General features: G+C 42.3%; 2 protein-coding genes and 1 long non-coding RNA gene across 14 annotated transcripts in view; all 3 read left to right on the forward strand.

Moving 5' to 3' along the window:
- Positions 1-11,254, forward strand: part of LOC124115046 (acetylcholinesterase-like) — a 23,956-nt gene extending 12,702 nt beyond the window's left edge. The window contains exons 1-4 of one of the 3 annotated variants that reach the window (XM_046475861.2): positions 142-194; positions 6,758-8,227; positions 8,536-8,699; positions 9,376-11,254. In XM_046475861.2, coding sequence (XP_046331817.2) covers positions 6,759-8,227; positions 8,536-8,699; positions 9,376-9,413 — 1,671 coding nt within the window. In that variant the 5' untranslated portion in view covers positions 142-194; position 6,758 and the 3' untranslated portion in view covers positions 9,414-11,254. Of the gene's footprint in view, positions 1-141; positions 195-5,930; positions 6,062-6,757; positions 8,228-8,535; positions 8,700-9,375 lie in introns of those variants that run through there. The other 2 variants (XM_046475858.2, XM_046475859.2) reach the window with 2 other exon arrangements.
- A 4,223-nt stretch (positions 11,255-15,477) lies between these two features.
- LOC124128424 (calexcitin-2-like) lies at positions 15,478-107,594 on the forward strand. 10 transcript variants are annotated; one of them, XM_048380756.1, is made up of 13 exons: positions 30,607-30,729; positions 31,165-31,202; positions 32,738-32,801; positions 39,458-39,512; positions 43,268-43,336; positions 44,933-45,001; positions 46,451-46,505; positions 95,386-95,481; positions 97,821-97,873; positions 100,115-100,252; positions 102,067-102,223; positions 105,311-105,408; positions 105,821-107,594. In XM_048380756.1, exons 2-13 carry the CDS (start codon positions 31,166-31,168, stop codon positions 105,935-105,937), a joined length of 1,008 nt encoding a protein of 335 aa, XP_048236713.1. In that variant the 5' UTR covers positions 30,607-30,729; position 31,165; the 3' UTR covers positions 105,938-107,594. The 10 variants fall into 10 exon arrangements, with proteins under 10 accessions (XP_048236712.1, XP_048236719.1, XP_048236711.1 ...); XM_048380757.1 differs by lacking the exon at positions 46,451-46,505 and adding an exon at positions 49,394-49,448; XM_048380758.1 differs by lacking the exon at positions 44,933-45,001 and adding an exon at positions 49,394-49,448.
- LOC124124946 lies at positions 66,706-74,170 on the forward strand. The gene is made up of 3 exons (XR_007217937.1): positions 66,706-66,995; positions 70,679-71,080; positions 72,977-74,170. It is a non-coding gene; the product is annotated as an uncharacterized LOC124124946 (long non-coding RNA).
- Positions 107,595-118,475: the final 10,881 nt, after the last annotated feature.

Raw genomic sequence — 118,475 nt, forward strand, 5'->3', positions numbered from 1 at the left:
TTGTTTAATTTGGGGGTGGGGTGGGGGGGTGGGGGGGGATGGGGGGGGGGGGGGGGGGGGGTTTGGGGAAGTAGTGACAGTGATGGTCCCACAGAAGTGACTGGTATCTGATGTCGATGTCGCTGTCGCTGTCTCATATAACTCGATTTGCTAAGCCCTGAAGATCAGGACGACAAGGAGCCCTCGGCTTGCTGGTTTGTCAAACAGACCGTGAAGTAGCCTGTCTCACAGTCCCTGAACCATATTATTTCCTCTTCCGCCCAGCCCTTTCTTAAATGATACAGCCCCAAATGAAGCTAAGTTCAATCTTACTGGGGCTCCTTTACATTTTAAATGTATTTGCTTGTTTCTATCCTATTGAAATAATTTAGAGACTGAACGTTAGTCTACCCACAATTATCCAAAATATCCCATGCAAGTCTATAATTGTCTGCAAGTCTAGATTTCTTTTGACGGATTCTAAGTTAATTTATGAAATACAGTAAAGTACGGTTATAACGAACTCGAAGGGACTACTAATTTTAGTTTGTTATAACCGTAGTTCATTATATAACTACAGCAAATAGTCGGGACCAAAAAAGCAAGTTCGTTATATCTGTAAGTTTGTTATAAGCGTGTTCGTTATAACCTTAGTTTACTGTAAGTTTAATTCAGAGAGTCTAGCGGCAAGCAACACATTTCAGTTTCAACATCTTCTCGAATATATGGTTGGCAGGTTATGTGTGCATGACAGCGGTGATCCCTGAATATCCGTTTGTGTAAAATAAATGTCCTGACTGATTAAGGTAGTAATACCACACACAAAATAGCACTTTTTATGGTTGGGCTTTGTTTATTGGAACAAATAACTAACTGGGTTTTATTCGACCATTTCCATTCATTTGTCCATATGTGTACATCAGTTTCTTCATATGTTTGATCTCGTGATCAAAATTCGTGCTTTTGACTCTTTTTCTAAAGGACATTATGGAATATACCTTACTGGTTATATCGTCGCCGGGTTCAAATTCAAGTCTTGTTTGTATGAAAGCAATATCGGAATAAGGTTGGTTTTGTTTGTTTGTTTGTTGATTAACGCCGCACTCACCAATATTCCAGCTATATGGCGGCGGTCTGTAAATAATCGAGTCTGGAAAAGACAATCCAGTGATTAATAGCATGATCATCGATCCACGCAATTGGGATCGACGACATGCATCAACCAAGTCAGCGAGCCTGACTACCAGATCCCGTTAGTCGCCTTTTTACGGCAAGCATGGGTTGCTGAAGACCTATTCTACCCCGGATCTTCACGGGTCGTAGTAGGGTTAGATATTGCTGAACGTGGTATAAACTGGACAACTCACACACGTATTCAATGTCCTTTGTGTACATTCTACAATCATCTACGATCAGTATATATAAAAAGGTAGCTCTATATTCATCAAAATGACCATAAATATCTGTGATATTTAACATGAGGCTTCGGCACTCTTCTTTAAGGATAAATGCTTAGCAAACCCTCCATTTGCATGCATGGATAAATAGAGGTTATCACGGTTGTGTTTTGGGATTGTAAATAACCTGTATTAGGAATAAATATTGTATTTACCATCCCTAAACACACAAGCGTGGTAACCTCTTTATCATATTATGTCATTCTTCAATTCTGTGCTCAGAAATCTCTTTCATTCTCTCACAAACATTAAATATATATTACCTAAACATTTCAAGTTTCCTGGAATGTGCGCATTAATATATATTACGTCCGAGGGTAGGTGGTGTGTCAGTCGGACAGTGACAGTAACCAATATAGTTCCAAATGAAACCTGTTTCTTATACAGAGGCGTTACTTCATATAAGCAAAACAATTGCCTCCACAAATTGTTTTTACTTGCAACCCATCGGTCTGTCCGACCGAGAAACTGCCCTTTTTCCAAGGGAAGCTACTCTAACCCTAGTCTATATGAGATGTCACGGCCACTGTCGGCTTGTTCTGTCATAACGTTACGAAGGAACAAGGTAACAATTCGACCAAATCCAACTGTTTTAATTTGTGGAAAAGGCTCCAAACCGCAGAGATCCCTCTGGAAACTGACCCCGCTTGGCTTGTGCCCTCGCAAAATTGTTTCGCAATTTATATCTCCAAAGCTGCCAAAACTTGTAAAATGTCTTTGCTAATTCGCAGTTAGACACTGATTTTCAGTATATAAGACCACCGTGATATTGCTGGAGTATTGCTAAAAATCGCGTAAAACCAAACTCACTCACTCACTCACTCACTCACAGTATATAAGACTATTGTTTGGATAATGGTAGCAATTATTGCAGTAGTTTCTGATAACTCTGAACTTCTTCTAGCTTCTATAACATTTAATACACACCAATCAGCATGACATTACACAGCCATGTGCGCTTGTCGACCATTCGTCACCACTCGACCGTTCAAGAAGACTCGTCCCTCTATCGATGAATGTTATGTGCCAAAATACGACAAACCAATCAGAATGCGTGTATGATTTCAATGTCTTCGTCAAAGAATCCCTCAGAAATATTTTTTTATTTTATATATGTTTTGCATCTAAAAATATACACAAGACACAGGTAAATGTGTTCAATCATACTGTATAATTCCGCATGTCCCGATGTGCTTTAACTTGCATCTGAAATATATATAATATATGGGGAAATATATGTGAACCATTACGCAACGAGTTGACAATTGTATTAGGTATGCCCGTTTGCGTTAAGACGGCACCCGGTCGCACAAATGGCCATGAGAGGCGCACGAGTCGCTATTCGGCTTGTCCCGGAATAACACGAATTGGTCACGAATGCATGAGAGGGGCACGAGTCGCTATTCGGCTTGTCCCGGAATAACACGAATTGGTCACGAATGCTTGTCGACATCGGCGAGGGGGACAGACAGACAGACTGGCTACGTCACATACAAAGTTAGTTCACACAACTCGTGATATCGGTAGTTGCATATCTGAGATCTGTTGACAGTTTCTCCAGATGCCCGATGGTTAATTCTGACTCGGTCGCCGAATGACAAGGACGACGCCATATTTGTTTATAAACAGTAAAAGTAGTCCCTACTTGACCTTTGATATTTGCATCTCTCTCCGCATATGACCCCAACGGATATCGTTTGAAACCTACCCATACCACAGGCCTGCTGCCTTTACGTATCATGAATGAATATACCTAGTTGACACAAATTTTTTACAATACCATTGACCATTGACACAATTCTGAACAAACTTTAATTCCTGGTACATTAGCATGTGCTGAAATTTGTAAATGTCCATTCATATATAGGATAGATCAGCATTATTTAGCTGTGCTACTAGTTTAGTCGAATTAGCAGGGTTTTTTATTTAGAAAGGATCAACGTCGAGTTATGACTTGAGGGTCAGTAATTATTATAGTTCTTGTACATATTCAAATACATTTAAATATGAATTGAAAGATTACAAGGGCGGTAACAATTCATGTCATAAGCCTAGCAGACCGAGAAGATTACGTGTTCGAATAGGTCTTCAGCAACCCATGCTTGCAGTAAAAGGCGACTATGCTTGTCGTAAAAGGCGACTAACGGGATCGGGTGGTCAGGCTCGCTGACTTGGTTGATGCATGTCAGCGATCCCAATTGCGTGGATCGATGATCATGATGTTAATCAGTGGGTTGTCTGGTCCAGACTGGATTATTTACAGACCGCCGTCATAAAGCTGGAATATTGCTGAGTGCGGCGTTAAACAACAAACCAACCAACCATTAGCATGACAGCACAGTAGGAAAGCATGGCGCCTACACTTATCTTGTTAACCAACAGTTGTTGAAGAGCAGCATGTCATCAAGTATATAGGTTTGATGCGGGTCTTGTCTGGCTTTACTTTCAGAAAGTATGCATGTTTTTTCGGGGCCCTTGTAACTTGCAATAGATATAAGACGTTTCATGTGTGTAAAGTCGATTTATTTATGGAAAAAGTAGTATCTCACTTCTTGTGTTTCTTCTGTGTAATCATCATGACTTAGGATTTTGGCGAGCTTTGTGCGACTCTTCCTCGGGGGTTGTTTGGTTTGGTGACGAATTGATGCATTCACTATTGTTAATTGTGGAAAATACTTGTATTGACCTGACAAAGTTCCAAGCAGTTTTACCCAATCATATGAACGAAAACATTTTTAGGAATGTACAATTGTACATTCATATATAAAGAAATCAAAGAGGTTTGAATGAGTAATGTGAATGTACATACGTTTCTCTATTTCTGCGGTTGCACATTCATTTTGTTCTGGTTCTTCCGTTAGTTGCAGTGTTTGTTATAATGGTAAACATTCCATTAATCGTTTCTACATGACTTTGCAGTTTGTTAATATGGAATTTAGTTTTGCTTATGATTGCTATTTTTTGTCATTTACCCTATGGGAAGTTGTTAAGTGCTTGAGTCACAATATTCTGTACAAAACGTTTCGATGGCAAAGATGCATTAAAATGATTTGTATGTAACGCTTTGACCTAAAATAAAACACCCGGTTAATAACATGCTTGGACACAACATTCTTTTCCAGTTTTTTACCATTTGGCGAGAATGTCGATAAAGCACCTGTAAGGTCATGTTATTTTATGTTTTTCCCCATCTTCTCGTTCAGCTTCAGAGCAAACGCGTGAATGGATGATAGCAAATTATTCAATTTCAGCTTTATATTATTTTGCGTATCTGTTGGTTATATTTGACTGCAAAAGAAATATCCATTCTCTATGCTTAAGCCGTGCCGGAGCCTTGCCCTTTCCTTATTATTTTGACTGGGGGGCACGTCAAAGGCGCCGCAATTCGCTGTGCAGAGTTGCGTCCCTTGGGCATGCCAGAAACCTATGAATGTGGGCTCGCCCCGATTATGCTTCTAGGTCTGAGACCTGCATCATTTCGGGCTTTCCTCCCACATAAAGCTGACACGCCTCGATACAACTGGAATAATGTTAAAAGCGGCGTTAAACCCAACTCACTCACTCACACAATATTATTTTCACTAAAACTTTCACCGTTATCATTTTGTTGTCTGATGAGAAATGCCCGTGGCAGCTGCCCTCGGTTGCTACATATTAGATCAAGTACGTGCTGTCAACAATACGCGAATCGCACATGCACAGAACGGCAAAGTTGAACGAGGCGTTAAATAATCTGCATGCGTAGAGCGGTAAAATTCAGCACTTCCGCTAAGAATTACGAGCACCGCGTCAAACTCCAGCTTGCAATCTGACACGCGAGAGCAGAGAGCGTCCCCCCTAAGAGCAGAAGGACGGGCCACGCCATACCAAAACAAGACGATGATATTTGTTGTTGCCCTGTCTGGCGCTCGGCATTAAGGGGTTAAAACAAGGACTGGTCGGTTCGGAGTCAGTTTGCTGTGTCTGAGTGTTGTATTCATGATAAACTTCGGTATAGTATCTCAGCGGGCGAGCACTATAAAATTGGCATTGGTCCGAACTAGTGGAAGCATTACTCTTATAGAAAGGTCTATACAGAGAAAACAATTTTTTCACAAGTTAATTTGTATAATAATTTATTGTATTGTAATGAACAAATATCGGTTCTATTATGATGCTAAACGATATCCTTAAGTTTCAGGACTATACTTTCAGTTTGTTTTGAGAACAAAACTGACAGTTGTCATACCACTTTGGCCCCCGTGAGCTTGGAAGATAAAACGCATCTTCATTGATTCTTTTGGAACGGGGTCCGTGAAGATCCGGGGTAGAATAGGTCTTCAGCAACCCATGCTTGCCGTAAAAGGCGACTATGCTTGTCGTAAGAGGCGACTAACGGGATCGGGTGGTCAGGCTCGTTGACTTTGTTGATGCATGCCATCGATCCCAATTGCGTGGATCGATGTTCATGATATTAATCACTGGATTGTCTGGTCCAGCCTCGATTATTTACAGACAGCCATAATATACCTGGAATATTGCTGAGTGCGGCGTTAAACATCAAACCAACCAACCAACGTTTGGAACGGTACCAGAACTTGTTGTATCATTGGTAGTTGGAATGACAATATGCCTGCCCCAAATAGGTGCGTGCGTGTAATAGCATATTCTTACCCATATTGTACTTCATGAAGGGGTAATATGACAAATTATTCAGCACTACGGATGACCAGGTCACATTACTCTTTCTTTACGCTAATGAAACAAACCAAAGAATTTTCTATTTGTACATATAGACTGAAATCTGTTGAACAAGAAGGCCTTAGCACACAAAGTAATTAGATGTATTAACAGTAAAATTCTACACGCCTGGACCCCTGACAGGAGCTCAAAATATAGTTTGCCCAAACCTAAACGTTTCATCTCCTGCAGCAAACAGTTCGGGAATGAACTGATCGCTGTTTGCCATATCACTTTGTTGAGTGAGTGAGTAAGTATGGTTTTACGCCACTTTTAGCAATATTCCAGCAATATCACGGCGGGGGACACCAGAAATGCGCTTCTCATGTTGTACCCATGTCGGGAATCGAACCCGGGTCTTCGGCGTGACGAGCGAACGCTTTAACCACAAGGCTACCCGACCGCCCCTCTGCCAAAAAGAACGAAAAGAGTAAAGACCGGAAAAGCAACCCCTTTAGGGCAAATGCACTTAAGTATTATTTTAAGTATCTTGATATCAAAACCAGATTGACTGAAACAAATTCAAAGCTTTTGGACATGTTTGGAGTCATTCAGGAAGTCTATATTACGAAAGGTTTATCTATGAAATCATGTTCTTTCAGAATGTGGACTGGAATGAGGCTTGTGGTTTTGTTGGCGGTGTTACATATCGTCAGGCCACAGACAGTGTCGACTCTAAATGGCCCTCTTCTGGGACAACGTCTGTCAGTGCTGGGTAAATCTCTTGATGTATTCTTTGGAATCCCATACGCTAAGCCACCTGTTGGCGACCTCCGCTTCAAGTACCCCCAGCCTTCAGAGTCATGGGGACCGGAAGTAAGGGGTGCACAGAAACCGACACCATCTTGCTTTCAAACTACGGATCTGTTTAATTCTCCTGAGACTTACAGACAGACCCCTGATGATTACAGTGAAGACTGTCTTCATCTTACAGTGTGGGCGCCAAAAGACAATGGTGGCCATCTGGCAGTGATGGTTTGGATACATGGTGGGGGGTGGTACTTTGGATCTACACGGGTGCCACTGTATGAATGTAAATACATTGCAGCAGAGAATGACGTCATCGTTGTATCAATGAATTACAGATTAGGACCTTTAGGCTTCAGCTACCTGGGGCCAGATACCATCCCTGGCAACATGGGCTTGATGGATCAAAGACTGGCTTTACAGTGGGTGAAAGATAACATTGCCAACTTTGGCGGGGATCCAACCAGGGTGACCATATTTGGAGAAAGTGCTGGTGGTGTCAGCGTGGGTCACCACTTGGTGTCACCTCTGTCACGAGACATGTTTGACAGAGCCATCATGCAGAGCGGGACTCACATTTCTCCATGGGCTTACGCCAAAGCCAAAACAGCAAAACGGAAGATGAAGAGGTTTGCTGGTCTCCTCGAATGTCCATCATCTTCAAATGATGCAGACATATACGACTGCTTGAAGACAGCAGATGCCCAAACTATGGCTGACGTTCAGCTCGGTTTGTTTGATGAAGGACTTGCATTCGTCCCAGTTGTGGATGGATACTTTCTCCCTGATGACCCAAAAACTCTCATGTCGAGTGGTTCCATCAAGCAAACAGGTGTATTACACGGTTTTACGAAAGATGAGACGACACTGTTTATGCCGGCGATGTTGAGGCAGTTGAGAAACATAACAACATTACCAGAAACATTGATTTTAACTCGCCCAGAGTATGATAATCTTCTTTCATTTGAACCTGGAACCGGAGAAAGAATTCAAGAACCCCTTCAGCTGTTTTATGAAAGTCGGAAAGCTCCTCTAAAGGACATTGACTATTTTGATGTCGTGAGTAACTTTGGTTCGGATAAGACAATAAAGTGTCCTCATCTGGAGTTTGACAGATTGTACTCTCCTGATAACCCTACCTATGTGTACAGTTTTAACCACCGACTATCAGTTAGTCCGTATCCACAGTGGATTGGAGCAACCCACTGGTACGACGTTGAGTTTGTGTTTGGTTTGTGCCTTGGCAAGTCTATGGGATGTACACAGGAAGAGGTGGAACTCAGCAAGACCATCATGACCTACTGGACCAACTTTGCCAAGTCAGGGTGAGTGAGAGGGTAGTTATGTGAGTGAGTGAGGGAAGGGGGAAAGGAGGGAGAACATTCTGTTCACAAATCCTTTATGGATACCCCCATTGATACCTGCCGGACATTCGGATGTTATTCACGACAGTGTGTCACGTACTTCCCGTCTATAATCAGAAACCAGTGTGGCAACCGGACACTGAGTTTAAGTCTCTCACAAAAAGCTTAAGTTACCTCGGATCTTTTTATATTTTTCAGGACAAAATGCATGTCCAGCTGGCATTTTTTGTGGAACGTAGACATTTTGAAGTTGTCATATATGTTTGCAGTGACCCTAACGCTCCGGTCCCAGTGAAGGTGGACTGGCCGGCCTCTGACAACACTGACCTCACCTACATGGCCCTTGACGTGGGCAACAACTTAACAGCAGGACACGGGGTAGTCCATCACGAATGTGTCTTCATCAACAGGATTCTACCCATGATTCCTTCAGGTACTGTGTTAAAGTGTTAACAGATAAACACAGTCGAGTTTAATACTTGCGTTTATGTCAAGTCCACAAAGAAACCTCTACCAAAAGTAAAACACAACCAAAGTTGATCGACATGTCAAGGGAAGTAACTTCTCCATTTTCAATTTAAGATGAAATCTCCCTTTAAATTACATTCACATACCATGAACCTGCAGGTGATCACTTAGAATAATTAAATTTGGAAATTCTAACATTGTTTCTTAATGCTATTTTTACAATATTATGGATCTACCTATTCATTTACCCACCTCCTAACCACAGTCATGAGCATCAATACGCGCAATTTGGATCAATGACATGCATCAACCAAGTCAGCGAGCCTGACCACCCGATTCCGTTAGTCGCCTCTTACGACAACCACAATCGACTTTTACGGCAAGTATGGGTTGCTGAAGACCTATTCTATCCCGGAATCTTCACGGGTCTGTTCATACCAATATGTTCATACTGATACATACATACGGATGTGTTCATCCTGACACGTTCATATTGTTCATTTCCAAGTTCAATGCAGACTGAGTGTTTGTGTAATAAGCAGATGACAACAGCCCCGCTCCATTTCTCACCTTATGTATCGTTGTTGGAAATATACTGAACTGCAGCCAGGAATATAATGAATCAAATTGTTGTTTTTCAGATCCACCGGAAGGGAAGGAGTTTTGCAAAAGAGGATAGAAGGACAGCATCATAATAATCAGAGCCCGAGTAAACATATATGTATCATTATGATTTGTTTATGTAGGATTTTGCAGCTCTTTGAACAGTTCAGCAGTTATATGGCGTTTATCACTGAGTGTCAGGGCAATCCTCGTAGTTAAAGGGACGCAACTCTGCATATATTTTGTTACGTCCCTTTACAACTTACCCAGCCGTTGTAACAACCTCATGGTAACTTCAAACGTCACATATGCGACAGGCTTCAGGGAATCAAGGGCAACCAGGATGATGATCCAACTGATATAGATGAAGAGCTATTAAAAAATGTACATCCTATAGAATTCTCCTTACAAATACACAGTCTATGTAAGAATAAAAGTCCAGGTCCAGATAAAGTTGAAATAAAACTTTGTTGTTTGCAAGCAGTAATCTTCAAGCGAAACTTACAAGTTTATATAACATAATTCTCAAAACGAAATATCTGCCAAACAATGTGATATGAGAGATGGAACCTGATTAGTCAGTAGGGGGAACAGTGAAGGAACATGACGCGTAATAATTTGTCAAGGGTGGAAACTGGACTCTTATTGTAAGTTAACTTCCTTGCGTCGGGAAGATGGTCAAAAAGTGGCATAAACGGTATGTGAGTGAGTGAGTGAGGTTTTACGCCGCTTTAAGCAATATTCCAGTAATATCACGGCGGGGAACCAGACAATCCAGTGATTAATATCATGAGCATCGATCCACACAAATGGATCAGCGAGCCTGACCACCCGATCCCGTTAGTCGCCTTTTACGACAAGCATAGTCGCCTTTTACGGCAAGCATAGTCGCCTTTTACGACAAGCATAGTCGCCTTTTACGGAAAGCATGGGTTGCTGAGGACCTATTTAGTCAGAAATATCCGAGCTGTATCACGGATGCCCATAATGATGAGAGAGTGAGCGAGTATTGGTTTACGCCGCTTTTAGCAATATTGCAGCAATATCACGGCGGGGGGCACTAGAAATGGGCTTAACACATTGTACCCATGTCGGGAATCGAACCCGGTTCTTCGACGTGACGAGCGAACGCTTTAACCACTTAGCTACCCAACCGCCCCTAACCGGTATGTGAAAAGGGACTGTTGCAGAACTGTCCAGAGTTTTCACTTTGCATGTTTTCACTGAGAAAATGTCCAAAACATTTTGAAAAGTATTTAATAAATTACAGTACTAGCTCGTTGTTTGATCTCAACCTAAGAGGTCGTTCAGACTGCAAGAGACGTATACGGGGTATAAGTGCAACCAAAACATCAATGCCAGATGCAATCACTTCAACAGAGTTAAAGCTACAACGATTTCATAGTAACCTGAGCGCCTTATGTGTAGAATAAATGCTTTGTGTCCCTGTTATCCAAGAAAACACAAATAAAAAAACATATCCTCACAGATCTAGAGCACATTCCTGCAACAATAGGTACACATTCACATTCACGCATCTGATAATGTCATCATATGACGTGGAAGTGACGGTGATGCTTCGATTTATTAAATATATTTAACGATGAATGTATGTCGAGGTTGGACACATTACGAATATCTGCTTACATTGACACTTTTTTGTTATTAAAAAATGGTGCAAATTGTGCTTCATGTGTTAAGACGCTTTTCCATATTGAGTGCATAGGTGACTAGTGTGCAAGTGGTCCCTGGATTCGAACCACGCAACCTCAACAAAGGTTTCAGAGAAGGGCCATCTTCACCGATGAGTCACGGTTCCTTCTGAATGTTCATGTGTCGATCTGGCCTGCAAGAGCCCCTGATTTGCCACCAATCGAGCACGTCAAGAATGAAATAAAATGATCTTTTCACTTGAAATGAAGTTGATTTCCTTGCTGCGCTTCTAGAGTTCTGCTATGGGTGGTTCCTGGTTGGAACTGCTGAAGGGGAAACAAATTCAAGTGGCAGAAGCATGTTGCGATGAATAGTCTCCAAAGTCCCTTGACCACTCTCTTCCCTCACACAGTAGACGTGGATGTCGGTCATCACTGTCATCATCTGGTTGGGATGGATGCGGATAGGAACTTTGCTGGTTGACTTAACTTGTCCGAGTACTACTCATATGGCTTGAGAGCGCAGAACTGTTATCCAGGTTGCTGGGGTGCATGTGTTTGGTGGGTTCATGACCATTTGCATCTCAACAAAAGGAGTGGTACATCCTTGTGGTGACGTATATAAGTAACAAAAACTCTGTATCAACAATGGGGATGTAGGACCTAGCCTCGGTGTACCCTCGATGTGCCGAGGGACTTGCCTCACAGCAGTGGGCTTACTTAGTTTAAGATCCGGGATAAAATAGGTCTTCAGGAACCCATGTTTGCCATAAAAGGCGACTATGCTTGTCGTAAAAAGGCTACTAACGGGATCGGGTGGTCAGGCTCGCTGACTTGGTTGCAGCATGTCATCGATCCCAATTGCGTGGATCGATGCTCATGATAATAATCACTGGATTGTCTGGTCCAGACTCGATTATTTACAGACCGCCGTCATATAGCTGGAATATTGCTGAGTGCGGCGTTAAACAACAAACCAACCAACCAACTTAGTTTAAAGATGCCTCACTTTTCCTTAACCTTGACCTCTGGACCTGATGGGTCGCAGGCTACACGCAGGCTTCCAGTGCTGTTTTTTTTATGCCAAGATCTTCTGAAGTATCTGTTATCCTTCGTTGGTATCCTCCGGGCTGTCTCTAGTTTCTCCATTCTACTCATAACTTCCGATAGCTGGTCAGACACTATGCTGGAAGAGGTGGTTGATGAATCCATGTTCTGTATTGGTGTTGTGTACGAGGGTACTTCGTAAGAATTGGAGGTGAGCTCCTGCTCAATAATTCTAAAAGTCTGCATATGTGTGCTGTGGTCCATGTGGCAATAACGTGTATTCCTGAGTCCAGTCCAGAAACGGTTTCCTTAGCATAACACTGCCAGCTGGTCTATCTGTGTATGTTGGTCCGTCCAGTGCTCGCTGAAGTAAATAAGGGCGGTCGGGTACTCTTGTCGTTCGCTCATCAAGCCGAGGACACGGGTTCGATTCCCGACGTAGGTACAATAAGAGAACCCCATTGCTCAAATATTGCCAAATGCGGCGTAAAGACGCACGCACGCACGCACGCACGCACGCACGCACGCACGCACGCACGCACACTCACTCACTCACTCACTCACTCACCCGGATCTCGAACTTCCACAACTGCCTGTGTCAGAGTGCCTGGGGGATGAGTGTCGTCTCTAATGAGGCACTGGATCTCGAACTTCCACATCTCAACGTCAACATCAGAAATGTGTTGATGACTGTCGACATCCTGCCATGCCGACAGGTGACAATAGAATGTACATTCAAATTGTCAGGACGTCACAGGGAGAAGTCCGTGAATTGGCGTAAAGCCATGTACGGTAGCACGCACGGATATTTACACAGCGGAGAAGCAGCAACCTTAACATGGATAAAAGTAGAAATAAAACTGCCGGCGACAGTCAAAATGGAAGTAGAACATTGTCAAGGACTGACTGGTTCACTGTATAAAGACAGACAAGGAAGTTATGTGTACATATATATCTGAACACTGTCCCATGGCCTACACATAAGAAATAAATTGATTGAGACAGACATGAAGACTGATTTGTACATTTGTGACGTGAATCCCATTTGTACACGGCAGCGGAGATATTCAAGAGATATATTGAGATTACAAAACGTATGATCAAGTTACAGGATGTACCATCCGAAATCACCCGGACAACATTGCACATACGATCAAAACAATCCAATCGGTTGTATTCCTGTACGATTTGCCTCCCTTAGATCATCCATCCATAACATTTGCGTGTGTATACCCCATTCGTGACCAACTCGTGTTAGTCCGGGACAAGCTGGTTACGGAAAGAGGCGAGTGGTGACGAATGGTGTATACCCGAGTGCAGAGGGGCAGTTGGGTTTCCATATACTTTGTTCCTTTGATCGGCGCTGGAATTTGTAGATTGCTCAAAGGTATGGTGAAATGATTTTTTTTACATATATACACTTGAATGTTACATCTTATTCAACCGTTTACCCCAACTTCATTTTGAAGCGTAAACAGGGAAGATGTAGGTGTGTTTGTACCTGTACATACATGTTCCATGGCATGGCCTTCATGTCATTGTACACTTAACCAAGTAACGTGTCGAGTCTTAGGAGTACACTTATGTACGTATGGTGTACCTTTTACTATCAAGAATGATGTATTTACAAGCAAACCTTGTGTGTTGCCTTTGAGCTGTATTACCACTTCCTGGTCAAGTCGTAATAATTGACAATAGGGGATTCCCCTACATTCAGTTCTGTTACGTCAGCGGTGTGGATACTGTCTGATCCCTGTAATATTATGTTCCTTTCTCATATTCTTTATACAGCCATTTCATACAGTCATGTCGTAATTGGTAGCTTGCTTACATATTCAGAACTATGGAGGGGGGCACGGGTGGCCCAGTCGTCTAAGGCGCCGCGATTCGCTGTGCAGAGTTGCGTCCCTTGGGCACGCCAGAAATCTATGATTGTGGTTTCGAATCCCGGTTCGCCCCGATTATGTTTCTAGGTTTGTCAGCACCATACACGTGCTCGTGGGTTTCACCGAAGTGGTAAATGTCTGAGACCTGCATCACTTCGGGCTTTCCTCCCACATTAAGCTGACACGCCGGGATATAACTAGAATAATGTTAAAAAAGCGGCGTTTAACCTAACTCACTCACTCACTTAGAACTATGGAGCTTATTTTTTTCTTTTTATAGTTGCAGCATGAGCGAGGACAGTGCTGAGGATGGAACAAGCCAGGGTATGTGTTTTTCTTCATGATAAATATATTACTTAATGATGTTTTACATAACCTCATTGTAAACATTTTAACAACAGTCATATGCGAGATTATCAGAGAACCTTTTGCAATGGGATGAAGTGATCGAATTTACAATGTGCAATGCTTTACTCCGGGAAGAAAGACCGAAGCTGTACAGATGTTAGACATAGAGCGGTTCGAGCAGATGATCAATGTTTGCTTACTTATCCACAACACATCTTAAACACCATATCATGTCACACCACATCACACCACACCACACCACAACACAACACAACACAACACAACATAACACAACACAACACCATATCATATCATGCCACATCACACCAGATCAGATCATGTCGCACCACACCACACCACACCACACCACACCACACCACACCACATCACACGATAACACACCACATCATATCATGTCACATCACATCACACCACATCACACCATAACACACCACACCACACCGCATCATACAACATCTTATCATGTCACACCACATCACACCACACCACATCACATCACACCACATCTTATCACACCACACATAATATCACATCACACCACATCATATCATGTCACATCATATCATATCACATTACACCACATCACATCACACCACATCATATCACATCACATCGCATCACATTGCATCACACCACATCATATCACATCACACCACATCATATCATGTCACACTACACCACACCACATCATACGACATCTTATCATGTCACACCACATCACATCACACCACACAACATCATATCATGTCACACCACACCACACCACATCATACGACATCTTATCATCTCACACCACATCACATTACACCACATCACATCACATCACATCACATCACATCACATCACATCACACCACACCACACCACATCACATCACATCACATCTTATCACACCACACATAATATCACATCACACCACATCATATCATGTCACATCATATCATATCACATTACACCACATCACATCACATCACACCACATCATATCATGTCACACCACAACACACCACACCACTGTGTGAAGCCCATTTCTGGTGTCCCCCGCCGTCATATTGGAATATTGCTAAAGGCGGCGTAAAACTATACTCACTCACCCACTCACTCGCACATGACGTTCTGCTCCTGTTCACTGTCCTGTTGAAGCTCCGGGGTAGAATAGGTCTTCAGCAAGCCATGCTTGCCGTAAAAGGTGACTATGCTTGTCGTAAGAGGCGACTAACGGGATCGGGTGGTCAGGCTTGCTGACTTCGTTGATGCATGTCATCGATCCCAATTGCGTGGATCGATGCTCATGATGTTAATGAGACTCGACTTATTTTCAGACAGCCGTCAAATAGCTTGAATATTGCTGAGTGCGGCGTTAAACAAGAAACAAACCAAACCAAATCAAACATAATATTCACCGCTATTTTGAATTTACGCCCAGTGGAATGTCGCTTATAATCGATACTGTGAAAACTCTGGCGTTGACGTTTTATGATTATGAATGACTAATATGAATTAGTTATGATACCTGGTGAGAGTATCCTGTCCCGCAGGTGGCACCCGTCACAAACACATGTAAATGCAAGTTAATTATTCTCCTGAAAAGAGCACGGGAACATATGATCAACATAGCGAATTGCATCGTTATAATGTTTGTCACTGATGGAAAATTGGAAATGTAGTCCACAATCGTACCATAAAACCTGCTGAAAGCTCGAAATACTTTCACACCAACAAACCATAAGTAGACCCACTGCTGAAAAAGGAACCTTGAAATGGCATATGGATATTGGCCTCTTATTGTGTATTGCAAATTATAATAATTATATCTTGTTTATGCTTCAAGTTGGCCATCAAGGATCGGACGGTTCTGGACACACCAAACAAGAGCCAAATGATCATGACCAGGAAAAAGGTACATGTAACATGTATATTGTCTCTTGTCTTAATCACATCACGCAATCCAAATCACGCATTCCATCACCGGCTACGCTGCACCACGCCACGTCGCGGTACATCTCACGCCAAGCCCCGTCACCCCACTCCACGCCCCGTCACCTCACGCCACGCCACGCCACGTCACTCCACGCCACGCGATGACACGCACCGTCGCAGTGCATGTCACGCCAAGCCCCGTCACACCACACCACGCCCTGTCACACCACACCAGGCCAGGCCAGGCCACGCCAGGCCAGGCCAGGCCACGCCACGCCACGCCACGCCACGCCACGCCACGCCACGCCACGCCCCGTCACCCCACGCCACGCGATGACACGCCACGTCGCAGTGCATGTCACGCCAAGCCCCGTCACACCACACCACGCCCTGTAACCCAACGCCACGCCAGGCCACGCCACGCAAGGCCGCGCCACGCCACGCTACGCTACGCCACGCCACGCCACACCCCGTCACCTCATGCCACGCGATGACACGCCCCGTCGCAGTGCATGTCACGCCACGCCCCGTCATCCCACGCCACGCCCCGTCACCCCACGCCACGCCACGGCCCGTCAACCCACGACACGCGATGACACGCAACGTCGCAGTACATGTCACGCACCGCCACGCGATGACACGCCACGTTACGCCACGCCCCGTCACCCCACGCCACGCTATCACACGCAACGTCGCAGTACATGTCACGCCACGCCCCGTAACCTCACGCCACGCCACGCCACGCCCCGTCAACCCACGACACGCGATGACACGCAACGTCGCAGTACATGTCACGCACCGCCACGCGATGACTCGCCACGTTACGCCACGCCCCGTCAACCCATGCCACGCAACGCCACGCAACGCCACGCAACGCCACGCAACGCCACGCAACGCCATACCACAATACAACACTTATAACCACACAACAAGTCACACTACACCACTCCCGCTCCACCCCGCCCCGCCCCACCCCGCCCCAATCCATATAACACATCACAACACCACAAATCGCAACACACAACACCACATTTTATCAAATTCTATTAATGTCAGATCCATGTAAACTTTGTTTGAATTTGAGTGCCACCGCCGCCTTGTTTTTAAAACAACGTATAGGTCTTGCATATATATTTTGTTTTTAAAACCTGAAGTGAAATTATAAATTTAGAAGTGCATGTAACTTTTTTTAATGAAAAATAACCAATTCAAGCGGCAGTTAACAACATTAGTATAACACACACCCCTTGATACAGATGATGCAAATGATTTGGGGGATGCGGTTCTTGTCAGCATTAGTGGGAAGACGTTGAAAACAATCCGATGGCCGGACAGGATCCCAAGTAAGTAACAGGGATAAAACTATTTCCACAGTCAGAAGATATATCTGCTAAAAGCAGAGTTCATTGTAGATCCCGTCAATATAATATAAGCATGTGTTAATGAATCACGTATGGTAAAGTTACCAGGTGGTCGAGAAAAGGTGAACGTAACCTGTCCCACCGGTGGCATCCGTCACAAACACATGCAAAGGCAAGTCAATTGCTTACCTGAAAACACTCGGAAACATGGTAGAAGTGAAAATAGGGAATTGCATCAGTAATCATTTTTGAAAATTTGAAAATGTCCTCCCATGTTTACCATTTGTACTAAGTCATTTTTCAAAGGACCTCATCCGTGGTTAGTTGATAGAGCGTCTGCCCGGGAACAGAAGGCGGCTGGTTCGATCCCCGGCCGCGTCATATCAAAACACGTTTAAAGATGCTACTTGTTGTTACAAGGACTGGTCGGCTCGGAGTATACTGTGTCTGAGTCGGGTGTCCATCTAAAACTGCGGCATCGTATCTGACAATTGTCATTAGTCAGGGCTAGCAGCCACACACCGAGTCACAGACACGTTCATGCACGTCGTTATAAAAGTGCAATAATCTTCATCGCGATATAAGACCACATTGCACCTCACCTCAATGTTGAAGCTGTGTGTGTTAACTAAAACTCACGCTGATTCACGAACACGATTATGAGACCGAGAGTCGTCGGATCATAACAGGAGTCAATCAGCACGTCTACTTTCCTCACCTTATACGGCTGGGCCACTTGTATGACGTGTTATTCACGCCACGTGTCAAAACTCAATTACATACAACAAAAGAACAATCTGTTACTGGTAAATCCAACGGTCGTATCCAACTATGATTTCAATGTGTTATAATGGTGAATACTGTGTGTTGTTTTTGTGAGTATTATCTTTATATATCAGTAAAAGACGGAGAGGTGTCGGTACGTGGAACATACAGCAATGACAAAGTCGAGGCGACAGGTAAACTCTTTTATGTTCATTATTCACACGTATGCATAAGTAATTTATTGCAAATGTGCAAGTTTTCTAATATTAAATATTGAGTTGTTTATTCAGCATGTTTATAGCGTTTATCTTTCGTCAAAGCATATATTAAATTTCTACTCTTATTTCCTATGAAAGCCACATGCGAAAATGGATTGATTGTGCATCTTAAAACAGACTGTGGGATGGTACCAAATGCTGGTTCTTCTTTTAACCGCACAATTTGGACACTTAGTGATATTGACAGTGATGCCATGTCCAGTTTGATGGCAAATTCATACAGAGGACTGAGAGACATAAAAAACGATGTCAAAGACAAACATGGCGCGCCCTGTGTCTGTATGAAAGAAGGAAGCTTAATTCTTGAGTTCGGGCATGATACCATAGAAGATGCAAAGCAAATGTTCAGCAGAAGGGATGACGTGGCCCTTCTGTTAAAAACAATACTTGGAAAATACAACATTAAGGACGACTTCAGTGTGAATTGTGAGATAAAGATCATAGACGAATGTGATGTTGTCCCTGAACTGCCAACATCCTCGACAGAAAAAGAGGGAAAAGGCAAGATATTGTTTTTTGTGTGTTTTTTTGTCTGTTCTTTAACGTCACAATCAGCATTTGTACATAATCAAGTCTGGGCCAGACAAACCAATCACTAAAGGCATGAGTATCGCACCTAATATAGCCCTCGTGGGCCGAGGACACAAAGTCGGCCATGGGAGCGAGCCTGATCACCTGATCTAATGTGGACTCATCTCACCACAAGCAATAAAGTACCGGGGACATATTCTAACCCGGATCCCCATGGGTGATTGATATTAGAATAAGTCGTATATATTAAGATCACAATGATACAAATACTAGTATTATTGGATATAAAATAAAGACAATCAATTGCAAACTTCCTTTTGAATCATCATTGCTTTGTTGTCTGGATGCTTTTCTCATTGGTCAGTACCATTTTAGGAAAGCAGTATGCCGCTTCCCAAAGCGAGTCTGGGATTTACTCAAAGTCATCCAGAGGAGAACCTTCTTGGCGAGTAAAACAAGTTGTGGATACTGATTCAATGCTGGCTGATCTGTAAGTAGCGTCCATTATAGATTATATTATTATAATTATGATATAAATCTTCCAGCGTCTTAAAAATTGTAAGTAATAGATATAATTCCATGTGACACAGCGTCTTTAGTAACTATATTCCAATGTTTTGTTTATAATCGTTTTCTACATGTTTGAATTGTTTGTGTTTTAGATCTAGAGATGAAGATGTAGATGGTGAGTGTGAAAAGGGTATTTCGTGGCCATTCCGGTTTAGAATAGGTCTCCAGCAAGTAATGCTGCTTGTAAGAGGCGACTAAATGGATCGGATTTTTGTATTCCCTTGTGTGACGAAGTTGAGAGTGAGGGACTGCCCCCATGTATTTTTGTATGCTTAATGTTTAATTTCCTTAGTTTTTTGTTACCTCTTAGGCGGTCACTAAATAACCAATTGGACCTTTAGTGTATATAACACGTTTTAAAGCACAAACACGCACCTTTTCATGGTGGGCTTATTACGCCTGTTAGTGAACATGCTAATCCGTAACAACGGATTTAAGTCTGTTAAAAAACACACTTTCTAGCCTTGGCTGGCCGCTTGGTCTGCAAGAGTCTCCCGATTTGAGTCTCGTCTAGGTTGAGTTTAGATGTTCATTAGACTTTTGAAACCTAAACTTAAATTAGAGCCCGTTCCACAAAGCAATCTTAGCGCTACGATTGTCGTATGTCAGTGTTAAAGAATTGGAGTTACAATCACCTTAGCGCTAAGATCGTTTTGAAGTTCTATTCTAGTTGTTCTATTGTATTTACGCCTCAAAATATTGTCAGATGCATTATGACGTCAAAAACAGTAAAGTTGTTGTCGCCTATGACTACATTTTACATCTCCCTCAAGTGTCAGTTATTCGAGCCGAATAGCGACTCGTGCCCCTCTCATGGCCATTTTTGCGACTGGGTTCCGTCTTAGCGCAAACGGGCATACCTAAAACAATTGTCAACTCTTTGCGTAATGGTTCACGTATATTTCCCCTTATATTATAAATATTTCATAGGTAATTTAAAACACATCGGAACATGCTGAATAATACAGTATGGTTAAGTACATTTAACTGTGTTTTGGGTATATTTTTTTATGCAAGACATATGTAAAATCAAAAAATATTTCTGAGGGATTCTTTGACGAAGACCTTGAAATCATACGCGCATTCTGATTGGTTTGTCGTTTTTTCGCAGAAAGCATTCATCGATCGGGGCATCCGTCACCACTCGCCCCTTTCCGTAACTTGCAAGAAGACTCGTCCCCCTATCGATGAATGTTGACAATTGTTTTAGGTATGCCCGTTTGTGCAAAGACGGAACCCGGTCGCAAAAATGGCCATGATAGGGGCACGAGTCGCTCGGGGACGTGTTTTCTTGCAGGTTACGGAAAGGGGCGAGTGGTGACGAATGTAGTGTCGGTAACTGGTACGTCATTATGACGACACAAATACAGCTGTTGTGTGTCGCCTGTGACTACGTTGAAGGCTGCATAAGAGTTGTTGGGCGGCGAATGATTTTGTGTGCATAAAGGAGTTTTAATGATCACAAATATCTGGACTGTTTTGTTTTTTGTTTATTTATTGCTTACACAAGAAATACCTTGTTTATATATACTCTTTATTTCTTACGTGTGTATAATCAAGTCTGCTCATTATTCGTACCTTTTTGAGAATTACGAATCGGCTCCTCTGTGGGTGAGGCGTTACTGTAGGGTAGGCGGAGTAACCATAAGTTACGCTCAGTGACGTCTGCTGCCTTATTACATTTTCAAATTGTCAAAAAACACTCTTGTTTTGCTGTTACAGGTTGCGATGAATGTCGAAACAAGCGTGACGTCAAAAGAAATCAAGAGATAACCACACCAATGTTGTATCTTTAGATAAACGAGAAATGCGACAAAGGAAACGGTTTGAAATGGTGGGGAAGATTTCTGCTGTGAGAAACTCTGAAGGAGGACGCATCTTGTGTCACATCAGTGGACGAAACAAACAAGATAGAAACCTCAATTATTTCGATGAAATGTTCTTCCAGTCTGATACCCTACCAATTGGTGAAGAGGAAATCTATTCTCATGTCATACAAAGAGAATGGTATGGGGATACTGACTTTGTCATCATAACGGTATCTCACGCAACGTGTGTATGTACAGTAAGTGTAAACAGCTACATTGCCAAGTACGGCAGTTGTGTGACTGTTTCCCTTCCCCAGCTGAGGACATTACTGTTCGGAGAACAGGCAGCAGGACACGGACCTCCGCTGATTAGAGGAGTGGAGGATCTTCAAGAAGGAGTCGACAAACGCTTTAAACCTCAAGCCGATGTTCCTATTCGTGCTTCTGAACAATTTTACGCATATAGATTACAACGCTATATTTCAGCATTCTCCAAAAACCGCTCTGGTGGGTCCTTCTATATAGGTGTTAATAAAATGTACATCACACATTATCGCTACAAAACAGTTAAAGTGGATATAAAGGGTTGTCCCATCCCGTCTCGGGATCATACAGCGTACAAACAAGAGTTAAAAACCCTTGTAAGAAAAAACATGATGATCATACCGAACATTCACACGAAACAACCATGTGACCTTCAAGACCTCGTGGATGTTGCTTTTCATCACGTCAGAGAAGACAATTACGTCATCGAAATCTCAGTCGGGACGGTAAATGGCTGTGTGTTCACAGATAAAGGTGGACCGTCGGCCTACAAACTAGATGAGAAGGGGTATTTGTGTAGGATGTCATGGCAGGAATGGATGGAGAAGCTTCGGGCCGAGCCGCGCCCTACTTGATGACTTGGTGGCTTTGTGGTGTCATGGGAGTGGCATGTACAAAATTGACATGGTTCATATGATGATGGTCATGTCAGCTGTAACTGATGACAAATTCAAGATGTGGACTTGAAACTGAAATAGTGTATTGTTTTAGGTTTCACGAAGATGTTCCCAACTGTATAACCTTCTATAAATAGTTTTAGCTCACCTGAATGTCCTGGTGAGTTTGGGTGGTGATTTGGTCGTCAAAAACATTTTTTAAACTCTGGATCCCACACGCCTACAGTGCAAGTTCCTATTAACATACAAACGTTCAATAAACTGGTTTTAAACTTAACGTCACAATTTTTTGGGTCATTTGAGAAACTTCTCAAATGTTGTGTGAAGGATAACTTACAAACAGCTGAAATCATCCTCTTCAGCCTTGTTGACAATATCACTTGGAAGTTCTCTTCACAATTTACTATTCAGGGATAAGTGTCGCACCTTGTCACAACCTTTTGGGGTGAAAGGCTACCCAATATTATTGGATTTATGAAAATATTGGTTTATTTGATAATATAATTAAGATAGAGAATTAGTTACCTGAAAATATTTGCTCATGTGCGACATGTACACAGACCGCACATTCAGATTGAAAGTATTCATCTTTAATCTATAGATATGATACACGTGACTGAATATGAGAACCCCATTGGTTGGTCTTGGTCACAATGAACATTTCCTGATAGTTTAAATTGTGTGTAATTGTACACCATGTATGTTTATATTGTACTTGCTTGTTTATCGTTTAATGCCGCACACAGCAATATTCCAGCTATATGACGGAGGTCTATAAATAATTGAGTCTGGATCAGACAATCCAGGGATTGAGTCATGATCATCGATCCACGCAATTGGGACACGATGACATGTATCAACCAAGTCCAACCCGTTAGTCGCCTCTTACGACAAGCATGGGTTGCTGAATACCCATTCTACCCCGGATCCTCACGGGTGTTTTTATATTGTGGTTTATATCAATATACTGTAATGGTGTTGGAAGCTGTATATGAAACTTGCTTTTGACAATAAAATTCTTATCTTTATTATGTGTCTCAAATAATCTTTGAATTGGTTACTTTGGTAACCTTTCATGAAATTCGAAAATTACTCCTCAGCACTATAATGTTGGATGGACGATGGACGGGTGATGGACGGGTGATGATGGTTGGAAGATACATGTAGCTAGAGTCAAACATTTGAAACAGTAAAGTCCGGACTAGTACAAGCAGCCACACACACACACGCGCTTACACACACGTACACACACATGATGATCATACCGAACATTCACACGAAAGAATCGTGTGACCTTCAAGACCTGGTGGATGTTGCTTTTCATCACGTTTGAGAAGACAATTATGTCATCGAAATCTCAGTCAGGTCGGTAAATGGCTGTGTGTTCACAGATAAAGGTGGACCGTCTGCTTACAAACTAGATAAAGATGGTTCATTGTGTAGGGTGTCATGGCAGGAATGGATGGAGAAGCTTCCTTCATTACTTCATGATGAATTTTGCGGTGGCTTTATACAAAAACAACATGGTTCATGTGATGATGGTCATGGCTTCTGTAACAATCGACGCCTGTTTGGCAAATTCAAAGAGTGGAATTGATGAAACTGAAGGAGTGTAATGTTTACATGTAAGTGCTGTGCTGTTTTATGAAGATATTCTCAACTGCGTAAATTTACATACCATTAGTTTGGATGGGGACTTGACCATCCGTAAACATTCCTTTTTACAACTGTGGATCCCACACGCCTACCATGCATGTTCCTGGCACAATTCAATTGGTGTTACACGTTTGTGTCTTTTGAAACCGACAGCTCAAAGCATCAGAAAAGCAGTCATCATCAGGTGGAATCTTTTTTTAGATTTTACCATTCAGGGATAATCGTCACACTTTGTCACCACTCCCAAATATTTTTTGATATTAATAATATTTATTTTACAAAACCAAAGAACAATCAGAATGGTTTGTATCAATGTACAGGTGTTGAAAGCTTTACAAAAAAAATCATTATGAATTTGATATTTTAATCCTTTTTGTGTAGGAAATGATCTGCACATTTGATTTGATAACCTGTCAGGATTAATGCAGGTTTCAAATGTAGACATTACTCCTCATGCTCGCTATGAAAGACAGTAACGCATTAGAAACACCCATACTAATACTATCATGGGTTAACTGGACAAAAGGTTTCACTTTTTATAATGATACGTGCACTAACTTGGGGATTAGGTATGGTAATAAGTGTCATAAATTATTAAAAGAGGGAAAAATATAAACCTGACACGTTCCAATATCTTACACATGCCCAGGTGAGATAACGCTATTCGGACATATTCCAGGACCAGTATCTCTTGTGCTGTTCTGATGAATTCCTACTCTGGTAATAGATAGATATAGTGTGTATTGTAGTTGTATTGTGGATCATATGCAAATTGCCGTAATTAGACTATTATCATGCTTTGAATTAATCAAACTATATTTATTAATCATTGTCAATCAATTTGTGTCATATTCGATATGTATGTTCTTCTTTCGTGTACCCATGTCAATCTACAAGTGATTTTAAACATTAGTAGACACTGCAGCTTACTAATAAACTGTTTATTCACTCTGGTGTTCTCTCGTGCACTGCTTAGCGAGTTGATCACCTATCTCAAGGCTAAGAATTGAAATTGGCAAAAACACCAATTTCGACAGAAGAAACAACACCCTGACGACTCAACCCCTCACAACGTCTGACCTAATATTAGCATGGGGCGAAAGTAATCATCTAGCCGAAATCAACATGGTCTCGCTGGCGAGATTCCGGTTCCTGTGTATCCAAGCATGCCCACCATGGAATCTCGCCGGAACTGACGACATCTCACCAGAAGTGAGGTGATCTCGCGGGACGAGACGGGATTGGATAGGGGCGTATACGCCGAGGAGAGAGAGGAAGAGGAAGGAGGTTGGGCAACGGCGTAGAGATGGAGTGCCGAGCTGCATAAAAGAACAACAACAAGTAGGTAGTTTCGAGCATGTGTTTGAAGCACTCTTTTGAGACGATTGGAGGTGGCGCTGAAAAAGGTTGTTGGAATGGTGAGAGAGAATAGTATTTATTGACAACTGCACACAAGATCCAGGCTTCAGAAAACGATTTGGCCTTTGCACGCCCTGTCGGGCAATTCTAGTTGCATCTTTCGAACTATTCCCACACATTACATGCAGGCATACATGGTGGCTGCCAGTACAAAGTCAAAATCGGATGAAGGGATTCGCTTTGAAGCATAATTGAACTGGGGTCGAATTGGCTGGGATTTCCGATGTTTCTCTCTTGGGAGAAGGTGCTCCTGTTGCTGTCAACGTCAGTCTGTTACGACGTCCTGTCTTGAGTTTCAATAGGCCTCAGAAATACCTTTCTGAGAGACGGACTACATCTTAGACACTGTTTCCTTTCACAGTTGCGTCGGTAAGGCTGCTGTCTTGTGAGTGAGTGAGTATGGTTTTACGCCGCTTTTAGCAATTGCTGTCTTGTAGATTGGTAGGGTGGTAGCGAGTCTGACATCCTACCTAAAGGAGCCTTTATAGGACCAAATGACGTCATGTTAGTGCGTGCGCTGATAACGTCATGGTAGTGCGATGACATGATCAGTGAGCGTGTGATGACATCATGCCCTGTGGCTTTTCTAATTTGAGCCCTATTATATAATGAATGGCCGAGGGATGTTACTGCATAACAGCAACATGGAGAACTGGCTTTTAGAGCTCGTTTCGGTTGATGCACCTGTCGGTACTACATCTCCCTCCTTTTTACTTGCATGGCAATGTGCAAAGGCTGCCTGTGAACGCCCCTGGCACGATAGCATATCATGGGGCATTGTCTTGTCAAACTCAAGGATTCGTACGTGCAGCGTTTCCAATAAGGAAAAAAATTGAAAATCCATCCGTGCCTGTGTCATGGTATGTGATCTAGTTTCTCGATCCCACTGTCCTTTTCAGTACCAACCATCTCTCTAAGAGTAACACTCTGATTATTGCAAATTAAAAAACAATAACAATATTTATTTCCCCCGCTAACAAGAACACTTCACAAAAGACACAGGATTTGGGGCGTCCCTGGTCTTTGGTTTACAAACTCTAGGCAATTTGATAGGAGAACTTTAACATGAGAACTGTAATATGAGTATGATACCATGTCTAAGATAGAGTCTTTTGAGGACAGTAAAGTTGTTCACCTTGACAAGGTTGTCGGTTTTGGACATGGGTTTCTTCTGTGGGTAGGGAATGTTGAATCTGAAACCAATGTCTTATGAGTCCTTCATTGCTTTTGATATCGTGGGGATCAAACTGTTCCATTACACCCTCAAAGGATTTGCAAACTGAAGTTCAACTTGACAGTCTGTTGTGGGATGAACAGTCAGATCCACAACTCATAGAGTTTAGCCATTTCTGAACTGGTCCAGGGTGAGGGTGTAGGAATGTTCGTGCCGTAGGTGTCTGGTGTTGCAGAACAGGTTCTTATAAAATTGTTTGAGCGATGGTTTCTATAAACTTGTTTGAGCACTGCACTGTTGTCCTCAAAGTAACTATTGTTCAGCTCCATGGACTACCCATTGAGTTTCAACTTGAGGCTGATCACTTTGAAATGTTGGAAATGGAAGGGATTCTTTCTAATTCCTTGCTGCCAGCAAAAGTTTCGGTGGCCGCCAGGCCAAGGACCGCAGCTTTGGACAGCTGCTCTCAAATCAGTTGATCTTTATGGAAGTCGCGCTCTCTTCTTAGATTGTCATTGGCTGTGACTTGGACTCGGAACAAAGTGTATTTGGCCGTCAATCCTGATAACATGTGTTCCAAGATCAATGTTGACGTACATAAAACTCGGCTTTCGTCAATTCAAATCGACAAATGCCCTATCCAGCACTCATCAGGTAGAATTATTTGTGCTGCGAATCAGTTCAATTGTCAAGGTGTAGACGAACTGTCAGTTCGACTTCTCTGGAGGACAGAATGACCCGTCGTCGTGCCACTAACCCTATGTTGGCATTCTGGTCTGCAGCATTATATTGATCCATTTTTCCAGCTACATCTATGTACCATCTTCGGCCCTGGAGTTGGTTTCTGCTGCATCCCCATAACTTAGCAACTCTTCCAAATATGCTTGGTGAGGGAAGGTTCCCATAGAGGGAATAATCTCCAACTGGTTGTGACCCACTTCCACACGTACCTCACGAAAGAGGCAATGCATCATGTTGTTCACCGTGGACACATTTAGTCCATCATCAGCATCACGTACCGCATCCGTACCATCTGTATTCTTGACTTGCAGACAGCTATTTAGGTAACACAAATCAAATCAATGTAGGCATTGACAGTGTTATCGATGTTAAATTGAAGGGGACCAGCCACCGAGGGTGTACAAGAGGACTGTAACAAATCCACTGACCTTCTTGTACTTGATCACAGACGGGACATAAAAGAGGTCCAGTTGAGCCATGGATCATTTGCAGGCATCTTGGCGCATCATCTTGTCAGGTGTTGAACAGTGCACATACCCCTTCTGGACTGACATATATGTTGCTTGATCCGTATCAGGTACATCTCGCCCGAACAACCCCAAAAGGCTGGTGGTGGTGCAGACGGAGACGACAACGACCAAGGCACTCAGCTCTTCTCTTCCATTCTTCTTCGGACAACGGGTCGGTTGGGTGGCCAAGTGGTTAAAGCGTTCGCTCGTCACGCCGAAGACCTGGGTTCGATTCCTGACATGGGTACAATGGTGTCCCCCGCCGTGATATCGCTGGAATATTGCTAAAAGCGGCGTAAAACCTCACTCACTCACTCTTCGGACAACAGGTGCCTGTATTTTTCGTTCACTTCTCCTTTAGGACAAAACACGCAAATGTATTCACAGGGGACTTTGATGTTATTTCCAGGGTTTGTGGCTTCCCATTAGCAAAAGGTCGTCTAAAGCGCCGTGATTCGCTGTGCAGAGTTTCGTCCCTTGGGCACGCCTGAAACCTATGATTGTGGGTTCGAATCCCGGTTTGCCCCGATTATGCTTCTAGGTTTGTCAGCACCATGGTGTTTCAAAAAAAGATGTCCCCAACTGTATAACCTTACATAAATAGTTTAAGCTCATGGTAATGTCCTGGTGAGTTTGTGTGGTGACGTGATCGTCCATCAACATTTTTTTTTAAATTCTGGATCACACACGCCTGCAGTGCATGTTCTATTAACATTCAAATGATCCTTCAATTGGTTTTGAATTTAACATTATGACTTGTGTGTCATTTGAAAAACATCTCAAATGTTATGATATCTCAAATGATAATTTACAAACAGCTTCAAGCATCATTTTCAGCCTTGTTGACAAATATCAGAATCTCTTTTTAGATTTTACTATAATCGTCACACCTTGTGTGGGAAAGGCTTAAATTATTATTTGATTTTATTATAATAATATTAATTTATTAAATGTTATGTTGCAATTTAAAGACCAAATGACAGCATGTACATACTCCTTGTGGGGAATGCAAGATACCAACCTGGTCAACGTTACAGTCAGCCAGCTGTATCTGCCACGTTTACCAGTCAGTACAGAAGCCCCCTCCAAACAGCATCTTATCCCCGAACCCCGTCAAGATGTGAAGTTAGACTTCAGCAACCTATTCTTGTCGTAAGAGGCGACTGACGAGATCGGAAATTAAACTACGATAGTCAGGCTCGGGGAAAGGATAGATGCATGTCATCGTATATTATTTGCTTACATCGGTACTAATGATGTCAATCACTGGACTGTCTGGTCCAGACCGCCGTCATATAGCTGACATGTTGCTGAGTGTAGCATTAAATAAGACAAGAGCAGCATGTGATCCTTGTCTGACCCCGTACTACTGAGTGACAACGTGTAACTGCACTGGTTTCTACTCGGAGGTGATGGGACGTAACTCGTACAGATCTAATGGAGGAAGGCACATCAGAATACTGACTCGAATTTCTCATGCAATTCGCTATTATACCGTACACATCCATAGATTGATTCAAAGTGTTGTCCCGCGCTCTCAAAAGCAGTGGTTATTGATTTGAAACCGGATGGTGATTATGCCTTTGCCAATTACTGCAGGCGTCGATAATACAGGTTTCAGTTGATTGTGTGCTGTGAAAATATGCCGCCATTCCACACCACGGATGCATTAAGTCTCCTTGTACAGCAGTAATTTACTTTGGGTTTGGGTTAAAATAACGTGACAAATCATCATATTGAAGGCATTAATGTCAGCTACAATGGAGGAAACAATTTGAAATAGAGTAGTTCTACTCAGACTAACTGACCAGGTTAAAGGATTTTGTGTTTCTGTGCTGGAAACGAATCGACACATATGTCACACAAAACATATTTCTATTTGACATGTAAGTATATGATATCAGACAAATGTTGTCGAATAATTGTACCTGTACATGAATAGGTACAGGACAAATCATATTCTTGAACATAACACGGACTAATTATATAATTTGCCAATACAATTAAACATAGACATGCACAGATCCACAGAAGTGAGAATTTACTCCAGTGGATAGCGGCAACATCATACAGGAAAACTTCGCCATACCGTTTGTTTATCTAGTACAGGTGTGTGTTTGAATTTGCCGAAGATAATCTGAGGTGCTCAACTGGGGTTTAATGTTGCGTTCAAGATTATTGCATTAAATAGCCACGTGTGTGTGAGCGAGAGAGAGAGAGAGAGAGAGAGAGAGAGAGAGAGAGAGAGAGATTGAGTGAGAGAGAGAGAGAGCGAGAGAGAGAGAGAGAGAGAGAGAGAGAGAGAGAGAGAGAGAGAGAGAGAGAGAGATGCAGCAGTTTACCATTGATACCCCCACCAAGACACAGTATACTGGGTGGTCAGGCTCCCTCACTTTGGTGAGGCAACTCATCGTATCCCCATAGCGTTGATCGATGGGTATGTTGTTTATCACTGGATTGTCTGGTTCAGACTCGATTATTTACATCCATCACATAGCTGGAATATTGCTGAGTGCGGCGTTGAACACAAACCAACATACATGTTATATACACAGGAGTTATAAACCTTTACCTATGTTTGCCCTAACTTTTGATTCGCTGAAACATTAGGGTGCGGCTAAATGTTACATTTTCTAGGGTATGTTATTCCCATAACACCGGGCCGGCCACAACGTGTGCATGCATGTTCCAGTATACAGGCGGGCTGTTGGGATCACGCACACTTTGTCTGTTTAACTGGCGTATAAGTTTGGAGGTTCGTTAAAAGGTATGTACATATATATTGCCTGTTCATGCTAGAATTTGGAATCATATTTAACTGTTTGCCATCTAAAATACCCCGACTTCATTTTGAAGCGTAAACAGGGAAGATGTAGGTGTGTTTGTACCTGTACAAACATGTTCCATACCATGGCCTGCATGTCATTGTACACTTAACCAAGTAACGTGTCGAGTCTTAGGAGTACACTTATGTACGTGTGGTGTACCTTTCACTATCTAGAATGGTGTATTTACAAGCAAACCTTGTGTATTGCCTTTACGCTGTTTTACCACTGCCTGGTCAAGTCGTAATAATTGATTCCCCTAGATTCATTTCTGTTACGTCAGCGGTGTGGATACTGTCTGATCCCTGTAATATTATGTTCCTTTCTCATATTCTTTATCCAGCCATTTCATACAGTCATGTCGTAATTGGTTGCAGCATGAGCGAGGACAGTACGGAGGATGGAACAAGCCAAGGTTTGTGTTTTTCTTCATGACAAATATTTTACTTAATGATGTTTTACATATCCTCATTGTAAGCATTACAACAACAGACATCTGCGAGATTATCAGAGAACTTTTCTCAGTGGGATGATGCAATAGTTTACGCCCGGAAAAAAGACCGAACAGTACAGATGTTAGACATTATAGCTAAAATCGATAGAATTATCATTAAACCGCCCGCATGTTATCAGAAATCAGCGGGCCACTGTAATTTGATAATGCCCTCATATTGCTTAACGACGGGCCATTATCACGCCCGTTGTTAGGTGACGGCATAGGATAGGGATAGGTGACGTCACGTTCAATAGTGACGTCATCTGGTTTGTTCTATGACGTTTCATGTTACATCATATCATGTCACACGACATCATATCATTTCACATCACACCTCATCACACATCATATCATATCACACCACATCACACCACATCACATCACATCACGTCACACCTCATCACACATATCACATCACACCACATCACATCACACCATATCACATCGCACCATATCACATCATATCATGTCACATCATATCATGTCACACGACATCATATCACATCACATCACATCACACCACACCATATCACATCACATCACACCACATCACATCACATCGCACCTCATCACACATCATATCACATCACACCACATCACATCACATCACACCTCATCACACATCATATCACATCACACCACATCACATCAAACCATATTATATCATATCACATCACACAACATTACACCACATAAAACCTCATCATAGCAAATCACATCATATCACACCACATCATATCATATATCATATCATATCATACCACATCATATCACATCAAACCACATCATATCATGTAACCACATATCACACCACATCATATCATGTCACATCTTATCACACCATATCATATGTAACCTCATATCACACCACTTCATATCACATCACATCATACCTCATCACACATCACATCATATCACACCACATCATATCACACCACATCATATCACACCACATCATATCACATCACATCATACCTCATCACACGTAATACCTCATCACACATCACATCACATCACACCACATCGCACCATATCACATCACATCACTACAAATCACACCAAATCACATCACACCACACCACAGTGCAATAGTTACAATTTACCGCAATGCAGTTGTTACAATTTACCGCAGTGCAGATGTTACAATTTGCTGCAGTGCAATTACTACAATTTACCGCAGTGCAGTTTTACAATTAACCACAGTGCAGTTGTTACAATTTATCGTAGGGAGTTGTTACAATTTACCGCAGTGCAGTTGTTACAAATTGTCGCAGTTTTGAATACAATTTACCACAACACACGGCATTTAAAGTCACACGAAGACGTTTACCATTTTGATAAATCACAAGCATTACTAGAACCAATAATAGAAGTAAATACATCACATGTCATAATGTATTTACCTGTCATAATGTATTGCAAACTACAATAGCTATATCTTATTTATACTTCAGACCAATCAGCTCGGATCAGACGATTCTCGACGCTCAAAACAAGAGCCAAAGCAGCAAGAGAAAGGTAAATTTTACACCACACCACACCCTATTACACTACACACCACACCACGCCACAACACAAATCTATTACACAACAAAGTACCACACCACACGCCACACCACACACAACGCCACACCACACGGCACCGCACCACACCGCACCCCACTGTACTACATCATACAGTAGAACACCACACCCTATTACACCACACAGTACCAGACCACACCACAACACACTCTACTTCACCACATAGTACCACACCACACCGCAACACACCCTATTACACCATACGGTACCAAACCACACCACAACACACTCTACAACACCACACGGTACCACATCACACCACAACACACTCTACTACACCACACGGTACCACACCAATCCACAACTCACTCTACTACACCACACGGTACCACACCACACCACAACACACTCTACTACACCACACGGTACCACACCACACCCTATTACACCACACACTACCACACCACACCACAACACACTCTACTTCACCACACAGTACCACACCACACCACACCACACCCTATTACACCACACAGTACCACACCACACCACAACACACTCTACTACACCACACGGTACCACACCACACCCTATTACACCACACACTACCACACCACACCGCAACCCAATCTACTACACCACACAGTACCACACCACACCACAACACACTCTACTTCACCACAGAGTACCACACCATACCACACCACACCACACCCTATTACACCACACAGTACCAGACCACACCACAACACACTCTACCTCACCACACAGTACCACACCACACCACACCACACCACACCCTAATACACCACACAGTACCACAACAAACCACAACACACTCTACTACACCAACAGTACCACAGTAGAATGTGTTGGGGTGTGGTGTGGTACAGTGTGGTGTAGTAGAGTGTGTTGTGGTGTGGTCTGGTACTGTGTGGTGTAATAGGGTGTGGTGTGGTACCGTGTGGTGTAGTAGAGTGTGGTGCGGTGTGGTGTGGTAATGTGTGGTGTAATAGGGTGTGGTGTGGTACCGTGTGGTGTAGTAGAGTGTGGTATTGTGTGGTGTGGTAGTGTGTGGTGTAATAGGGTGTGGTGTGGTACTGTGTGGTGAAGTAGAGTGTGTTGTGGTGTGGTGTGGTACTGTGTGGTGTAATAGGGTGTGGTGTGGTACCGTGTGGTGTAGTAGAGTGTGGTGCGGTGTGGTGTGGTAGTGTGTAGTGTAATAGGGTGTGGTGTGGTACCGTGTGGTGTAGTAGAGTGTGGTATTGTGTGGTATGGTAGTGTGTGGTGTAATAGGGTGTGGTGTGGTACTGTGTGGTGAAGTAGAGTGTGTTGTGGTGTGGTGTGGTACTGTGTGGTGTGGTACCACACGACACCACAACACACTCAACTACACAACACACTACCACACGACACCACAACACACTCTACTACACCACACGGTACCACACCACACCACAAACCACCCTACTACACCACACAGTACCACACCACACCACAACACACTCTACTCCACCACAGAGTACCACACCATACCACACCACACCCTATTACACCACACAGTACCAGACCACACCACAACACACTCTACCTCACCACACAGTACCACACCACACCACACCACACCCTATTACACCACACAGTACCACAACAAACCACAACACACTCTACTACACCGACAGTACCACTGTAGAATGTGTTGGGGTGTGGTGTGGTACCGTGTGGTGTAGTAGAGTGTGTTGTGGTGTGGTCTGGTACTGTGTGGTGTAATAGGGTGTGCTGTGGTACCGTGTGGTGTAGTAGAGTGTGGTGCGGTGTGGTGTGGTAGTGTGTGGTGTAATAGGGTGTGGTGTGGTACCGTGTGGTGTAGTAGAGTGTGGTATTGTGTGGTGTGGTAGTGTGTGGTGTAATAGGGTGTGGTGTGGTACTGTGTGGTGAAGTAGAGTGTGTTGTGGTGTGGTGTGGTAGTGTGTGGTGTAATAGGGTGTGGTGTGGTACCGTGTGGTGTAGTAGAGTGTGGTGCGATGTGGTGTGGTAGTGTGTGGTGTAATAGGGTGTGGTGTGGTACCGTTTGGTGTAGTAGAGTGTGGTATTGTGTGGTGTGGTAGTGTGTGGTGTAATAGGGTGTGGTGTGGTACTGTGTGGTGAAGTAGAGTGTGTTCTGGTGTGGTGTGGTACTGTGTGGTGTGGTACCACACCACACCACAACACACTCAACTACACAACACAGTACCACACGACACCACAACACACTCTACTACACCACACGGTACCACACCACACCACAAACCACCCTACTACACCACACAGTACCACACCACACCACAACACACTCTACTACACCACACGGTACCACACCAGACCCTATTACACCACAGAGTACCAGACAACACCACAACACACCCTACTACACCACAAGGTTCCACACCACATGCAACACACCCTACTACACAACACATTACCAGACCACACCAAACCACACCCTATTACACCACACGGTACCACAACACACCACAACACACTCTACTACACTGCACAGTACCACACCCCACCGCAACACACCACACTCTACTACACCACACGGTACCACACCACACCCTATTACACCACACAGTACCAGACCACACCACACCACACACTACACCACACAGTACCGCACCACACCGCAACACACCCTACTACACAACACAGTACCAGACCACACCACACCACACACTATTACACCACACTGTACCACAACACACCACAACACACTCTACTACACTGCACACTACCACACCACACCACACCACAACACACTCTACTACACTACACAGTACCACACCATACCCAATTACACCACACCACAACACACACTACTACCCCAAACAGTACCATACCACACCACAAGACACAACACACAACACCACAACACAGGTAAATTTTACACCAGACCCTATTACACCACACACCACACCACACCGCAACACACTCTACTACACCACACAGTACCATGCCACACACCACACCACAAACAACACCACACCACACAGTACCACAACAAACCGCACCCCACTCTACTACACCACACAGTACCACAATACACCCTATTACACCACATACTACAACGGCACACCGCAACACACCCTAATACACCACACAGAACCAGACAAGACAACACAGTACCACATCACACCCAAACACACTCTTCTTCACCACACAGTACCAGACCACACCACAACACACTCTACTACACCACATGGTACCACACCACACCATAACACACTCTACTACACAACACAGTACCACAACACAACACACTCTCCTACACCACACGGTACCACACCACATCACAACCCACCCTACTACACCACACAGTACCACACCACACCACAACACACTCTACTACACCACACAGTACCACACCACACCACAACACACTCTATTACACCACACAGTACCACACCACACCACACAACACCACGCTCTACTACACCACACGGTACCACACCACACCCTTTACACCACACAGTAACAGACCACACAACAACACACTCTACCACACCACGCAGTACCACACCACACGGCAACACACCCCACTACACCACACAGTAAACACCACAACACACCACAACACACTCTACTACACCACACAGTACCACAGCATACAACAACACACTCTACTACACCACACGGTACCACACCACACCACAACGCACTCTACTACACCACACAGTGCCAGACCACACCACAACGCACTCTACTACACCACAAACTACCACATCACACCAGCATACTCTACTACACTGCACAGTACCACTCCACATCGCAACACACTCTTCTACACCATACCACAAAACAACACACTCTACTACACCACACAGTACCACACCATACCCAATTACACCACACACTATCACACTACACCCTATTACACCACACCACAACACATTCTACTACCCCACACAGTACCACACAACACCACAACACACAACACACAACACCACAAAACACAGGACCATAAAACACCACAACACAGGTAAATTTTACACCACACCACACCCTATTACACCACACGGTACCATATCACACCACAACACACTCTAATACACTGCACAGTATCACACCACACCGCAACACACTCTTCTACACCACACCGCAACACCCCACACTCTATTACACCACACAGTACCACACCACACCGCAACACACCCTATTACACCACACAGTACCACACACCACCGCAACACACCCTATTACACCACACAGTACCACACCACACCGCAACACACCCTATTACACCACACAGTACCACATCACACCACAACACACTCTAATACACTGCACAGTACCACACCACACCGCAACACACTCTTCTACACCACACCGCAACACCCCACACTCTATTACACCACACAGTACCACACCACATCGCAACACACCCTATTACACCACACAGTACCACACCACACCGCAACACACCCTATTACACCACACAGTACCAGATCACACCACAACACGCTCTACTACACCACACAGTACCACACCACACCGGAACACACCCAACTAGACAACACAGTACCAGACCACACCACACCACACCCTATTACACCAAACGGTACCACAACACACGACAACACACCACATTACACCACAACAAACTCTACTACACCACACAGTACCACAGCACACAACACCACACTCTACTACACCACACGGTACCACACCACACCCTATTACACCACACAGTACCAGACCACACCACAACACACTCTACTACACCACACTGTACCACAACACACCACAACACACTCTACTACACCACACACTACCACACCACACCACAACACACCCTATTACTCCACACACTACCACACCACACCGCAACACACCCTATTACACCACACAGTTCCAGACCACACCACACAGTACCAAAACAGACTCTACTACACCACACAGTACCACACCACACCACAACACACTCTACTTCACCAAACAGTACCACACCACAGCACACAGTAACACAACACACACAACACAGTACCACACCACACCACACCCTATTACACCACACTGTATCACATTAAACCGCAACACACTCGAATACATTGCACAGTACCACTCCACACCGCAACACAATCTTCTACACCATACCGCAACACACCACACTCTATAACACCACACAGTACCACACCACACCATACAGTTCCACACCACAAAACAACACACTCTACTACACCACACAGTACCACACCATACCCAATTACACCACACACTATCACACTACACCCTATTACACCACACCAGAACACATTCTACTACCCCACACAGTACCACACCACACAACAACAAACAACACACAACACCACAAAACACAGGACTATAAAACACCACAACACAGGTAAATTTTACACCACACCACACCCTATTACACCACACGGTACCATATCACACCACAACACACTCTAATACACTGCACAGTATCACACCACACCGCAACACACTCTTCTACACCACACCGCAACACCCCACACTCTATTACACCACACCGGAACACACCCTATTACACCACACAGTACCACACCACACCGCAACACACCCTATTACACCACACACTACCACACCACACCCCATCAGACTCTACTACACCACACACTACCACACCACATAAACACCACACCACACCACACCACACCACATCACACCACACCACACCACACCACACTATAGAGTACCACACCACACCACACTCTACTACACCACACTGTTCCACACCACACCACAATATACTACACTACACCACACCACACACACATGACAAAAAACAGGCTACACTACACCACACGACACACTGCAGTAGTGCAGTGCAGTTGTTACAATTTACCGCAGTGCAGTTGTTACAATTTACCGCAGTGTTGTTATTACAATAATATTCAGTGCAGTTGTTACAATTTACCCCAGAGCAGTTGTTAAAATTTACCTCTTTGCATTCATTACAAATTGCGCTCTGCAGTTATTACAATTTACGGCAGTATAGTTGTAACAATTTGTCGCAGTGGAGTTTTATTACAATTTGCCGCAGTGCAGCTGTTCAAACTTACCACAGTGCCGTTGTAACAATTAACCGCAGTACCGTTGTTACAATTTACCACAGTACAGTTGTTACAATTTACCGCAGTGCAGTTGTTACAATTTACCACAGTACAGTTGTTACAATTTACCACAGTGCAGTTTTACAATTTACCGCAGTGCAGTAATTACAATTTACCGCAGTGCAGTTGTTACAATTTACCGCAGAACAGTTGTTAGAATTTAAAGCAATGCAGTTATTACAATTTATTGCTGTTCAGTTATTACAATTTACCGCAGGGAGTTGTTACAATTTACCGCAGGGAGTTGTCACAATTTACCGCAGTGCAGTTGTTACAATTTACCACAGTGCAGTTATTACGAATTGCCACAGTTTTTAATACAATTTACTACAACACGCGACATTTAAAGTCACACGAAGACGTTTACCATTTTGATAAATCCATGATCACGAGTATTGTCACAAGCATTACTAGAACCAATAATAGAAGTGAATACATCACATGTCATAATGTATTTACCTGTCATAATGTATTGCAAACTACAATAGCTATATCTTATTTATACTTCAAACCAATCAGTTCGGATCAGACGATTCTCGACGCTCCAAACAAGAGCCAAAGAAGCAAGAGAAAGGTAAATTTTACACCACACCACACCCTATTACACCACACACCACACCACACCGCAACACACTCTACTACACCACACAGTACCACACCACACACCACACCAAACCACACCTCACCACGCTCTACTACACCACACGGTACCACACCACACCCTATTACACCACACAGTACCACACCACACCACAACACACCCTATTACACCACCCAGTACCACACCACACCGCAACACACCCTATTACACCACACAGTTCCAGTCCACACCACACAGTACCACACCACACCACACACAACACCACACCACACTGCACCACACTCTACTACACCACACGGTACCACACCACACCCTATTACACCACACAGTACCACACCACACCACACCACACCACACCCTATTACACCACACAGTACCACACCACGCCACAACAGGCTCTACTACACCACACAGTACCACACCACACCAAAACACACTCTACTTCACCACACAGTACCACACCACACCACAACACACCCTACTACACCACACAGTACCAGACCACACCAGAACACACTCTACTACACCACACGGTACCACAACACACCATAACACACTCTACTACACCACACAGTACCACAGCACACAACACAGTACCACAACACACCACAACACACTCTTCTACACCACACAGTACCACACCACGACTCAACACGCTCTACTACACAACACGGTACCACACCACACCCTATTACACCACACACTACCAGACCACACCACAACACACTCTACTACACCACACAATACCAAACCACACACCACACCACACACACGACCACACCACACAGTACCACACCACACCACACCCGACTCTACTACCCCAAACAGTAGCACATCACACCCTATTACACCACACACTACCACGGCACGCCGCAACACACCCTAATACACCACACAGTACCAGATCACACCACACCGTACCACACCCCACCACAACACACTCTACTACACCACACATTACCAATCCACACCAAAACACACTATACTACACCACACAGTACCACACCACACCACAACACACTCTAAAACACCACACGGTACCACAACGCACCACAACACACTCTACTACACCACACACTACCACACCACACAACACCACACTCTACTTACACCACACACAACCACACCACACAGTACCACACCACACCACAACACACTCTACTTCACCAAACAGTACCACACCACACCACAACACACAGTAGAGAGTGTTGTGGTGTGGTCTGGTTCTGTGTGGTGTAGTAGGGTGTGTTGCGCTGTGGTGTGGTACTGTGTGGTGAAGTTGAGTGTGTTGTGGTGTGGTGTGGTACTGTGTGGTGTTGTAGTGTGTGGTGTAATAGAGTGTGTTGCGGTGTGGTGTGGTAGTGTGTGGTGTAATAGGGTGTGTTGTGGTGTGGTGTGGTACTGTGTGGTGTAATAGGGTGTGTTGCGGTGTGGTGTGGTCTGGTACTGTGTGGTGTAATAGGGTGTGGTGTGGTACCGTGTGGTGTAGTAGAGTGTACCAGACCACACCACACCACAACACACTCTACTACACCACACAGTACCACACCACACCACAACCCACTCTACTACACCACACGGTACCACATCACACCAAAACCCACTCTACTACACCACACGGTACCACACCACACCACAACACACTCTACTACACCACACAGAACCAGACCACACAACAACACACTCTAAAACACCACACGGTACCACAACGCACCACAACACACTCTACTACACCACACACTACCACACCACACAACACCACACTCTACTACACCACACGGTACCACACCACACCCTATTACACCACACAGTACCAGACCACACCACACCGCAACACACCCTATTACACCACACAGTACCACACCACACCACAACACACCCTATTACACAACACACTACCACACCACACCGCAACACACTCTATTACACCACACCACACCACAACACACTCTACTTCACCACACAGTACCACACCACACCACAACACACCCTACTACACCACACAGAACCAGACCACACCACAACACACTCTACTACACCACACGGTACCACAAAGCACCACAACCCACTCTACTACACCACACACTACCACACCACACAACACCACACTCTACTACACCACACGGTACCACACAACACCCTATTACACCACACAGTACCAGACCACACCACACCGCAACACACCCTATTACACCACACAGTACCACACCACACCACAACACATCCTATTACACCACACACTACCACACCACACCGCAACACACCCTATTACACCACACACTACCACACCGCAACACCCTACTACACCACACAGAACCAGACCACAGCACAACACACTCTACTACACCACACGGTGCCACAACGCACCACAACACACTCTACTACACCACACACTACCACACCAAACAACACCACACTCTACTACACCACACACTACCACACCACAACCTATTACACCACACAGTACCAGACCACACCACACCGCAACACACCCTATTACACCACACAGTACCACACCACACCACAACACACCCTATTACACCACACACTACCACACCACACCGCAACACACCCTATTACACCACACAGTTCCAGACCACACCACACAGGACCACAACACACCACAACACACTCATCTGCACCACACCGCAACACTCCACACTCTATTAAACCACACAGTACCACACCACACCACACCACACAACACTCTATTACACCACACAGTACCACACCACACCACACCACACCACACTCTATTACATCACACAGTACCACACCGCCACACACCCTATTACACCACACAGTAACACACCACACCGCCACACACCCTATTACACCAAACAGTAACACACCACACCCCATCAGACTCTACAACACCACACAGTACCACACCACATCACACCACACCACAGTATACAGTACCACACCACAATCTACTACACTACACTGTACCACACCACACGGCAATACACTACACTACACCACACCACGCACAGATGACAAACAACATGCTACACCACACAACACAACACCACACCACACTCTACTACACTACACTGTGCCACACCACACCGCAATACACTACACTACACCACACCACACACATGACAAACAACACGCTACACCACACCACACAACACCACACCACACACACTTCATGACAATCAACACGCTGCACTTCACTACACACACGACATGACAAAAAAAAGGCTACACCACACCACATGACACACTGCAGTTGTGCAGTGCAGTTGTTACAATGTACCACAGTGCAGTTGTTACAATTTACTCCAGTGCCGTTGTTACAATTTACCGCAGGGAGTTGTCACAATTTACCGCATTACAGTTGTTAAAATTTACCACAGTGCTGTTATTACAATTTACCACACTGCTGTTATTGCAATTTATTGCTGTTCAGTTATTACAATTTACTGCAGTGCCGTTGTTACAATTTATCGCAGGGAGTTGTTACATTTTACGGCAGTGCAGTTGTTACAATTTACCCCAGTGCAGTTATTACGAATTGCCGCAATTTTTAATACAATTTACCACAACACGCGGCATTTAAAGTCACACGAAGACTTTTACCATTTTGATAAATCCATGATCACGAGTATTGTCACAAGCATTACTAGAACCAATAATAGAAGTGAATACATCACATGTCGTAATGTATTTACCTGTCATAATGTATTGCGAACTACATTAGCTATATCTTATTTTTATAGTTTAAGCCAATCAGCTCGGATCAGACGATTCTGGACGCTCCAAACAAGAGCCAAAGCAGCAAGAGAAAGGTAAATTTTACACAACATCACACTCTATTACACCACACCACACCGCAACACACTCTACTACACCACACAGTACCACACAACACACCACACCACACCACACCACACCACACCACACACAACACCACACCACACAGTACCACACCACACCGCACCACACTCTACTACACCACACGGTACCACACCACACTCTATTACACCACACAGCACCACACCACACCACAACACACCCTAATACACCACACAGTTCCAGACCACACCACACAGTACCACAACACACTCTATTACACCACACAGTACCACATCACACCACAACACACCCTATTACACGACAAATTACCACACCACACTACAACACACTCTACTACACCACACAGTACCACGCCACACAACACTACACCCTATTACACCACACAGTACCACACCACACCACAACACACAACACAACACACAGTTCCACAACACACAACACACAGTACCACACCACACCACACCTTAATACACCACACTGCACCACATCACACTGCAACATACTCTAATACACTGCACAGTTCCACACCACACCACACCACACCACACCACACTCTATTACACGACACAGTACCACACCACAAAACAACACACTCTACTACACCACACAGTACCACACTATACCCAATTACACCACACACTATCACACTACACCCTATTACACCACACTACAACACACTCTACTACCCCACACAGTACCACACCACACCGCACCACACTCTATTACACCACACAGTACCACACCACACCACAACACACAACACACAACACCACACAACACAATACCACAAAACACCACAACACACACCACACCCTATTACACCACACGGTACCACATCACACCACAACACACTCTACTACACTGCACAGTACCACACCACACCGCAACAGACTCTTTTACACCACACCGCAACACACCACACCCTTTTACACCGCACAGTACCACACCACACAACACCACACTCTATTACATCACACAATACCACACCGCAACACACCCTATTACACCACACAGTACCACACCACATCACACCACACCACACCATACTATACAGTACCACACCACACCACACTCTACTACACCACACTGTACCACACCACACCGAAATACACTACACTACACCACACAACACACACATGACAAACAACACGCTACACCACACAACACAACACCACACCACACACACTTCATGACAATCAACACGCTGCACTTCACTACACACACGACATGACAAAAGACAGGCTACACTACACCACACGACACACTGCAGTTGTGCAGTGCAGTTATTGCAATTTACTGCAGTGCAGTTGTTACAATTTACCGCAGTGCAATTGTTACAATTTACCGCAGTGCAGTAATTACGAATTGCCGCAGTTTTTAATACAATTTGCCACTACACACGGCATTTAAAGTCACACGAAGACGTTTACCATTTTGATAAATCCATGATCACGAGTATTGTCACAAGCATTACTAGAACCAATAATAGAAGTGAATACATCACATGTCATAATGTATTTACTTGTCATAATGTATTGCAAACTACAATAGCTATATCTTATTTATAGTTCAAACCGATCAGTTCGGATCAGATGATTCTGGACGCTCCAAACAAGAGCCAAAGCAGCAAGAGAAAGGTAAATTTTACACCACACCACACCCTATTACACCACACACCACACCACACCACACCGCAACACACTCTACTACACCACACAGAACCACACCACACCACAACACACACAACACCACACCACACAGTACCACACCATACCCTATTACACCACTTATTACAATTCATCGCATGTTAAGTAAGTACAATTTACTGTAGTACAGATGTTATAATACCGCAGTGATTATTATAATTTAGCACAGTGCAGTTGTTACAATTTACTGCAGTGTAGTTATTACAATTTAGCACAGTGCAGTTGTTACAATTTAGCACAGTGCAGTTCTTACAATGTACTGCAGTGTAGTTATTACAATTTAGCACCGTGCAGTTGTTACATTTTAGCACAGTGCAGTTGCAACAATTTACCGCAGTGTAGTTATTACAGTTTACTGCAGTACAGTTGTTACAATTTACCGCAGTACAGTTATTATACTTTACCGCAGTGCAGTTGTTCCAATTTACCGCAGTAAAGTTTATATATTTCACCACATTGGTAATTATAATTTTGCACAGTGCAGTTGTTACAATTAAGCGCAGTGCAATTGTTACAATCAGGAGTAGCTCAGTTATTACAATTTACTGCAGAACAGTTATCATATTTTACCTCAGTGCAGTTATTGCTATTTACCTCAGTGCAGTTATTACAATTTACCGCAGTGTAGTTATTACAATTTACTGCAGTACTGTTGTTACAATTTACCGCAGTGCAGTTATTATATTTTGCCACAGTGCAGTTGTTCCAATTTACCGCAGTAAAGTTTATATTTTTTACCACATTGGTTATTCTAATTAAACGCAGTGCAGTTCTTACAATTTACTGACAGTGCAATTATTACAAATTACCGCATAGCAATTGTTAAAATTTACCTCGGTGCATTCATTATGAATTGCCACTCTGCAGTTATTACAATTTACTGCAGTATAGTTGTAACAATTTGTCGCAGTGCAGTTATTACAATTTACCGCAGTGCAGTTGTTCAAATTTACCACAGTGCAGTTATTACAATTTACCACAGTGCAGTTTTACAATTTGCCACAGTGCAGTAATTACAATTTACCGCAGTGCAGTTGTTACAATTTACCTCAGTACAGTTGTTAGAATTTACCGCAGTGCTGTTATTACAATTTACCGCAGTGCAGTTGTTACAATTTACCGCAGGGAGTTGTCACAATTTACCACAGTGCAGTTATTACGAATTACCGCAGTTTTTAATACAATTTACTACAACACACGACATTTAAAGTCACACGAAGACGTTTACCATTTTGATAAATCCATGATCACGAGTATTGTCACAAGCATTACTAGAATAAATAATAGAAGTGAATACATCACATGTCATAATGTATTTACCTGTCATAATGTATTGCAAACTACAATAGCTATATCTTATTTATACTTCAAATCAATCAGTTCGGATCAGACGATTCTCGACGCTCCAAACAAGAGACAAAGCAGGAAGAGAAAGGTAAATTTTACACCACACCACACCCTATTACACCACACACCACACACCACACCACACCACACCACACCGCAACACACTCTACTACACCACACAGTACCACGCCACACACCACACCACACCACACACAACACCACACAACACCACACCGCACCACACCCTATTACACCACACAGTACAACACCACACCTAAACACATCCTATTACACCACACACTAGCACACCACACCGCAACACACCCTATTCGCCACACAGTTCCAGACCACACCACACAGTACCACAACACACCACAACACACTCTTTCTACACCACACACTACCACACCACGCCACAACACGCTCTACTACACCACAAAGTACCACACCACACCACAATACACTCTACTTCACTACACAGTACCACACCACACAACACCACACCTATTACACCACACAGTACCACACCACACCACAACACACTCTACTACCCCACACAGTACCACACCACACCACAACACACAACACACCACACAGTACCACACCACAACACACAGTACCACAACACACAACACACAACACCACAACACAACACAAAACACAGTACCACAAAACACCACAACACACACCACATCCTATTACACCACACGGTACCACATCACACCACAACACACTCAACTACACTGCACAGTACCACACCACACCTCAACACATTCTTCTACACCACACTGCAAGACTCCACACTCTATTACACCACACAGTACCACACCACACCACACCACACCAGACCACACTCTATTACACCACACAGTACCACACCACACCACACCACACTCTATTACATCTCACAGTACCACACCACAGCCCACCACACCACACTCTACTACAGCACACGGTACCACACCATACCCTATTACACCACTTATTACAATTCATCGCATGTTAAGTAAGTACAATTTACTGCAGTACAGATGTTATAATTTACTGCAGTGGTTATTATAATTTAGCACAGTGCAGTTGTTACAATTTACTGCAGTGTAGTTATTACAATTTAGCGCAGTACAGTTGTTACAATTTAGCACAGTGCAGTTCTTACAATTTACTGCAGTGTAGTTATTACAGTTTAGCACCGTGCAGTTGTTACAATTTAGCACAGTGCAGTTCTTACAATTTACTGCAGTGTAGTTATTACAATTTAGCACAGTGCAGTTGTTACAATTTAGCACAGTGCAGTTGTTACAATTTAGCACAGTGCAGTTCCTACAATTCACTGCAGTGTAGTTATTACAATTGAGCACAGTGCAGTTGTTGCAATTTAGCACAGTGCAGTTGCTACAATTTAGCACAGTGCAGTTCCTACAATTCACTGCAGTGTAGTTATTACAATTGAGCACAGTGCAGTTGTTGCAGTTTAGCACAGTGCAGTTGCTACAATTTAGCACAGTGCAGTTGTTGCAATTTAGCACAGTGCAGTTGCTACAATTCGCAGTGTAGTTATTACAGTTTACTGCAGTACAGTTGTTACAATTTACCGCAGTACAGTTATTATATTTTTACGCAGTGCAGTTGTTTAAATTTACCGCAGTAAATTTTATATATTTCACCACATTGGTTATTATAATTTTGCCCAATGCAGTTGTTACAATTAAGCGCAGTGCAGTTGTTACAATTAGGAGTAGTTCAGTTATTACAATTTACTGCAGTACAGTTATCATATTTTACCTCAGTGCAGTTATTGCTATTTCCCTCAGTGCAGTTGTTACAATTTACCTCAGTGCAGTTGTATCAATTTACCGCAGTGCAGTTGTTACAATTTACCGCAGTGCAGTTATTACAATTTTCCACAGAGTAGTTGTTCCAATTTACCACAGTGCAATTGTTACAATTTAGCACAGTGCAGTTCCTACAATTTAGCACAGTGCAGTTGTTGCAATTTAGCACAGTGCAGTTGCTACAATTTCCCGCAGTGTAGTTATTACAGTTTTCTGCAGTACAGTTAATACAATTTACCGCAGTACAGTTATTATATTTTACCGCAGTGCAGTGGTTCCAATTTACCGCAGTAAAGTTTATATATTTCACCACATTGGTTATTATAATTTTGCACAGTGCAATTGTTACAATTAGGAGTAGTTCAGTTATTACAATTTACTGTAGTACAGTTATCATATTTTCCCTCAGTGCAGTCATTGCTTTTTACCTCAGTGCAGTTATTACAATTTACCGCAGTGTAGTTATGACAATTTACTGGAGTACTGTTGTTACAATTTGCCGCAGTGCAGTTATTACAATTTACCACAGTACAGTTGTTTCAATTTGCTGCAGTGCAGTTATTACAATTTACCGCAGTGCAGTTGTTATAATTTATTCCAGTGCAGTTGTTACAATTTGCCGAAGTGCAGTTATTTCAATTTACCGCAATACAGTAATTACAATTTACTGCAGTGCAGTTATTACAAATTACCGCAGAGCAATTGTTAAAATTGACCCCAGTGCATTCATTACGAATTGCCGATCTCAATTATTACAATTTACTGACAGTGCAGTTATTACAATTTACTGCAGTATAGTCGTAACAAATTACCGCAGTGCAGTTATTACAATTTGCCCCAGTGCAGTTGTTACAATTAACCGCAGTGCAGTTGTTACGAATTACCGCAGGGAGTTGTCACAATTTACCACAGTGCAGTTATTACGAATTACCGCAGTTTTTAATACAATTTACTACAACACACGACATTTAAAGTCACACGAAGACGTTTACCATTTTGATAAATCCATGATCACGAGTATTGTCACAAGCATTACTAGAATAAATAATAGAAGTGAATACATCACATGTCATAATGTATTTACCTGTCATAATGTATTGCAAACTACAATAGCTATATCTTATTTATACTTCAAATCAATCAGTTCGGATCAGACGATTCTCGACGCTCCAAACAAGAGACAAAGCAGGAAGAGAAAGGTAAATTTTACACCACACCACACCCTATTACACCACACACCACACACCACACCACACCACACCGCAACACACTCTACTACACCACACAGTACCACGCCACACACCACACCACACCACACACAACACCACACAACACCACACCGCACCACACCCTATTACACCACACAGTACAACACCACACCTAAACACATCCTATTACACCACACACTAGCACACCACACCGCAACACACCCTATTCGCCACACAGTTCCAGACCACACCACACAGTACCACAACACACCACAACACACTCTTTCTACACCACACACTACCACACCACGCTACAACACGCTCTACTACACCACAAAGTACCACACCACACCACAATACACTCTACTTCACTACACAGTACCACACCACACAACACCACACCTATTACACCACACAGTACCACACCACACCACAACACACTCTACTACCCCACACAGTACCACACCACACCACAACACACAACACACCACACAGTACCACACCACAACACACAGTACCACAACACACAACACACAACACCACAACACAACACAAAACACAGTACCACAAAACACCACAACACACACCACATCCTATTACACCACACGGTACCACATCACACCACAACACACTCAACTACACTGCACAGTACCACACCACACCTCAACACATTCTTCTACACCACACTGCAAGACTCCACACTCTATTACACCACACAGTACCACACCACACCACACCACACCAGACCACACTCTATTACACCACACAGTACCACACCACACCACACCACACTCTATTACATCTCACAGTACCACACCACAGCCCACCACACCACACTCTACTACAGCACACGGTACCACACCATACCCTATTACACCACTTATTACAATTCATCGCATGTTAAGTAAGTACAATTTACTGCAGTACAGATGTTATAATTTACTGCAGTGGTTATTATAATTTAGCACAGTGCAGTTGTTACAATTTACTGCAGTGTAGTTATTACAATTTAGCGCAGTACAGTTGTTACAATTTAGCACAGTGCAGTTCTTACAATTTACTGCAGTGTAGTTATTACAGTTTAGCACCGTGCAGTTGTTACAATTTAGCACAGTGCAGTTCTTACAATTTACTGCAGTGTAGTTATTACAATTTAGCACAGTGCAGTTGTTACAATTTAGCACAGTGCAGTTGTTACAATTTAGCACAGTGCAGTTCCTACAATTCACTGCAGTGTAGTTATTACAATTGAGCACAGTGCAGTTGTTGCAATTTAGCACAGTGCAGTTGCTACAATTTAGCACAGTGCAGTTCCTACAATTCACTGCAGTCTAGTTATTACAATTGAGCACAGTGCAGTTGTTGCAGTTTAGCACAGTGCAGTTGCTACAATTTAGCACAGTGCAGTTGTTGCAATTTAGCACAGTGCAGTTGCTACAATTCGCAGTGTAGTTATTACAGTTTACTGCAGTACAGTTGTTACAATTTACCGCAGTACAGTTATTATATTTTTACGCAGTGCAGTTGTTTAAATTTACCGCAGTAAATTTTATATATTTCACCACATTGGTTATTATAATTTTGCCCAATGCAGTTGTTACAATTAAGCGCAGTGCAGTTGTTACAATTAGGAGTAGTTCAGTTATTACAATTTACTGCAGTACAGTTATCATATTTTACCTCAGTGCAGTTATTGCTATTTCCCTCAGTGCAGTTGTTACAATTTACCTCAGTGCAGTTGTATCAATTTACCGCAGTGCAGTTGTTACAATTTACCGCAGTGCAGTTATTACAATTTTCCACAGAGTAGTTGTTCCAATTTACCACAGTGCAATTGTTACAATTTAGCACAGTGCAGTTCCTACAATTTAGCACAGTGCAGTTGTTGCAATTTAGCACAGTGCAGTTGCTACAATTTCCCGCAGTGTAGTTATTACAGTTTTCTGCAGTACAGTTAATACAATTTACCGCAGTACAGTTATTATATTTTACCGCAGTGCAGTGGTTCCAATTTACCGCAGTAAAGTTTATATATTTCACCACATTGGTTATTATAATTTTGCACAGTGCAATTGTTACAATTAGGAGTAGTTCAGTTATTACAATTTACTGTAGTACAGTTATCATATTTTCCCTCAGTGCAGTCATTGCTTTTTACCTCAGTGCAGTTATTACAATTTACCGCAGTGTAGTTATGACAATTTACTGGAGTACTGTTGTTACAATTTGCCGCAGTGCAGTTATTACAATTTACCACAGTACAGTTGTTTCAATTTGCTGCAGTGCAGTTATTACAATTTACCGCAGTGCAGTTGTTATAATTTATTCCAGTGCAGTTGTTACAATTTGCCGAAGTGCAGTTATTTCAATTTACCGCAATACAGTAATTACAATTTACTGCAGTGCAGTTATTACAAATTACCGCAGAGCAATTGTTAAAATTGACCCCAGTGCATTCATTACGAATTGCCGATCTCAATTATTACAATTTACTGACAGTGCAGTTATTACAATTTACTGCAGTATAGTCGTAACAAATTACCGCAGTGCAGTTATTACAATTTGCCCCAGTGCAGTTGTTACAATTAACCGCAGTGCAGTTGTTACAAATTACAGCAGTGCAGTTAATACAATTTACCACAGTGCAGTAATTACAATTTACTGCTGTGCAGTTGTTACAATTTACCGCAGTACAGTTATTGCAATTAACCTCAGTGCAGTTATTACAATTTACCGCACTGTAGTGATTACATTTTACCTCAGTGCAGATATTACAAATTGTCGCTGTGCAGTTATTACAAATTACTACAGTGCAGTTATTACTATTTACCACATTGCAGTTATTACAATTTAGCACAATGCAGTTCTTACAATTTACCGCAGTGTAGTTATTACAATTTCGAACAGTGCAGTTGTTACAATTAACCGCAGTGTACTTTTTACACTTCACTGCATTGCAGTTATTACAATTTACAACAGTCCAGTTATTACAATTTACAGCAGTGCAGTTATTACAATTTACCGCAGTGCAGTTATTACAAATTACCGCAGAGCAGTTGTTAAATTGACCCTATGCATTCATTACGAATTGCCGATCCTCAATTATTACAATTTACTGCATTGCAGTTATTACAATTTACCGCAGTGTAATTCTTCCAAATTACCACAGTGCAGTTGTTACAATATACTGCAGTGCTGTTATTACAATTTACTGCAGTGCAGTTATTACAAATTACCGCAGAGCAGTTGTTAAATTGACCCTAGTGCATTCATTACGAATTGCCGATCCTCAATTATTACAATTTACTGCATTGCAGTTATTACAATTTACCGCAGTGTAATTCTTCTAAATTACCACAGTGCAGTTGTTACAATATACTGCAATGCTGTTATTACAATTTACTGCAGTGCAGTTATTACAAATTACCGCAGAGCAGTTGTTAAATTGACCCTAGTGCATTCATTACGAATTGCCGATCCTCAATTATTACAATTTACTGCATTGCAGTTATTACAATTTACTGCAGTATAGTCGTAACAAATTACCGCAGTGCAGTTATTCCAATTTACCACAGTGCAGTTGTTACAATTAACCGCAGTGCAGTTGTTACAAATTACAGCAGTGCAGATATTACAATTTACCACAGTGCAGTTTTACAATTTACCACACTGCAGTAATTACAATTTACCCCAGTGCAGTTGTTACAATTTACCGCAGTACAGTTATTGCAATTTACCACAGTGCAGTTATTACAATTTACCGCACTGTATTGATTACATTTTACCTCAGTGCAGATATTACAAATTGTCGCTGTGCAGCTATTACAAATTACTACAGTGCAGTTATTACTATTTGCCACATTGCAGCTATTACAATTTAGCACAATGCAGTTCTTACAATTTAACGCAGTGTAGTTATTACAATTTTGAACAGTGCAGTTGTTACAATTAACCACAGTGTAGTTTTTACACTTTACTGCAGTGCAGTTATTACAATTTACAACAGTCCAGTTATTACAATTTACCGCAGTCTAGTTGTTACAATTTACCGCAGTGCAGTTGTTACAATTGAGTGCAGTGCAGTTGTTCCAATTTACTACACTGCACTTGTTACAATTTGCCGCAGTGCATTTATTACAATTTACCGCAGTATAGTTCTTCTAAATTACCACAGTGCAGTTATTACAATTTGCCGCAGTTCAGTTGTTACAATTTACTCCAGTGCATTTATTACAATTTATTTCTGTGCAGTTTTTACAATTTAGCACAAATCAGTTCTTACAATTTACCGCAGTGAAGATATTACAATTTCGAACAGTGCAGTTGTTACAATTAACCGCAGTGTAGTTTTTACAATTTACTGCAGTGCAGTTATTACAATTTACTGCAGTGCAGTTATTACAATTTTCCGCAGTGTAGTTCTTCCAATTTACCACAGTGCAATTGTTACAATTTACCGCAGTGCAGTTGTTACAATTTGCCGCAGTGCAGTTATTCCAATTTATCACAGTATAGTTCTACAAAAAAATCACAGTGCAGTTATTGAAATTTACCGCAGTTCAGTTGTTACAATTTTCCGAATTGCAGTTGTTACAATTGAGCGCAGTGCAGTTATTACAATTTACCGCAGTGTAGTTGTTCCAATTTACCACAGTGCAATTGTTACAATTTACCGTAATGCAGTTGTTACAATTTACCGACGTGCAATTATTACAATTTATGGCAGTGCAGTTCTTACAATTTACTGACAGGGCAGTTATTACAAATTACCGCAGAGCAGTTGTTAAAATTTACCTCAGTGCATTCATTACGAATTGCCGCTCTGCAGTTTTTACAATCTACTGCAGTGCAGTTATTACAATTTACCGCAGAGCAGTTGTTACAATTTACCGCAGTACAGTTGTTACAATTTACCACAGTCCAGTTATTACAATTTACGGCAGTGCAGTTCTTACGATGTACTCCAGTGCAGTTGTTACAATTTACCGCTGTGCAGTTATTACAAGTTACCGCAATGCAGTAATTACAATTTATAGCAGTGCAATTGTAAGAATCTACCGCAGTGCAGTTGTTACAATATACTGCAGTGCTGTTATTACAATTAACTGCTGTGCAGTTGTTACAATTTACTGCAGTGCTGTTATTACAATTTACTCCAGTGCAGTTGTTACAATTTACTGCAGTGCAGTTATTACAATTTACCGCAGTGCAGTTATTACAATTTACAACACCACACACACGACATGACAAACAACACGCTACACTACACAACACCACACACAAGACATGACAAACAACACGCTACACTACACAACACAACACACACGACATGACAAACAACACGCTACACTACACAACACAACACACACGACATGACAAACATCACGCTACACTACACTACACTACACTACACTACACTACACTACACACACGACATGACAAACATCACGCTACACTACACAACACCACACACACGACATGACAAACAACACGCTTCACTACACAACACCACACACACGACATGACAAACAACACGCTACACTACACACCACCACACACACGACATGACAAACAACACGCTTCACTACACAACACCACACACACGACATGACAAACAACACGCTACACTACACAACACCACACACACGACATTACAAACATCACGCTACACTACACAACACTACAAACACGACATGACAAACAACACGCTACACAACATCACACCACACACATGTTATGACAAACATCACGCTACACTATTCTACACACACAACATGACAAACAACACGCTACACTACACCACACACACGACATGACAAACAACACGCTACACTACACAACACCACACACACGACATTACAAACATCAGGGTACACTACACAACACTACACACACGACATGACAAACAACACGCTATACAACATCACACCAGACACATGTTATGACAAACAAAATGCTACACTATTCTACACACACGACATGACAAACAACACGCTACACAACATCACACCACACACACGTTATGACAAACAACATGCTACACTATACTACACAACGCAACGCCACGCCGGGCCACACTAAAGGGCTCGGTTCCAGTTGAAATTAAGAGGTATCTAATCTACAGTTAGACTACCTCAACACAGTAGGTTGATCCCCTAAATAAAGCTTAACAGTTAAAAGCATTTTGATGTCACCAAGCTTGCTAAGATAAATCAGTAGAGGTCGGCAACTGACAGTTCTATAAGTATTTTATTTGTCAACCTGATGCTATGAACATTGTTTTACAATACGTTATACTCTAGTTCAATAACCTGTTGCAGAGTCAACCTTCAATATTACCGGGGTGCAGGACGGACAAGCCGACAATGCGACGACATTCGGGAATGCTCACGCAGGACGTGACATAAACATAAGTATTGATGTTATTGCTTCATATACTGAACTGAACCTAAATTAAATGGCCCTTCAGTTTCGCAGTACATTTTGAATAGAATCAGGGAGGCATATGTAAGGGGAAATATTGCATTCCAAATATATAAGTGCAACGTCAGTACACTTCTATCTTCCCGAGGCAAGGGAGTTAACTGACTCTAAAAGTCCAGTTTCCACCCTTGTCGAACTAGGCTGGAATTCCTGGGCTCGATCGTAGCGCCACCAGTGGCTATTACGAGTCATGTTCTTTCTATGCCTCTCCTATTGACCAATCAGATTCAACCTCTCGTATCACATGCATTTGCTTTAAACAAAACGGTGGCGCCCAGTCAAGACGATCTGATCTATAATCAAGATCTATATTGTGATAAAACGAGTCTTACATCGCGAAGTGCATCAAATCACGTGAGCACCTTAATTAAAAACATGAAAAGATTTAGAAAATATCTGTTGACAACGAGTTAGCGGTGCACATGATTTGCAAATCCTGCAGTCGACCGAAATCTGCATGGCACTTTACGAACCGGATTTCGATTTCGGTGCGCGATTTGGATTGGACTATGCATAAACTCGTTAGTCCAGCCAAAATGTAACTCCATAATATATACGAGCCTAGCTGGGCAAGGGTGGAAACTGGACTTTTATAGTCAGTTAACTCACTTGCCTCGGGAAGATGGTACACTTCTTACCATGTGAAGATTTTGGTGAGTGAGTTTGGTTTAACGCACTTTTGAATAGAATTTCACATATGTCACGGCGTGCCAGCTTGATGTGGGATTGGTGAGTGAGTGAGTTGGGTTTAACTCCGCTTTGAACAGTATTTCAGTTATATCACGATATATAAGCTTTATGTTGGATTTGCAACCCGTAGTGATGCAGTTCTCAGACGTTTACCACTTCGGTGAAACCAACGAGCATAGTTATGGTGCTGACAAACCTAGAAACACAATCCCGGTTCGTATTCAAACGCACAATCATAGATTTCTGTTATCGCCCAACGGACGCAGTGAATTGCGGTTACTTGGCGACTGGGCCTACCGTGCTACCCGATGTGGGAGTAAGGTCCAATTAAGTCTTAGACGTTTATCACTTTGATGAAACCACAAGCACAGGTATGGTGGTGACATTAGAGCTCTGGAATTAGAGCCCATAGTCATAGGTTTCTGGCACCCCTAAGAGACGCAATTCTTTATAGCGAAATGCGGCGTCTTAGACGACTGGACCATCCGTGCCTAAAACAAAAACACTAATTAAATAGAAGTTATAAAATCCTTTCCATACTCGTAAGAAATGCCAAGTCCGTTGTACGATCCTGGCTATATCCTGAGCATGTGTTTATGAATCAATATCAAACAGTGATGATACCAGGTGTTCCTGATTCCAGGTGCCCTGCCCCATCGGTGGCACCCGTCACAAACACATGCAAAAGTATGTCAACTGTTCACCAGAGAAAAGCACGGGATTATGGTCAAAATAGGGATTTCCAATTGACATCATTTTTGTCACTGATGCGTCAAATTTGGAAATGTCCTCCACATGTGTTTCCATAAAACTTTCAAAAAGCTTGAAATACTTCCTACTAAGATACTACAAGTAGAAACAATAACGGAAATGGAAACCTAACATGTATGAATATTGACCGGTTATTGTGTATTGCCTGTTGTAATAACTCTATCTTGTTTATGGTTCAAGACCACATAGGATCGGACTATTCCGGACACACCAAACAAGAACCAAAATATCAAGAAAAAGGTAAATTTTTCATGTATATACTGTCTACACCTGACACCTCAACACACAGTACCACACCACACCACACCACATTTAATCACACCAACACACCACACAGTGCCACACAACACCACACCACACCCTATTACAACACACACCACAGCACACCACACCACTTTCTGCTACACCACACAGTACCACACCGTAAATCACACCACACAGTACCACACAACACAAAACCGAACCCTATTACACCATACAGTACCACACCTGACACCACACCACACAGTACCGCACCGCACCACACCGCACCACACCAAGCCAAGCCAAGCAACACCACACCACACCACACCACACCACACCATACAGTACCACACACCACACCACACCACACTAAATCACACCACCACACCACACAGTACCACACCACACGTAATCACACCACACCACACCAAACTAAATCACACCACACCACACTCACCACACCACACCACACAACACCACACAGTACCACACCACACCACACCACACACACCACACACCGAAAACCACACCCCACCAAATCACACCACACACCACACAGTACCACACCACACCACACCACACCACACCACACAGTACCACATCTGACACCACACCACACAGTACCACACCTGATGCCACACGCCACACCACACCACACTAAAGCACACCACCACACCACACTAAATCACACCACCACACCACACTAAATCACACCACACTACACACCACACACCACACTCCACACTCCACACAACACCACACCACACTCGTCACACACCGAACACCACACCACACAGTACAACACCACACCACACTACGCCACGCCACGCCACGCCACGCCACGTCACGCCACGCCACGCCAGATGTGAACAGTGTAGAGACGATTTAGTGAATGAGAATGTTTGGTTTAGTCAGATAAAGTGATGCATGTTATGTAACAATAAGTAAGAAAAATAGAAGCGACTCAGCCAATTCCAATTGAAAATAATTCCTGCTAACTGCGGACCCCATTGTACAATATCATGAACATGTGTTTTCACATTCGCATAATATTCAGACCCGTGAAGTTCCGGGGTAGAATAGGTCTTCAGCAACCCATGCTTGCCGTAAAAGGCGACCATGCTTGTCGTAAGAGGCGACAAACGGGATCGGGTAGTCAGGCTCGCTGTCTTCGTTGATGCATGTCATCGATCCCAATTGCGTGGATCGATGCTCATGATGTTAATGAGACTCGACCTATTTTCAGACAGCCGTCAAATAGCTGGAATATTGCTGAGTGCGGCGTTTAACAACAAACAAACCAAACCAAATCAAACATAATATTCCCCGCTATTTTGATTTTACGCCGCGTCGCAGTGCATGTCACGCCACGCCCCGTCACCCCACGCCACGCCACGCCACGCCCCGTCAACCCACGCCACGCTTTGACACGCAACGTCGCAGTACATGTCAGGCCACGCCCCGTCACCCAATGACACGCGATGACACGCCACGCTACGCCATGCCCCGTCAACCCACGCCACGCGATGACACGCAACGTCGCAGTACATGTCACGCCACGCCCCGTCACCCAACGCCACGCGATGACACGCCACGCCCCGTCAACCCATGCCACGCAACGCCACGCAACGCAATACCAAAATACAACACATATAACCACACACCAAGTCACACCACACCACTCCCGTTCAACCCCGGCCCACCCCACCCCAATATAACACAACACAACACCACAAATCACAACACACAACACCACATTTTATCAAAGTATATTAATGTCAGAGCCATGTAAACTTTGTTTGAATTTGAGTGCCACCGCCGCCTTGTTTTTAAAACAACGCATAGTTCTTGCATATATTTATTTTTATTTTTTTAAACCTGAAGTGAAATTATAAATTTAGAAGTGCATGTAACTTTTTTTTATGAAAAAAACCCAGTTCAAGCGGCAGTTAATATCATTAGTATAATACACCCCCCTTGATACAGATGATGCAGATGATTTGGGGGATGCGGTTCTTGTCAGCATTAGTGGGAAGACGTTGAAAACAATCCGATGGCCGGACAGGATTCCAAGTAAGTAACAGGGATAAAACCATTTCCACAGTCAGAAGATATATCTGCTAAAAGCAGAGTTCACTGTACAACCCGTCAATATAACATAAGCAAACACATGCAAAGGCAAGTCAATTGCTTACCTGAAAACACTGGGAAACATGGTACAAGTGAAAATAGGGAATTGGATCAGTCATCATTTTTGAAAATTTGAAAATGTCCTCCACATGTTTACCATTTGTACTAAGTCATTTTTCAAAGGACCTCATCCGTGATTAGTTGATAGAGCGTCTGCCGGGAAGCAGAAGGCCGCTGGTTCGATCCCCGGCCGCGTCATATCAAAAGACGTTCAAAGATGCTACTTGTTGTTACAAGGACTGGTCGGCTCGGAGTATACTGTGTCTGAGTCGGGTGTCCATCTAAAACTGCGGCATCATATCTGACAATTGTCATTAGTCAGGGCTAGCAGCCACACACCGAGTCACAGACACGTTCATGCACGTCGTTATAAAAGTGCAATAATCTTCATCGCGATATAAGACCACATTGCACCTCACCTCAATGTTGAAGCTGTGTGTGTTAACTAAAACTCACGCTGATTCACGAACACGATTATGAGACCGAGAGTCGTCGGATCATAATAGGAATCAATCAGCACGTCTACTTTCCACGCTTTATACCGCTGGGTCACTTGTACGACGTGTTATTCACGCCACGTGTCAAAACTCAATTACATACAACAAAAGAACAATCTGTTACTAGTAAATCCAACGGTCGTATCCAACTATGATTTCAATGTGTTATAATGGTGAATACTGTGTGTTGTTTCTGTGAGTATTGTCTTTATATATCAGTAAAAGACGGAGAGGTGTCGGTACGTGGAACATACAGCAATGACAAAGTCGAGGCGACAGGTAAACTCTTTTATGTTCAATATTCACACGTATGCATAAGTAATTTATTGCAAATGTGCAAGTTTTCTAATATTAAATATTTATTCAACATGTTTATAGCGTTTATCTTTCGTCAAAGCATATATTTAATTTCTACTCTTATTTCCTGTTAAAGCCACATGCGAAAATGGAATGATTGTGCATCTTACAACAGACTGTGGGATGGTACCAAATGCTGATTCTTCTTCTAACCGCGTAATTTTTACACTAAGTGATATTGACAGGGATGCCATGTCCAGTTTGATGGCAGATTCATACAGAGGACTGAGACACATAAAAAACGATGTCAAAGACAAACATGGCACGTCCTCTGTCCGTATGAAAGAAGGAAGCTTAATTCTTGAGTTCGGGCATGATACCATAGAAGATGCAAAGCAAATGTTTAGCAGAAGGGATGACGTGGCCCTTCTGTTAAAAACAATACTTGGACAATACAACATTAATGACGACTTCAGTGTGAATTGTGAGATAAAGATCATGGACGAATGTGATGTTGTCCCTGAACTGCCAACATTCTCGACAGAAAAGGAGGGAAAAGGCAAGATATTGTTTGGGGTTGTTTTGTTTTTTTGTCTGAAGGCATGAGTAACGCACCTAGCCCTGGTTGGCCGAGGACACAAAGTCGGTCATGGGAGCGAGCCTGATCACCTGATCTAATGTGGACTCATCTCACCACAAGCAATAAAGTACCGGGGACATATTCTAACCCGGATCCCCATGGGTGATTGATATTAGAACAAGTCATATTTATTAAGATCACAATGATACAAATACGAGTATTATTGGATATAAAATAAAGACAATCAATTGCAAACTTCATTTAGAATCATCATTGCTTTGTTGTCTGGATGCTTTTCTCATTGGTCAGTACCATTTTAGGAAAGCAGTATGCCGCTTCCCAAAGCGAGTCTGGGATTTACTCAAAGTCATCCAGAGGAGAACTTTCTTGGCGAGTAAAACAAGTTGTGGATACTGATTCAATGCTGGCTGATCTGTAAGTAGCGTCTATTATAGATTATATTGTTATAATTATCATATAAATATTCCAGCGTCTAAAAAATTGTAAGTAATAGATATAATTCCATGTGACTCAGCGTCTTTAGTAACTATATTGCAATGTTTTGTTTATAATTGTATTCTACATGTTTGAAATGTTTGTGTTTTAGATTAAGAGATGAAGATGTAGATGGTGAGTGAGAAAAGGGTATTCCGCGGCCATTCCGGTTTAGAACAGGTCTCCAGCAAGTAATGCTGCTTGTAAGAGGCGACTAAATAGATCGGATTTTTGTATTCCCTTGTATGACGAGATTGAGATTGAGGGACTGCCCCCATGTATTTTTGTATGCTAAATGTTTAATTTCCTTAGCTTTTAGTTACCTCCTAGGCGGTCACTAAATAACCAATTGGACCTTTATTGTATATGACACATGTTTTAGAGCACAAACACTGCACCTTATCATGGTGGGCTTATTACGCCTGTTAGTGAACATGCCAATCCGTAACAACGGATTTAAGACTGTTAAAAAACATACTTTCTAGCCTTGGCTAGCCGCTTGGTGTGCAAAAGTCTCCCGATTGGAGTCTCTTGGTTGAGTTTAGATGTTCATTAGACTTTTGAAACCTAAACTTAAACCAGGGCCCCGTTCCACAAAGCAATCTTAGCGCTACGACTGTCGTAAGTCAGTGTTAAAGAATGGGAGTTACAATCACCTTAGCGCTAAGATCGCTTTGTAGTTCTATTCTAGTTGTTCTATTGTATTTACGCCTCAAATATTGACATGCATTATGACGTCAAAAACAGCATAGTTGTTGTCGCCTATGACTACATTTTACGTCACCCTCAAATGTCAGCTATTCGAGCAGAATAGCGACTCGTGCCCCTCTCATTGCCATTTTTGCGACCGGGTTCCGTCTAAAACAATTGTCAACTCGTTGCGTAGTGGTTCACATATATTTCCCCTTATATTATATTAAATATTTCAGATGTAATTTAAAACACATCGGAACATGCGGAATTATACAGTATAGTTAAGTACATTTAACTGTGTTTTGGGTATATTTTTTATGCAAGACATATGTAAAATCAAAAAATATTTCTGAGGGATTCTTTGACGAAGACCTTGAAATCATACGCGCATTCTGATTGGTTTGTCGTATTTTCGCATATAGCATTCATCGATCGGGGCATCCGTCACCACTCGCCCCTTTCCGTAACTTGCAAGAAGACTCGTTCCCCTATCGATGAATGTTGACAATTGTTTTAGGTATGCCCGTTTGCGCAAAGAAGGGAACCCGGTCGCAAAAATGGCCATGATAGGGGCACGAGTCGCTATTCGGCTTGTCCCGGAATAACACGAGTTTGTCACGAATGCGATCGGGGACGTGTTTTCTTGCAGGTTACGGAAAGGGGCGAGTGGTGACGAATGTAGTGTCGGTAACTGGTACGTCATTATGACCACACAAATACTGCTGTTGTGTGTCGCCTATGACTACGTTGAAGGTTGCATAAGAGTTGTTGGGCGGCGAATGATTTTGTGTGCATAAAGGAGTTTTGATGATCACAAATATCTGGACTGTTTTGTTTTTTGTTTATTTATTGCTTACACAAGAAATACCTTGTTTATATATACTCTTTATTTTCTTACGTGTGTATAATTTAGATTGCTCATTATCGTACCTTTTTGACAATTACGAGTCGGCTCCTCTGTAGGCGGAGTAACCATAAGTTACGCTCAGTGACGTCTGCTGCCTTATTACATTTTCAAATTGTCAAAAAAACACTCTTGTTTTGCTCTTACAGGTTGCCATGAATGTCGAAACAAGCGTGACGTCAAAAGAAATCAAGTTGTTATCCACACCAATGTTGTAACTTTTGATAAACCAGAAATTCGAAAAAGGAAACAGTCTGAAATGGCGAGGAAGATTTCTGCTGTGAGAAACTGTGACGGAGGATGCATCTTGTGTCACATCAGTGGACGAAACAAACAAGATAGAAACCTCAATTATATCGATGAATTGTTCTTCCAGTCTGATACCCTACCAATTGGTGAAGAGGAAATCTATTCTCATGTCATACAAAGAGAATGGTATGGGGATACTGACTTTGTCATCATAACGGTATCTCACGCAACGTGTGTATGTACAGTAAGTGTAAACAGCTACATTGCCAAGTACGGCAGTTGTGTGACTGTTTCCCTTCCCCAGCTGAGGACATTACTGTTCGGAGAACAGGCAGCAGGACACCGACCTCCGCTGATTAGAGGAGTGGAGGATCTTCAAGAAGGAGTAGACAAACGCTTTAAACGTCAAGCCGATGTTCCTATTCGTGCTTCTGAACAATTTTACGCATATAGATTACAACGCTATATTTCAGCATTCTCCAAAAACCGCTCTGGTGGGTCCTTCTATATAGGTGTTAATAAAATGTACATCACACATTATCGCTACAAAACAGTTAAAGTGGATATAAAGGGTTGTCCCATCCCGTCTCGGGATCATACAGCGTACAAACAAGAGTTAAAAACCCTTGTAAGAAAAAACATGATGATCATACCGAACATTCACACGAAACAACCATGTGACCTTCAAGACCTCGTGGATGTTGCTTTTCATCACGTCAGAGAAGACAATTACGTCATCGAAATCTCAGTCGGGACGGTAAATGGCTGTGTGTTCACAGATAAAGGTGGACCGTCGGCCTACAAACTAGATGAGAAGGGGTCATTGTGTAGGATGTCATGGCAGGAATGGATGGAGAAGCTTCGTGCCGAGCCGCGCCCTACTTGATGACTTGGTGCCTTTGTGGTGTCATGGGAGTGTCATGTACAAAATTGACATGGTTCATATGATATTGGTCATGTCAGCTGTATCTGATGACAAATTTAACGTGTGGACTTGAAACTGAAATAGTGTATTGTTTTAGGTTTCGCGAAGATGTTCCCAACTATATAAACTTCCATAAATAGTTTTAGCTCACCTGAATGTCCTGGTGAGTTTGGGTGGTGATTTGGTCGTCAAAAACATTTTTTTAAACTCTTGATCCCACACGCCTACAGTGCAAGTTCCTATCAACATTCAAACGTTCATTCAACTGGTTTTAAACTTAACGTCACAATTGTTTGGGTCATTTGAGAAACTTCTCAAATGTTGTGTGAAGGATAGCTTACAAACAGCTGAAATCATCCTCTTCAGCCTTGTTGACAATATCACTTGGAAGTTCTCTTCACAATTTACTATTCAGGGATAAGTGTCGCAACTTGTCACATCCATTTTGGGTGAAAGGCTACCCAATATTATTGGATTTATGAAAATATTGGTTTATTTGATAATATAATTAAGATAGAGAATTAGTTACCGGAAAATCTTTGCTCATGTGCGACATTTACACAAACCGCACATTCAGATGGAAAGTATTCATCTTTAATCTATAGATATGATACACGTGACTGAATATGAGAACTCCATTGGTTGGTCTTGGTCACAATGAACATTTGCTGATAGTTTAAATTGTGTGTAATTGTACACCATGTATGTTTATATTGTACTTGCTTGTTTATTGTTTAATGCCGCACACAGCAATATTCCAGCTATATGACGGAGGTCTGTAAATAATCGAGTCTGGATCAGAACATCCAGTGATTAACATCTTGAGCATCGATCCACGCAATTGGGATACGATGACATGTATCAACCAAGTCAGGGAGCCGGATCCCTCGATCCCGCTAGTCGCCTCTTACGACAAGCATGGGTTGCTGAATACCTATTCTACCCCGGATCCTCACGGGTGTTTTTATATTGTGGTTTATATCAATATACTGTAATGTTGTTGAAAGCTGTATATGAAACTTGTTTTTGACAATAAAATTCTTATCTTTATAAGGTGTCTAAAATTATCTTTGAATTGGGTCCTTTGTAACCTGTCATGAAATTCGAAAATTACTCCTCAGGACTATAATGTTGGATGGACGGGTGATGGACGGGTGTTGGACGGGTGATGATGGTTGGAGGAAACATGTAGCTAGAGTCAAACATTAGAAACAGTAAAGAATGTAACAATACTTATCCTAATGTAACACCGCGGCATGGTATGTCAGTGGGCTAGCGTATTGAAACCGACATTAGCCCGGACTAGTACAAGCAGTTACACACACACACACGCCTGCACACACACGTACACACGCACGCACACACACGCACGCACACAAACACACACATGCACACGCACGCACACATACACGCACACACACGCACGTGAGTGGGGTATTCATGTTAAACTGCGGCGTGGTATCTCAGTGGGCTAGCGTATTAAAACCGACATTGGACCGGACTAGTACAAGCAGCCACACACACGCGCGCTTACACACATGTACACACACGTACGTACACACACACGCACGCACGCACGCACGCACGCACGCACGCACGCACGCACGCACGTAAATGGGGTATTCATGGTAAACTGCGGCATGGTATCTCAGTGTGCTAGCACTATAAATCGGCATCAGTCCGGACTAGTATAAGCAGCCACACACACGCGCGCTTTACACACACACGCACAAACGCACACACGCACACACGTGCATGCACGTCACTAAATAAGTGCAATAACCTTGAACGCGACGTTAAACCCCATTTCAGCTCACCTCATCACATCTGGGTGTCTATAGACCCGTGAAGATCCGGGGTAGAATAGGTCTTAAGCAACTAATGCTGGTCGTAAGAGACGACAAACGGGATCGGGTTGTCACACTCGGTGACTTGGTTGATGGATGTCATCGCATCCCAATAGCGTAGATCGATGTTAATCATGTCAATCACTGGATTGTCTGATCCAGACTCGATTATTTACAGACCGCCGTCATACAGCTGTAACATTGCTGAGTGCGGCGTTAAACAACAAAGAAATAAAAAATATTTCAACAATCAGGAACAGCATTACAAACACTATCTCAACGTCCAGGAACAACAGCCTGGTTGTGTGTGTGACCTGTGATTGGCCTACAGCTATGTGTTGAGTGACGTTGGATGATAGGCCTGGGGGTAATATATCAAACATTTCCGCGTTCAGCAGGACATTTCTGACGCAGCACAAAAGAAAGGACGAGACACGCATCCGCCGCAGGTACATCGTCGACGACACACTCTTCAGTCAACGTGGGGACCTCGTCGACGACACACTCTTCAAGTCAACGCAGGGACATCTACTACAACACACCCTTTAGTCAACACAGGGACATCGACAACGACTAAATGGAGACAGTTTACTTCGTAGTAGCTGCAGTATTGCTACTGGCGACTACAGAGGCACGTCGGACAACATACTATCGTAGACGTCCATTTCGTAAAGGTATTTTAGTGTACGTAAACATTCGGATAGACAAACATGAGGCTTGTTTGTTCTGACCCGTCCGCCCCTATAAATGCTCCTGTCCATTATTTAAGCTCCTTTAAACTACTTTTCACATCCGATTTTGTTTTTTGACAATATTCCATCGCTTTGGGCACACCATGCCGGACTCTATGAGGAACATGACCGTGGTCTCCATGGCGTTTGGACCATCTCTTAATAGTGTAACAGCGACTGATTTGGGACAAGCATTGTCTGAAGAACACGATTCCAAAGGCTAATTACCCTGTAGTCATAACTTCATTGCAATTATTTATAAGACGCTAATCCCTGTTGTTAATCCTCACCAGCATTTCTTTGTATATTGACTGTCAGCCAACCTGGGCTACAATTGTACCATATCACTTCCCGTTAATTACTGTTATTTATAGTATGACATTTATTGCCTTATTTGACCATCGCCTGAACTGTGTCGGTTCATCACGCCCATATGTCCAATGGGTGTCTAGCCGGGAGAGCCACATTTCAGAAATGGCTATTGCCGGTAGAGCCACATTTTCAGCTGAGTGCATTTCACCTATTCTAGCGGGTAATTACTTAATCCGATTACCGATACCTTTATATGAGTGTCCCACATTTAAGTTACTAAGCGTGGTGTTCTTTAGAGATACCTTAAAATGAGTGTCCCACATTTAAATTATTAAGCGTGGTGTTCTTTAGAGATACCTTTAAATGAGTGTCCCACATTTAAATTATTAAGCGTGGTGTTCTTTAGAGATACCTCTAAATGAGTGTCCCACATTAGTTGGACTTTGAACGTGCAGCTCACAATGCCGTGACTGATGTATTTCCTGGGACATTAGTTAGAGGGTGTTTCTTTCACTTCACCCAATGTATCTGGAGGAGGGTGCAGAAAGAAGGTCTGGTGATGGACTATAAGGAAGATGAGGAGGTGAAGAATCTGGTGAGAAGAGCTGCTGCCCTCCCTCTACTACCTCGTGACAAAGTGGATGATGTGTGGCTTGATGCCATTGCTGACTCTCCTGCTGGCCCTAAAGTGACTGCCTTCATGGACTACGTGACAACCAGTTGGGTTCAAGGAGGGGCCTTCATGCCAGAGATTTGGAACCATTTCGAAAACCAAGGCCACCGTACCAACAATCACCTTGAAGTGTGGCACAACAAGATAAAGAAACTTGCCAAGAAGTGCCACCCGAACATCTAGGAGGTAGTGAAGCGAGAGCAGTCACTCAAAGAGGCTGCAGTCCTGAGACTCTCTCACCAGTGGTCAGAACCTTCACGAAGAAAGAAGTACAAGGCAATCGATGCACGTATTGCGTCCCTCAAGATCCAGCTCCTGAACCAACACCTGAGTGAGATGGAATATGCTGACCACGTGGGCGACCTCCTTCATCTGCAGTAATGACATTAAATCCATTATGATATTCATATGCTATTCATATTCATCAATGTAAAGTTTTGATGAATATGTTATCCTTGTTGAATAAAAAATGAGAAAACAAGACTTGTTTTGTTATATACGGTAACCTGTTAGAATCACAAAGCATGTTTTGACAGCATAGCCGCGAGAGCCACATTATACAATCATGCAACCATAACCATTGCCGCGAGAGCCACATCAATTTGGGCTATCTATTTTCGAAATGTTTGCCGGCCTGTAACCGTTCAATGTCCAGAGCAACGTCATTGTGTCTTTGTCCATTGTTGATTGTTCCTATATATGTGTGTTATCATTACGGTGTTGGGGCGGTCGGGTAGCCTAGTGGTTAAAGCGTTAGCTCGTCAAGCCGAAGACCCGGGTTCGATTCCCGATATGGGTACAATGTGTGATACGCCGTGATATTGCTGGAATATTGCTAAAAGCGGCGTAAAACCATACTCACTCACTCACTCACTCACTCACTCACTCATTACGGTGTTAGTCAAGCTTGGTATTCCGAGTGCTGGTGTCGGGACGACCTGAGGATGAGCTGGAGCTCCGCTCACTTCATGTATGCCTTAGCTGGAAGGTCCGCTCATCGCTATTTGTGTTGTCAGAGCAGGTATTCCGCTCATTGTGTAATTGTTGTTTATATGTTAAATTGTTTGATAGGCATCACTAAGAAGTTGTCGGATGACAAGGTAGTTACTGTTTATCCTCCACCGACTTTATATATATTCTGTATAATGTCCCTCATTCATGATCTTTTTGGCCATGTCAAATCTCCTACCAAACTTCTAAATTCGTCGTAACACCCATAGCTGGGCTTTTAATTTTAAACCAACCTGTCGTAACACCCATAGCTGGGTCTTTAGTTTTAAATCAACCCGTCGTAACACCCCTAGCTGGGCCTTTAGTTTGAAACGAACCCGTCGTAACGCTCATAGCTGGGCCTTTAGTTTTAAACCAACCCTTCGTAACACTCATAGCTGGGTCTTTAGTTTTAAACCAATCGGTCCTAACACCCCTAGCTGGGCCTTTAGTTTAAATCACCCGTCGTAACACCTCTATAGAGTTCCAGTTACAAACTAAATCCCGACATAACACCCCTAGCTGGGGCTTTAGTTTTAAACACAACCCGTTGTAATACCTGTTGAGTTCCAGTTACAAACTAAATCCCGACGTAACACCCCTAGCTGGGCCTTTAGTTTTAAACACAACCCGTTGTAATACCTATTGAGTTCCAGTTACAAACGAAATCCCGACATAACACCCCTAGCTGGGCCTTTAGTTTTAAACACAACCCGTTCTAATACCTCTGGAGTTCCAGTTACAAACTAAATCACGCTTAATACCATCTTAGTTCTAGTTATACATAAAAATCATTTTAAGACCTTTGGAATGGTATTGATGTACCAACCTGTCATAACGCCATGTTAATGTATGTATAAATCAAAGCTGTTGTAGCAACACGAGGATTCCAGTCATTGCCACCACGATCTGTCACATAAATATATCTTCATAATAAATTTAGGTCAAGTTTTGCGAGTTTTACAAAACATGACGTCAGACTGAGGTTAGACAGGACAGGTGATAGACGTTTCCGCTGTATCGCATCTGTCCGTGAATATACGACCGCCGCATTGGGTTTAACGTTCCTTAAGGATATATTTGTTTTTGTAGGTTTAGAGTAAGTTCCTTAAATATAAACGACAACTACTAATTTCAGTCGAGAGTCTTGTTTTCTTTTTCTTTTTTAAGAAAGTCCTACAAAGTCAATAAAAGAACTTCCACTTCGGTTATTTATAGGTGTATGTTAGATCACAATGCGCAAAGGTTCACATCCTGGGTCAAGCCAATTGGTCATGATCACAATCCTGTTTAAGACTTCGAGGGGCACTTTTAAGCTTTAGATACGTTTATACTGCACAAGTAACTTTTAATCTGCACAATATCTTAAACTTTTGCAATAACTAAAACTTTACCTAGCCATACGTAAACTATATTTTTCCAGTCTTTCTCATTAGGGACCGACCATTTCATATTTGTTCTGAGACCTGGGTTGCAGTTTTTAAAACTAATTTGTCCTTATGTTCTACCAAACAAACTAAAATGATATCGAATTTATGTTGGAAACCTATCAATTAAAAACACACGGTTAGTCTCCTAAAAAGCGTTTTCGTATCTTCTCTGTGACTTTATGTGACTCAATTAATAATTATGTATTTTTATGTGTTGCCAGGAAACAGACCAACATGTCCGCCAGAACGAACATGCGCAAATCCATCTACACCAGTGTGCCAACATGTCGCCTGATGCCGTGTCTGTACATGCACAACACCACCTCAATGTCCGACATTTCCTGCCTGCCCATCAGACTGTCTATTTGGGACTACCTTTCAGAAGGACGTCAATGGTTGTGATGTCTGCGTATGCACTCCGCCATTTTCCTGCCCTCCCCTACCAGAGTGTGCGTCTCTGACTTTCTGTACCTTTGGGTTCAAGAGGGTGGACAGCTGCGTCTCCCCAACCTGTGAATGCAACCCCGAAGCCTGCCCCCCTCTCACGTGCTCACCTCAGACATGTCCCCTTGGGTTTGTCACGGACGACATTGGATTTGGATGTCCGAAGTGTGAATGTAGAAGTAAGTCAGCAATTACACAGTATAACAGTGCTTCAAACAATACTAAAGAGTGAGTGAGTGAGTGAGTGAGTGAGTGAGTGAGTGAGTGAGTGAGTGAGTGAGTGAGTGAGTGAGTGAGTGAGTGAGTGAGTGAGTGAGTGAGTGAGTGAGTGAGTGAGTGGGTGGGTGGGTGAGTGAGTGAGTGAGTGAGTGAGTGAGTATGGTTTTACGCCGATTTTAGCAATATTCCAGCAATATCACGGCGGGCTTCAAAAAATAACTGAATTACGTTGTGGATTTTTTTTGTACCGGATTTCCTCTTTAAATAGGACATGTAATGTTAATAATTTTAAGGCCATGAATTCAACTAAACAGAGACCTTCCTCTTCGCCACTTATACGAAAGTTTTGGAGAATCGGCTGACTCAATGATATGTGGAAACTCTCTTGACCAGTACTAGTAGAGTCGGCTTATAATACTGGCTTTGTTGTTCAGTAATATGAAGTCAATGAGGTCCCGTTTTCGTAATAAAGGAAATACAGTTACTGGAACCGTATTATTAATCAGGTTTTCTTTAATGACGTTGAAAATGGCAGATATATAAACCATCAGCACAATAGATGTATCCACTCGAAACTGGATTTGACCATATTTACAAACGTTATCAAAACGTTACTGGACTGAAAACAGTATCCAAAACACTTCAAAGTGAAGGTCCAAAAAACAAATATGATACCTGTTTCAAATACATAAACCTGCATCACTTCGGGCTTTCCTCCCACATTAAGCTGAAACGCCGCGATATAACTAGAATACTATTTAAAGCGGCGTAAAACCCAACTCACTCACTTACTCAAATACATCACCATCGAATAACCATTTCTTCTTTGGCACTGTCAAACATGCGTGTAACCGTTATTTTGCCCGAAATTAACCTCATGCTCATGCTAAAAGGGCACACTATTCCGAGAAAGAAACCTGGATTTATATATTGTTTGGTAAAATCAGTCCATTATTTATCAATACATCCACCATCTTCCCGAGGCAAGAGAGTTAACTGACTTTAAAAGTCCAGTTTCCACCCTTGCCGAACTAAGCTGGAATTCCTGGGCTCGATCATAGCGCCACCAGTGGCTATTACGAGTTATGTTATTTCTATGCCCCTCCTATTGACCAATCAGATTCAACCTCTCGTATCACTTGCATTTGCTTCAAACAAAACGGTGGCGCCCAGTCAAGGCGATCTGATTGATAATCAAGATCTATATTGTGATAAAACGAGTCTTACATCGCGAAGTGCATCAAATCACGTGAGCACCTTCATTAAAAGCATGAAAAGATTTAGAAAATATCTGTTGACAACGAGTTAGCGGTGCACATGCTTTGCAAATCCTGCAGTCGACCGAAATCTGCATGACACTTTACGAACCGGATTTCGATTTCAGTGCGCGATTTTGATTGGACTATACATAGACTCGTTAGTCCAGCCAAAATGTAACTCCATAATACCAGCCTAGTTCGGCAAGTGTGGAAACTGGACTTTTATAGTCAGTTAACTCACTTGCCTCGGGAAGATGTACATCCACGAAAGTATTAATTCCAGAACCGCATCTGTAATAAGATATATCGCAAATACACTATTTTAAAACATCTGCAATATAACGTATCTCAAGTATGGTACAGTAAACTACGGTTATAACGAACTCAAAGGGACCGCTAATTTTAGTGTTATAACCGTAGTTCGTTGTAAACATATACAGCATATATACAGCAAATGTACAGCAAATGGCCGGGACAAAAAAAATAAGTTCGTTATATCCGTCAGTTCGTTATAAGCGTGTTCGTTATAAACGTAGTTTACTGTACATGTTGTGAACTGTTGTCGACTTTAACCAATATGACTTATTGTTTCACCAGGACCCGAGACGGCCGTGGCTTGCCCCCCTCTCCCGTGCCTGGCTCTCCTCGACTGTTTTGCCGGGTCCTCCCTTGTGAGGGTCAACGGCTGCCCAGTGTGTAGATGTGGACCCGCCCCCGTCTGTCCCTCCCCTCCCCCCGACTGCGGCAACACGCAGTGTCAGCTCGGCTTCAAGTTTGTGGATGGTTGTCGGACGTGTCAGTGTAGATCTGTTTGCCCAACGCTGCAATGCGACCGGACGATCTGTCATGAAGGATTCGCCAGTGATGCCAGTGGATGTCCAACTTGCAGCTGTAACGCTGGGTCTTGACCAATGGTCAGTTCATGCTATATAACTGTTAACAGTGTGTCGTTGATACAAGATTTGCGAGTTCAAATAATTTTCATACCATTATCATTATCTCAACTAATATTTAATCATCTAATATGATCTCTGTCTTCATATTAGTCATGGGCACTCTCCACCGACCCACCACACCTCTCTCTAACCGTTTGAACAGTTTTGGAACTTGGTGTATATCTTGCAATACGACAACATCAACACCAATCAGAGGCGAAACATGTCCGTTTAAATATGTACATTTCTACAATCCTTGCTCAACTCTTGCTTGCTGCTAGATTTATCAAAGCAAAGTGATGAAATATTCAGATAATCAAGTATATGATGTCTAAATGTCCAAATCACACAGCAGTTGACATTTCTCTTGTGACTCTTCTAGACTCTTGATATAACGATTGTTACGACGGTAGATATATGTAAACGTGCCTCGTGTTGACTCGCTAGCAGGAGGGGGTAACTAATGAATGACAACAATACCTATATTCCACACTTTTTATGAACATGTTATGTCCAAAGCATGATTTGGGATGTAAAGGGACTGACAATGTGCATTTTTACCCCAAAACAGTATCTGACACAAAAACATTTGACTACATCTATCATTTACTAGCCAGTTGGATACAAAAACATAAAGAAAATCTAAGTTTGCTTTGTTCTACTATGGGGAAGGGTATGTCGGCAGTTTGAGGGTCTGGCCACATTTCTTTGTGCCATGCACCAAATGTGTGATATCCCCCAACTGATATCTTTGTGAAAATGGATCTGACATATACAAATACAAAGTTCCGAATCATTTTCTCGGGATTGTTTCGATTACTCAATAACTACTCTTCTATACAGACGGACAGTTTTGATAGGAATACAGTAAACTACGGTTATAACGAACACGCTTATAACGAACTGACGGATATAACGAACTTACTTTTTGGCCCCGACTATTTGCTGTAGTTATGCTGTATATATGCTTATAACGAACTACGGTTATAACGAACTAAAATTAGTAGTCCCTTTGAGTTCGTTATAACCGTACTTTACTGTAATCTCATCCAGTTAGACGGGACACTCTTGTAGGACTTGCAGAAACAATACAGTAAACTACGGTTATAATATACAGTCAAGTCTCGTTAATCCGACACTCGTTAATCCGACACTCGGCTTTATCCGACACAAATGATGGGAACCGATTGATTCAATGTTATTTAGTCCCGTTAATCCGACATTCTCGCACTCCGACTCCGACACTAACTAAAAGGGACCACAGATTTAGTTCGTTATAACCGTAGTTCGTTATACGTATATATACAGCTCATATACAGCCAATGAACGGGACAAAAAACATTTCGTAATATCCGTCAATTCGTTATAAGCGTGTTCGTTATAAACGTAGTTTACTGTAATATGATTTGTTTTTTGAATTTGTGGAGGCAGGGGAACTTGTCATCTTTTCGTAACTCTTGTTAAAAGGTTTAAATCAAATTACATTTTAATATAAAACCATGAGGAAGGATTCCTTGAGTGTGGACTTAGCGACGGTTCATTTTGGATATAATATCGCTTAATTATGATGTTTCAATTGAAAATCAAACATAATCAGCTGAGAGGTATAGTTTCTTTTGCTCCTCTTATTTTCAAGGGAAAAAATGGACGGGAAAAACGATACAGACGGAGGGTGTATCTGTTGTTACAAGCTTCGATAAATCCAGCTCACGCATTCTCTGACCAACTATCAGACTTCATCCAATATCGAGTATGTCAGCATCAGTTCGTAAGAATGTTATACTGGATCGTGTCGTGATATTACAGAAGATGCCAACGCGGTTACCTTAAAGGATAATATCGACAAAGAGCAATAAAGTTTTACTGTAGCACTTTCACATGTGTTGTCTCTTTGTCCTGCTTGGCCTAGAGTGATCAATACCAATATATGAAGGACATTGCATTGTGCTGTCTAATATGAGGATATATTTTAAGAATTTGACAAAATCAAATGATAGGTATAATCTGTCTTGTTCCTCGGTATATCTTTGAAGCATGCCACTCAATGTGGAGATGCAACACATGTCAAAAGCTAGATCCATGACACATGACGTCACATTGATGACGCTACATATGTAAGAAGATAGATGTCAGAAGCATGACGTCTCAATGTGTGACGCTTAATGTATAAGAAGATAAAAGAATTTTGTCACAATGTGTGATGTTACACACGTAGGAAGATAGAAGAATGTCGTCACAATGTGTGACGGTACATATGTAAGAAGATAGAAGCATGTCGTCACAATGTGTGACGTTACATATGTACGAAGATAGAAGCATGACGTCACAATGTGTGATGGTACATATGTAAGACGATAGAAGCATGACGTCACAATGTGTGACGGTACTTAAGTAAGAAGATAGAAGCATGACGTCACAATGTGTGACGGTACATATGTAAGAAGATAGAAGCATGACGTCACAATGTGTGATAGTACATATGTAAGAAGATAGAAGTATGACGTCACAATGTGTGGCGATACATATGTAAGAAAATAAAGCATGACGTCACAATGTTTGACGGTACATATGTAAGAAGATAGAATCATGACGTCACAATGTGCTACGTACGAGGGGCGTTCAATAAGTTTCGGAACTTCAATCAGACCAAGTCGCAGAATATCTTTTGCACCTTTCTTTTCAATATAATCTCCATTCACCTCAATACACTTATTCTATTTGTCCTTCAAGCTTTTAATTGCACTTTCATAGATATCCGCAGATTGGCCCACGCCTCTGTGGCAGCCTTAATGTCCTCGTCATCCTGGAAGCGTCTTCCACGTAGGGCAGATTTCATTTGCCGGAACAGGAAATAGTCAGCGGGGGCTTAGTCTGGGCTGTAGGGTGGGCGATTTAACTGTTCGAACCAGACTTAGACCCCAGTGACTTTTTCCTGTTCAGGCAAATGAAATCTGAATCGAATTTCACCACGCAACTGTGCAACCGTGAAACATTTTTATTTGCACTACCATGTAACCTGAAGACCTGTTTGTCATTAGTAAGCAATTGATTCATCAGACAATACATGATTAATATGTATTATCGTCAGTAGAGAAACACATTATTAAACTTTCATGTTCTCAGTCTTCACAAGGATATCAGGCGTTATGAGGCACTGGTATGTACACTCTTCAAAAAAGGAAACGCACAGGTAGGCTTTTAGAAAATGTATCGTACCTAATAAGGTTGATATACTGTAAATTTTGAAATAAATGCGTCTCCAAAAGAATGCGACCGCTGGCCCCTAGCCAACAACGCGACTCAGTATGAATGCGACACCCCCTCCTCTCAAGCATCGGTGGATTTATATCTTAAGAAAATATACTCTGTCAGGTTTACAGGAGAGTCCTCTCCTTAATCCAACCTTACATTAATCCAATCACACACCAATTAGCACTGCTTATTAGCGCTGAGTTGAGTACTTCCGCAAAAACAATGCCTGCGCGCTGGCTCGTGTATTTAATTTAATATCATAGATACAAATATGAAATTTTGCAGCTCGATGGTCACATGTTGTGGTTGTAAACAGGCATTGAAAACTGTTCATTGTCATGTCACATAAGGCCACAAGGTTGCGCTGAACTCAGTATCTCGTGTGACCGCCCCGGGCAGCAATCACGGCTCTGCAACTCATCGGCAATGACTGGATAAGTGTACGAATTCTGTCCTGCGGAATTCTGCGCCTTTCTGCTTGTAACGCGGTGGCCATTTGTGGGAGTCTGCGGCGTGTTCTGACGTTGACGTACACGTCGATCGAGTTCATCCCACTACCACGAGTTAAGAATGCCATAACTTGCACGTGCATTTTTCTTTACTTTTTTCCTCCATGACATTTTTTAACAAGTTTGAAAACAATGCCGTTTAAGACATTGCAAATCGACAATGGCTGCGTCAGGCCACCAACATTGTCCAATAACATATATCTAATTTATATACCGGATTTTTTTGTGAAGGCAGGTTCAGGGAACTACATACTATCCGTACGTTTCTTTTTTTTCTTTTTTTGAAGAGTTCATATTGACATATGATTTTGATTTCTTCAGAGAAATTGGATAACAAAGTTCAAACCGTAGTGATCAGTGGAAACAGTTCAGAGCTGTACACCCTGGGGTACCTCAGGGATCTGCCCTAGGCCAGCTTTTGTTTGTCCTTTACATAAATGATATTATCGAAGGATACCCATTTTTCCAGACAATACTTCAATATATGATACCGGTATTGGGCTGAAATTATAAGGACGGAGCTCCCATTCAAGGAGTAGGAAGTCATAAACAGTAAGTCTTGGGTATTCCACTTCAAAGCGATTGTTCATGAAAAAGGCATATCAATGAAATTGTGAAAAAGGCGCGTCCAAAGATCAACCGCTTAATGAGTTAAAAATTCCGGTTATCACGAAAAACGTTGGAGATATTGTCTAAGTACTTTAGGTGGCCCGGTGGCCCAGTCGTCTGAGGCGCCGCGATTCACTGTGCAGAGTTGCGTCCCTTTGGCACGCCAGAGACCTATGATTGTGGGTTCAAATCCCGGTTCGCCCCGATTATGTTTCTAGGTTTGTCAGCACCATACCAATGCTCGTGGGTTTCACCGAAGTGGTAAACGTCTGAGACCTGCATCACTTTGGGCTTTCCTCCCACTTTAAGCTGACACGCCGCGATATAACTGGAATACTGTTAAAAGCGGCGTTAAACCGTTAAACTCACTCACTCACTCGTGTTTATATCGCCACTATAAACAGAAAACAATCACTTATCTAAATCACACTTGCTGTATGTCCAAAAATATAATGATGTACATAAAGCGACAAAACCACATCGAATAGCAATAGGTACAAAGCAGAGTCGATAGTACGACTCCGACGATATCATGAACTTGTGTTTATGGATCACTATCAAATAATGATGATACCAGGTTTTCGCGAAAAGGTGAGCGTATCGCCCCAACGGTGGCACTCGTCACAAACACATGCAAACGCAAGTCAACTCTTCACCTGACAAAAACTCGGGAACATATGGTACAAGTCAAACTAAGGAATTGCATCGGACATCATATTTGTCACTGATGCGTCAAATTTGGAAATGTCCTCCACATGTCTAACATAAAACCTTTAGAAAACTTTTAGGCCTTGAATGTTGTAATTGAACAAGTGCTGCTCACGTGACTAAAACACCTTAAAATAGAATATGGAAATTCCTAATGAAAGATGACATCAGGGATAGCTGCAGTTCCGAGCTTTATTCCGGATACAATGTGTCCAACAACAATTCACATCATAATCAACATTCTTTTCAACATCACAATCATTTCTCATCAATATGACATTATTTTTAACATAATACCTACAGCTTACATAAATCCAAACATTTAATACGCTAATAATTAATAAAACGCTATATTTGCATATAAACATTACACACTAAGCGTACATATATCACCAATGGAAATTATAATAAATAATGCTGACTTTCGATGCTTAATTAGCAAAGAGAGTTATGAAATATAATGCCACTTTTTGTTCACAATGTTACACAAAGACTGTTACACGAAAAGAAAACTTTCTTCCTGAATTACCTGAAAGATTATTAACTAAAGTAAATGATATGCAATTGCAACAACCCAATTTCAGAAATTATAGATAAACTAGAACATTGTAATTATCAAATGCAATTTCATTTAATTTCACATTTATACTTTTAGCGAATGAATCGTTATTTTGAACAAATATATTATGTACACAATATAGAGAAATCTGTAATAAAATGATTTTGCACATTAAGTAATTTCACAACTGGTGATATTTAAAAAGATCTTATTCTTACATTAAGGGAGGAATATATGCACAACACAATTCTAACACATAAAATACATGAAACCTAAGTCTAGTTCACAGATCAGAAACAACACATCAAAAGTCTCACCTTAAAATAGAATATGGAAATTCCTAATGAAAGATGATTCCTAATCAGAGAAAGCTGCAGTTCCGAGCTTTATTCCAGATACAATGTGACATTGGGTCTTACTTACTTACTTATATTGGAGATTTTACGTGCGCTTTCCGACTGCAAGCGTAGGTCGCACACGGGCCCGCCAGGACATTTAATGTGTTTCCGAAAGGGGGAAAAGGAAGTGGTGGTGCAAGGGGGGTTTAAGGGTTGCTTGTGTAGTAATTTTGAGATTTGGAGATTTGGAATGAATGCCAAGAGAGGGTAGGGGGGAACTAAGGTTTAGACAATTTTCTCATAAAGTTACCCAACTAAAGTCTGCCGTGTTTATTAAAACAAACGGATTATCTGAATAAGCCGGCGGCGCTGACGATTGACTTGATCTATCTTACATACTTGTCTAAGAAGTTTAACCTCAGAAGACCAATTTATATATGTTATGCAGAATGATAGTCTGGCTATTCCCCTAGCCGCAGTTGTTACTGCTAGGTATAAAAGAAGAAAATTTCAACTTGCAGTGTAAGTAGTGCACTTCTGATCCACAAGTATCTCCCTAAACGATACTAGCATAATATCTTTATATAAAACTGAGCTATTTTTGATTTCTCGTGTCTCATAGGCCAACCGACCGGGTGGTATATTATATACTTTGTCTTGTACTTTGAATGTATGTATTTTTATACTGCGTGACACGCAAATCTTCTCTTCTCTTCTCTTCTCTTCTCTTCTCTTCTCTTCTCTTCTCTTCTCATCTTATCGTCCTGAGTATTGTGCATCCTGGTCACTGGCGAATTGTATTGATTTGTCACGTTACGGATTAACTGTAGACACTGTGAGAGGAGCATTGTTTAAATGTCCAGCGGCATGTTTTTATTGTACTCCGTGGACTCCTTTACCCCTTGCAACTTGCATGAGTCTTTCCCCAAAACACAATGTCTTATTTGTATTTTAGAATATTACAATCTAAAGTAAACAATTTTACTTATTGAAATATTGTATTTTAATTTTAATTTTATGAACCATTTGGAATAATAGGACCACTATAACAATATTTTACTTATTGAAATATTATATTTAAATTTAAATTTTGTGAACCATTTGAGTGAGTTAATGTTTTACGTCACATCGGCAATATTTCAGCCATATCGTGAACCATTTGGAATAATAGGACCACTATAACATAATCTTGATCAAACAACTTCTGAGCAAGAGTCGTATAACGGTCTTTAACTCTTGATAGAAAGAGCATGCTCGATTGTATCTCAAAGGTTGCGAAATGTAAATACCAAATGCTGGAGCTGCTGGAATATTGCTCGACATGAAGGGAAAGTTGACTATTGGAAAGTTGAAGTCATCCCTCTTGTCATACAGTCTTGTGTAGAGTGTTTTGTCTCTCTGAATTTCTATGCATAGATTTAAATATGAAACAGATGAGGCGGTCTCACTGGTCTCCTTTATTTCTAGTTCAGGTGGGTAAATCAGTGGAAGGGAATTGGCTAATTGATTTTTATGGAACGATATCATATCATCGAAGCTAGAAGCTAAGGTTAAACTTGGCCAAATTAGCTTGTTTTGACTTTGCCAATCCGAACAGAAATTCCGATTCATATGCACAAAGAAACAAAACCGCACGAAGGGGAGCACACTTGGTGCCCATGGGGATGCCTACTTCTTGCCTGAATGTCTTACCCCCACATGTTACGTAGATGTTATCAATGAGGAAGTCCAGCATTTCACACATTGTTTTCTCAGTAAACTTCAGATGGCTTTTGCTTTCATTTCTTTCAAATTTTCCTGAATCTCTGAATATAGATACGTAACTGTATCTGTGGTCACCACGTTTTGTAACTAGAGCCCCATGGATCTTTAGTTTTTCCTAAAGTTTGTCATGGATGATAGTGGTGTACAAAGTTGAAAAATAAAAAAGTTTTGACAGAATGGAACTTGGTTCTATTCTGAGATTGCAAAAAGTCAAGCAAGTCCTTTGCGTTTTTGAGAATCCACATGGTATTCATTCCATTTGTCTCAAATATGTTCTGTAAACATAAAGAAAGTCCTTCCTTGATTGTATTAGGGATTATGGTTAGTCTTTGAGACAGGGATTTGGTGGTACATTTGCTGGACCGAGCAATGTATCTCTGTTTGTGGAGATTTTGATGGAGCTTCGGAATGCAGTACAAAAGAGGAATGATTTTGGAGTCAAGTCAATAGTTGATGGTACTGATGCATGGTTTTGGCAGATTTCTTCCTCAGTTAACATACTGTCCTAATATGTGGCATCATTTGATATATCATTTATACCAAGTTCTTTGATAAAAGGAAAAGCACATCCACCCATCTTTGATAACACGTACCCAATACGCATCGGTAATATACATTATCTTAACAGTAGTACAACACTTTTCATGAACACAACAGTTATATAAACAATCATATAGAGATAGTTTGGTCTAATACTAGAAACATATTAGTTTGCCTCAGGTTATGCAATATCAATTTGTTCACAGCTGGATGCCCCGGAAGGACATCTTCCCGAGGCAAGAGAGTTAACTGACTTTAAAAGTCCAGTTTCCACCCTTACCGAACTAGGCTGGAATTCCTGGGCTCGATCGTAGCGCCACCAGTGGCTGTTACGAGTTAAGTCCCTTCTCTGCCTCTCCTATGGGCCAATCAGACCGTATCACTTGCATTTGCTTCAAACAAAATGGCGGCGCCCAGTCAAGACGATCTGGTCGACAATCAAGATCTTTATTTTGATATAACGGGTCTTACATCGCGAAGTGCATCGAATCACGTGAGCACCTTGATCAAAAACTTGAAAAGATTTGGAAAATATCTGTTGACAACGAGTTGGCGATGCACATGCTGTGCAAATCCTGCAATCGACCGAAATCTGCCCTACAGTTTACGAACCGGATTTCGATTTCGGTTCGCTATTTTGATTGGACTATGCATAGACTCGTTAGTCCAGCCAAAATGTTACTCCACAATACCAGCCTATTTTGGCAAGGGTGGAAACTGGACTTTTATAGTCAGTTAACTCCCTTGCCTCGGGAAGATGCGGAAGGAATGTGTTCCGAAAATGTGTTTTGCTCTTTCTTTTGGTGAATTTAAAATTGGTGTTAACTGCAAATATCTCACTGAAAGAAAATGCGCTCAAACATAATGTACCATAATCATAATATATTGACAATGCAAACCATGCTATATATTGCTAGTCATATGCAAAAAGCTAATAAATATCTGTCAGTGCCATCTATATTAAGCATGCACACTAAGTTTTCACACATTTAGAGCTACACTGCTATAAAGAGGAATAAAACTTGCAGCTCGGTGCAATATTTAGACCAAGTTATTTTTTACCCAAACCTGCAAAGCAATATTGTCTATCATCAAAATGAGGGAATCCTTTGACAGTTCACATATTTGCATCCGTCAAGAATGTTTAGCATCAGTAGTGTTGACAATCCATTATGTTCACAATCAACAATGTTCACAGCACTCTCTGTATTCTCGCGACCCGTGAAGACTCCGGGGTAGAATAGGTCTTCAGCAACCTATGCTTGCCGTAAAAGGTGACTATGCTTGTCGTAAGAGGCGACTAACGGGATCGGGTGGTCAGGCTCGCTGACTTGGTTGATGCATGTCGTCGATCCCAATTGTGTGGATCGATGCTCATGATATTAATCACTGGATTGTCTGGTCCAGACCCGATTATTTAAGACCGCCGTCATATAGCTGGAATGTTGCTGAGTGCGGCGTTAAACAACCAATCAACTGTATGCTGCAGTCAGCAATGCTCAATGACAATACTTTTCACCACCGCCTGGTTTTAACTTAATAGTCTTGACCATCACTTGTGTTACCTTGTTCACGTCACAGTGTTTTCCACCATCCCCCCTAGGTGGAGGAAAAGCGATCTCTGTTGAACAACAAGATGTGGCAAGTTAATAAAGAAAATTTGTTTTGTCTCGTTACAGCAAGCACACATTCAATTCCAAACTCAACAATATCTGAAAGTGTCTGTCATAATTTCGACCAGCCTGCTCCGAGAGCCAGCAAACGATATGCCCCTAAAGCAATATCGTTGGTACAATGATGTTTCTGTGACATGTGACTCACGTGTTTGGCTAGTTACATAAGTCCATTATTAGGTAGGGGCCAACCTGCATCGTCCTCTGCACAGCGCACAGGTTACAGATGAGGTGAAGTCAAGCAACGTCGGTTGTGGAAAGTCCGTTGATGGATGATCGCGTTTCGGCAGCTTGGCTCCTGGGAGTTTCTAGGTCCTGTCCCACACTGAAGCACATGTAACACATGTTGTGTCTCCTTGGGCAAGTGAATGTGATCGAATTCTGCCTCTGTTTACCCAGCAGTGAATGGGTGAACAGGTAGGATGAGATGACAACGTGGTAGTCCTAGCACCTAACAGGCAGCTTGGGTCCGATACTTCCCAGGGAGCTGGGAATGGTTGTTGAGGGCACACTGATCCAGTGACTGGAGTAATAATAACGCTTTAGTTATGTAGAAATATGCGAAATATAAATAGCCTATAATCATAACTTGCTGTTGACTGGACTGTAGGTATTAAGATGTGGTGTACATGTGTGTTCGCCGTGCACTGACGGTATCTCCTTCTTGGGTGTGTTCCCAGTTGGTTCGACTGACGTTATCCCCCGTCTTGGGTGTGTTCCCTATTGGCTTGACATACGCTATCGCATTGTGTATGTTCTCTGTTGGTTGGACTGACGTTATCACGTTGTTGGGTGTGTTCTCTGTTGGTTGGACTGACATTATCACGTTGTTGGGTGTGTTCTCTGTTGGTTGATTGACGTTATCACGTTGTTGGGTGTGTTCCCTGTTGGTTGGACTGACGTTATCACGTTGTTCGGTGTGTTCTCTGTTGGTTGGACTGACGTTATCACGTTGTTGGGTGTGTTCTCTGTTTGTTGGACAGATGTTATCACGTTGTTGGGTGTGTTCCCTATTGGTTGGACTAACGTTATCACGTTGTTGGGTGTGTTCTCTGTTGCTTGGGGTGACGTTATCACGTTGTTGGGTGTGTTCTCTGTTGGCTGGACTGACATTATCACGTTGTTGGGTGTGTTCTCTGTTGGTTGACTGACGTTATCACGTTGTTAAGCGTGTTCTCTGTTGGTTGGACTGATGTTATCCCGTTGTTGGATGTGTTCCCTGTTGGTTGGACTGACGTTATCACGTTGTTGGATGTGTTCTCTGTTGGTTGGACTAACGTTATCACGTTGTTGGGTGTGTTCTCTGTTTGTTGGACAGATGTTATCACGTTGTTGGATGTGTTCCCTATTGGTTGGACTAATGTTATCACGTTGTTGGGTGTGTTCCCTGTTGGTTGGACTGACGTTATCACGTTGTTGGGTGTGTTCCCTGTTGGTTGGACTGACGTTATCACGTTGTTGGATGTGTTACCTGTTGGTTGGACTGACGTTATCACGTTGTTGGGTGTGTTCCCTATTGGTTGGACTAACGTTATCACGTTGCGGGGTGTGTTCTCTGTTGGTTGGGGTGACGTTATCACGTTGTTGGGTGTGTTCTCTGTTTGTTGGACAGATGTTATCACGTTGTTGGGTGTGTTCCCTATTGGTTGGACTAACGTTATCACGTTGTTGGGTGTGTTCTCTGTTGGTTGGGGTGACGTTATCACGTTGTTGGGTTTGTTCTCTGTTGGTTGGACTGACATGATCACGTTGTTGGGTGTGTTCTCTGTTGGTTGACTGACGTTATCACGTTGTTAGCGTGTTCTCTGTTGGTTGGACTGATGTTATCCCGTTGTTGGGTGTGTTCCCTGTTGGTTGGACTGACGTTATCACGTTGTTGGATGTGTTCTCTGTTGGTTGGACTAACGTTATCACGTTGTTGGGTGTGTTCTCTGTTTGTTGGACAGATGTTATCACGTTGTTGGGTGTGTTCCCTATTGGTTGGACTAACGTTATCACGTTGTTGGGTGTGTTCCCTGTTGGTTGGACTGACGTTATCACGTTGTTGGGTGTGTTCCCTGTTGGTTGGACTGACGTTATCACGTTGTTGGATGTGTTACCTGTTGGTTGGACTGACGTTATCACGTTGTTGGGTGTGTTCCCTATTGGTTGGACTAACGTTATCACGTTGTTTGGTCTGTTCCCTGTTGGTTGGACTGACGTTATCACGTTGTTGGGTGTGTTCCCTATTGGTTGGACTGACGTTATCACGTTGTTGGATGTGTTCCCTATTGGTTGGGGAGACGTTATCACGTTGTTGGGTGTGTTCCCTGTTGGTTGGACTGACGTTATCACGTTGTTGGATGTGTTACCTGTTGGTTGGGGTGACGTTATCACGTTGTTGGGTGTGTTCCCTGTTGGTTGGACTGACGTTATCACGTTGTTGGATGTGTTACCTGTTGGTTGGACTGATGTTATCACGTTGTTGGGTGTGTTCCCTATTGGTTGGACTAACGTTATCACGTTGTTGGGTGTGTTCTCTGTTTGTTGGACAGACGTTATCACGTTGTTGGGTGTGTTCTCTTTGGATTGACTGACGTTGCCACGATACTGGGTGTGTTCCCTATTGGCTTGACAGACGTTGTTATGTTTTCTGGCTTGTCCCCTGTACATAGAACTGACGTCAATCGTTGATGGGTTCCCCCTCCTACAGGACAGGAGTGTTTTGGTGGTCTCCCACATCGGTTTGTAGACAGACAGGTAGAAACACAATCGGAAACAATCATAGATTTTGTTCAGCACAAATACGACAGGAATCAGTGGTTGTAAAATACTTTGCGCCTCATTAGAGTTTGATAAATGATAAAGCAGTTCCATATATGCGAATACTATAGCTTGAATCATGACCATTACAAAGGTCAGTCTCATCAATTTGAGTTTCTTCTGTGTTTCAGAGATGGCTCTGAGTGTGTAATCTGGTTGCGCCCTTCGTCTGTGATAAGTTACTTTTAACAGTATCACTACACTTCCTATTATTATCAAACAGCTTTCAAGAAGGTAACCCACTGTCAACCATGATGTTGCAGCGTTCGGATTGGGTAATAAAATTATTGCTTCACAGTCCAATACAAAAAAGTCATATGACAAAGGTATAAATCCCCAAACGAAGCACAGTATCCAAGTTGTTATTATGATGACTACGACCCTTCTCAATGTGACGATAGTCTTGTAGGATGCTCCCTTGCAGACGGCCAGATACAAGTTGACGTTGATGGCAAACAGGAGACATATGCTGACAGATTTACCTGTTTGCCTTAGAACCTGAGCAGCTTGTTGAAAGGAACTACCTCGTGCCACGGCCCTGGTATAGAGAATCGTCATGCTGGATACTTCTTGTATCAACCATGCTACCTGTTCGTTCAACAGCAAAACTCCAGAGAATCCCCTGAGTGAGCGTGTCAGGCTGATTATCACAATAAGGGAGATTGTGTTGACCACACATACCGATTCAGCTACATATATTGGAATATGACTTCTAAAAGATGTTCCGTTGCACTGGTCCATATTGGAACATGAATTGCAAAAACAGTTGTGATGTTACACTGCTCCTTCGGTTTGAAAGTGAACACACGGAAAAGGATATGCTACCACTTGTGACTAGGAAATCTGTGTGATCGCATAAAGCACAGAGCACACCCACGGATCCAACGGGATGTCAAGAGTTGTACGTCTTCATCGTTCCGAAGATGAACTCACAAGACAATCACATCTGAGAAACTCCCAGTCGCCAGCAACAGTGAAATGTGATACAATAGAAGAGATGTATGTGGTCGCAGTAACTCTGAACATGGACTGTGAAAGATGTGATGTTAAACTGCTCCATAGCTCTGAGAGTGACGTACAAGACAAACGTCCTCAAACAGTAATCCACATGAAAGAATGAATTATTTCGTGCGACATGATAGTGGTTTTCATACACGTAAATCTAGTTACCATGGATATATTCTTACAAATAATGGACATGCATTTAATTGGAAATACCGGGTGTTATTTACCTTAATCCAATTACGTTGACATCTGTCTGGCATTAATAACAACACGTCAACCAAACATCGTCAATAGCCAGGATTACACATACTGATTGGTCTGCAACCAACATCAAAGTTACGTTAGACTGGGATTATATAGTACCAACCACACATTTAATTATATATGCAGGGGCGTCGTGTTAAATGCGCTCTTATTTCAGTTATATCACGACATGTCAGCTTAATGTGGGAGGAAAGCGCGAAGTGATTCAGGTCTCAGACGTTTACCACTTCGGTGAAACCCACGAGCACGGGTATGGTGCTGACAAACCTAGAAACATAATCGGGGCGATCCGGGATTCGAACCCACAATCATAGGTTTCTGGCATGCCCAAGGGACGCAACTCTGCACAGCGAATCGCGGCGCCTTAGACGACTGGGCCACCCGTGCCCCCAGTAATAGTGAAATATGATAGAACAGTTGAGATGCTTGGTCACACTCAGTAATGTAACAAAGGTTGTGAAAAGTTATTGTTAGCAGCTCGCAGAAAATAATCAGTCGTTGTATGATTTAAATTACTATTTGACTGATGACAGTTGTTTCCATGGCAACTTGATGTGCAGCGCGTATTTCAAGACGTAGTAGCTATTATAATCACACTGAGAATTATTATTCGTAATAGAATCTGTTTACTCAATTTGACGCAGACCAATTAGCCATTTACAGCGTGGGGATAGGTTTCACAGGGATTTAGCCAGGTGTAATTTGGCCACTGTCCTGACGTTGAATGTGTTGATGTCATTAGTCATTAGGCTCGTGAAGATCCGGGGTAGAATAGGTCTGAAAACAAACAAACATTAGGCATTATCTGACAAAGACCGTGGTACACATGACCTCTATGTATTGTGTCTTGTTTACGATAAATATGTTAATTATTCCTACCACAATAGACGTTCACGGACAAACTGGTGAATATGTGTCAGCTTCATGGTGTTCACATAACAGTGTATAGTTTGTTTGTTTGTTTGTTGTTTAACCCTGCACCCAGCTATATGACGGCGTTTTGTAAATAATCGAATCTGGAGCAGACAATCCAGTGATTGGGATACGATGACATGCATCAGCCAAGCCAGCGAGCCTGACCACCCAATGCCGTTAGTCGCCTCTTACGACAAGCATAGTCGCCTTTTACGGCAAGCATGGGTTGCTGAAGACCTATTCTATCCCGGAGTGGAGGATAAGCGACATCTGATACACAAGCTTTGCCAACTTCACGAAGAGTATTGTTTTATCCCATCATGGCAACCATGCATGCTTAAACAATTCTAAACTTAACAATACCTGATGATTCTATCACAATTGCAATCAGAATGCCTCTGAAGCAATATCTTTTTCACAATTGTTTTATTGTAGTGTCATTTATCGCTAAACAATGATTGTTAGTGTTAATACATTGTTTCTGTTGAGATCCAGTCCATTGCATTGTATTTGGACAATGATTAGTTGTCAGGAATGTAGTACTACTATTTAATGTAAGCAGTGGTGAGAAAGTTACTATACTCAACAACAAAAGTTCCTATGACACCAATATTTTAGTATATTTTTCAAACAAGTAAAGTTTGTTTTTTTAATATTTTAGTACATGTAGGGAATCAAGTCACAAAAGCGCAACTGCTTCAGAAAAGCATGCATTCCATGCAAAAGTTGACTTTTATGCAAGCCCCATGCATTTCACTACCCAAGAATGGGTATAAAAACATGTGCGTTAATGGGATTCCATATGCACTGTTTAGCATCGTGCTGACAACAACCACTCAGAAAAACAACAAAATTACGCAATTATTCAGCATTTCGAACTGCCACGCCTGTCAGAAAATGAGCGTCTGGGAGCCATTGGTATGCTTGAAGCAGGATCGAGTCAACGTGATGTTGCAAGACAATTTAACGTCCACAGAAACACCATTTGGTGTTCGTGGCAACTTTGGCAACAGACGAATGCAGTCAGAGACCATCGTCGGAGTGGCAGGCCACTCGTAACCAATAATCGACAAGACAACTGGATTCGAACAACACACCTACGAAATCGATTCCAGCCAGCAACAGTGACTGCAAGAAGCATCCCTGGACTTCGACGAATATCTTCACAAACCGTACGTCGTCGCCTCAGATGTGCAGGGATTGTCGCCAGAAGACCCGCCAGACGTCCCATTTTGACAGGAAACCACTGTCAAGCACGTCTACAGTGGTGCAAACAGCGTCTACGCTGGACGGCCATGCAGTGGGGACAAGTTCTATTCACTGACGAGTCTTGTTTTCACCTCAGCCACAGCGATGGACGGATTCGAGTGTAACGACGTCGAGGTGAACGTTACGTCAATCATTGTGTCAATGAAAAAGATCGGTTCGGGGGCGGAAGCGTTATGGAACGGAGTGGGATTACAGCAAGACAGAGGACCCGTTTGATAGTGGTAGAGGGAAATCTCAATGGACAGTGCTACCGCGACGAGATCAACGGCCCTGTTATTCTACCGTTTTCGCGTCGTCATGGCCCAGGCATTACCTTTCAACATGACAATGCCCGGCCTCATATTGCTCGACTTGTTCAGGATTCTCTTCAACAAAACAACGTGATTGTCATCCCCTGGCCGGCTCGCTACCCCTGATCTCTCACCAATCGAGCACATGTGGGATGAGATGGATCGGCGCCTTCGACGTCAACCACGTGTTCCACAGACACTCCAGGAACTTCGAAACATGCTCCAGCAGATATGGACAGATATCCCAAAGGACTTTGTTCGACGCCTGGTCCATTCCATGAGACAAAGATGTGTTGCTTACATCGCAACCAGAGGTGGACACACGCTATTGATTTGTAAATTGACATTTCGGCATGTTCATGGTATTTGTTATGAAATCACGCATTTTCTGAACTTTGCATTAAATCTTATTCAATGTCACAGGAACTTTTGTTGTTCAGTATATATTTAGATGCCAATGTGATGTGCTCCTGGCTGTCGACTGCAAGCTGAAATGTTTATCATTCGCCACCACTCGCCACTTTCCGTAACCTGCAAGAAGACTCGTCCCCCTATCGATGAATGTTGTGTGCGAAAATACGACAAACCAATCAGAATGCGCGTATGATTTCAAGTTCTTCGTCAAAGAATAGCTCGGAAATAATTTTTGATTTTACATGTGTCTTGCATCTAAATATATACCCAAGACACCCAAATGTGTGCAATCATACTGTATAATTCCGCATGTCCCTATGAGCGTTAAACTGCATCTGAAATATATATGCTATATGGGGAAATATATGTGAATCATTACGCAAAGAGTTGACAATTGTTTTAGGTATGCCCGTTTGCGCTTAGACGGATCCCGGTCGCAACAATGGCAATGAGCGGGGCACGAGTCGTTATTCGGCTTGTCCCGGAATAACACGAGTTGGTCACGAATGAGATGTTTATATGACTTGACGGTCACGTGCGAGCGGGGTCGATAGGTCCAAATTAGTCCCGGCTTACAATGGCTGTAAGTCACCTCTACAGTCTGTTTTCAGGAGAAATGGCCGATCGTGTTCAGAGTGAGGCAGAATAGTCCTGTTGGGCCATAGCGATCCAAGTAGCGTTTCGCTAATGTCAATAGGCTACACCCACTATGGTTAACCTCACAATGGACCAATGAACGCTTGACAGAGCAAGTGACAATTTCAAATTCATTTCTCCGACGTTGCACTACGTATTGACCATTTTCAGCAATATCAGTTCATAAATTCAGTTAAAAATCCATACAGTGTACTCACTACAAAGAACGCCCTGTGTGGACGGAACAGAATTGTGAATGGATTGGCATCGACTTTTCGATAAAACGCAGCCGGGATGGCTGGAGAATTTGCTTCAAGTTTTAGTAGTTTAATAAACGACGCTTTAAATGCCAGTAGACTCAACCTGGTAAGAGAGCCATGGAGATGTTTCGTCGACTATCCGGAGAATGTACGTATAAATATATATATTTATGTTATCGCTAGGTCACTTTGAAAACATGCTTCTGAGTGTTACTTTGGTAATTATATTACGAAGCTACATATTGTTTGGTACTTATCATTCCTACGCGTGTTCAGTGCCTGCTCAGTATTAAGACATGTCCCTGATCCTACTGTTGTTTGTAATATTGTAAGTCTGTGTTAGTTACGAAAGTCTTAGCGACAAGGCCCTCTCTGACTGGCCCTTGAAATCTATTGTTTATTTGTTGCTTAACGCCGCATTCCAGCTATATGACGGTGGTCTGTAGATAACCGAGTCTGGGCAAGATAATTCAGTGATTGATCAACTCAATTGGGATACGGTGACATGCATCAACCAAGTCAGCGAGCCTGACCTCTCAATCCTGTTTGTCGTCTCTTGCGTGTCAGCTTAATGTGGGAGGAAAGCCCGAAGTGATGCAGGTCTCAGACGTTTACTACTTCGGTGAAACCCACGAGCACGGGTATGGTGTTGACAAACCTAGAAACATAATCGGGGCGAACCGGGATTCAAACCCACAATCATAGGTTTCTGGCGTGCCCAAGGGACGCAACTCTGCACAGCGAATCGCGGCGCCTTAGACGACTGGGCCACCCGTGCCCCCGCTGAAGATCAGTTCTAACCAGGATCTTCACGCGGTCCTGTCGCCTAAGGCACCGCAATTCGTTGTGCAGATTTGCCTCCCTAAGGCATGCCATGAAACTATTGTCGTGTCGACGAATTTCCCTTTTCCCTGTTTACGGTTCTAGGTTTGTAACTGCTATACTCGTACTTGTGAGTTTCACCAAAGTGTGGGACCCGTGATTTCCGGGGTAGAATAGGTCTTCAGCAACCCATACTTGCCGTGAAAGGTGACTATGCTTGTTGCAAGAGGCGACTAACGGGATCGGGTGGTCGGGCTCGCTGACTTGGTTGATGCATGTCATCGATCCTAATTGTGTGGATCGATGCTCATGATATCAATCACTGGATTGTCTAGTCTATACTCAATTATTTACAAACCGCCGTCATATAGCTGGAATATGTCTGAGTGCGGCGTTAGACAACAAACAAACAACAACACGAACCAAAGTGCGGTATACGTAAACGCCCTAGGCCTGTATAACCTCACTCACTCACACACTACTCGAATCCTTTTTTTTAAAAAGAAAGGGAAATAATTTCAATTTGCTTTTGTTTAACCAAATATTAGTCCTTTACTGTTATATGTTTTTTTAGCCATGCACCCAACTCAGTAGGATCCGTTAGTTGATCGGGACCCCAATGCCCCTGTCTGTACACTTGAACCCGTGAAGATCTGGGTCGAGCATAGGTTTTCAGCAAACCATCTTGTCATAAGAGACGACGAACGGGACCCGGTGGTCAGAATTGGTTCATGTAAACAAACAAACAAACAAATCTCACAAAGCTGACGATTACTTTTTCTAAGATCTCCATCTACGCGAAGTCCTGTACGCTTTTCCCGTACCCGTGATTCTCTAAACCGGAAACTTTTATCCGGACGATAATACTGGGAATACATTGTTTCTCGGCGATGTTAATGATAAGTCTGCTGACGTCAAATAAATAACAACAAGAGGTAAACATCTTGCACTCAGGGATGTTAGAAATAACTGAATTAGTACAATCGTACTTTACAATTATTACATTCTGTGACCTCAGTGGCCTTGTATAATCGCATTGTCAATTAACATCTGTCGTGTGGTATTTCATGTCATTACATCTCACACGTTCATTACATCTCATCTCATTACGTTTGACAAATGATTGACGTGAACCACGCGGCTCTCGTTAGCCTGGATTTCACTATATTCAATTTATATTGTGTGACAAAACCTACAATGTTGGTAAGGTGTCATTCCACGCTGATATATGACCCGTGAAGATCCGGGGTAGAATAGGTCTTCAACAACCCATGCTTGTCGTAAAAGGCGACTATGCTTGTCGTAAGAAGCGACTAACGGGATCGGGTGGTCAGGCTCGCTGACTTGGTTCATGCATGCCATCGATCCCAATTGCGTGGATCGATGCTCATGATGTGAATCACTGGATTGTCTGGCCCAGACTCGATTATTGACAGACCGCCGTCATATAGCTGGAATATTGTTGAGTGCGGCCTCGTGGCTAAGAGTACAGTTTCTTTCATATAACATGAGTGGGACAGTGGCATATGGATGTATCACGCAATGTCTTGATATGGTAAAGGGGGCACGGGTGGCCCAGTCGCCTAAGGGCACGCCAGAAACCTATGATTGTGGGTTCGAATCCCGGTTCGCCCCGATTATGTTTCTAGGTTTGTCAGCACCATACCCGCGCTCGTGGGTTTCACCGAAGTGGTAAACGTCTAGATCTGAGGCCTGCATCACTTCGGGCTTTCCTCCCACATTAAGCTGACACGCCGTGATATAACTGGAATACTGTTAAAAGCGGCGTTAAACTCAACTCACTCACTGACTATTCCCTGGCTTACATCATCAATTGCATGATTGCTGCATGAAAGACACTTTTTGCCATCAGATCATGCTTTTCTGCTAATGTTGCGTTTATGCTACATGTTTTCATATTTTCGTATCCGATTTGAAAGAAAACACCAGAAAGGCTTTTCTTGTATGCAACCGATTGGAAAGGGATGTCACGGGAACTTTTGTAGCTGAGTATATATTCATTTGTATATATGAATATGAATGATAAAGGTTTCATTTCGTTTCGTGAGGTGAATTGCTGTTTTAACTTTATTATTTTATTAGTGCTTCTTTGAATATGTCATCCTTCGCAAGGATACTTTCTCTATCTTGTTAAAATAGTTGAGTGAGTGAGTGGAAATGTTTGAAAGAGGACCATTGTGAGGTGAAATCACGTCCAAGATTATTGCACTTATAGCGTGTGTGTGTGTGTGTGTGTGTGTGTGTGTGTGTGCATGCGTGCGTGCATGCGTGCGTGCGTGCGTGCGTGTGTGTGTGTGTGTGTGAATACCCCACTCAGACACAGTATACTAACTCCGAACCGACCACACCTTGTTTTAGCGTCTTAATGCCGAGCGCCAGTCAGGGTAACAAAAAGTACCATCTTTTAACGCCTTTTTATATGACGCGGCCGGGGATCGAACCCCGGACCTTCCACTCCGGGCGGACGCTCCTCCACTAGACCTCGGATATTTTTGGGAGACCGTCTCCGTGGTTTGGAGGATACAGCGGAAGGATGCTGGTTTGATTCCTCGGCTGCTTGATACTTAAATACGTTAAAAGATGGTACTTGTTTTTACTTGATGTCGAATATTTTTTCACAAAGTATACCTCTGTTATACCTAAATGTCACACCTGCATACACAGTTCTATTTTAATCAAAGCTAAAATGTTGCATGTCGTCAAACTCAAATATTGACATGACAAGGCCAGCGTCTTTCATCTGAATGCCAAATGCATATTAACGAATACTACCCAGCACGCGAAATACAGATTTTTATGAATGCGCGTTGTGAAATCAATGACCCCGTGTCTATGGTAAATATCAATATGGTGGATTTACGACCAGCCAACTTCGCCTTCACACCAAAACACCTGCAACAGGTTGATCGGCAGGTCACGTGATAATATCGGCATATCACGTGACATTGGGACTCCCAAACGCCAGCTGTTATCGATTAACCGGTGACGTTCGTCTATAACTCAGCCACTAGCTTACATCTCTCATTTTACTGTTATTTTACCACAACGTATGTTATAAATGTGATATTTATCTTATTATGAAACGGTAAATATTCAAACAGCTTATTTTCTTAACTGTTCACGAGTTCTTTTACCAGATGTTTAGGGATACCATCCTTTATCCAAACATTTCGGACTTCGGAGTTGCGTGTTATCTAGGTTGTCGTACAATAGCTGACGAGATCTCATGTCGGGATCTGTAATTGACAGTGTGCGTGGCTCGGTGTCGAGGCTCGCTGTCCTGTCAGGCGACAGTTTGTCTGTTGGTGGAATCACTGTCACAAACACAGATCCTAATGAACACGTCATGCAGTGATAACAAACTGCTACCTTGATTGCCGATATGGAGTGGTATTGACTGTGCTGTTGTGGTTGGTTGCAGTATCGAAGACGATGGGCGGCACTCTGGGGCTGGTCAAACCTGACCTGAGTCAGTTCCAGAAAAACAAGCTTCTGCATGAGTATTACACGTTTTTTGGTGAGTAAATGATCCTGTTTTTGTTTTGATGTATTTCCTATTGGTTTTCACCCGTGTCAAATAATGTGTGTCGATTTAACCGGTTTCAAATGTATGTAGTCATCAGGAACAATCATCATCATCATCATTATCATCATCATCAACATCAACATCATCATCATGGAATTAGTAGTAGTAGTAGTAGTAGTAGTAGTAGTAGTTTGTTTGTTGTTTAACGCCGCAATATTCCAGGTATATGACGGCGGTCTGTAAGTCATCGAGTCTGGGCCAGACAATCCAGTGATTGACATCACCAGCATCGATCCACGCAATTGGGATAGGATGACATGCATCAACCAAGTCAGCGAGCCTGACCACCCGATCCCGTTAGTCTCCTCTTACGACAAGCATAGTCGCCTGTTACGGCAAGCATGGGTTGCTGAAGACCTATTCTACCCCCGATAATCACGGGTCAGTAGTGGTAGTAGTAGTACTAGTAATAGACATCGTTATTATATTTATTGTCAGTTACAATTGGCATAACACAGCGAAAACCAAACTCTGATATCTGACCACGGTTAAACTATGGTTATAACGAACTCAAATAGAGCATTAATTCTAGTTCGTTATAAGCATGTATACAGCATATAAACAGCAAACTGACAACAACAAAATTCGTTTTATCTGTCAGTTCGTTACAAGCGTGTTCGTTAGAAAAGTAGTTTACTCTATTGCTCTCGGACAATTCGAAAAGCATTTCATCTGAAAACCATCATGTTTGTCCCCAACTAAACAATCTTTAATCCTGCACGCACCTCAATGTTTGCCCTGGCCATACAGTAAACTACGGTTATAACGAACTCAAAGAGACCAATAAAGTGTGTTCGTTTTAACCGTGGTTCGTTATAAGCGTTTCAACCAAAGGATACCGCCAATGGCCAGGACCAAAAACAAAAGCTCGTTATATCCGTCACTTCGTTGTAAGCGTGTTCGTAATAAACGTAGTTTACTGTACATTGAAGGCCAGAGCGGCCCAGACGGTAGTGTGTTTGCCTGTCGGGAACGAATCCCAAATCTAAGGCCCAAAGTATTTCTCCGCCGACGTGGTCCTTTTATTCCCGTCGGTTCATTCTATACAACTTTTCAAGATAAATAAGAGCACAGTGGCGGTGATTAAGTACCGTCACTAATTGATGATAGACCAATCATAGAAGGCTAGTTTTGATGTGGTTTTACCTTGATAGTACAGTAAACTACGGTTATAACGAACTCAAAGGGACTACTAATTTTAGTTCGTTATAACCGTAGTTCGTTATAAGTACATATACAGCATAACTACAGCACATAGTCGGGACCAAAAAGTAAGTTCGTTATATCCGTCAGTTCGTTATAAGCGTGTTCGTTATAACCGTAGTTTACTGTAGATGAAAAAAATATGTCTGCTCTTGATATCTGTTTTCTATTTATTACAACTTCACTTACACGCTGTGCCATACCGCCGACCCCGCTGCTTCAACGTACACCATATGTGTGTTCTCATATTACCACTGTATATATTGATTCAGCATACAATACGCTCTCTGACGCGAGTGGGAGTGTGTATGTGTCGACTGTGTGTATGGCGTTATAAATTCAATATCATAATAACACTATATGACTATTTACATTAATGTTTTTAATATCATGTTGTTTATTTATGCACTGCATCACTCCACATTTGATTTAATTGGAGATTTTATGGAATCTGGATTAATGACTTTTTAAAATAGAAATGTATATTGATCAGGTTGTTCTGTTTGAAAAAATATAATCGCACCCCTTTAACACCAGCATAACAGGACGAATTCGTCAGTATGTTTCAACGTTTTCTTCATAACTGTAAGGTATGGACTTATTTGCATAATATTATATTTCTACTTAAATATGGTTCATATAAAAAAAACATTTCCTCACTCTAAAAAAAATATCCCCAATATATTCATGATCCCTAATTAGTTTTGATCAGTATATGAAACCTATACAGTAAACTACGATTAAAACGAACTCAAAGGGGGCCAATAATTTATGTTCGTAATAACCGGAGTTCTTTATAAGCGTTTAAACTAAAGGATACCGCCAATGGCCAGGACCAAAAACAACAGTTCGTTATATCCGTCACTTCGTTATAAGCGTGTTCGTTATACACGTTGTTTACTGTATATCGAATTCTCGCGCAACGACCAAACGCTCAGAAATAGTAAAAGCAAAGAATTTCCTCGTTTTTCTAATGCTTCTTAGCGTCCTCATCGACATGCAATATACTATCGGACTCGGTGTTTCGGCAATATTGTGTCCAAATTCTACATGTTCTTGTGTTTCAGATCTAAACAAAGACGGAGCTCTGGAATGGAAAGACTTTGATCTCGCGAGACAGGTAAATCCAACAGTGTATGCATGTATCCTCAGTGTAATTATTAAGCGTATGTCGGGTGTGAAACGTGAACAGATTCCAGCGAGCGTCGATAGGCCTGAGTATGTTGACAATGTGTTTGTTTGTTTGTTGTTTAACGTCGCACTCAGCGGTGGTCTGTAAGTAATCGAGTCTGGACCAGACAATCCAGTGACACCATGAGCATCGATCAACGCAATCGGGATACGATGACATGCATCAACCAAGTCAGCGAGCCTGACCACCCGATCCCGTTAGTTGCCTCCTTCGACAAGCATAGTCGCCTTTTACGGCAAGCATGGGTTGCTGATGACCTAGTCTTACCTGGATCTTCACATGTGGCACGGCTCCGTTCGTGGGGTCCTTAACTTGTATTGTATCAATCGCTTGCACGCTGTAAATACATGCTGACGGGGATTTTAGCAAATGTAGAGCCCCGAACAAGGATATATATATATATATATATATATATATATATATATATATATATATATGTGTGTGTGTGTGTGTGTGTGTGTGTGTGTGTGTGTGTGTGTGTGTGTGTGTGTGTGTGTGTGTGTGTGTGTGTGCCTGAATATTTTACACGTCAAAGGTTTACCTAATTGCTTTAAATATGAACATTGGTATGGTTACTCTTCTGCAACACAGGATTATGAACCTATTTGTTTTAGCGTTTAAGGAGTATGCGAATATTTAAAAATAGTTAATAGACCTAGTTAATTTCACACCGTACTGTCATGTGTCGCCGTAGTTGAAGTCGACGATTAGACGTGCTGAATTCAACCGATGCGGGTTCGATCCCCGCTGGCGATTCATAATTTCTGACAAAATTTAAAGTCATTCACTTGTTTATACATAAATAAATTGTTCCGTCTATTCCAAGTGTAAATCAATTGAAGTGATGTTTCATTCCTGATCATGATGGAGCATTTAAACAATAGAATGACGTCATAGATGTGTTTAAATGTCACAGAAAACAGAAGTCATGATATTGACAACTTAAGCCATCCGCTTGTATGTCTGTTGTAGAGACCAAATGTTTCGACTGTTTGCTCTAACGTCTTGAGTCTGGACGAAAGTGGTGGATCAAGGTCTTATCACGGATTACAGTTTGCCTCAGACATTTATCAGGATTCTGCTGATAACTGATCAATAGGTCTCTGAATACGAATATGTCCAGTCGTGTCAGCTTATGATCTGGCGACAACATTCTGGGCAGCTATTTTGCAGACAGCTTGCAATCGTGGAATGTGTCAATAGGACTACTGAGACAAAACCGATCCAATGGCGTCACGGATATGGTAAATTGTAACACACGTCGTCCAGCCATAACAACGTGATGGCCATACGTTTTAGACATGACATCTTCACGACGACCAGATATATGGTCATCGTCTGTGTCACTTCTGTCACGCATAATTTTAGCAGCCGATTTCTAACTAGTTAGTCGGCAGTCATCCTCAAACGTATCTTTATTTCGTGTCTTGTTTTTTTACATGTTCTTTCATCCAGGTACTTCATTAACGTTCGTTTCTCAGCACCCACCCACCCTTTCTGAGTCACAACCTCTAGCAGATTTCTCGAAAACAGACGCAGTTGTCATTCTGTAACTTCGTGTTGTGTTTTCCAAGAGATGGGGCTGTCGGGTGGCCCAGTGGTTAAAGCGTTCGCTTGACACGCCGAAGACCCGGGTTCGCTTCCCGACATGGGTACAATGTGTGAAGCTCATTTCTGGTGATATTGCTGGAATATTGCTGGAATGTTGCTGAGAGCGGCGTAAAACGTCACACATTCTCTCCAAGGGATGCTGTTCTTCAACCACGTGTTAAAACCTCGCCATGCACACATGATAATATCAAAGTACATAACCTTTTCTGTATTCCATGTTGAGTTACACATGAGGACAGATACGACCATTTTAAGAATGATATTTATGGACGTGATAGATGGTACTGAAACTTGATATAAAAATGAGGTGAGCTGAGGTCAAAAGGGTTTAAGTGAGTGAGTGAGCGAGTATGGTTTTACGCCGCTTTTAGCAATATTCCAGCAATATCACGGCGCTTGCAACATATACTACTCAAAAAAACTTAAAGCAATCCCAATCCAGTTTTAATACTTTGGTTATTCTGTTATGGTGTTCTTTAGATTATATTGAATAGCATATGTTACAGATGACACGCTTGTCCTGACTAAGGTAAAACTAAGATACGTGATATCTTTCAGAAAATCTGCGAATTGAGCGGATGGAAGATCGGTACGGACAAATTCATGCGCACACAAGAGCTGTTCGTGGAAATATGGCGGCGGTTGTCAGACGAGGCTGACGAGGACAATGATGGAAAGGTCACAGCTGATGAATGGGTGAGTTTAAAGAATTTCTTAATTAAGTTAATATAATGATTGATTTGAGACATTGTGAATACTTACCAGACACAAAAGTCACAGCCCTACAGAATGAAAAGTGTAGTTTTTGGTTTGGTTTGTTGTTTAACGCCGCACTATTCCAGCTATATGACAGCGGTCTGTAAATAATCGAGTCTTAACCAGACAATCCAGTGATTAATATCATGAGCATCGATCCACGCAATTGGGATCGATGACATGCATCAACCAAGTCAGCGAGTCTGACCGGCCGATCCCGTTAGTCGCCTTTTACGATCAAGCATTGTCGCCTTTTACGGCAAGCATGGGTTGCTGAAGACCTATTCTACCCCGGAATCTTTGCGGGTCGAAAAGAGTAGTAATGTAGCGACGTGGAGCACGTGTGTGTGCGTGGCTGCGAGTACTTGTCTTGATTTTATGCCGGTTTTATAGCGCTAGTCCACTGAGATGCCATGCTGCAGTTTAACATGAATACCCCACACAGGTGAGATGAGGTGAAATTGGGTTTAACGTCGCGTCCAAGATTATTGCGCTTATATAGCGACGTGCATGTACGTGTATGTGTGTGTGTGTGTGTGTGGCTGCTTGTACTAGTCCGGACTGATGCCGATTTATAGCGCTAGTCCACTGAGATACCATGCTGCAGTTTAACATGAATACCCCACACAGACACAGTATACTGACTCCGAGTGACCAGCCCTTGTTTTGTCCGCTTAATGCCGAGCGACAGGCTACAATCTTACAACGTCTTTTGGTATGATGCGGCCAGGGGATCGAACCACCGACCTTCCGCTCCCCGGGGAGACGCTCTAGTCCACAAGACCACAGAGATGGTCCTCAAGAGATCGGGTGGTCCCATTATCACATGAGGGGCGGTCGGGAAGCCTAGTGGTTAAAGCGTTCGCTCGTCACGACGAAGATTCGGGTTCGATTCTCGACGTGGGTACAATGTGTGACGCCCATTTCTGGTTCTCCCGCCGTGATATTGCTGGAATATTGCTAAAAGCGGCGTAAAACCATACTCACTCACTCATAATCACATGCATGTCGGGGGTAGGTGGGACCAGACGGCCTTTGGGACAAATGTGACAAAGTGGACTAGTTGCCATATTTGAACATTTGTAGAGGTCTGTTGCCAGGATCCGCTGATTGTGTGTTCGAATCCCATATTCGATCCGATTATAATCCCTGATCTGTCGGCACCTTACTAGTGCAGACCGCCTCCGTGGTCTAATGGTAGAGCGTCCGCCCGGAGAGCGGAAGGTCCGAGGTTCGAGCCCCGGCCACGTCATACCAAAAGACGTTAAAAGATGGTACTTGTTGTTATCCTGTCTGGCTCTCGGCATTAAGGGGCTAAAACAAGGACTGGTCGGCTCGGAGTCAGTATACTGTGTCTGAGTGGGGTATTCATGTTAAACTGCGGCATGGCAACTCAGTGAGCTAGCACTATAAATCGGCATCAGTCTGGACTAGTACAAGCAGCCACACACACACACGTGCATGCACGTCGCTATATAAGTGCAATAATCTTGGACGCGACGTTAAACCCAATTTCACCTCACCTCACCTCACCTCACCTCACCTCACCTTACTAGTGCTCGTGTTTTTATGGACCCGTGTCCCTTTGAACCTTTCAGCTGTGAAACAACTGAAATACTGTTCAAAACAGAATGAAACCCAAATGACTCACTCACCCAAAATAACACGAGGTCTCTCCAAAACCAAACGGTATTAGCGCTAGACACTTAACTCCTACACTTTCACGCGGCCTAAGATGTCTGTGCGTGTTCCAGGTCCGGATGTGGGAGATGTTCCACAAGGAAGGCTTCAAGAGGAACGGGAGGAAGAACGACAAGGAGAAGAAGGAGGTGGATAGACACGAGGAGTATGATCTTCCCGACTGGCTGAAGCGGTACATCGAGTACAAGTTCAACCTCTACGACCGGACGGGTTCGTACAGCTCTCCCTACATCTGTCCTAACTGCTGGGGGCGGTCGGCCAGCCTAGTGGTTAAAGCGTTCGCTTGTCACGACGAAGACCCGGGTTCGTTTCCCGACATGGGTACAATGTGTGAAGCCCATTTCTGGTGTCCCCCGCCGTTATATTGCTGGAATATTGCTAAAAGCGGCGTAAAACCATACTCATTCATTCATTCATTCATTCCTAGCTGCTGTTTTAACAGTGTGAAATGAATAGCAGTATGTCCTGTTAGCTGATAGTCGTAGTGCTTAGATTTATTCAGGCAACGCAGCCTTGTAAGTCTGCAGCGGTGATTGAAGCTTTGGATTTCTACGAGAGCTGTTCTTTTCTTAAACCTCCTCAAGCCAGATATAAACAAACACACAATCTGGCTTCCCTTCCCCTGTGGAACTCGCCGAGGCATTTTCTCTGTATTGAAATTTTATTTTACAAACCCAGTAGCGTCACCAGGCTTGATCCATATACTTTCAGAACAACGCCAGTCAACGGCACTGTAACATCTTACTGTAACGTACATGCATGTACCCACAGGAACTCGTTATTGGTCAGTAAATGAAAATATATACCCCCTATATGTAAGTAGAGAATTACATATAGGGGGTATATATTTTTATTTACTGACCAATAACGAGTTCCTGTGCATGTACCAGGTACCATCCACGCTTTGTGGTTCAGAACCATCCTCGTCACTGTGACGACATCTGTCTTGCAGCAAGACTGCCAACACGTGACAACAGAAAATGATCATAACCACAATGCACAGGACATAAACATAAAATATACAGACCGCACTGTAACGGCGACACCACAGGAGAGATTGAAGTACGCGGGCTTTACAGTTCCTATATATACCCCTTCCGGTAGCGCCCTCTACCTTGAATAACCTCCCTTTACATCTAGCTTTATCTTCAAAAGAAATCAATTTCATTCTTATTCCCTCTGTTCAACCGAATGAAATTCCAGTCCTGTTGGGATGCTTTATCAGCGTGGGTTCCATGTACCCCATGGTTGAAAGTGAGTGAGTGAGTGAGTGTGGTTTTACGCCGCTTTTAGCAATATTCCAGCCATATCAGGGCGGGGGACACCAGAAATGGGCTTCACACATTGTACCCATGTCGAGAATCGAACCCGGGTCTTCGGCGTGACGCATGGTTGAAAGAGCGCCTAGAATTAAAAACTGAATAGAAATAATTCGAGAGACTCTTTTGGTAGTCTGTTATTTATTCTTTTGTTGAAAACATGTCAATAAAGGATTTAGTAAAATGTTTGACCCTCGGCGTATAATGCTTTGGCATATAGTCATCATCTGGTCCGCCCGTCTGTCCGTCCGTATTTCGTTTCTGGAGCATAACTTGAAAACCGTGCTACAAAATGAAGAGCTCTTGGGGACTCCGGACTAGAAGTGGACACCAGCAACCCAAGCTGTCCTAAGAGGCGATAATAAGAGGCGACTAAATGGATCGGTTGCTCAGGCTCGCTGACTTTGGTTGATGCATATCATCGTATCCCTTAGGGGGCACGGGTGACCCAGTCGTCTAAGGCGCCGCAATTCGCTGTGCAGAGTTGCGTCCTTTGGGCACGCCAGAAACCTATGATTGTGGGTTCGAATCCCGGATCGCCCCGATTATTTCTTGGTTTGTCAGCACCATACCCGTGCTCGTGGGTTTCACCGAAGTGGTAAACGTCTGAGACCTGCATCACTTCTGATTTTCCTCCCACATTAAGCTGACACGCCGCGATATAACTGGAATAATGTTAAAAGCGGCGTTAAACCCAACTCACTCACTCGTATCCCTTATCCGTATGGTGCTTACGATGTCAATCACTGGATTGTCGGGTCCAGACTTGATCAGTTAAAGACTGTCATATAACTGGACTATTGCTGAGTGTGGCGTGAAACAACATTGAAACAAAAAGCGGTGTCTTATATCTTTTAATTGTTTGGTGGATCAGGGAAGTTCGCGGAAGCCGAGTGTGCGATAGACTAGCTGTGGCACCAGCCCGTTAGCCAGGTGATAGTTGCAAAGAGTCATTGTCATGGTCATCCGTAGCCAGTTCGTGCAAACCACCTGTTGCATAGTGTGTCTCTGGCATTGAAATGAACATTATGATTGAAAGATATATCAAATAACTGTGCCCTGATTGGATAGATTTTAATTGGTGAACTTTAATTTGCTCAACGGCCTTGAGTCAAGGTCAAGTCTAAATCAAGACTGAAAAGGTGTCGTGATTCGCCCACCTCGCGTATCGATACATATCGCGATACTTGAGATACTTACTTTGTGCCGTTTTGCGTGGACTCCATGTTAAAATTGACCAGGCTAAGGCCATACTTTCTTTTGCCACGCAAAAGTGTACCTACAAATCGTGTGTTACGGCGTGATATCAACGGCTATGTTTATTGTCATGTAATTGACGTGCATATTGGATTGATTTCTCTGATAGAATCAATCATCATTTCCCGATAGACTGATAAAGGATCTGTACTTGTGACGTAATGATAAGTGACGCTCGTCAACTAATTGGGTCCCCCTCCCACCCCTGGGTCCCCCTCCCACCCCCACCCCCTGAAAACCAAATGTAGTGTGTTGTAGGCGGTAAAATAACCTTCAGGGAGGATTTTTGATATTTTGGGCCCCTTCCTTTCAAAAATACTTGATCCGCCCTTGCAAACTTTGGATAAAACATACTATGTCGTCTCAAAAATCTGAAAAAGGAGAACGTTGTTTGTTTGTTTGTTGTTTAACGCCGCACTCACCAATATCCCAGCTATATAACGGCGGTCTGTTAATAATCGACCAGACATTCCAGGGATTGACATCATGAGCATCGGTCCACGCAGTTGGGTTACGTTGATGTGCATCAACAAAGTCAGCGAGCCTGACCACCCGATGCCATTAGTCGCCTCTTACGACAAGCATAGTCGCCTTTTATGGCAAGCATGGGTTGCTGCATGAGATCTATTCTACCCCGGATCTTGACGGGTCAGCAGAACGATGACGAGTTATTCATTCAAACATGTGTTACTTTTAACGACTGGGATGTTGTTTCCTGTAGGTGATGGTCTCATTGACGTGGATGAGTTTGAATACGTCCTCGGTGATTTCGGAGTGTCCTGCAAAGATGCCCGTGCATGCTTCCTTATATTCTCCATGGTACGTATGCATACTATTATATATTCATTATATCCATGTTAATACCACATATATGTCCCTTACACCGATAGTAAGTAGCACATGTCGTTTCAAGACATCCGGTAAGTAGCATTTTGGTCTAACCAAGAACTATTTTTATCATCCAACACTGGCACCCACAGGAGATATCGCAAGGGTGAGCTCAAGCGATATCTACACTGTAGATATTGCTGCAATGAAATTGCATCACAATGCTTTCCAGACCAAAGCCTCGGAATTTTTCCACTTTTATCAACTCGTGTTGATATATTTGATATCAAAAGACACGAGGGTGAGATTCTCTATATGATGACAATGGAACAGTGGTTAGATGGTTTGATCATGAATAAATGATCATGTATAAATGTTCATGAATATATGTTCATGATTTTAGAACCACGAGAAGAAGATCGACCTTGAGTACTTCAAGGAGCTGTCGGCGGAGTACTACAGAGCAGACGACCCCGGCGCCCTGGGGAACTTCATCACTGGAAGACTAGACTTCTCCTGAATGTCACATTGTGGCCATATTTGGATGTACAATGTATTGCACGAGACTGATGAGCACCACATCCGGGGACCTAGGAATTCATGGACATCTAGCCAAAGAATTATTTTTTAAAGATATATTATCAATCTGAAGGATTTGAAAAGTCACAACATCATTAGGTTTTTGATGGCTTTTGTTAGTTATAACAGCATGACACTTTTTTATGGATAACTTTTTTATTCTTTATAACGACGAATCAGAAGTAGACCTGACAAGTCCTTAAAAAGAAACGAAAGTAATCAATAAAACATATTCTTGTATTTATATTGGGGATAAATCGTGATAATGTGAAACGTTGTTCTAAAAAAGCAGCAAGGCCTTTAAACTGGATCTTGTATTCTAAACTATTCGGAGCTGATGCTGCTAATTTGATGCTTCAGTGTCTTTCCAGTGGAAATAGTGGATAAGCACAGCATTCTGTCGCCTCCATCTTCAAGAGGCAAGAGCATCCACTAGCCTTTTTATCAAAGTCTTGTTTCTACACTTGCCACGTCAAGCCCACTTTCCTGTGCTAAATATGATTGGACAATCGCACATATCGATAGTCCAATCAGAGAACGTTTCACAAAATCAACATCCACGACTAGTACACCTTCGTATGAAAGTGATTTACCACGAGTATGTCTTTTTGATCTTTTAAACCCCCGACGATTGCCTATGTTTTTGTGTCAGGGATGAAATCGTGAATGATTTTCGTTATACGAGGTCGTCGCCTATGGCAGTCGCCATTTTGCAAAACGAGATAATAACAGCGTTCTGATTGGATATCGCGTTTTCATTACAAGGGACACAACTCGTATTCTAGCGAGATGTCGCCAGGGTCGAGCCAAAGTGTGGCAAGGGTAGAAACTAAGCTTTGATATAAGCAAGTGGACTCGCCTGCCTCGGGCAGATGTAGAAACTAGGCTTTGATATAGGCAAGTGGACTCGCTTGCCTCGAGCGGATATAGAAACTAGGCTTTGATATAGGCTAGTGGACTCGCTTGCCTCGAGCGGATATAGAAACTAGGCTTTGATATAGGCTAGTGGACTCGCTTGCCTCGGGCAGATGTAGAACGTAGGCTTTGATATAGACAAATGGACTCGCTTGCCTCGGGAAGATGTAGAAACTAGGCTTTGGTATAGGCAAGTGGACTCGCTTGCCTCGGGCAGATGACAATAGTTTGGGAAGATGGAGGACAGATATCATTAAAATCACACATTTTACTCCATACGTTACCTCTTCGAATGAATGAAAAAATGCCAGTTCCAATTTTATTCAAATAAAAAACTTCTAAATTTGAACAATATTATGGGACTTTCCCCACCCCACTACTATAATATATGACAATTCCCTTTAAAGAATGGTATATAACACAAAATATATGAATATGTTATCGCTTTGATTTGAATATACATGTCAAGATTTGATTGGTGCAATGTCCAGTTTTGAAAATATTCTTTACCAGGAGTAAATATATATTTTATTCTCATTTCATGTGTAATGTTTGAAGTTCTGTTTCATTACGGTGACGGTTCATTGTTTTGTTTGTTTTTATATCACAATATAGTGTACATAGGGTTCACGTTTTAACTCCTGTAAAAACATTTATGTACAATAAACAAAGTTTAATTATCACATCTGGATGGATTTTGTTTGTTTTACTCTCCATTCAGCAACATTCAGAATATGGTTTTACGCCACTTTTAGCAATATTCCAGCAATATCACGGCCGGGGACACCAGAAATGGGCTTCACACATTGTACCCATGTCAGGAATCGAACCCGGGTCTTCGGGGTGACGAGCGAACGCTTTAACCACTATGCTACCCGACCGCCCTCCAGCAATATAAGGGTGGGGAACACCAGGAATGGGCTTCACACACTGTACCCATGTGGGGAATTGAACTCAGGCCTTTGGCATGACAAACAAATGCTTTAACCACTAGGCTACCCACACCACCATTTTGCTAGTAAGCTAATCAAGTGAGTGAGTGAGTGAGTTTAGTTTCATGCAATTATCATGGAACTGTTCTGGGTGAACAATACCTTCCAAATGACGTGCTGGTTTTCTTGGGGAATTAGTCAGCAAAGAGCCAGAGTCACAGGAGACTAATCACAATTTTATTTACAAGAACAATTAACAATTTACAATATACTTAGATAATAACTGAGGGTGCCACAGAGAGTCGGTACACACTCTGGGCTGTGGGAGAGAGGTCTGCTTGGTAAGAGAGTCAAACCCCTTCTCTGCTTAAAACCTGCCTACAGTATGTATTTAACAAAAATTTAAACAATAACAAGGAATGTGATTGGTTGATACACGATGGGTTGTGTCCTAAGCTAAATGGATGGCTAGACAGAGGGGAATACTAAATCCTGTTTATCCTGTTGGACTGGCACTAATCTTGTTGACATATTTACTGGATGCTTTGAAAGAGATTAGGGTGTCACTATAGATGAGCTTGTGTGGGGGCTAATCCTTAATGCCCTATAGATGAGCTGGTATGGGGGCTAATCCTTAATGCACTATAGACGAGTTTGTATGGGGGCTAATCCTTAATGAGTCTTAATTGAAGTAATGTTATTCTAATATATCCCGGTAGGTGATGACAGATATACTTAAATAAATATCCTTTGTCTGGGAGATAGGATCTTGATACCTTAGGCTAGCATTTATCTAAAAGCTTCAAATCAATTAAACTATGTAGACGTAACTCTTGTCTTATTGAATAGTATGTCTAGAAGACGCGCTCCAATTACCTTAGGCTAGCAACCATCTAAAAAGCTTTAACTGAAACTACTGATATTTTATATATGCATTTTACCTAATGATAATTATTACTTGCTAAATCTACAATTATATGAAATGATGTATAAATATTACATCATGATAACTCATAAAAGCACTTGATGTAGATCTAATTATTATAATAACTTAGTATAAATGTTATCCCATGATAACTTCCCCTCCGTCTGAAAAAGTTTGGACCCCAAACGTGTAAAAATAAAAATAATTAAGGCTTAGATGGACAATGTATAAAGTTTAAACTGGTAGTAGTGAATAATAATTATTATAGAGTCTCTTTGACATAAGGAAACATAATATAAAAATGCTGTCATCAAGGGTTCTGGATGTGGAGCTGGCTTGTCTTGGCACTCTGTACTGGTGGCTTTATGGGTGATGTAGGAGGCCTTGAGTTCCACATCCTGGATTGGGGTTGTAAGGTAGTAGGCTGTGTCCATGGAGGTGTTACATGGAAACAAAGAAAAGAGAGTTAGCATGTTCAAATAATATGTCATATATAAATACTTCCTTAGTTTGTCTGTAATAACTAGAAAATAAAACAAATATGATAATTATGATGTAAAAGATCAGTACATAATTATTACTAAACGGTGTCATGACCAGGAAGAATGTATTGGCGGCAAATTACAAAAGTTTATCATGAAAAAAATAGTAATATCCTTCTACTTTTGGATACAATCATTAGACGCATTATATATACATATATGTGCATGTGCATATAACAAGTGCATTGATTTGTTACATTAATACGGTATACAAAAGGTGTATATCATTGTTAGTTTTCGTAACTATTTGGTTTGCCTTTTCTTTGTTTCGGTTGTTAAGTTTGCTTTATTTGAATTTGGTTTGTTTCGCTTTGATTTTCCTTCGGTTCAATGCGATAGGGTTTGGTTTATTTTGCTTCGGTACGTTTTTGGGTTCGATTCCCAGTATGGTTTGGTTCGCTTCGGTACGGTTTGGTTCGCTTCGGTACGGTTTGGGTTTGCTTCGGTACGGTTTGGGTTCGATTCCCAGTATGGTTCGGTTCGCTTCGGTACGGGTTGGGTTCGATTCCCAGTATGGTTTGGTTCGCTTCAGTACGGTTTGGATTTGCTTCGGTACATTTTGGGTTCGATTCCCAGTATGGTTCGGTACGCTTCGGTACGGGTTGGGTTTGCTTCGGTACATTTAGGGTTCGTTTCCCAGTATGGTTCGGTTCGCTTCGGTACGGGTTGGTTTCGCTTCGGTGGGGTTTGGGTTTGCTTCGGTACGTTTTGGGTTCGGTTCGCTTCGGTACGGGTTCGGGTTCGCTTCGGTGGGGTTTGGGTTTGCATCGGTACGTTTTGGGTTCGGTTCGCTTCGGTACGGGTTGGGTTTGTGTCATTTCACTTCGCTTTTGAGATTGGTTGATCAGGTCAATGCTCAAAATTTGTTGTGATACAAATAACTCAGATGATCAGGCTGATGCCATTTGTTCTCAACTGGCGACCCATAGTGAAAAGACTGGACACAAGTAAACATAACAAGATACAGCTAATAGCTGTTTCGTGATTTGCACCGTTTATTCAGGAGATTTTGTATTTTGATCAAGAATATGTTCAACTGGCATTGTTCGGTATGTACGGCGAGGTTATCATAGTATGGTAGATGGGTATGGTCTGTGGCTGAAATACGGTAGTAAAAGGTGTTGATGTTTCCAAAGTCTTTATGTGGAAAAATAACCTTTTTGGATTTATAAATTGGTGCTTCCTCTGGATCATATCGAGGATTATCTTCTAGACAGGACCAATTACGGAGATCCTGCCAGCTATCATCAAGGTAGCGCTGTATGAGGTGGGGAGGAACACTTTCAAAATAGCATGTGTGGACAGTATCAGGATGTTCTTTATATGAGACCTTGACATAGCAGTCTCCTTGAATAATTTCAATGCCCAGAACTCTTTCTATTATATGTTCTACTCTTCGTAGGTGTTTGGGAAAAAACGGATGTGGTTTGACATCTAATTCTATGCATGGTTTGGTGTTGTCTTGCTTGACATTTCCTGACATTGTATTCCCTGACAGAACATTGACTGATTTATTGTCTTGTGCTGATTCCTTTTGGTCGAAAAACTTATGATTCTTCAGTGGATGTTTTCGTCGTTTTCCTGACATACTTCTTTTGAGGTGAAATTCTCTCCGAATGGAGTCTGGAATGCTGCTGCCATACTCCCATGTGTTTCCTCTTTCTGGATCCTTCCATTTTACTCTGTAGTACATTTTGCCATTTGCTCTCTTGGAACTAACAATTGAGTGGATGTCCTCTGGATTGAAGACCTGAGAGATATCCTTGGTTTGATTACCTGATGTTGGACTTGGAGGTTGTACCTGGCTGTCGTCGGGTTGTTTTCTGGATTTGGGCTGGTGATGCTTACTATTCACTCCTCTTTTCCCTTTATTTACCTTTTCATTTACCTTGGTTGGAGCACTAGGACCTGGTGTGGCATGATTTTCCTTCATGGTTGCCGTGGGACTGGTAGGTTTTTCTGTTGTACTTGAAGCAGGGTTTTTCTTCTTTGTTGGGGTCTTTTGCTTCGGACTCTTGTTGCTGGAAGCACTTGCCTTTGTTTTGGAATTGACCTTCTTACCTTTCTGTTGTGGAGGTGATTGATCAGTAGCCTGGTAAGTTGAACTTGTTGATGGGGATATGTTGCTGTCAAACTGAGTATCATTGACTGGTTCCTCGTTGTCATCCATGACTCCTGAATCTATGTCACTGGGGTTATTGAGGTATGGTTCTGGAGGATACTGTGGACGATCAGCAGGATCAAAATATGGCTTCAGACGGTTGGCATGGACCAGTGGTTTGTGTATTTTGTCGTCAGAACTTCGGCGCAGTTTGTAGGTATAATTTGGACCTGTATGGATGATATAATAGCTACCATACCACTTTTTGGTTAATTTGTTGGAAAGGCCTTTTTCAACTTTTTGACAGTAAAGCCAAACTCTTTGACCTGGGGCGAATTCTGGTTCTTTAGCCTTTTTATTATATTGTTCTGAATACACCTCCTTAGCCCGAGCAGTGTTTTCAGCTGCGATAGTTCTAGTGATTTGAAGCTCCTCAAGCAAATTGGAAAGATAACTTTTGTTATTGTGGCCTAAATTTTCTTTTGGAATTAATGCTACATCTTGTGGAGCTCTCATTTCCCGGCCGAAAAGCATAACATATGGGGATTTTTGAGTTGATGAATTTGGAGCCATCCGATAGGCCATCATGATGCCAGGAATGAAACGGGGCCAATCATTTTGAGACTTGTTACAATAGGCTCTTAGTGATTGATTGATGTAAGAGTTGAGCCTTTCTACACAGCTGTTTGTTTGAGGATGGTATGGGCTGGTATGGGTAAATTTAATTGCCAAAAGTTCACAAATTGCTTTGATAAGTTTGGACATGAAGTTCTGACCTCTGTCTGAAATTAAGGTCCTTGGAGCGCCATACCGACAAAATATTTCTCTGACGAGAACATCTGCTACTTCTTTGGCTTCTTGGGTCCGAAGTGGAAAGGCTTCACACCATCTAGATGATGCATCTGTGATGACCAAAATGTATTTGTACTTATCTGGTGTTGTTGGCAGGGGACCGAGAATGTCAACGTGCCATCGGGTGAAGACCTCTTCTACAGGTAGTGGACGAAGTGGTGCCTTCTTGCCATGGTAGTGCCTCTTGGTCTGTTGACATACCTCACATGTCTGGACATAAGTAGCAATATCGCTGTACATTTTGGGCCAGTAGTACTTAGGTCTCATGGTGTTGTGCATCCTTTCTTTCCCATGGTGGCAACCGCCAAACTCTGAGTCATGATAGGATTGCAGGACTTGATTTCTGAGGGTTCTTGGGACTGCCAGCTGTTTAATGAACTTGTCTGCGTGGCCTTTCTGTCTTTGTGGAACGAATCGGTATAGGATGCCTTCATCAATTTCAAAAGTATTGGCTTCAATAAGAATCTTTTGACGATCCTTTTCATTTTGTGGAAGGACATCATCCTCTTTGTAGTCAAAGATTTGGATGAAATCTGGACAAATCCTTTGTAGGTGACGTAAATTTGGATGTTCTTTTATACTTACTTCAACCAATGTGTCTTGGGTAACATCAGCATGTGAAGCATGTAATGCTGCGACAACATTAACTGGTACTGACTGATAATCCTCTTCATATTCAAAGGTGACTGACCAATGTGTTGTCTGTGTGTCTGATTCTAAGTGATTGACAATAGGTGTGCAATTATCCTCAGTCTGAGTTGTCTGTGTGACCTGTGTGGATGAATGGGTGTTTGGCAAGATTGTACTGCTAGTTGATTTGCTTTGCTGAGTTGAAGTTACTGAGAAGACTGTTTTCTCAGCATCTTCTTCTGTCTGATCATTACAGTTAATATTTTCCTCATATTCCCTACGTGAGAGAGCATCGGCATTCCCATTGGCTTTGCCGCTGCGGTGAACAATGTCAAAAGTGTAGGTAGAAAGTTCCAAAGACCATCGTCCTAACCTACCTGTGGCATCCTTGATGGATTTCAGCCACTTCAATGCTATATGATCAGTGTAGACTGTGAATTTTGAATTTGCAAGGTATGGACGAAAGGATCTAATGGCTTCAACTAGAGCTAAGCCTTCCTTTTCTGTAATGCTCCAGTTCTTTTCGCTGCCATGAAGAGCTCTACCACCATAAGCTATTGGATGTTCATTATTCTTCTCGTCTTTTTGACTCAAAACAAAACCTATGCTCATATCACTGGCATCAGTTGCAAGAAGAAATTCTTTGTCAAAATTTGGATACGCCAGAACAGGTGTATTACTCATAGCATGTTTGAGTGTGTTGAATGCCTGATCACACTCAAGTGACCATTGGAACTTTGGTTTCTTTCCTAGTTCTGCCTCCGAATGCTTCTTTAGCAAGGCATTGGAAGGGCTATGTGAGCGTAATTTTTCACATACTTCCTGTAGAAGTTCGTGAGACCTAAGAAGGAGCGAATCTGCTTTTGTGACTTGGGCACTGGAAAGGTTCTAATTGCTTCAATCTTTTTGTCATCAACTTGAACACCTCCACATGATAAAACATGACCCAGAAAAGATACTTTGTCCGTTGCAAAATTGCATTTGGATGGCTTTAGTGTTAATTTTGCCTGTTTCAGATAGTAAAATACTTGCTCCAAATGTTGAAGATGCTCTTCAAAGTTTTTGCTGTAAATTATCAAATCATCAATGTAGATCAGCGCAACCTTAAAAAGCAATTTTCGTAGCACTTTGCTCATGAGCTGTTGAAAACAAAGTGGAGAATTTGTCAAACCTTGGGGCAATCGTTTAAATTGATAAAGGCCTTGATGGGTGACGAAAGCAGTTTTATGCTTTGAATCTTCATGTAATGGCACTTGGAAGAAGCCATTAGCAAGGTCTAAAGTTGAGAAGATCTTAGCTTGTGCATTGGCGATGTTATCAACAACATCATCAAAAACAGGAAGAGGCCATGACATTGGTAAAGTGACAGAATTCAACTTTCTGTAGTCACAAACAAATCTATATGAGCCATCACGTTTCTTGACTAGGATAATGGGAGCTGAATACATAGAAGTAGATTCCTCGATCAAATCATACTTCAGAAAATCATCTATAAGTTCTTCAGTGACTTTTTGGAGATGAGGAGATTGACGATATGGTCTACTCTTAACGGGTGGGTGGCTGCCAGTGTCAATGATATGCTGGTGCAGGTCAGTCTTACCTAAATCTGCAAGACTTGTTGAAAACATGTTTCTATTTTGTCCCAAAAATCTAAGTAGTCTGTGTCGTTGGGTTGGAGTCAGTTGTGTATTGGTCAAATCAAATCCTAACTCTTGTGCAATTTTGACATAATCCCTGGTATCATTGTCTCTCTTCTCATTGTCGGTGTTAATAGTACTGATGAATGGTTGGTCAGAGCCGATTTCATAAACAGAGTCTTTGTCAATGTAACTAAATTTGCCTACAACTGTACCCTTGTCAAGAACCTTTTCTTCTTGGGAGGGATTCATAAGCCTAAATGTAGCAGTCTTGCTTTTTGATTTAGAAAGAGTTCTACCGCCTGCTACTTCAGAATGAGCAGTGAGGGAAGCAATGGGTTCAATGAGGATGAGGGAATCCTCTTTGGTCTCTGATAGTCTGACCTTGAAATGAATTTCACTCTGAGGGGGGATGTAAATCTGATCTATTGTTTTTGCTAATCCACTAATCTCATGCACTGAATTGGCTATGAAATTGATATATTGCCTATCTGGGGTGCTGTTGTTAAGTATCAAGGAATGACAGCTATAATCTAAGACTGCATCATTGTCATCAAGGAAGTTCTCACCTAGTATCACTGCCTTCGGCAGTGTAGGCAGTACATAGAATCTTTGAGAAAATTCCTGATCCTCAATGACAAAATCTAACACAACTGAACCTAACACCTTATGCAATTCGCCGCCAACACCTTTTACCTGTGGAAAGGGTGAGTTTCCAAGAGTAAGGTTTTCAAAAGCTGTGCACAGAAAAGCAGACGAAATACAACAAATGGATGCCCCTGTGTCTACTAAACAATTTGTTGTTGTTGTGCCAAATTTTGCCTGAATTACACTTTTGGCAAGGGGCGTAACTAAAGACACTGTTGGAATTTTACTTTCAAAGTTACTTTCCATACCAGACTCCATATTTGCCATGACACCTATTAGTATGTACCGTACTAAATTAAAGGATGACAAGAAATCAACAATGTATTACTTACAATATTTGAAGACTTTTTCTTCCTTTGTTGGTGTCTTTGGAGGAGTTGGTTGTCTTTAATCCAGTGTTGAGGTCAGAGGTTGATGCAGCTTGCTTGTTATTCCATCAGATGATCACAGTTGGACATGTCCTCCAATGGGTTCTTGTAGCTGGTCGTAGTTAGTTCCTGGACTCTGTGGTTCCGAAAACGATGATTCTCCGCCAAATTATCATGGAACTGTTCTGGGTGAACAATACCTTCCAAATGACGTGCTGGTTTTCTTGGGGAATTAGTCAGCAAAGAGCCAGAGTCACAGGAGACTAATCACAATTTTATTTACAAGAACAATTAACAATTTACAATATACTTAGATAATAACTGAGGGTGCCACAGAGAGTCGGTACACACTCTGGGCTGTGGGAGAGAGGTCTGCTTGGTAAGAGAGTCAAACCCCTTCTCTGCTTAAAACCTGCCTACAGTATGTATTTAACAAAAATTTAAACAATAACAAGGAATGTGATTGGTTGATACACGATGGGTTGTGTCCTAAGCTAAATGGATGGCTAGACAGAGGGGAATACTAAATCCTGTTTATCCTGTTGGACTGGCACTAATCTTGTTGACATATTTACTGGATGCTTTGAAAGAGATTAGGGTGTCACTATAGATGAGCTTGTGTGGGGGCTAATCCTTAATGCCCTATAGATGAGCTGGTATGGGGGCTAATCCTTAATGCACTATAGACGAGTTTGTATGGGGGCTAATCCTTAATGAGTCTTAATTGAAGTAATGTTATTCTAATATACCCCGGTAGGTGATGACAGATATACTTAAATAAATATCCTTTGTCTGGGAGATAGGATCTTGATACCTTAGGCTAGCATTTATCTAAAAGCTTCAAATCAATTAAACTATGTAGACGTAACTCTTGTCTTATTGAATAGTATGTCTAGAAGACGCGCTCCAATTACCTTAGGCTAGCAACCATCTAAAAAGCTTTAACTGAAACTACTGATATTTTATATATGCATTTTACCTAATGATAATTATTACTTGCTAAATCTACAATTATATGAAATGATGTATAAATATTACATCATGATAACTCATAAAAGCACTTGATGTAGATCTAATTATTATAATAATAATTTAGTATAAATGTTATCCCATGATACAGCTTTGAACAGTATTTTAGCTATATCACAGCATGTCAACTTAATGTGGGAGGACAACCTGAAGGGATGCAGGTCTCAGACATTTACAACTTCAGTGAAACCCACTCAGGTATGGTGCGGACAGATCTAGAAATAACAATGATGAACCAACGATCATAGGTTCCTGGTGTGTCCAAGGGACAGAACTCCTTAGATGACTAGGCCACCCATGCCTTCACCAATCAAATACTAGCAAAGAGTGAGTGAGTTGTGTTTAACACTTTTAACAGTATTCCAGTTGTATCACAGCCTGTCAGCTTAATGTGGGAGGAAATCCCGAAGTGATGCAGGTCGCAGACGTTTACCACTTTGGTGAAACCCACAAGCACGGGTATGGTGCTGACAAACCTAGAAACATAATCGAGGCCAACCGGGATTTCGAACCCACAATCATAGATTTCCGGCATGCCCAAGGGACGCAACTCTGCACAGCGAATAACGGCGCCTTAGACGACTGGGCCACCCGTGCCCCCCTACTAGCAAAGAAGAATGTAGTATATATCGTAATAAACTGAACAAATACAATGTCCGTACACTCCTCTTTATTCACAGAAACTGGTATAAAACAAACTCCAGAAATCAAACAATTGCAAATAACGACATCATCACATATGATAAACATATTCTGTAACAGCTGTAAAATATCACAAGTGCTTCATGTCAAATGCCACATGAAAATATATAGAACACTAAGGAAGCCACCATGCTGTCCACATGAAATGTGTTTTTTCAGGCATATGTAGATTTGAATAATACTGTTGTTTATCATCCAAAACTGGCTCCCACAGGAGATATCGCAAGGGTGAGATCAAGCGATATCTATACTGTATATATCGCTGCAATGAAATTGCATCACAATGCTTTGCAGACCATTATGATGTCATTGGTTACCATGACGTCACAATCAAATGACATCAGTAATGGCTCTGCTACTGAAGCTGTTAGCAGTACTTTTTACACTTAAGACACTGCTTATTAGTGTATAAAAACTGAAAAGGTTGGAAGAATGACGCTGGATGATAAAAAAATCTCACCCTCGTGTCTTTTGATATTAAATTTATCAACACTCGTTCATAAAGTGGAAAAAAATCCTCGGCAAGCCTCGGAGTTTTCCCACTTTTATCAACTCGTGTTGATATATTTGATATCAAAAGACACGAGGGTGAGATTCTCTATATACTACACAAAAGAAGCTAAGAATTTTTTTTTTTTCATACCACGATAGTTCATCTGTAATGGCTGGTGCACGTGCAATGGGTATTGCAACACATCCTTTCAATTGTGGGTGGTCTTTAACTCATTTAGAGTGGTATAATATAAAAGCTTCAACAATATACACTACATCGATTAAATAATAGTTCATACACACATTTGTTGAATGAATTATTTTGGCAATATATTTGACAAATAGTGTAAAACAGAAGCTAAGTAAAACAAGAAAAAAAACATGTTTGGCTGAGGAAACAAATGTCTTTTTTTATGAATTTTATGTCAGTTGAAAACTGTCATAAATGAATTGACACATTAACTACTCCCTGATATACAAAGGCTACATTTACTTATTGTCCCATTCTAATCAATTCATTCTCAGTTTCTGAATGAGTCACTCATTGAGGACTAAATTGTCACTCTTCCTTTTAAAAGTTGCACTTGACTGAATATAGGGATGACAGGCTGAAGACTCCTGGTGCCGAGACACGTGTGCTGTAACAACTGATGGCATATAGACAAATGTCACAGAAGGATCTCTGTTACAAATTGGCCACAACAGC

The sequence above is a fragment of the Haliotis rufescens genome, unplaced genomic scaffold (assembly GCF_023055435.1).
Source record: "Haliotis rufescens isolate VD_foot unplaced genomic scaffold, xgHalRufe1.0.p SCAF_33, whole genome shotgun sequence".
In the NCBI taxonomy this organism is placed as follows: Eukaryota; Metazoa; Mollusca; class Gastropoda; order Lepetellida; family Haliotidae; genus Haliotis; species Haliotis rufescens.

Coding starts and splice junctions, on each gene's coding strand:
- LOC124128424 (XM_048380755.1), top strand. CDS start 16,057: ATGGATATTGGCCTCTTATTGTGTATTGCAAATTATAATAATTATATC. Junction 16,190..59,630: donor TGATCATGACCAGGAAAAAG/GTACATGTAACA, acceptor CCCTTGATACAG/ATGATGCAGATGATTTGGGG. Junction 61,644..61,815: donor GATTCAATGCTGGCTGATCT/GTAAGTAGCGTC, acceptor TTTGTGTTTTAG/ATTAAGAGATGAAGATGTAG.